At 44.0% G+C, this 144,179-nt stretch overlaps 1 protein-coding gene across 2 annotated transcripts; it reads left to right on the top strand.

Moving 5' to 3' along the window:
• Positions 1-31,399: 31,399 nt before the first annotated feature.
• Positions 31,400-127,761, top strand: LOC126283975 (glucose dehydrogenase [FAD, quinone]). 2 transcript variants are annotated; one of them, XM_049982435.1, is made up of 9 exons: positions 31,400-31,620; positions 97,254-97,490; positions 99,629-99,817; positions 104,474-104,716; positions 106,088-106,324; positions 113,015-113,236; positions 117,423-117,602; positions 120,900-121,098; positions 125,787-127,761. In XM_049982435.1, exons 2-9 carry the CDS (start codon positions 97,254-97,256, stop codon positions 126,149-126,151), a joined length of 1,872 nt encoding a protein of 623 aa, XP_049838392.1. In that variant the 5' UTR covers positions 31,400-31,620; the 3' UTR covers positions 126,152-127,761. The 2 variants fall into 2 exon arrangements, with proteins under 2 accessions (XP_049838392.1, XP_049838393.1); XM_049982436.1 differs by lacking the exon at positions 99,629-99,817 and having other exon boundaries at positions 31,402-31,620.
• The last annotated feature ends 16,418 nt before the right edge of the window (positions 127,762-144,179 follow it).

The following is a 144,179-nucleotide window of genomic DNA, read 5'->3' as shown; positions in this document are numbered from 1 at the left end:
ACAAATATGCCTGCGTAACCTCCAAAACCGCCACAGCTCTCTCAGCCAGCCATCCCCGGGCTCCTGCAGCGTCACTCCGTTTCTCCCCTCCCGGCGAAATGTGCCGCACTGCATGTACCACGGAAGGCCCACATGCTGGGTGCTCAGAGGCAGAGCTCTAGCCAGAATGCGTTTCCTGTAGCCCTCGCTGAACCGCACTGAGACGTTGGGCGAATAGATACGTCGCGCCACGCCTCTCTGGAGTACGGGCGTCATGATTTGCGAAGGTTCGCGGAAAACATGAGAACCCCCCCTGCTAAAGGGGGAACAATTACCAGGCCCGCAGTCCGTAGTAGCTCGTAAAACGTTTTGCCTCAGGGATAGTTTTAGCTGCGGCCCTGCTCCGGGCTCTCCGCTTCCTATGGCCGAGGCTGAGTCTTCTGCAGCGTCTTCTGCTTTGCAGAGGCCCCTGTCCGGTTCTCCCTTCGCTCTCTCTCCTACCTTCAACCTCAGAACTAGCAGCATTCAGCCTCACCTGCCACAGCCGTGGCCATCTGACAAAGAAGCTCCCAGCTCCTCCACCTCAAATGATTTCATGCGTCTCCATTAAATTCAGCAAGACAAGCACTGTCAACCATCTCTGACAATGCCTTGACCACAGATCGTGTAATTGTCTGTTTCACTAAATAAATAAAACGGTAGACAGGCGGTCCGAATGCACCTGCCGACTTCCACAGTTACGTCTGCGTGACTAGCTCATTTGCTTTCTTGGTTAAAGCTCAGATATGGATCTTCTTCATTCTTTTCATATTTTTATATGTTCATCCTCTTAAGGCGCAGTGTCTCTTGGTGTGTAATACCGTCTCATAAACAGTAAACGCACATTAATAAATATAATTCTAATTTACACACGAGTGTTTTGAAGTTCAAAACTGAGAAGTAACATTACCTTTTGTTTTCTTTGGTAGATATGACTAAATTGGTGTCAAAAATTACACTAGTTAACAAATTTACACTTTTTTCTGCACCTTGTTTCTAAAGGAATGATTTTATCAAATTTTTGATTGCTGAAAACACTGGTAAAAATCAGTTTTTCTTTGTCATGTCACAGTGGAATCAAAAACAGTACTGGCGAACACTGACAGAGTTAAAAGAAACAAGAAATACACATTCAGAACTTTAGAACTCAATATTATTTATAATGTACTTATGAACATGATGCCAGCAGAAGGTCTACATTATTTCACAACATATTTTCAACTTTAATTGTCTCGCTAGTAGAAAAACGTGACGATGTCGCTATCCTTTTGTTTGCGGTTCCATCACCATCTCTAACAAGATCCCAGAAATAGCTTCCCATCGCCAAAAGGTTCCAGTGACCTTGATAAAGGTTTTCCACTGTACAGATTTGTAGGTGAAAGCGTTTACCCTGCTCATCACTGAATTATAATCGACATTCTACACCACAAGTTTTTGTAGTCTAACATTTCATTCGCAATTAAAACATGGCTGTCCCCTCTTCTGTTGCCAAAAAGCCCCTTCACAATTCCTTTGAAAGAGGACCAAGCAGCTAATTTGGTAGTTGTCAGTTTGGTGTCAAACGTTGTATCTTTCATCAGTTTTCTTACTTCCTGTCTACCAACTATACCTTCTTTAAGCATTGAATCACTCAGTTCAGAGAACCTTTCTGTCAAATGACTGAAGACCCGACCACCTTTATTCACAGCTTTTATAGAGTTCTTTGTAAGCCCAACTTGAGATGAAGAGGAGGTTAAATGATTTTACTGGCCTAAAGCAATGGAGTTATTTTCGCATTTTTCTTTCCAAATACATTTTATTTTTCATATACGCCATTCATTGACTGCACGTGGTTCTTGGTGTCATGGTTGTCCCATGGGCACAAAAACAGCAGTATTTCATGACTTCACCCTGTAAACTTGTGGCGTGACAGTTACAAACAGGAACCCTTCATCTGAGGCACAGGCAAATCCAATGAAGATACCTCTGGCTACTTTACTTCATGTTTCGATTTGCGTTAATGGCCAGCAGTATTTGCGAGAACGAGGTAACAGTCTGAAAAATGATCTTCAGGATCTTACCACACTATTGCAACGGCGAATGGCATGGCTCGGTGTATTCCTTTCAATCATTCTGTTAAAGTGATAGTACAGGCTAAGCAGGCAATATGAGACGCTAAATTTTTATCTTGACCGCCACTAGGACAGTCAAAACACAGTTTCTGTGCCTTCTTAACTAAGTTAGTGATTCGTTTTCTTTGAGGTTTTCATGTGAATTTCTCACAACACAGCAATAGTTGTCGAGGCGGTTCAGTCAACAACTACGTTTGCCAGTTGCAGTGTTTACGAAGTGGAATTTTAAACGCCACAACTTTCCACTGTCTTTCACAAGAAACACTCACTGAGGTGATAAAAATTCGCAATACGACATTGCGCCGAGGTAATTTATTTGGTTTGTGGGGCGCTCAACTGCGCGGAGGTCAGCGCCCCTACAGAGTCCCAATTTTTACACAGTCCAATCTAGCCACGGTCACGAATGATGGTGAAATGATGAGGACAACACAAACACGCAGTCCCCGGCAGAGAAAATCCCCAATCCGGCCCGGAGTCGAGCCCAGGACCCCCTGATCCAGGGGCTGCAACATTAGCCACTACACCACGAGCTGCGGGTCGGCCGAGGTAAGTTTGATGTAAAGTACAGCGTGCATGTTTCAACATGCATTACATTATAAATTCTCTTTCGCACTATGGACTGGCTCATCAGGTGGGTAAAGTTTAGAATCTTTATCACACGTCTCATCTATTGACAACTTGTAGGTCTTCCAGCATTCCTGTACCAATAAAAGAAAAATTTAAAAGAAATAGGCATCGAAACAAAAGAACAAACGTACTACGGTAAAAAAAATGAAAATGCTCAAAAATCAAAAATCTTACGTGCTAGAACATTTAGAAAAGCAGACACCAAATACATGCGAATTGATATATGTAGTTGCATATTCAAAATGCTGCAAAGTAGTGAATTATTGGATCATCTTTTGCTACGGTGTGTGTCTTCTGACCCAATTTCATTTTTAGACGATACAGCATATTGAGTTGGAACACTGTCTGAAAGAAAAGGAAGTCTGGTCCTCACGACTTGCGTTTCTGCCAGTCATTCTAAACCAGTGAAGACTGACGGGAACATAAATCTGCCAACACTCAGTGACATTTATGACGTATATGCAATTTTAGGGAATGTCTGTCTGAGATCATGGGAGAACATAGTGTGCACATTACCGAAGATCTGAAGAACATTTTCACGAAAAAAAGAATAACGAATGCAAAGCACGAGTGAAGATAGGACGTGGTTTATGCAGTGATGAATACATCGTCCAAATAGCTGCGTCAGAAGTTCTGTATAGCAAGAGAAACAGGAAGACTTTCTTCAGTAAAAAATCTTTTTCCAGTGCTAACCAGTGTCAAGACTAAACGAGAATTCCGTCCACAATTATCTCTTTTTCAGTATGCTGTTAAGCAAAAAAAGTTACTCACCGTTTGTTCGTTTTCAATGAAAGTCGTCCCCCCACTTCACACTCCGAGCAAAGTGACACAGTGGTGGAAGTCTCTGGTCTCTGAAGATGGGACTTCAGAGCTCGAAACGCATCGTGTTTTCCTGACTGAAGGCTGACTGGGGCTACACATGTTCCCAGACATGGAAAACACGTATTCAATGAAAAGCTATAGATGGGAACTATGCAGGCGTTTTGGAATCAACCTTCAGGGATAGTATCTTCAGAAGCGAAATGTGTACGAAGAGCTTACATCTAGCACACTTCGTCGGAAAGTAAGTATAGTTTTGACCTAAAAAAAAAGAGGTGTATCACTACAAGCCCAAAATATTTTCGCCTTCCCCACATAACTGAGCTGTTACAAACAAGCGGTATAAGGACTAAGTAAGAACAATAAAAACGGAAGTCAAACATAGTTCAGGAGCGGTATTAAAAATCAGTGCGAACGAATTCAGTGACATCATTCGATAAGGACGTTTTTATCATCAGTGAAAGCGAGGAACAATTACGGGACCTGTTGATTGGAGTGGTCACTCCAATTACATAATATGAGTTGTGAGTAAACCGAAATAAGGCTACGGTAATGAGGAGTAGCAGAAATGAGCTAAATGAGAAACTGACGAAATCTTCTCAGGCTTCTATACCAGTGGCTGTGCTGAGATACACTGTATGACAAATAAAATAAATAAATAAAAATTTTAAAAGAAGGCGACGCACCAAGAAGGCGTTATCCGAATGGGGCGGATATCTGTAGATGTGATGTATATGTACTGGCAAACAAATGATTATACGCACCTCAGGGTGATTTATTCAAGAGAAGGAACTTGACATTGAGCAAATCAATAACGCGTTGGAGGACCTCTGACCCTCAGTGAAGCAGTTATTCGGCTTGGCAGTGATTGATAGAGTTGTTAGGTGTCCTCGTGAGGGATATCGTGCCATATTGTGTCCAGTCCGCACCTTAGATCGTCAAAAACGCGTGCTGGTTGGAGGGCGCTGTCCTGACACTCCAATCGTTCTCCATTGGGGAGACATCCGGCAACCTTGTTGGTCGTGGTAGGGTTTGACAACTAGAAGACAAGCAACAGAAAATTTCGCCTTATCTTCCTGGCGTGTTTGTCGCTGTTAGGAGTAGTTTATCCTGTAGTGAAGTAGAAGTGGATAGTTCCTGTGAATTATTATGGGTAGAGGTTACACTCAACAACCAAGCTAGGTTGATGATTGGCTCCTTTTACCGACCTCCCGACTCAGCAGCATTAGTGGCAGAACAACTGAGAGAAAATTTGGAATACATTTCACAAATATTTTCTCAGCATGTTATAGTCTTAGGTGGAGATTTCAATTTACCTGATATAGACTGGGACACTCAGATGTTTAGGATGCGTGGTAGGGACAGAGCATCGACTGACATTAAACTGAGCGCACTATCCGAAAATTACCTCGAGCAATTTAACAGAGAACCGACTCGTGGAGATAACGTCTTGGACCTACTGATTACAACGAGACCCGAACTTATCGACTCTGTAAGAGCAGAACAGGGAATCAGTGACCATAAGGCCGTTGCAGCATCCCTGAATATGGAAGTTAATAGGAGTATAAAAAAGGGAGGAAGGTTTATCTGTTTAGCAAGAGTAATAGAAGGCAGATTTCAGACTACCTAACAGATCAAAACAAAAATTTCTGTTCCGACACTGACAATGTTGAGTGTTTATGGAAGAAGTTTAAGGCAATTGTAAAATGCGTTTTAGACAGGTACGTGCCGAGTAAAACTGTGAGGGACTGGAAAAACCCACCGTGGTTCAACAACAAAGTTAGGAAACTACTGCGGAAGCAAAGAGAGCTTCACTACAAATTTAAACGCAGCCAAAACCTCTCAGACAAACAGAACCTAAACGATGTCAAAGTTAGCGTAAGGAGGGCTGTGCGTGAAGCGTTCAGTGAACTCGAAAGTAAAATTCTATGTACCGACTTGACAGAAAATCCTAGGAAGTTCTGGTCTTACATTAAATCAGTAAGTGGCTCGAAACAGCATATCCAGACACTCCGGGATGATGATGGCATTGAAACAGAGGATGACACGCGTAAAGCTGAAATACTAAACACCTTTTTCCAAAGCTGTTTCATAGAGGAAGACCGAATAAAAGTTCCTTCTCTAAATTCTCGCACAAACGAAAAAATGGCTGACATCGAAATAAGTGTCCAAGGAATAGAAAAGCAACTGGAATCACTCAACAGAGGAAAGTCCACTGGACCTGACGGGATACCAATTCGATTCTACACAGAGTACATGAGAGAACTTGCCTCCCTTCTAACAGCCGTGTACCGCAAGTCTCTAGAGGAACGGAAGGTTCCAAATGATTGGGAAAGAGCACAGGTAGTCCCAGTCTTCAAGAAGGGTCGTCGAGCAGATGCACAAAACTATAGACCTATATCTCTGACGTCGATCTGTTGTAGAATTTTAGAACATGTTTTTGGCTCGCGTATCATGTCGTTTTTGAAAACCCAGAATCTACTCTGTAGGGATCAACATGGATTCCGGATACAGCGATCGTGTGAGACCCAACTCGCTTTATTTGTTCATGAGACCCAGAAAATAATAGATACAGGCTCCCAGGTAGATGCTATTTTCCTTGACTTCCGGAAGGCGTTCGATACAGTTCCGCACTGTCGCCTGATAAAGAGCCTATGGAATAACAGACCAGCTGTGTGGCTGGATTGAAGAGTTTTTAGCAAACAGAGAGTCGTCTACAGACGTTAAAGTAACCTCTGGCGTGCCACAGGTGAGTGTTACAGGACCATTGCTTTTACAATATATATAAATGATCTAGTAGAGAGTGTCGGAAGTTCCATACGGCTTTTTGCCGATGATGCTGCAGTATACAGAGAAGTTGCAGCGTTAGAAAATTGCAGCGTAATGCAGGAAGATCTGCAGCGGATAGGCACTTGGTGCAGGGAGTGGCAACTGACCCTTAACATAGACACATGTAATGTATTGCGAATACATAGAAAGAAGGATCCTTTATTGTATGATTATATGATAGCGGAACAAACACTGGTCAGTTAGTTCTGTGAAATATCTGGGAGTATGCGTGCGGAACAATTTGAAGTGGAATGATCATATAAAATTAATTGTTGGTAAGGCAGGTGCGAGGTTGAGATTCACTGGGAGAGTCCCTAGAAAATATAGTCCATCAACAAAGGATGTGGCTTACAGAATACTCGTTCGACCTATACTTGAGTATTGCTCATCAGTGTGGGATCCGTACCAGGTCGGGTTGACAGAGGAGGTAGAGAAGATCCAAAGAAAAGCGCAGGGTTATGTGGTAAGCGTGATAGCGTTACGGAGATGTTTAGGAAACTCAAGTGGCAGACTCTGCAAGAGAGGCGCTCTGCATCGCGGTGTAGCTTGCTGTCCAGGTTTCGAGAGGGTGCGTTTCTGGATGAGGTATCGAATATATTGCTTCCCCCTACTTATACCTCCCGAGGAGATCACGAATGTAAAATTAGAGAGATTCGAGCGCGCGCGGAGGCTTTCAGACAGTCGTTCTTCCCGTGAACCATACGTGACTGGAACAGAAAAGGGAGGTAACGACAGTGGCACGTAAAGTGTCTTCCGCCACACACCGTTGGGTGGCTTGCGGAGTATAAATGTAGATGTAGATGAAACGTAAGCCCAGGACAGCTTGCCATGAAGGGCAACAAAATGGGGCACTGAATATCGTCGACGTCTCGCTGTGTTATAAAGTTGCCGCGGATGACAACCAAACGGGTCCTGCTACGAAGTGAGATGGCACCCCAGGCCTGTCAGACCATGTGGCGGGCGACAATCGGGTCGGTATCGCACCGCTGTCTGGAGCGTCTGCGGATGGGTTTCCGCTGGTCATCGGGACTCATCGCTGAAGACAATTCTACTCCATCCAGTGAGATTCGAGACCGAATGCGCACGACGCCACAGTAAACGGGCTTGTTGGTGTACAGAGGACAATGGCAGTCGGCCCAAGGGGTGCCGTCAGCCCCGCCCCTTTCTGTGAGCCCTCGTGGTCACTGAAGCGATGACTCTGAGCCCGACTGTAACGACTGCTCAATCCTCACGATCTGTCGCCTACCACTGCTTCCTTATTAAAGCTATGTTTGGCCACGGTTTGTAACGCCGGAAGTGCATATCCTCCTATTTCCACCTATTGTACTATAATTTTTCCCCTATTTTGTTACCTGAAGATATATATATATATACATATACATATACATATATATATATATATATATATATATATATATATATATATATATGCATTTATGTCGATGTATAATTGGTTTGTTTTGTAAATATTATTTGCATTTTCACGCTGAGTCCGGCCTAGAGAAAACTATGCTATCGAACGATTACATCGATAGGTCGTGTGGAGAACCAAAGTGTTTAGGATCTTTGGTAGTGTTAACTCTGCCACGTGGAGCGCGGGCAGAGGGGGTCTAGCTGGAGTAGGGCGGTGGAGCAGGTGTGTTGTGTGGCGCTCCCGCGAGTTGCCGCGCTTCCGGGGTTTGGCAGCACGTAATTGCGCTCGACTTGCTATGATAGTTTCTGACACGGTGTCGCGGACGGGAAGCATTAGCTGGCGCACATCGAGAGCCCGTTTCGCCTGGTGACCGTGTCGTGAAGAAGGCGCGCCAACATCCAGCTTCTGCAACAGCGACGGCCAACAATGAGTGACTGTCGCCACTTCCCCGATCGACGACTGCAAACCTTCAATCAACCAACAAGGAAGACTAAAAGCACGTAAAGTTTTAGAACTGTATGGCAGACCTCAGCTTTTCAAACTGTTGCATCACAAAAATATAGCAACTTAGCATGAACCTTTGTTGCTAATTATCCCAATTGTATTACCAAGCAGGGTCCCTTCCTTTTCCGGAATGAACCTGAGTGTCGTTGAAATTCATACGACAGCATTAAAGTAATATCATTCCATTTCACTGCTTTAGTTTTAAAGTTCAGTAAAAGTATTCATAGCTGTGCTACAATATTTAGATTACACGAGCACAAATTAAGGTGAGAGTTTTGTTACCATATTTTAGCTTACCTGTGACTGCAGCTTAGCTTGGTACGTACTACATTATACTATTGCTAATTGTTCAGTATCATTTAATCCAAGTTCAAAGTTAAATCTCTTATTTCTAAATTGCGTAGATTCAAGTAGCTTTTGAAATGATTGTTGAGGTAGCCCAAGACTAACCTTATTTTATTGAATTTCGTAGTGCTTCAGAAACAAAGCTCACTATTAATTTCAGTCACTAAATTAACTTTCAATTTTCCGGTTTTATTAATTCTTTTGCTAAATTAAGTCAGAGTGTAGCGAAATTTATTACTTCTGACAAACATTCAGTTTTCACACAACACGTGTCAACCTTCAGTTGCCACGCTTTTAGTGCTAATTATATGTGCATTAATCTTTCATTTTCAGTTATTGTAGTAGTTGTCCATAGGACTGGCGACCGTAATTTTCCCCGAATCTCAAATATCTAATTAACGCCAATTAATTGTTAACGTAACGACCGCAATTTACCTTCTTTATTAATTTTACCCCTTTTCAAAGTTAATTTCCACCAATTTCATTTTCATTTTTCCTTTCATTTAGATGTAACCCTTTCCACCCTCTTTACCGGCAAATTAACTTCGGTGACGATTGCTTTTCCCAAATTTCCATTAGGTGCACGCGGTTTAATTTTTCACTGTTATTAAGATCGATAAGTGAGGGGGAGGTTACAGGTTCACTGATTCCTGGCCGGCCGCGGTGGCCGTTTGGTTCTGGCGCTGCAGTCCGGAACCGCGGGGCTGCTACGGTCGCAGGTTTGAATCCTGCCTCGGGCATGGGTGTGTGTGATGTCCTTAGGTTAGTTAGGTTTAAGTAGTTCTAAGTTCTAGGGGACTGATGACCTAAGATGTAGAGTCCCATAGTGCTCAGAACCATTTGAACTAATTCCTGCCAACACTGTCAAATAGCGGCACCGCTCCTATTCAAATGTCGAGCGATTCGCCGACCACTCCAACCGGCTTCTTTGGACCAAACTGCACGTCCTCTCTCTCATCTGCGTGTATTGTTCACGCATCTGTCTGCGAGGCGAAGACTTTATGGCGTGCTACCGACATGTTCCCTGTTTACTATCCTTGCCAGCTGCGGGGTGAAACTACGCTGCAGAGTCACTCATTCATCCACAGGCCGCCAAAATTTACAATTTTTCCATTTTTCGTCGTTACCTATACGAATATCATTTTGTAACGAATCTGCAAAACTCCTGCGGGGTGCACCGTTTTCTTCTTCTTTTTCCCTTTTTTCCTTTCTTAGAGTGTACTACGACGTTTCTATGATTATCATTCCATGATCAGACTTCTCCAGAAGAGTGTTATTCATTGAAACGTAGAGAGTTTTCAGCGCAGCGACCCGTGTGGAAGATCGAGAAGATTTCATCAGCATTATGGTGTTAGAAAGTCTACATCTGCGCCTGAAGAAGTTGCCATACAAATTGGGGACGAAGAAATTGACGAAGTGAAGGAGTTCTGCTACCTTCGAAACAAAGTAACACGTGTCGGACGAAACAAGGATATAATATGCACACTAGTAGAGGCAAAAAAACTTTCACTAGTATCAAACATTGGTCTTAGTCTGAGGAAGAAATTTCCGACAGTGTGCTTGTGGAAATATAGTGTTTTATGGAACTGAATCACCAACTGTGGAAGAAGCGGGAAAGAAGAGACTCGATAGGACATGTGTCAAGGCTTTGTGGAATAACTTCCATAGTATTAGAGGGAGCCGAAGAAGAAGAAGAAGCGGAAGACAGAGACAAATATACACAATAAGTAAGTGAGTGCAAAGACTACTCATAGATGAAGAACTTGGCACAGAACAGGAATTCGTCGCGGTCGCATCAAACCAGTCACAGGACTGATAACTGGAAAAAATAAAACGAACTGTCCGAAAACACAAATACGGAAGACGAGTTTCACGTTGCATTTCTGCGGCGTGTCCAGTACTCTTACGCAAACGTCGGCGGGAGCTCTCCAAGAGTTCGGCGTAACACTGCGAGAAGCGGGACGCCGGCCGGAGTTTTCTTCGTGACGAAAACTGGAACACTTGCGGGAGACTCTAGGAAGTTACGGTTAAGTCGACCGAGTGAGTAAACAGACATACAGCCTCAAGGTGGAAAGCGGACGCGAGACACACAGCCGGAGTGTGAAAGGCAGAGTGTCACGTGGAACAGGCATCGAGAGAGGCTTCTGGCTTCGCAGAATGGAGCGTCTTCTGCCAATCTCTCTGGCACAATACTAACATCTTCATCCGTCTCGAGATTCAGAAGAGCATAATGATTATTGGGAAGCAGCTCTATATTGTTCTTACTGATGCATTAGGCTAGCGTTATTGATGAACAGTACCAGCAGAGCTGGCATTACTTTCCTACGTGGTGCCCCGCAGGCCACCTCGCAGCAGAACCGAGAACCCTCTACGTTTATATTAATAATAAGTAGTAAGTATGTAAATGTGGAACACTGCTACAATTTAGAATAAATAGGATTTAGAACTATGTAGTTCGTAGAGGTATTTACAGATTCTGTATTTGAGGAACCGTTATGTGAATTTAGATATAAAATAAAAAGGTCACCGAGCAGTTATGTCGTGTATTGTAAGACGGAAAGAAATATTCACGTTTGAGAGAGGCGCTGGGATTTTCAGTGATACGATGAAGCACTCTGAATACTGGAAGAAACTCCCGGATCGCGATTTCCTCGAGTCCTCGGCATACTTTTCGCACATTGTCTTGCTTTTCAGAACTGTGCACTTCATTTTCTTCTTTATTTCGTTAAAATATCGGCTACATCTTCAATAATGTGCACACTATTACCTCTCACGATTCCAAATATATTTTCCTAAAACTCCTACACTCGTGTGTATGCAGCACGTAACTGCCACTGTATGTCGATCATTTCTTGGCTCCTGCGTTGATCACGAACTTCAGTTGCAGGTAGTGAGAACTGAATAAACAGTACCGCCACAGAGTGATCGATGAGCTGCTTATACAAACTATGCCGGTCAGTATCAATGAAGTAGTGAAAACGGAGCTTTGGCGAGTGTCCGTCTTCGTTGAGACTGTAAAGAAATGCCCGAAGAACCGTTGCGTCGGGAATAATGACAAGATACTTAGGTTGCTCAGCAAAAGTTTTAAACAAAAACTACTTACAGAAAAAGGCAGAAAATTTTACATTACGTATACTTTTCCGTTTCTATGAAGCAAATTCAATTTCTACCAGCTCATATTTAAATTATATCAAAGAGACTAGTTATACACATTGTAAGTTGGATGTTTAGGTTTTTTTATTGGTAACGCCACCGAAACGTAGCGCTCTGTATGAAAATCACTGGCTGTGGTGTGTGCAGTCTGTGGCTGGTTTGCATTGTTGTCTGCCATTGTAGTGTTGGGTAACGGCAGCTGGATGCTAACAGCGCGTAGCGTTGCTCAGTTGGAGGTGAGCCGCCAGCAGTGGTGGACGTGGGGAGAGAGATGGCGGAGTTTTGAAATTTGTAAGACTGGATGTCATGAACTGATATATATATTATGACTATTAAGGTAAATACATTGTTTGTTCTGCATTAAAATCTTTCATTTGCTAACTATGCCTATCAGTAGTTAGTGCCTTCAGTAGTTTGAATCTTTTATTTAGCTGGCAGTAGTGGTGCTCGCTGTATTGCAGTGGTTCGAGTAACGAAGAATTTTGGTGAGGTGAGTGATTTGTAAAAGGTATAGGTAAATGTTAGTCAGGACCATTCTTTTGTAGGGATTTTTGGAAGTCAGATTTCGTTGCGCCAAATATATTGTGTGTCAGTTTAAGCACAGTCGTGTACAATTTTTCTAAGGGGCGTTTCATAACCTAAATTGGCACGACAATAAATATGACACTGTGTAATGAAGTATATCACAGATTTTAATCATTGAAGTGTGCGTTTTCTTTTGCGAAATTTACCTATATAGTATAATTATTATCTTTTATTCATGCTTAAAACTCATATGCGCTATCGGCTCCAGCAATCAAATGCCTTAGTGTTCACACAATCATTGGATTGTTTTGCGAAACACTGTTTTTTTCAAATGACCGAAACATATTTTATCACCCATGTGCTACCATCTGTGGATTTTCAATATTCAAATCCGTGAGACGTGAACATATTTTAAGTGGTAACTAATCTACGAAAATTAGGCCTAAAGACAGTTTCCTCCGTTTAGACCATTACCTCAGTTTTACATTACACTGTTATGCAGGACCATTTGCACATTTTCCTGTACAGGTAGCTTGTCATCCGCAACCAAATGATGTTAATGTCAATTTGGTCGGCGAGTCAAACAAAACATCAGTTTTATGGTTAAACGTAACTCTGTTGTGTCAAGATTTTTCACGCATTTATTTTCTATTACTTACGTTTACCTTTGGCAGATCCTTTTACTGTTGAGTTGTCATGAGTTATTGAGAACCACACACACGAATATTACACATATTTTACAGAAATTTGTTTGTAGCAAACACTTTTCATGTTGTCAAAATACCGTGTAAACGATGTTATAGTGACACACTCGTTTACACTGTGTTTTGGCAAAGTTCAAAGTGTTTGCTGCAAATAAACATTTCCAAAATACGTGTAGTATTCATGTGCAGTTATCAATAATTCATGAGAACGCGACAGTAACAGGATCTGCGTGAAATATCTCGACACAACAGACTTAACGTCAACAAAGAAAACTGATGTTTTGACTCATTTGGTTGCGGATGACAAGCTACCAGTACTTGATAATATACAAGTTGTCCTGCATTACTGGATAAGCTAAAATTAAGATAATCACAAAAAAACAAAATTCTGTTTAAGCCTAATTTTCGAAGATTAGTTACCACCTAAAATGTTCACATTTCACTGATTTAAATAGAGAAAGCACGCTAGTTATGAAACGGGGGTATTGAAACATGTTTGGGTCATATGAAAAAGAAAGTGTTTTGGAAAATAGGCAGATCTTATATCCAACCATTTTCAAATGCAAATACGCCAAATCCAAGAGCAGAAAATCCAAATGATGAACACCTGGATTGCTTTGTAGGATCGGCCCAGATATGTTTGGTACTGGAATTGTATTTAATTCCATCACAGATAAACAATCAGTAGTTTGTGTGTGGGAGGGTGAAGAGATGGGGATGGGAGGGAAGGGGGAGGTACCAATGTCTCGAATAACACCATCTATGAAGCCTGCACTCTGTGTACGTCATACGTTCACTGCGAACCTTTTATAACACAGAAAAACTGTTGTGTGCCATTCATTGCAAATCAACCACCGAAGGCGGTAATTAGTTTTGTAATTCGAAGAAGAACTGCCAGTCACAACTCGATGTTAAGCGCTTGATTAGGTTTCGCTGACGAAAGTGAAACGGTGAGCCGCTGTGCAGAACGTCGAGTGGTGGAAGCGCAGTTTAGCTGGAGATGACATCTGCGTGCGGCGCTTCTGCCCGCGGACTGGGGCTTTCCCCACGCAGTAGGGCACCACGCGCTGACACGTGTGTCCGGGCTCGGTACGGCGCGAAGAAAGCTCGCTCCCCAACTGCCAGAACCTTTAGCGATGGGTTGCCTCATCGGCATGACGGGCATCTAATAGCGCGTCCACTGCTCTCACTTTCCACAGCTGACGTAAACATACCTCTTCCCCGTGACGATAAAAAGCTGCTGCTGTAACAGCATGCAGCACACGAAGAACGTATTTCCCACGACAGCAGAATGCCGACAAATCAGAAAAAAATAATGCACTTTCTCCCTGTTTAAGTTCTGTACAAACAGAAGAATTTAGATGCTCGATTGTATAACTAACAAAGAAAAAAAAAGAATTGTATGTAATTTTCATCTTACTTACACGTCTGCCCTCTATACATGCTGCAGTTTTCATCTTGTCCTCCCCCCCATGAACCATGGACCTTGACGTTGGCGGGGAGGCTTGCGTGCCTCAACGATACAGATAGCCGTACCGTAGGTGCAACCACAACGGAGGAGGTATCTGGACTGGGCGGTTTTTTAGGTTAGAAGGCCTCGGGAAAGTGCGCGATGGGCTGCAATGTCAAAGGGTGCTGGGCAATTACAGGACGTGCTTGGATCAAGGAACAGTCGTAATTATAGTTGTAAATTGTTGTAGTTGCGCTGGAAAAGTCCCTGAGCTTCAAGCGCTAATAGAAAGCACAGAAGCTGATATCGTTATAGGTACAGAAAGCTGGCTAACGCCTGAAATAAGTTCTGCAGAAATTTTTAAGAAGTCTCAGAGGGTGTTCAGGAAACATAGATTAGGCAGAATTGGTGGTGGAGTGTTTGTGTCTGTCAGTAGTGGTTTATCTTGTAGTGAAGTCGAAGTAGATACTCCGTGCGAATTGGTATGGGTGGAGGTTATACTTAACAGCCGAATTAAGTTAATAATTGTCTCCTTCTACCGACCCCCAGACTCCGATAATACAGTTGCGGAACAGTTCAGAGAAAGTTTGAGTCTCGTAACAAATAAATACCCCACTCATACGGTTATAGTTGGTGGGGACTTCAGCCTACCCTCGGTATGTTGGCAAAAATACTTGTTCAAAACCGGTGGTAGGCAGAAAACGTCTTCCGAGATTGTCCTAAATGCTTTCTCCGAAAATTATTTCGAGCAGTTAGTCCACGAACCCACGCGAATTGTAAATGGTTGCGAAAACACACTTGACCTCTTAGCCACAAACAATCCAGAGCTGATAGAGAGCATCATGACTGATACAGGGATTAGTGATCACAAGGTCGTTGTAGCTAGGCTCAATACCATTTCTTCTAAATACATCAGAAACAAACGCAAAATAATTTTATTTAAAAAAGCGGATAAAGTGTCACTAGAAGCCTTCCTAAAAGACAATTTCCATTCCTTCCGAACTGACTATGCGAATGTAGACGAGATGTGGCTCAAATTCAAAGATATAGTAGCAACAGCAATTGAGATATTCATACCTCATAAATTGGTAAGAGATGGAACGGATCCCCCGTGGTACACAAAAAAGGTTCGAACGCTGTTGCAGAGGCAACGGAAAAAGCATGCGAAGTTCAGAAGAACGCGAAATCCCGAAGATGGGCTAAAATTTACAGACGCGCGAAATTTGGCACGTACTTCGATGCGAGATGCCTTTAATAGGTTCCACAACGAAACATTGTCTCGAAATTTGGTAGAAAATCCGAAGAAATTCTGGTCGTATGTAAAGTACACAAGCGGCAAGACGCAGTCAATACCTTCGCTGCGCAGTGCCGATGGTACTGTTTACCGACGACTGTGCCGCTAAAGCGGAGTTATTGAACGCAGTTTTCCGAAATTCCTTCACCAGGGAAGACGAATGGAATATTCCAGAATTTGAAACACGAACATCTGCTAGCATGAGTTTCTTAGAAGTAGATACCTTAGGGGTTGCGAAGCAACTCAAATCGCTTGATACCGGCAAGTCTTCAGGTCCAGATTGTATACCGATTAGGTTCCTTTCAGATTACGCTGATACTATAGCTCCCTACTTAGCACTCATATACAACCGCTCGCTCACCGATAGATCTGTACCTACAGATTCAAAAATTGCGCAGGTCGCACCAGTGTTCAAGAAGGGTAGTAGGAGTAATCCATCGAACTACAGACCTATATCATTGACGTCGGTTTGCAGTAGGGTTTTGGAGCATATACTGTATTTAAACATTATGAATCACCTCGAAGGGAACGACCTATTGACACATAATCAGCATGGCTTCAGAAAACATCGCTCTTGTGCAACGCAGCTAGCTCTTTATTCGCACGAAGTAATGGCCGCTATCGACAGGGGATCTCAAGTTGATTCCGTATTTCTAGATTTCTGGAAAGCTTTTGACACCGTTCCTCACAAGCGACTTCTACTCAAGCTGCGGAGCTATGAGGTATCGTCTCAGTTGTGCGACTGGATTCGTGATTTCCTGTCAGGAAGGTCGCAGTTCGTAGTAATAGACGGCAAATCATCGAGTAAAACTGAAGTGATATCAGGTGTTCCACAGGGAAGCGTCCTGGGACCTCTGCTGTTCCTGATCTATATAAATGACCTGGGTGACAATCTGAGCAGTTCTCTTAGATTGTTCGCAGATGATGCTCTAATTTACCGTCTAGTAAGGTCATCCGAAGACCAGTATCAGTTGCAAATCGATTTAGAAAAGATTGCTGTATGGTGTGTCAGGTGGCAGTTGACGCTAAATAACGAAAAGTGTGAGATGATCCACATGAGTTCCAAAAGAAATCCGTTGGAATTCGATTACTCGATAAATAGTACAATTCTCAAGGCTGTCAATTCAACTAAGTACCTGGGTGTTAAAATTACGAACAACTTCAGTTGGAAGGACCACATAGATGATATTGTCGGGAAGGCGAGCCAAAGGTTGCGTTTCATTGGCAGGACACTTAGAAGATGCAACAAGTCCACTAAAGAGACAGCTTACACTACACTCGTTCGTCCTCTGTTAGAATATTGCTGCTCCGTGTGGGATCCTTACCAGGTGGGATTGACGGAGGACATCGAAAGGGTGCAAAAAAGGGAAGCTCGTTTTGTATTATCACGTTATAGGGGAGAGAGTGTGGCAGATATGATACACGAGTTGGGATGGAAGTCATTACAGCATAGACGTTTTTCGTCGCGGCGAGACCTTTTTACGAAATTTCAGTCACCAACTTTCTCTTCCGAATGCGAAAATATTTTGTTGAGCCCAACTTACATAGGTAGGAATGATCATCAAAATAAAATAAGAGAAATCAGAGCTCGAACAGAAAGATTTAGTTGTTCGTTTTTCCCGCTTGCTGTTCGGGAGTGGAATAGTAGAGAGATAGTATGATTGTGGTTCGATGAACCCTCTGCCAAGCACTTAAATGTGAATTGCAGAGTAGTCATGTAGACGTAGATGTAGAGGCCAGACAACTTCGCAAAATTTAACTAAAGTCAAAGAATACCTCACGGGCATTGAGTAAATAAACAGTCACTTCCTCGTAGTGTAATGTGCTGCGGATACATAGAAAGATAATCCCTTATCATTTAGCTACAAAATAGCAGGTCAGCAACTGGAAGCAGTTAATTCCATAAATTATCTGGGAGTACGCATGAACCCCATGAACCATGGACCTTGCCGTTGGTGGGGAGGCTTGCGTGCCTCAGCGATACAGATGGCCGTACCGTAGGTACAACCACAACGGAGGGGTATCTGTTGAGAGGCCAGACAAACGTGTGGTTCCTGAAGAGGGGCAACATCCTTTTCAGTAGTTGCAAGGGCAACAGTCTGGATGATTGACTGATCTGGCCTTGTAACACTAACCAAAACGGCCTTGCTGTTTTGGTACTGGGAACGGCTGAAAGAAAGGGGAAACTACAGCTGTAATTTTTCCTGAGGGCCTGCAGCTTTACTGTATGATTAAATGATGATGGCGTCCTCTTGGGTCAAATATTCCGGAGGTAAAATATTCCCCCATTCGGATCTCTGGGCGGAGACTATTCAAGAGGACGTCGTAATCAGGAAACAGAAAACTGGCATTCTACGGATCGGAGCGTGGAATGTCAGATCCCTTAATCGGGCAGGTAGGTTAGAAAACTGAAAAAGGGAAATGGATAGGTTAAAGTTAGATATAGTGGAAATTAGTGAAGTTCGGTGGCAGGAGAAACAAGACTTCTGGTCAGTTGACTACAGGGTTATAAACACAAAATAAAATAGGGGTAATACAGGAGTAGGTTTAGTAATTAATAAGAAAATAGGAATGCGGGTAAGCTACTACAAACAGCATAGTGAACGCATTATTGTGGCCAAGATAGATACGAAGCCCACACCTACTACAGTAGTACAAGTTTATATGCCAACTAGCTCTGCAGATGACGAAGAAATTGAAGAAATGTATGATTAAATAAAATAAATTATTCAGATAGTGAATGGTGGCGAAAATGTAATTGTCATGGGTGACTGGAATTCGGTAGTAGGAAAAGGGAGAGAAGGAAACGTAGTAGGCGAATATGGACTGGGGCAAAGAAATGAAAGAGGAAGCCGCCTGGTGGAATTTTGCACAGAGCACAACTTAGTCATAGCTAACACTTGGTTCAAGAATCATAAAAGAAGGCTGTATACATGGAAGAAGCCTGGAGATACTGACAGTTTTAGATAGATTATATAATGGTAAGGCAGAGATTTAGGAACCAGGTTTTAAATTGTAAGACATTTCCAGAGGCACATGTGGACTCTGACCACAATCTATTGGTTATGACCTGTAGATTAAAACTGAAAGAACTGCAAAAAGTTGGGAATTTAAGGAGATGGGACCTGGATAAACTAAAAGAACAAGAGGTTGTACAGAGTTTCAGGGAGAGCATAAGGGAGCAATTGACAGGAATGGGGGAAAGAAATGCAGTAGAAGAAGAATGGGTAGCTTTGAGGGATGAAGTAGTGAAGGCAGCAGAGGATCAAGTAGGTGAAAGACGAGGGCTACTAGAAATCCTTGGGTAACAGAAGAAACATTGAATTTAATTGATGAAAGGAGAAAATATAAGAATGCAGTAAATGAAGCAGGCAAAAAGGAATACAAACGTCTCAAAAACGAGATCGACAGGAAGTGCAAAATGGCTAAGCAGGCATGGCTAGAGGACAAATGTAAGGATGTAGAGGCTTTTCTCACTAGGGGTAAGATAGATACAGCCTACAGGAAAATTAAAGAGACCTTTGGAGAAAAGAGAGCGTCTTGTATGAATATCAAGAGCTCAGATGCAAACCCAGTTCTAAGCAAAGAGGGGAAAGCAGAAAGGTGGAAGGAGTATATAGAGGGTCTATACAAAGGCGATGTACTTGAAGAGAATGTTGGAAATGGAAGAGGATGTAGATGAAGATGAAATGGGAGATACGATACTGCGTGAAGGGTTTGACAGAGCACTGAAAGACCTGAGTCGAAACAAGGCCCCAGGAGTAGACAACATCCCATTAGAACTACTAACGGCCTTGGGAGAGCCAGTGCTGACAAAACTCTACCATCTGGTGAGCAAGATGTACGAGACAGGCGAAGTACCCTCAGACTTCAATAAGAATATAATAATTCCAATCACAAAGAAAGCAGGTGTTGACAGATGTGAAAATTACCGAACTATCAGTTTAATAAGCCACAGCTGCAAAATACTAACTCGAATTCTTTACAGACGAATGGAAAAACTAGTAGAAGCCGACCTAGGGGAAGATCAGTTTGAATTCCGTAGAAATGCTGGAACACGCGAGTCAATAGTGACCTTACGACTTATCTCAGAAGCTAGATTAAGGAAAGGCAAACCTACGTTTCTAGCATTTGTAGACTTAGAGAAAGCTTTTGACAATGTTGACTGGAATACTCTCTTTAAAATTCTGAAGGTGGCAGGGGTAAAATACAGGGAGCGAAAGACTATTTACAATTTGTACAGAAACCAGATGACAGTTATAAGAGACGAGGGGCATGAAAGGGAAGCAGTCGTTGGGAATGGAGTGAGACAGGGTTGTAGCCTATCCCCGATGTTACTCAATCTGTATATTGAGCAAGCAGTAAAGGAAATAAAAGAAAAATTTGGAGTAGGAATTAAAATCCATGGAGAAGAAATAAAAACTTTGAGGTTCGCTGGAGACAATGTAATTCTGTCAGAGACAGCAAAGGACTTGGAAGAGCAGTTGAACGGAATGGACAGTGTCTTGAAAGGAGGATATAAGATGACCATCAACAAACGTAAAACGAGGATAATGGAATGTAGTCGAATTAAATCGGGTGATGCTGAGGGAATTGGATTAGGAAATGAGACACTTAAAGTAGTAAAGGAGTTTTGCTATTTGGGGAGAAAAATAACTGATGATGGTCAAAGTAGAGAAGATATAAAATGTAAACTGTCAAAAAATGGCAAGGAAAGCATTTCTTAAGAAGAGTAATTTGTTAACAACGAGTATTGATTTAAGTGTCAGGAAGTCATTTCTGAAAGTATTTATATGGAGTGTAGCCATGTATGGAAGTGAAAAATGGACGATAAATAGTTCGGACAAGAAGGGAATAGAAGCTTTCGAAATGTGGTGCTACAGAAGAATGTTGAAGATTAGGTGGGTAGATCACGTAACTAATGGGGAGGTATTGAATAGGATTGGGGAGAAGAGCAGTTTGTGGTACAACTTGACTAGAAGAAGGGATAGGTTGGTAGGACATGTCCTGAGGCCGCAAGGGATCACAAATTTAGCATTGGAGGGCAGCGTGGAGGGTAAAAATCGTAGAGGGAGACTAAGAGATGAATACACTAACCAGTTTCAGAAGGATGCAGGCTGCAGTAGGTGCTGGGAGATGAAGCAGCTTGCACAGGATAGAGTAGCATGGAGAGCTGCATGAAACCAGTCTCAGGACTGAAGACCACAACAACAACAAGCCTATTGTGTACCAGCATAAAATCACGTACAGAAACAACACACACTGCCTCCTCGCCGCGCGGTTAGAGGCGCCGTGTCTCTAACCGTGGCCCCACCCCGCCGTAGGTCCGAGTCCTCCCTCGGCCACGGGTGGGTGTGTTGTCCTTAGCGTCGCATTAGCTAAAGCAGTGTGTAAATCTAGGGACCGATGACCTCAACAGTTTCGTCTCTAAGGAATTCACACACATTTGAAGTCCCTCCTCACGCTGGTAGGATAAAGAACAAGACTGTTCCATAACCATCTCACGTTATATCATAGCCCAGCTGAGAGCTAAAACTGTTTAAATCCATCTCCTAGCAAACGTTTTAAACAATGTTACTCCCTGTTAATAGTTTCTAACAAATTTAGAACAAAACTATCTAAATCCAATTAGTACTCATTCAAAAAACACCAGTAATACAATATTACTAAAATTTTACAAGTAAATCATTTTCTATTAAATAATTTTGTGACTCATTAATCTGACTTTTGGTTTCAGATTTGGCACTCTTTTATTTAGGTTAACACTAATGAAGACGACGACTTTAAACACAAGCCTGGCAACTGCTTGCTAATATTGTAAGTTTCGTCGAAGTGAATATAAGGCTATATTAATGTTAAAAAGCGGACACTCCCTAATTTATTTTATTCATTTATTTACACGTCTAGTCCGTAGGACCAAATTGAAGAGCAAATCTCCAAGGTCATGGAACGTGTCAGTACATTAAATTACAACATAAAGTAATAACAGGTAAAAACAAACTTATGGATTGACCTTTTTCGGGTTCATAAAAATTTTAAGTAAACGAAATCAGCGATACAACAAAAATCAACTTAATTTTTCAAGGAACTCCTCGACAGAATAAGAGTGACCCATGAGGAAATTCTTCACTTTAGATTTGAAAGCGCGTGGATTACTGTTACGATTTTTGAATTCTAGTGGTAGCTTATTCGAAATGGATGCAGCACTATGCTGCACACCTTTCCACACAAGAGTTAAGGAAGTCCGATCGAAATGCAGGTTTGATTTCTGCTGAGTATTAACGAAGTGAAAGCTGCTTATTCTTGGGAATAAGCTAATATTGTTAACAAGAAGTGACAGGCTTATGTCAAAATACCGAGACTCGTGAACAGGTGTAGACTAGAGGTTCGTGATCTTACAACACTTACTGCCAGAACCGCCCGTTTCTGAGCGAAAAATATCCTTCTAGAATGGGAAGAGTTATAATACCATACGACATAAGCGAATGAAAATCAGCAAAGTAGACTAATTTTCGTGTCGTGTCGCTCTCACTTCAGATACCGATAGTATAGTGAAAATGGCAAAATTGTCTTTGCACAAGATCCTGAACGTGGGCTTTCCACGACTGTTTACTATCTATCTGAACACCTAGAAATTTGAACTGTTCAGTTTAACTAATCATATGGCCATTCTCTGAAATTAAAACGTAAGGTTTGTGTGTTAGAAACTGTAAAAACTGAGTCTTACTTTGAGTTTATCATTAGTTTAATCCCTATGTGCCATTGTGTGTTAGAAACTGGAAAAACTGAGTCTTACTTTGTTTTATCATTGGTTTATTCCCTATATGCCATGAACTTACGTCATGAACTACACTATTTGAAACACAGTCAATGTTTCACACAACATCCGTTACTACCATGCTAGTGTCATCTGCAAATATAAATATTTTAGAAATACTCGTAATACTAGAGGGCATATCATTTGTACGAATAAGGAACAGAAGTGGCCCCCTCACCGATCGCTGGGACCGCCCCCCCCCCCCCCCAGCCCCCCACTTGACCATACCCCACCCTGATCTAGTAGCGAACAATGATTAAAAATATTGTCTATGACTGTGATACTGTTCCCCTGCACTCTAGTTGGAAAAAACACAGTCTGCATCACATCCCATGAATTTAGCAGATCTGTCAACATTTTTGCATCATCATATACAAAATTTATATTGAAGTCAACACATGTAACTAATTTCTGGTGTTTTCTACAAATTGAATGTAGAACCCTCTCTAGCTTGAGCAGAAATGCTCTGAAGTCAGAGTTAGGGGACCTATAAACAACAATTAGAAGTTTTCTTTCACTAAATTCAACTGCCCCTGCACAACAATCAAATATCTGTTCAGTACAGTGCCGTGATACATCTATGGACACAGATGGAATACTTTATTTTTTTTTGCGTACATAGCCGCTCCCCCACCCCACAAGGAACTCATCGAAAAACAGTCAGTAATCTGTATACTGGTAAAGGAAGCCTCTGAATTGTCAAATTATTAAGTGGTACTCCGACATACCAATAATTTCAGAGTCAACATCTACTAGCAGTTCACTACCTTTATCTCTAATACCACTTATATTTTGATGAAATATGCTAATTCCTTCTCTACTTGGAAAAAAATGGTTCAAATGGCTCTGAGCACTATGGGACGTAACTTTTGAGGTCATCAGTCCCGTAGAACTTAGAACTACTTAAACCTAACTAACCTAAGGACATCACACACATCCATGCCCGAGGCAGATTTCGAACCTGCGACCATAGCGTTCGCGCGGTTCCAGACTGTAGCGCTTAGAACCACTCGGCCACACGGCCGACCGACTCATAACAGTTTGAACTCCAGAGGGAAGCGCTGATTGGCACAAAGACCGTGCGCCATCTGATAATGTTCTTCTAACCACGATGCAATTTCGATGCTTTTCGCAGCAATATTTTAGCGATACAGGAAAGATAAGATTCTAAAAGTGGACAGTACACTATCGGTAGAAACGTACTCGTCAGAAATCCAGTCCATTTTTGGCACTGGCCACTCTAACGACCCCAGTGTGTACGAGGAAAAGCAACTCCGGCACGGCATCGCACTATTTCCGCCCAATTTCAGTCTGCCAACAGTCAGGTGAAGAAGTTTGCACGCATCCCTTGGCTTCGCAAACGACACTCTGAGCCACGCACCGTGTAGTGGAACTCGTAAATCGATAAAATCATATTCCACCTCTTCACACATATACACTCCTGGAAATTGAAATAAGAACACCGTGAATTCATTGTCCCAGGAAGGGGAAACTTTATTGACACATTCCTGGGGGCAGATACATCACATGATCACACTGACAGAACCACAGGCACATAGACATAGGCAACAGAGCATGCACAATGTCGGTACTATTACAGTGTATATCCACCTTTCGCAGCAATGCAGGCTGCTATTCTCCCATGGAGACGATCGTAGAGATGCTGGATGTAGTCCTGTGGAACGGCTTGCCATGCCATTTCCACCTGGCGCCTCAGTTGGACCAGCGTTCGTGCTGGACGTGCAGACCGCGTGAGACGACGCTTCATCCAGTCCCAAACATGCTCAATGGGGGACAGATCCGGAGATCTTGCTGGCCAGGGTAGTTGACTTACACCTTCTAGAGCACGTTTGGTGGCACGGGATACATGCGGACGTGCATTGTCCTGTTGGAACAGCAAGTTCCCTTGCCGGTCTAGGAATGGTAGAACGATGGGTTCGATGACGGTTTGGATGTACCGTGCACTATTCAGTGTCCCCTCGACGATCACCAGAGGTGTACGGCCAGTGTAGGAGATCGCTCCCCACACCATGATGCCGGGTGTTGGCCCTGCGTGCCTCGGTCGTATGCAGTTCTGATTGTGGCTCTCACCTGCACGCGCCAAACACGCATACGACCATCATTGGCACCAAGGCAGAAGCGACTCTCATCGCTGAAGACGACACGTCTCCATTCGTCCCTCCATTCACGCCTGTCGCGACACCACTGGAGGCGGGCTGCACGATGTTGGGGCGTGAGCGGAAGACGGCCTAACGGTGTGCGGGACCGTAGCCCAGCTTCATGGAGACGGTTGCGAATGGTCCTCGCCGATACCCAAGGAGCGACAGTGTCCCTAATTTGCTGGGAAGTGGCGGTGCGGTCCCCTACGGCACTGCATAGGATCCTACGGTCTTGGCGTGCATCCGTGCGTCGCTGCGGTCCGGTCCCAGGTCGACGGGCACGTGCACCTTCCGCCGACCACTGGCGACAACATCGATGTACTGTGGAGACCTCACGCCCCACGTGTTGAGCAATTCGGCGGTACGTCCACCCGGCCTCCCGCATGCCCACTATACGCCCTCGCTCAAAGTCCGTCAACTGCACATACGGTTCACGTCCACGCTGTCGCGGCATGCTACCAGTGTTAAAGACTGCGATGGAGCTCCGTATGCCACGGCAAACTGGCTGACACTGACGGCGGCGGTGCACAAATGCTGCGCAGCTAGCGCCATTCGACGGCCAACACCGCGGTTCCTGGTGTGTCCGCTGTGCCGTGCGTGTGATCATTGCTTGTACAGCCCTCTCGCAGTGTCCGGAGCAAGTATGGTGGGTCTGACACACCGGTGTCAATGTGTTCTTTTTTCCATTTCCAGGAGTGTATTACATCGTCGTCAGCACTTAGCTATACAACTTCGCTCACTGATTCTTGTGATCATATGCTTCTAGACAGCAACCTCGCCGAGAAAATCGTAGCTTTTCGCCTGTCAACTGTTTTGTTTCTGTCACTGACTTAAATTAGTTTCTATGACTAATTGACTTAATTTCTTTCATGATTCTCACACTTGTCAAGAATGTTGCTAACGGTGGACCAATTCCTCGAACTTTATCCCTTCTGTTTATACATCTGGATAGGAAAGACATCTTCAACGCATTGTGCTTGTGCCACACAGATCACGTTCAGCGGTTCGTCCTAAAACTTTTGGCTGCCTGGCACAGAATATCAAATGTGATGGGTTCGCAGCTTTGATAAGTTATTTTACAGGACGTTATTTTATTGTTTACAGCCGCAAATTTTTCTTCGTGTTTATTTGCTACTGGCCAGTTCGGCCTGAGATCGTAGCAAACCAGCAGTACACCGTACCAGAAAATACCACTGTTTCCGTGTTAAAAGTATTGAATTATGAAAATGATATTATTTTCATAACATAAAGTCACAATGGTGATATTATTTCAATGTACAATGCGTTTCGAGTCCTGAGGGCCCATCTTCAGGTGTTTTAACTTTGGACATCAATTAGTTTTTTTTCAGCTTTAGGTTAATTAGGTACTCGTAAGATTACAATGGTATATTACAAAGTGGTACATTGCGAATATAAGTTTGCAAAACTAAAATAAATCGAAAAACAACTTACTGACTCCAGTAGTAGCTACATGGTTTTGAAGCACAGTATGAGTAAACATGTTTATGTGCGGTATATACGCTTTCCACTCTACAGCCCATTTGTAAACACAAATCAACACAAAAATAGACACAGGCTAAGTGACATACACAGCAGTCTAAATGTACTCCACACACAAAATGACTGTAAACAACTTGATCTACTAGAACAATTACAATTAATGTTACAAGAAGAAAACTCTTGCGAAAACTTCTTGAATGAACGAACGGGTCGAACAGCCACAGTTTTATGAGTAATTTCACAAGTTTATTTCTTCCAAGGGAATCAAATAAGTAATACTGCAAGAATTTGATAACTTAAGCCACGTTATATATTTTCTCAAATATTTGTTTTAAAAATGAAATCCCTGTATAATTAATAATATAATAGCTTTGTATCTTCTTTAAAATAATAAAACCTATGTATTTGTGGAAATGCAGCATTTCTGTATTGAAACTCTTCGACTTGTTCGATTTGTGTTTACAAATGAGCTGTGATGTGGAAAGTGTATAAATGTACATCAACAAGTTTACTCATACTGTGCTTCAAAACCATATTTCCACTATTGGAAATAATAAATTATTCTTCGATCTGTCTTAGTTTTGTAACCCTATATTCACAAGGTACAACTCTGCAATATGCCATTGTAGTCTTATGAGGACCAGACTCAGAATGCATCGTGCATTGAAATAAACTCGCGATTGTGAGCTCTCAGTGGCAAACGACTCACCTCCGACGACGGCGTGCGGAACTGGTCAACATAGCAGCCCCGGCAATTTTATGAGGCAGCCATCCACCGCCGTGTGTCACAGTGGGACAGCCAGGGCCAATACTTCTAACGCACAGGTGCCGGTTTCTGTAATTATGCCTCCAGCTCGTTTCTTTTTGAACGCCCCTTATAAATCATACAACTGCGTTGTGAAAATAATGTCTTAATTTTATCCATAATTGTCATTGATCTTCTGTGACTGTATTACTTCGGAAAAATAAAAAATTATCATCTTCGCTCACAATCGCGATTTTATTTCAATGCACGATGCATTGGGAGTCTGGCCCTCGTACGATTACAATGGCATATTACAGAGTGTGAATATAGGGTTACAAAACTAAGACAGATCGAAGAATAATTTATTGTTTCCAACAGTGGAAATATGGTTCATAAACGGCTCTGAGCACTATGGGACGTAACATCTGAGGTCATCAGTCGCCTAGAACTTCGAACTACTTAAACCTAACTAACGTAAGGACATTACACACGTCCATGCCCGAGGCAGGATTCGAACCTGCGACCGTAGCGGTCGCGCGGTTCCAGACTGAAGCGCCTAGAGCCGCTCGGCCACACCAGCCGGAAAATATGGTTTTAAAGCACAGTATGAGTAAACTTGTTGATGTACATTTATATACTTTCCACACCATAGCTCATTTGGGAACACAAATCGAAAGAAGTCGAAGAATTTCAGTACATAGATGCTGCATTTCCAGAAAGGAATACCGTCATAACGTATGGTGGCGATCTGGAGTGTGGTCCCATTCTTCCAATATTTTCGCGGGGCACAGCGGTATTACTCGTTCCACCATGGTGTGGGAAGTCATTGGGTATGACTTCAAGAGTAGGCTGGAGATGACGAAGAGAACTGTGACGGTACAATGGCGCGTCATAGAAATCCTTCATTCTCGTGTCTCAGCTGTCATGTGACAATATCGTGTTATCACTTGTCGACATGTGAGCACTAGTCCACACATGGCACGTTTCTTTATGAATTGTGTCGTGATGCTGACGTACTGCAGTGGCCAGCAAGATTCCTGGATCCGTCTCTCATAGCTCGGGCGTCAGCTCTGTTCCAGTGCTCGTATCCAGCTCATCCAGGGCCAAGTTACAACAGTCGTGGCCCAGCTTGCCAGAGTGGAGGATAAAACGACAGCTCCAAAGAGCTGACGACTCTTACAGACATGGGGTTTCCAAACAATTACCGGATTATGCGAGCTCCAAGAAACTCCAAAGAACTGTTTTAACATTCAGACCTTTCAACAAACCGGCCTGAGAAATGAAATGCAAGAAATATTATTGGCCATTTCCTGCTGACACTAATAGCACTTCTCTGGAAAGTGACTTTTCACAAGTCTACATCCAAGAGGTTCTGCAAAAACACCATGAGCCACAGAACAGTCACTTGGCCTTAATCTAGCGTAGGATGGCCCCACCTCCAGCACTTCAGAGGTACATTAGGGAAAGAAAGACCCAGTATCTCATGGCTGGACAAAGCTCTGCCGAGAGGATGACGTTATGCTGTGGCCACATTATACTGACGTGGCAAAAGTCATGAGATACCTCCTAATCTCGTGGCAGACCTCCTTATGCTCGGCGTGCCCCAGCAACTCGACATGGCATGGACTCAACAAGTACTTGGAAGTCTCCTGCAGGAATACTGAGCCATGCTGCGTCTGTATTCCTCAATTATTGCGAGAGTGTTGGTGGTACAGTCCCACGAATTCATGTCGTGCGATCTGGGAGGCCAAATCATTCGCTAGAACTGTCCCGAACATTCTTCGAACCAACTGTCATCAAGTGTGGTACGATGACACGAGATCGTTTTTTCGGAACGAAGTCCACGAATGGCTCCAAATGATCTCCGAGTATCCGAACATAGCGATTTCCACTCAATGATCGGTTCACATGGATCAGAGGAACCAGTCCATTGCATGCAAAAACAGCCCACACTATTATGGAACCACCACCAACTTGCAGAGTGGTTGTTGACAACCTTGGTCTACGGTTTCGTGAGCTCTGCGCCAAACTCGTACCCTACCGTCAGCTCTTACCAACAGAAATCGGAACTCATCCGACCAGGTCACTGTTCTGCAGTTGTCTAGGGTCCATCCGATGCGATAAGGAGACCAGGAAAGACGTTGCAGGCAATGTCGTGCTGTTAGCAAAGGCACTCGCGTCGGTCCTCTGCTGCCGTAGCCCATTAACGTCGTGTTTCCCCGCACTCTCCTAACGGATACATTCGTCGTACATCCGACACTGATTTTTGCGATTACTTCACTCTGTGTTGTTTCTCTGTTAGCACTGACAATTCTACGCATACATCGCTGCTCTCGGTCGTTAAGTGAATGCCTACTGCCTCTGCGTTGGCCGTGGTGAGAGGTAATGCCTGAAATGTGGTATTCTCGGCACACTCTTGACACTGCGGACCACTGAATACTGAGTTTCCTGACGATATCCCAAATGGAATCTCTCGTGCGGCTAGCTTCACCTACCATTCCGCGCTCAGAGTCTGTTAATTCCCATCGTGCGGCTATACATTACGTCGGAAACCTTTTCACACGAATCACCCGAGTACAAATGACAGCTCCATCAATGCACTGCCCTTTTAGACCTTGTGTACGCCATACTACCGCCATTTGCATGCGTGCACATCGCTACCGCACGACTTTCGTCACCTCAGTGTACGTTACACTAATTCGGAGTGTGTGTCGCCCGAATGGCGTCACAAAGTGTTCCAAATTTCTAATTCCAGAAAAGATGTGTTGGCCTAAATCATTTCAGATGAATTCGATAATGTTGTTGTCTTCAGTCCTGAGACTGGTTTGATGCAGCTCTCAATGCTAATCTATCCTGTGCAAGCTTCTTCATCTCCCCGTACTTTCTGCAACCTACATCCTTCTGAATCTGCTTAGTTTATTCATCTCTTGATCTCCCTCTACAATTTTTACCCTCCATGGTGCCCTAAATTTGTGATCCCTTGATGCATCAGAACATGTCCTACCATACGGTCCCTTCTTCTTGTCAAGTTGTGCGACAAACTCCTCCCCAATTCTATTCAATACCTCCTCATTAATTACATGATCTATCCACCTAATCTTCAACATTCTTCTCTAGCACCACATTTCGAAAGCTTCTATTCTCTTCTTGTCCAAACTATTTATCGTCCATGTTTCACTTCCACACATGGCTACACTTCACACAAATACTTTCAGAAACGACTTCCTGACACTTATATATATACTCGATGTTAACAAATTTCTCTTCTTCAGAAACGCTTTCCTTGCCATTGCCAGTCTACATTTTATATCCTCTCTACTTTGACCATCAGGAGTCATTTTGCTCCCCAAATAGCAAAACTCCTTTACTACTTTAAGTGTCTCATTTCATAATCTAATTCCCTCAACATCACCCGATTTAATTTGACTACATTCCATTATCTTCGTTTTGCTTTTGTTGATGTTCATCTTATATCCTCCTTTCAAGACACTATCCATTCCGTTCAACGGCTCTTTCAAGTCCTTTGCTGTCTCTGACAGTATTACAATGTCATTGGCGAACCTCAACTTTAATACCTACTCTGAATTCTTCTTTTGTTTCCTTTACTGCTTGCTCAATATACAGATTGAATAACATCGGGGACAGGCTAGAACCCTGTCTCACTCCCTTCCCAACCGCTGCTTCCGTTTCATGCCGCTCGACTCTAATAACTACCATCTGGTTTTTGTACAAATTGTAAATAGCCTTTCGCTCCCTGTATTTTACCCCTGCCACCTTCAGAATTTGAAAGAGAGTATTCCAGTCAACATTGTCAAAAGCTTTCTCTAAGTCTACAAATGCTAGAAACGTAGGTTTGCCTGTCCTTAATCTTTCTTCTAAGATAAGTCGTAAGGTCAGAATTGCCTCACGTGTTCCAATATTTCTACGGAATCCAAACTGATCTTCCTTGAGGTCAGCTTCTAGCAGTTTTTCCATTCGTCTCTAAAGAATTCGCGTATTTGCAGCTGTGACTTATTAAACTGATAGTTCGGTAATTTTCACATCTGTCAACACCTGTTTGTGATTGGAATTATTACATTCTTCTTGAAGTCTGAGGGTATTTCGCCTGTCTCGTACATCTTGCTCACCAGATGATAAACCCTTAAAAAAGAAATGACTCGATTTTCTTCACCACATACGTGTCAGGTCGCGTTAGTGTTGTGCCTGTAATGCTGCTTTATTCCCACAGCCCCCCTACCGTCATCGCCGCAGGGTATCCGCACACCCCAGCGACGGGCACGCGGGAATCCAGGCCAAGGAGCGGAGCGGTGGGACGGAACCTGCCGGCCGGGACTTTCACTGGCAGAGCCGGGCTCTGGGTTGCCGAGCGGCGGCCAGCAGAAGGTGAAAGGCCGGCTCCGAGGCAGCTCTGCCAGCCCAGCCCAGCCCAGCTCCGCCAGCGCCGACCACACTCCCTGCCGCCGCGTCCGTGGCTGCCAGGCTCCCAGGACCCAGCCCGCCTCTGCCTGCCGGAGCAGCGCGTCTCGAGACACTGCGGCGGTCAAGGACGCCATGGGGCGTGGCTGGCCCTCCGGACTCTGCTGCTGCTAGCTGCTGACGTCAAGAGGTAAGTCCCTCTGCGGCACACAACCGCTTATGTTCCGTACGCTTCCTGTTGTTTCTGCGCCTGTCTACACACGACCTGAATGTCTCCACTAATATGCTATTGGTAATCGAAGTTATCCTTCATCTTCGAGCTCTCAATTACGCCAATTTCGACTGTTTACCCCTCTGCGGCACACAACCGCTTATATTCCGTACGCTTCCTGTTGTTTCTGCGCCTGTCTACACACGACCTGAATGTCTCCACTAATATGCTATTGGTAATCGAAGTTATCCTTCATCTTCGAGCTCTCAATTACGCCAGTTTCGACTGTTTACCCCTCTGCGGCACACAACCGCTTATATTCCGTACGCTTCCTGTTGTTTCTGCGCCTGTCTACACACGACCTGAATGTCTCCACTAATATGCTATTGGTAATCGAAGTTATCCTTCATCTTCGAGCTCTCAATTACGCCAATTTCGACTGTTTACCCCTCTGCGGCACACAACCGCTTATATTCCGTACGCTTCCTGTTGTTTCTGCGCCTGTCTACACACGACCTGAATGTCTCCACTAATATGCTATTGGTAATCGAAGTTATCCTTCATCTTCGAGCTCTCAATTACGCCAGTTTCGACTGTTTACATTACGTTTGTCTTAATTGCAATTTCTTTATACTTGCTTCATCCATCTGTTGTACCTCGTCACTATTACTTACGCTGATTCTCTGTCCCCAGATGTAAACCTCTATTCAGTTAGTTTCCATCTGATTTTGCTTTCGACGGACAGCAGCACCCACTATGTATTTGCCTCGATCGGATCCGCAAAGGCAACGAGCAGGTCAGCAACCGTTTTCTACCATTATTCCTATTGGAAATTTGGCCAGTAAGCTGAGCGCTTTAAAATTTCCTTTTACCAAATGAGCGTTCTGAACATTGCCTGCCCCCCCCCCCCCCCCCCATTAGCAATCAAGGGTTGTTCTGTAGAGCATAGTGAAGTCTCTGTAAATACGAAAAAAAAAAAAACCTTCACGTTCTGAGTAGACTCAAGCCATTTCTCCTTAATTGCCATTATGAACGCAAGATGTGGCAAGTCACACCACAATGCGATCTTCCACACCCGTGCACCGAGAAGAGTAACCAGGTTGAATTATCAAAGTATTATTAATAAGTATTAATAATAAGAGCTTTACTACGCATCACTCTCTTCGATGCGGTATGCCTTGATTCTCTCCTGTTTTCAACTGTCTTACTCAGGAAATTAGTTATCGGGTTACCAAAGGTTTATCGTGGCTTCTGAACCGTACTGCAACTTGGCATCTTTGTAACACCAACAAATCATTCGAAGAAGTGTTTAATGACGCCTAGGATCGACTCGAGATTGAAGTCTTCGCTGTAGAATTGTAGTCGGGCATTTACTCACAGTGTCGTAGAGCCAGGTAGCATAATTAATAAGATCTCCTACGAGTCACTTGAGTAGGTCACCGGCAAGGTGCACCTCGTTCTGTGCATCTGAGGCGTTTACGCATTAGAGTACTGCAGGCCGGCCCGCATGTACGGCAGGAATGCTCCTCCCAGGAGCGTATTAATCACCGATACTTTGGCGTGCGACTGCAAATTGGAGGTCGACAACTGTGTCTGCACCCGCTCCTTTCTGCCATTTCAAGAAAAAAAACCAAGTTTACTACAATACCTAGAAATTTAGACTATCCGCAACTAGTGTGAAGCCTTCGTTAGAAACAAATGACAATTAACAATGTCATCTCTAAAAGTATCGTACCCTTGATTTCAGAAGTCGTGTGTGTGTGTGTGTGTGTGTGTGTGTGTGTGTGTGTGTGTTTGTACCTTTTCTGTATGGCATATTAGAACGTGTTTGTACTTTTGTACTTGGCATGTTGTTTCCGAACGATGTTCGGAGTTATACAAAACAAAAGTACGTTGCCGATTTGCGACTCGTAATAGGTTGTGCTTAAAACCTTTCGTCAGTTTCTTTCCTAGTACAACAGCCGTTCTTGCTTCCTTCGAAACTACATAAACAAGTATAATAATTTTATGCTTTTCTGTAAGCGTATTTCTAGTGCGTTGCAATTAAAATCGTGACTCCTGCCGCCTAGAGAGTTACGGCCAGCTGTTCTCCTGCCAGTGGCTGAGCTTGGGTTCCTTCGAACTGCGGGAACTGCTCGTTCATGCTGACTCACAAGGCGACAGCCCTCTGCTCCCTTCCCCTTGCACTAGCCAGCCGCGCGTTAAATTCGAAGGCGATCTCCTCCGGAGTTACAAAGCGTACAGAACGTTCAGCTAGGTATTCACTCTTGCTGAATGCGTACAGGATCATATTTGCATAACGGAGTCAAGAGAACTGATGGAAGATGGCATGCAACCGAATGCGAAACAATAGTCTGCCGTGGAGCTTATCATGAAACTGGCCATCCCTCAAGGCTTAGCTGCAGATCGACAACATGTTTTATAGGCACGGAAAAAAAAAACATCCAGAGGCTGAATTTGTCAGCTGGTTCCAGGTAGTATGAATAGCAGTGTGTGTCGCGCGGGTCGAGTCCTCCCTCGGTCGTGGGTGTGTGTATGTTGCCCTTACCGTAAGTTAGTTTAAGTTAGATTATGTAGTTAGTAAGCTTAGGGGCCGATGACTTCAGCAGTTTGGTCCGATAATACCTTACCACAAATTTCCAAATAGCAATATCGCACACTTTTCTGGAAGCATAGTTTGCTCTACAGGAGAATGGTTTTTATACGCACACCATGAATCAGAAGTTATTTTGACCAGTTACTAGCCCAAAGCAGTGCTCATACCATACTTGTAGTTCTCTTACGACCATTTTCCCACTCTTGCTTGCTGTGACGCAAATATTCCTTAATGCCCTTGCGAGATCACGCACACGCGAAAGAATTGTATGCTGTATAATTTTACTATGTTCTTTTCATATGCATGTCCTCTTTAATCGCAACTGGTCGGAGTTGAAAACAAATTCGTTACCGAACGATGGCACAAGTTTGTTTATCCGATGTACAAATTTTCGGGCTGATTCCGCTTTTCGATACGCATCGTCAAGCTGCGCTTTGTTTGTTTGGTTGGTTGGTTTGGGCGATTCAAGGGACCAGACTGCGACGGCCATCGGTCCCTGCTCATTGTTTGAAATTTAGTTGTAGCTCTGTTTAAAGTTACGCAACGAACCAATGCCACCCTTGAAATCACTGTAACATATGTAAGTTTGATGTATATAACGTAGTAAGTCACATCCTGTAAATTGTATCGAACATTCTTGAAACGCGCAAACACCAGCTTTTGTCTTTCCTTGAATATTACCGCGCGACTGTTGCGGTCGCAGGTTCGAATCCTGCCTCGGGCATGGATGTGTGTGATGTCCTTAGGTTAGTTAGGTTTAAGTAGTTCTAAGTTCTAGGGGACTGATGACCACAGATGGTAAGTCCCATAGTGCTCAGAGCCATTTGAACCATTTGAACCTTGAATATTCGTACTTTTTCTTATGCATTAGTCGATCATATTGGTACAAACTTATTCGAAATCTGGTTATAATTCCTTTTTATTATGCTGTGGATGATGTTCCATTTACGTAATTATGTTTAGTACCCGCTCCTTGAATGACGATTGTCCTTTACCACGTTTCACTGGGGACGGGAGTTTTGGCTCCTCGGCTTCTGTCCGACAAGGATAATGAACTGCATGGTTCGCCACCTCTTTCAGTATCACTTTCAGTTGTTAAGCACGCATCGTCGTCGTTGTACTCCTCATGTACAGCGTACGCACAGCCGAGCGTATACACCACGCATTGCACTGACTCATCTTGCAGAAACGCTAATATTTCGTCCGCCGCTTATTTCTCACTCTCACAAATTCCTTGGGGTCTTTTCTGACGAAATGCCAACTTCGGCAGCTGTTGTTGTAGATTTTCAGTGTTTGTTTTGTTTATCATTGTCATTGCTTTGCTTTGTATCATCACCACTAGCGTTTTAGTACTTTACTCGTCGACTAAGAAGAAGCTCAGATGCGGTCCAAGGCCTCATGCTGTGCTCTCCATTGGATATCTCCTGTCCAGCCCCCTTTTTCCATTAGCAGCCCACATTGTGGTCGCATGGTGGACGATATGTGGGGCGTCGAATGCCGTAAACATCATTGACCTATTGCGGGAGACAGAGCGTGCAAAATTCAACACAGAATCCAACAACATACAGGCTAATTTGCAGGCTTGTATATGGGGTTCTGACCTGTAACGTCGACGGTTATGGAAGGGGCGAAAGAGTTCTGCAGCCCCACAGCTGCCTTCTTCACTCGCTGGATTTGCCGCTGAGCAGTTACAACGTCAACCATGCGTAGATCCGATTACGTAACATTCAAGGCACACAAGTGTCAAACAGTGGTTAACGATAGTAGCCTTTCTGTAAATCTTGTAAATCTTATGATGAAGAGTGAGCTCCTCTTTCTGCCTATAGCATTGTCAAAAGAGAGAGAGAGAGAGAGAGAGAGAGAGAGAGAGAGGAGAGAGAGAGGGGGGGGGGGGGGGGGGGGAGCGCATAATCTTCCAGTGGTGATTGCAAAACTTCCTGCAAGACTTGACAACCATCAACAGGAACGCCGCGAGGAAAAAATAAGTAACCTTGTCCCACCAAGATCATCGGATGGTGGATGTTCAAAAAATGTTCAAATGTGTGTGAAATCTTATGGGACTTAACTGCTAAGGGTCATCAGTCCCTAAGCTTACACACTACTGAACCTAAATCATCCTAAGGACAAACACACACACCCATGCCCGAGGGAGGACTCGATCCTCCGCCGGAACCAGCCGCACAGTCCATTACTGCAGCGCCCTGACCGCTCGGCTAATCCCGCGCGGCGGTGGATGTTCAAGATAGCAGGACATCAACAAGACGACGAGAAACACTGTCGTTCTATCTACTGGAATGCGTTCAGTTGTCTATAAGATGCTGAGTTACTAGAAAATGTGATGATACAGATGGGCAGATGTATCGGATTTAAGAGAGATACGTGAAGTGAAACAGTATGAAAACAAAGACATCTTCCTGAATTATTATTACATGCGAACTGCCGGCCGCTGTGGCCGAACTGTTCTAGGCGCTTCAGTCCGGACCCGCGCTGCTGCTAGTCGCAGGTTCGAATCCTGCCTCGGGCATGGATGTGTATAACGTCCTTAGGTTAGTTAGGTTTAAGTAGTTCCAAGTCAAGGGGACTGATGATCTCAGATGTTAAGTCCCATAGTGCTTAAAGAACCATTGTTTCTACATGCGAACTGACGCTTGGATATCCTCGATTAATTTAGGGAATAAAAAAAAGGAACAGATCGGATCTATAGTTGAAATAGCACCTTATGGCCGAAAGTGAAGTCATCTCTGAAATCGTTTTACTGGAATAGCGAGCCATTTGGTGCAACGTTCGGGTGCCAACAATCAAACGAAAGACGAGTAGAACAATGAAAAATAAAAGCGATACTTAAAGTAAATTTGCGGTAAACATAGCACAAGAATGAAAGCATTCAACAGTTCCACCACTCTCGGCCAGCACCTGCTAGTTTTGGCATTGATGTCTATCCAATTTGCACGTTTATTCTTATTCTGAAATCATCTTTCATTTTCTGCATTATTATGATAAATTTCGACACTGTAGTTCACATCTCCACAACGTCATGATACTTCTGTTCGCAAGTATTCCATCGGAAGCGTATGAATTCACAAACTCTTTTAAATCTGCTCTATCAAGCTACAAATGCCGCAGAAAATCTCCAGCCGTCAAATATACGAGCGCTTTTGGTGCTGGTTCTGCGCGCCACGCAAAACAGCACCCGGAGAAACCGAGACGCGAAACCCGGTTGCTTTCTCCTTTACAGGCAGCGGAAAAACTGTGGCAGCTATGACGTTTACTAGACAAATATGACGTACAAATGTAGCTCTCACACCTGAGTGCAGGAGATCCGGCAACATACCAAATGTTTCCAGTTACAGGCTAACCTTATTCAGTAAAGGCAGACGGGCATTTCTAGTGCGTCACCAGCCGAGATTATTTTCTAGCGTAGCTACATATATATGGATACTCTGCAAATGACATTTAAGTGCCTGGCAGAGGGTTCATCGAAACACTTTCACAATAATTCTCTATTATTCCAATCTCGTACAGCGCACGGAAAAAACGAACACCTACATCTTTCGGTGCGAGCTCTGATTTCCCTTACTTTATTCTGTTGACCGTTTCTCCTTATGTAGGTCCGCGTCAACGAAATATTCTCGCATTCGGTGGAGAATGTTGGTGATTGAAATTTCGCGAGACTGTTCCGCCGCCACCAAAAACGCGTTTGTTTTAATAATGTCCATCCCAAATACAGTATTATTTCAGTGACACTCTCTTCCCTATTTCACAATAATACAAAACGTGCTGTCCTCCTTTGAACTTTCCCGATGTTCTCCGTCAATCGTTTCTGATAAATATCCCACACCGCGCAGCACTTTTCTAAAAAGAGGGCGAACGAGCGTAGTGTAGGGAATCTCTTTAGTAGATCTGTTACATTTTCTAAGTGTCCTGCCAATAAAACGCAGTCTTCTTTAGTCTTCCCCACAACATTTCCTATGTGTTCCATCCTATTTGAGTTATTCTTAATTGTATTCCCTAGGTATTTATTTTAATTTACGGCCCTTACATTTGAGTGATTTATGGTGTAACCAAAGTTTAACGGATTTCTTTTAGCACTCATGTGGATAACATCACACTTTTCGTTGTTCAGGGTCAATTTAGAATTTTCGTACCATACAGGTATCTTTTCTAAATCATTTTGCAATTCGTTTTGATGTAAGTCCACAACATGGTCTCTCTGTCCTGGAAAGCAAGACGTGGATGTTCGAGCGTAAAGGCGAGACAGCGTATGACGTACCATCACGGGTTTTGCCACATTTGTTTTCATTAAGCACCTCCTCATTAATGCAAATTGTTCTAAAACAAAGAAGAATAATCAAGATAAGATTAAAAGCAGCTGCCATCCAGTAAACTGGTGGCATAAAACATTTCACTAAAGCAGTTCCGAAGATTTTGTGTGTAGTGAGGCGGCTGCATTACATTGACATGTGTTGAATATTTTGATCACTAATTTGCCGTACCGATGAAAAACATTTTCAACTGAGAAATATTCGAAATGGTAACAAAAAATCAAGGTCACATTCAATTTGAAAGCAACCGTATAAATTTATGGCTCGTATACTTACAAACATAGTGACCATAGTGTCCCAGGTTTTTTTTGTTTGCATTTTTTCTGCAACGCGAAACATGACGCTGACATAGCTTTCATTGTTTCGCGTACTTTTCTCAGGATAATTTAAAATGTAGGATACTGAAAGACTTACCTCAAATTAACATCAGGTATTTCAATATGAACTTATATCATACGGAGACCACACGAGGAAAATATACACATTTGTTTACACTTGGCGTAGATACACGTTTATACAAGAGGTGACAGTAATATCGATATATAGCTGCCAATAAGAAATGTACTGGTTGGAAAAACCTAAGGACGAATGATGTATCATTGCCAAGTAACAAAGCTTCATGGAACTTGTACCATACATGGAAAGAACTACTATTGTAAAGGTACAGAAGGTGAATGAAAGAAATACACAACGAGACGAACAGAAATAACACTTTCATTCAACTGTAGTGAAGTGACCGCGATTTAGGATGGTACCCCGGACATTGCAAGTGGCGGGACACGGCTCTTAATACGGTGTGTGATCACCACGGTCGGCAGTGCAGGATCTGCACCGTGCTCGCACGCTGGTGGCAAGTCCTGTGGTGGCACGTTCTGTCCCTCCAGCAGCGCGGCTGGCCTGCACCGGGTGACCGATGGTACCTGCGGTCGCGTCGTGTCTCCACCGCACCCCACACGTTCTCCGTGAGATTTACGTCGCAGGGAATGGCCAGGCCAGTCCACTGCCAAATATCGCCTTGTTCCAGGAGCGCCTGCTCTTGCACAGTTCGAGGCGGTCGCGTGTCGTCATCCGTGTAAATGAAGTCAGGGCCGAATGCACCACTGAAGAGACACACACGAGGAACGAGTACAGTCTCACAGTAACAGTGACTGGTGAATGTACTGTGTTCACAGATCTGGAGGTCAGTACACCCATGCACCGTTATGCCTCGTCACATCATAATACCTGGATCACCAGAACGATGATGTTTGACGACGTACCTGGTTGCATTACGTGTTCTCGGTTCTGGGTACGTCCATCAATGTGAAACGTGATAGTTTTGGCGGTACAGATGTTTATGGTTTCGGGAGGCGTAATTTTTCATGCGCCTAATAACCGCCAAATCATTGAAAACAGTACATTTACTGGCCAACGTAATTAAGTCACTGTAATCCTTCCCCAAGCGCGTCTTTTCATAGGTACATTGTAACAGTAATCTGACGGATCGCTCAGGTGGGAGGCAAAGCTCTGCTTTTGTCACTTCTCTGACGTCCAGTGGTGCCCATACCAGCGTCCAAATGGAAGCCGCCCACGCCGCTGAGTGCCCGCTAACGCAGACGAGCGACATTTTGCAGGGGGCCGCGCCTCGCTTCCTTTACTGTCCTTTTGGGCGCAGCCTCCTTGTTCGCGTGGGCAGGGCGCTGTCCCAGGGCAGTCGATGTGGGGCACACGCCTCTCTCCTCCCGCCCTCCCCTCATTCATCAGCCGCCAAGTCAGTCACACGCTGTGCCCCACAATTTTTTGCTTTTTTTTTTTTTTGGGCTGTTTTGCCACCAGACCAGTCACGACACACTTTCACCGCGCTCGCGTGTCAACTGTTTCACAAACTGCGATATTTCTTTCATAAATAGCCAACCAGTTCCTCAAAGAGCAGTAACTGCTTTATCTGTCCAGCTGAAAAAACTTCACCGCTTTGTCCATGAATGCAACGAGTGATGACACAGTAATCAATTATTGCAAACAAGGAAAACCACAACATTGGTCGCATAAATTTGAAACCACTTTTTTATTATTGCACATCGATTTCAATCACAGGCTCATCATATTCAGTGTAAGACCTAGTCCAGTAGAATCGTTTAATAATGCACGAAATGTCTTAGTTGTTCGTTGTGAAGAACATGCCAACTAACAGGTAAAAATCTTACCTGCTGGTTGACATGTTCTTCACAGTGAACGCCTGAGTTTCAAATCGTATTTTGTGCATGATTGTATGAGTCTACTGGACTTAGTCTTGCACTGAAGGTCATCGCTCTGTGATTGAAATCGATACGCAATAATAAAAAAAGTTTTCGCGGCCCATTGAGCGCTACAATAAATTCTTGACAGAACGTAGGGCGGGAGACCCGCACCGCCGTACTAACCAAAAGGTCCTGGTGGAGGTGGTTTGCCGTTGCCTTCCTCCGACCGTAATGGGCACGAATGACGATGATGATGATGATGTTGAGGACGACACAACGACACCCAGTCACCTGAGGGCGAGTGAAAATCCCTGACCCCGCCGGCAATCGAACCCGGGACCCCGTGATCGGGAAGCGAGAACGCTACGGCGAGACCACAAGCTGCGGACGTGGTGTTCGAATGCGTCTAAATTTTATCCGCGACTTCATCTTTCTGGGGCTCAAACAAGCAACTGAAGTTCTGTTGACGGTGAACTTAATTAATTGAGGCATCATCTTGGATAAACCGTGGAATCTGACACTTTCTGTAATATACTAACAGAGACGTCGCCACAGTACCGTTCGCAGTGATACGTCGACATCCCAGCCTCGATAGACCGCGCAGCCACAGATCAAATTCATGTTGTGCCTCTTTGCTGCCCATCAACATCTCTGGCGCCTGTCTGTGGCCGCATGCGTAGAGGCGTGGCCCGCGAATTTAGAAGGAAGAAGCGAGTGCTGAAGCGTCAGTCACTCGCCTCCCTCTGAAGATGGCTGAGCGACAGACACCCCAAATATCAGGAGGAGCAACGGAATTTATGCGGCTGCACTCCAAAAATTTAACGGAGCAATTAAAAAAATGTTTCAGATTGATACTATCAATGTTGGAGTTTTCTTTGTTAGCAATACTTGTGTGGTAGTTCTGCACAGATTTCCCAGTGGACAGTAAACAATGGCTGGAAAAAGATTATCGTTGTAAGTTTATAACTACAAATAGTTTGGCTTAAGTTCTTCTATTCTTGTGTAAATTGAAAGGGAATGGGAGAGAAAGGAAAGGGAAGCAACTAAAGATACCAGCTGCATCAGGATTTTGTACGAAATGAGCGGCGACAGTTACGTTTCATCTCCATCGGGAATCGAAAATTAGCGCATTTGCGATAAACGATGCATCCAGGTGGCGCTGCCGGTTCCGATGCAGCACTGAAACATATTTGCCCTAAAAGACGGACTGTAATCTTTTTAGAATGGAGTATTTTTAACTTTGAAACCAACCTTTCTCACACACAAACGCAATACTCACACACGCACTAGACAATAATGATTTTGTCTGGCATCTACTGTCGCAGAAATAAATTAAAAACATGTCGAAATTTTCCAGAACAGACCAGTGTTTTCAGGAGGTTCCCTTTGTCGTGGGACAAATGCAAGAACTGGAAATCTCCTCCCAAATATTCCAAATTGAGACTTACTGAGTCCCACTAATACCTCGTCTGGTATTTGTCTAAAACGAACACCTTCGGGTTGAAGAATCAGACATACATCAAAATAAAACCTCAAAACAATTGAATTATCTACATCTACATCTACATCCATACTCCGCAAGCCACCTGACGGTGTGTGGCGGAGGGCACCGTAAGTACCTCTATCGGTTCTCCCTTCTATTCCAGTCTCGTATTGTTCGTGGAAAGAAGGACTGTCGGTATGCTCTGATTTTATCCTCATGGTCTCTTTGCGAGATATACGTAGGAGGGAGCAATATACTGCTTGACTCTGCGGTGAAGGTATGTTCTCGAAACTTTAACAAAAGCCCGTACCGAGCTACTGAGCGTCTCTCCTGCAGATTCTTCCACTGGAGTTTATCTATCATCTCCGTAACGCCTTCGCGATTACTAAATGATCCTGTAACGAAGCGCGCTGCTCTCCGTTGGATCTTCTCTATCTCTTCTATCAACCGTATCTGGTGAGCAGTATTCAAGCAGTGGACGAACAAGCGTACTGTAACCTACTTCCTTTGTTTTCGGATTGCATTTCCTTAGGATTTTTCCAATGAATCTCAGTCTGGCATCTGCTTTACCGACGGTCAACTTTATATGATCATTCCATTTTAAATCACTCCTAATGCGTACTCCCAGATAATTTATGGAATTAACTGCTTCCAGTTGCTGACCTGCTATATTGTAGCTAAATGATAAGGAATCTATCTTTCTATGTATTCGCAGCACATTACACTTGTCTACATTGAGATTCAATTGCCATTCCCTGTACCATGCGTCAATTCGCTGCAGATCCTCCTGCATTTCAGTACAATTTTCCATTGTTACAACCTCTCGATACACCACAGCATCATCTGCAAAAAGCCTCAGTGAACTTCCGATGTCATCCACAAGGTCATTTATGTATATTGTGAACAGCAACGGTCCTATGACACTCCCCTTCGGCACACCTGAAATCACTCTTACTTCGGAAGACTTCTCTCCATTGAGAATGACATGCTGCGTTCTGTTATCTAGGAACTCCTCAATCCAATCACACAATTGGTCTGATAGTCCATATGCTCTTACTTTGTTCATTAAACGACTGTGGGGAACTGTATCGAACGCCTTGCGAAAGTCAAGAAACACGGCATCTACCTGTGAACCCGTGTATACGGCCCTCTTAGTCTCGTGGACGAATAGCGCGAGCTGGGTTTCACACGACCGTCTTTTTCGAAACCCATGCTGATTCCTACAGGGTAGATTTCTAGTCTCCAGAAAAGTCATTATACTCGAACATAATACGTGTTCCAAAATTCTACAACTGATCGACGTTAGAGATATAGGTCTATAGTTCTGCACATCTGTTCGACGTCCCTTCTTGAAAACGGGGATGACCTGTTCCCTTTTCCAATCCTTTGGAACGCTACGCTCTTCTAGAGACCTACGGTACACCGCTGCAAGAAGGGGGGCAAGTTCCTTCGCGTACTCTGTGTAAAATCGAACTGGTATCCCATCAGATCCAGCGGCCTTTCCTCTTTTGAGCGATTTTAATTGTTTTGCTATCCCTCTGTCGTCTATTTCGATAACTACCATTTTGTCATCTGTGCGACAATCTAGAGAAGGAACTACAGAGCAGTCTTCCTCTGTGAAACAGCTTTGGAAAAAGATATTTAGTATTTCGGCCTTTAGTCTGTCATCCTCTGTTTCAGTACTATTTTGGTCACTGAGTGTCTGGACATTTTGTTTTGATCCACCTACCGCTTTGACATAAGACCAAAATTTCTTAGGATTTTCTGCCAAGTCAGTACATAGAACTTTACTTTCGAATTCATTGAACGCCTCTCGCATAGCCCTCCTCACACTACATTTCGCTTCGCGTAATTTTTGTTTGTCTGCAAGGCTTTGGCTATGTTTATATTTGCTGTGAAGTTCCCTTTGCTTCCGCAGCAGTTTTCTAACTCGGTTGTTGTACCACGGCGGCTCTTTTCCATCTCTTACGATCTTGCTTGGCACATGCTCATCTAACGCATATTGTACGATGGTTTTGAACTTTGTCCACTGATCCTCAACACTATCTGTACTTGAGACAAAACTTTTGTGTTGATCCGTCAGGTACTCTGAAATCTGCTTTTTGTCACTTTTGCTAAACAAAAAAATCTTCCTACCTTTTTTAGTATTTCTATTTACGGCTGAAATCATCGATGCAGTAACCGCTTTATGATCGCTGATTCCTTGTTCTGCATTAACTGTTTCAAATAGTTCAGGTCTGTTTGTCACCAGAAGGTCTAATATGTTATGGCCACGAGTCGGTTCTCAAGGTAGTTTACAGATAAAGCACTTTTAAAAATTACACTGGATTCTTTGTCCCTGCCACCTGTTATGAACGTTTGAGTCTCCCAGTCTATATCCGGCAAATTAAAATCTCCGCCCAGAACTATAACATGGTGGGGAAATCTACTCGAAATATTTTCCAAATTATTCTTCGGGTGCTCAGCCACAACAGCTGCTGAGCCCGGGGGTCTATAGAGACATCCAATTACTATGTCTGAGCCTGCTTTAACCGTGACCTTCACCCAAATCATTTCACATTTCGGATCTCCGTCGATTTCCTTCGGTACTATTGCACTTCTTTTCGCTATAAACACGCCTCCCCCTTCACTGTCCAGCCTGTCTCTGCGGTATACATTCCAATCTGAGTTTAGGATTTCATTGCTGTTTGCGTCTGGTTTCAGCCAACTGTCTGTCCCTAGTACTATATGGGCGTTGTGACCATTTATTAATGAGAGCAGTTCTGGGACCTTTCTATAGGCGCTCCTGCAGTTTACTATTAGCACATTAATATTGTTATTCCCTGTTGCATTTTGCCTACTCCTACCCTGACACGTCTCAAGAGGCGTCTTGTCGGGCCTAGGGAGGGAATTCTCTAACCTAAAAAACCCCCATGTGCACTCCACACGTACTCCGCTACCCTTGTAGCCGCTTCCCGCGTGTCGTGCACGCCTGACCTATTCAGGGGGACCCTACATTTCTCCACCAGATAGCGGAGGTCGAGAAATTTGCACCCCAGATCTCCGCACAATCGTCTGAGCCTCTGGTTTAAGCCTTCCACTCGGCTCCAAACCAGGGCACCGCGATCGGTTCTGGGAACGATACTACAAACAGTTAGCTCTGATTCCACCCCGCGAGCGAGGCTTTCCACCTTCACCAACTCCGCCAACAGCCTGTACGAACTGAGGATGACCTCTGAACCCAGGCAGCAGGAGTCATTGGTGCCGACATGAGCAACAATTTGCAGTCGGGTGCACCCAGTGCTCTCTATCGCCGCCGGTAGGGCCTCCTCCACATCTCGGATGAGACCCCCCGGCAAGCAGACAGAGTGAACACTGGCCTTCTTTCCCGACCTTTCCGCTATTTCCCTAAGGGGCTCCATCACCCGCCTAACGTTGGAGCGCCCAATAACTAATAAACCCCTCCCCCTGTGTGCCTGCTCGAACCTTGCTGAAGGAGCAGCCACATGTCCAATCACAGGCAGAGCGGGCGATGCCACACGGGCAGCCTCCACATTTACCCTCCGCCTCGTGCGCCGCGAACGCCGCTGAACCCGCCACTCCCCTTGGGGAGAGGGTGGCCCAACCGCGCCCGGTACCCGCGAAGATGTCTCGACAGCAGGGACAGTGGGTGAAGCATGTAACACCTGGGGTGTACCTTGCGACGCACCAGACTCCCCACAGCCGCTACACTCCGAGGCAGCAGCCTGAAGACGGCTGACCGCGGCCATCAACACGCTCAGCTGTTCGCGAAGAGTGGCCAGCTCCTCCTGCGTCCGTACACAACAGTCACACATCCTATCCATCCTAAGGAATCAATTTACTGAAGAGACTTAATCAAATTTTAACTAGACTGCTAATTATCTGATGGGCTAAAAATTGTGAACGTTAAATGTAACGGTAATAATATAGCTTGATCCTTTAATTTGCATACACCTCGACACCTGTTACAAACGTACAAAAAATATAAGTTTTGAGTCTCTAAAGTTTTAAATTATTGAATGGCCTTAGGGGGAAATTGTTTTAATATGAAAAAAAGACCTCTTGTTACTTGTTTAGAGCGAAAAAAGGGAAAAAACTCATAAAGTTAATTATCGATGTAGTCTCGGATACTCACTTAAAACAGAGATTGTGATTAAACTACCAACTACATGAAGTTTACGTGGAGGGTCTAACACAAAAAATCGGCAATGTAACGGTTGTCCCGCTGTACGAAGTCCGTTCCAAGAACAGAAATATAATACAAGCAACGGAACTTCTTTTGTGGGTTTGTGGGGTAGGCGTGGGTAATGGCCGAAAGGTGTAACAGAGCGAGCACTAGATGACAATATACTGAACCACGTTACCACCATCTTCTGACACACATTGGAGGGAGTCTTCAAAGTCCGCCTTATGCAAAAGACAACGTATTTCGTTTTATTTTTACCCAGGCAGGTTTCGACACCTGTGTGTCATCTTTCCTGGATCTTATTTCTGTAAAATATCACATAAATATTGGGGTTGTTCAGTTCTAAGCCTAAAAACAAGAACATGTGCATTTTGTTTCATTTGTATCGATTACACACCAGAAACTACGGTATTTGTGAAAATGAATTTCTGCAGATCGACTTATTGTAAATCGTTTATCATTTTGAAAGCAGGTCGTCTGCACACTACTCGTAAAGAAATTTTCTTATTTTTGTAAATACTTTATCGTGAGCAGTGGTTGTGTATGTTAAGGTGCTTGCGTTTTTCGCCCAGTTGTGAATGTTTGGCATGTTTCGTTTTTCAGTTTAGATTATATAGTGTGTTTTTCACACCTTTTTATACTTCACTCTTACCTGTTTCCACACAATTTTTACACAAAAACAGGATCTGAGCAAGCACTGAAGTCGCCATACCGAGAGAAAGGAGCTAATTTTGAACTTCCTAACATATTTCTGAGCCAGAGTGCCATGCAGTCAGCAACCCTTGAGCCTTTTAAACATTATAGCCTTACAGCTTATTAGTCTCAGGAACAGAATGCAAGCATTCTCATAGACCATTTACTTCTCCCATAAATACCATGGGTTCTGAAACTGCTGCTTTTCGCAAGTTTATTTCTAATAGGTGCACTTGCCGACATAGAAAGTCACTAGCTCTGTAGCCAGTGCAATACACCCCGACCGCAAACCACCCTAAGCAGATCAGGGGGAGAGTAGCCCACCACCTACAGCAGGGCCAATGACCAGCCTGACCGGGTGCCCGATGCTCTTGCCTCCATTAACAGGCGAGAAGATGAATCCACGGGGTAACCACAAATAACACATTACTGTGTCTAGTCAACATTAGTTTCTGTTGCGCTAAAAATCTTCCTCATGTCACGTCGTACTTGCCCGCAAGCAGCATTATGTTTCCTACGTTTCGTGCTTCACTATGGAGCATTTCCTTAATTACTATTCACCTCAGACGTTTTCAGCCAACACGGAAACTGCAGACAGGAAGCGCATGTATTGTATGCAGATGACGGGAAGCCTGTTCTCCATTCACGACCACTGGTTGGCTAACAAACTGAAAATGCAACATGAGCTGCTACATTGACATTCGTCGAGTACCGAATGCTGAAAGGCGATGTGTACTTAATGCATCATACATCGTTTCCTCTTTCTGGACAGTTGTAGCCCGAATATAATGCGGTTCTTGGTTTCACGGACCACCTGAGAGAAAAAAAATCTCAAGGTCCGTCTACGAACCTTCTCTTCCGTTCGTCAAATTTCATCAGGTGATGATCTGATGAACAAAAGTCAAGAATAAATCGTGTTTAGATTTTGGAGACTGCCTCCTCCGAGGAAAAATTACACTCCAGCAGCATTCTGCCAACCAATTTCGGTTCGCAACGACACGCAGGTTGATGCCGCGTTCCTGCAGTTCCGGAAGGCATTCGATATGGCTTCAGACTATTTCTTACTAAGATAAATAAGAACATATTGCTTTGTAATTTAATTCAGAGCTTTCTAGAAAATAGAACATAACGCTTTGTTTTTAATGGGGCGAATTCGTAAGTTCGTTGCTCCCCTCACCAACTATGTTGCTTCCGTGGCTCCACATTAGGATATCTTGTATAAACTGAAATAATTAATACAAAAAGTTACGAATAAAATACTATTCACCTCAATACGACACTTTAGCTTGCTTCTTGTCACACAACTTGTAAAATCTTGGCACCAAATGAGATACAGCTTCTCTCACTTCCATCTTCACACACAGTCTCGAGCTGTTCTTAGTTTTAATGGTAGCCACTTCCGAAGACCCATTCTCGCAAAGATAGGAGGTTGCAAAAGGAATTAAAACATTCAGTGCTTCCTTGCTCTTTACTGAAGGGATTTTCAACCCACTGAAACTTTTCACAGGTTTCAGGAAAGTATTTTTCAAAATGAACATGGAGTACATATAAATGTCCTTTAACTATAGAAAAAATAAATGCGGAAAAGTATATCTCATTGTCTTTTATAAAATGCTCCAAACATGGAAAGTAGTCGATTTCTCCTCCATCGTTTATTTTTCTCTTTCAGAGAAGCAACTTTTTTTCAAGGTCGAAACTTTGTCATTAAGCTCGATGAAAATAGTTTGCAGAAATTCATTCAGTGAGTTTAAATTCTCAAAGATACCGCATAAGTATGTGGTCTTTATTAGACAATCAGTGTCTACAAAGCGCTTCGCACTGATTTGAGTTTCTTCTTCCAGGTGAGAACAGACTTCGCGCCTAAGTTCAAAATTGTGCTATGATAGTTTCCCCTGGACAGGCAAAGAGTGCTGCTATAAAATACGAGAGATGTATGTCCAACCCCATATCTTGATACTTTTGTCTAAAACATCTACCTTCCTCGGCACCAGTTTCAATGAAGTTCAACAGATTTATGACAGTTTGCAGTACTTGATTCAGATCAACATTCAAATGTTGCAAAGCAAGTGATTCACGATGGGTTCATACAATACCACCAGCTTTGCACTGGTAAGTACCTGTAGACTGCTGTAACCGCCCCAACACGAGCCTCCTCGCACGCCAGCACTGTGGGCCCGGTTCAACTGATTTTCTGTCATGACGGCGTCCACTATTTGGAACAAATTTTTCCTGTCGTATCTGCATTTATTTCCTCACAAAAAAGATCTTCCATCATTTCATAATTTCTTTCATAAACTAATCGCATATAGGGAAGTAAATGAGCGTCTCTAATGCTATCAATGGCCTAATAAAGCTGCAACCAAAATCCCTTCTTCCAATTTTTGTATAACTGGTTCATCAATATCTTCTCTTAAACCTTGAATTCGGCGACTAAATGCAGTGTCAGACAGAGGAAGGGGCAAAAGCTGTTTTTGACATGGACTCTAAATTGGAAATTTGTGGTAAGGACTATGGGACCAAACTGCTGAGGTCATCGGTCCGTAGGCTTACGCACTACTTAATCTAACTTAAGCCGACTTACGTTAAGGACAACTCACAAACCATGCCCGAGGGAGGATTCGAACCTCCGACGGGGAGAGCCGCGCGAACCGTGACAAGGCGCCTGAGACCGCTCGACTGCCCCGCGCGGCCTGACATGGACTCTCCAACGGTCGTGGACACCATGCCACCAGCAGTCGGTAGAATTAGTTCTTCTGCAGTCGTATGGGCGTTCTTACATTTTGCTACTTAGCAAGCTACATTGTAGGACGCCAGAAGTGATTTATTCGATCATTTTCGCCTGCTTAGAAAATGATGATTATTGTTACTTCAGTTGATTGAATTTTCTACAAAATATTGACCTGGTTTCACCACGTAATTCTTATGAACACACTAAACAACGCTTTAATTTTCTAGGTAGCAAATATTCAACGGGAAGTACTTTGAAATACACAACACGCTGTGGGCGCTCTTCACTATTCATAGCAGTGCACGTGAAATCTATATCTATGTAGGTTGGGTTGTTTTGGGGAAGGAGACCAGACAGCGAGGTCATCGGTCTCATCGGGTTAGGGAAGAATGGGGAAGGAAGTCGGCCGTGCCCTTTCAGAGGAACCAACCCGGCATTTGCCTGGAGCGATTTAGGGAAATCACGGAAAACCTAAGTCAGGACGGCCGGACGCAGGATTGAACCGTCGTCCTCCCGAATGCGAGTCCAGTGTCTAACCACTGCGCCACCTCTCTCGGTATATATCTAAGTAGCTATCGTCGTACACTGAAGCGCCAAAGAAAATGGTATAGGCACGCGTATTCAAATAAAGAGACATGTAAACAGGCATCGTTGTGTTGATCGTTGTGTTATAGTCAGCGCACGAGCGATGGGCCACAGATCTCCGAGGCAGCAATGAAGTGTGTACAGTGAATGCCAGAAATACGGTAAAACATGATATCTCCGACATCGGTGCGGCCGGAAAAAAATACTGGAAGAACGGGACCAACGACGGGTGAAGAGAATCGTTCAACGAGACAGAAGTGCAACCGTTCCGCAAATTGTTGCAGATTTCAGTGTTGGGCCATCAACAAGTGTCAGCGTGCGAAGTATTGAGCGAAACATCATCGATATGGGCTTTCGGAGTCGAAGGGCCACTCGTGTACCCCCACGATAGTAAGCCTTACTCCTCCCCTGGAGAGGGTCTGGGCCTGAAGCAGGTATCTGCAACTGACCGTTAACGAGCATCTGCTGCTCCGAGTACGTACGCAGTCTCACCGGCAACCCACGCCACCCTCACGAATGGGACAGGGAAAAAGGGGCAAGAGGGAGAAGGATAAATGATAACGGCAGTAAAAGAGCCCTCCGCCAATTTTCGTTCCATTTCTGGCATATAGGGCACTAAACAAAGAACTGCAATGTATATTCTTAACAGATAAACGTTAACATTAATTTAACTTAGCATAAGGTATGTGAAAGTACAAAATCCCGTATTATAACTCACAGTATATTTTCTGGGCGGGAACAGCGACATTTCGCAGTCTAACATCACTGGCTCACCCAGTGATAAAAAATAACGTCACACTTATAGAAAAGGTAAATCACACAACGTGACAGATAATTAGTTGATCTGCACTTTATGGAGACACCAGAAAAGTATGTTCTTCATATTATGTAGCTTACGAACTCTCTCTCTCTCTCTCTCTCTCTCTCTCTCTCTCTCTCTCTCTCTCTCTAGCCCCAAGGTGAATACTCTTATTAACCCTGGACATTTACATAAATAGGGATCTGTAGCGTAGTCCTGTTTCTATGATTTCCCTCGTTTTATTTTTGGCGTATATTATCAAAATATTCCAGTTGCGCCCAAATGTGGCCCGTCCTCCTTCTTGTTAAAAACGCAATTAGAATACCATCTAAGCATGTTTACACATACTTGTGTGTGTGTGTGTGTGTGTGTGTGTGTGTGTGTGTGTGTGTGTGTGCGAGAGAGAGAGAGAGAGAGAGAGAGAGGTTCTTTATGTGAAGCAATCCATGCAGTGTCTTCATTGAAGGTTATTCGAACTTTATATTCTACGGCGGTAATGGAACATTAGGTACTGTACTGCCCCCGTCGTAATCTCGCCTTGTCACATAAATATACTTAGGCGGCGGGTGCTTGGGTGAGACCCCACTGCGTCCCCGATGAAGTTCAAGGACCTCGATGACAGGACGACTTCGTTCCCTCCGGCATTAGCATACACGTCACTAGCTACTCTCCTACATCAGCCTCAGACGCCGTTTGTAAGTAAACGACCGCTAACAGCTCCTCTCGTTGTATGGCTGCAGGCTTACGACGGCTTAGCGAGAACTTTAAATACCTTCAGGCTGCCAGAGCGATAGCAATGCCAGCAATACGGAATACGTGATGAATGCAAAGCGCTTCAGAGTAAACGTTTCGGAAGTAGGAGAGTAACAATGCAGACCAGATCATCCATAAGAGAAAGGAATTTACGGGGACGGTAGGACAGGCTGGAATCTAACAGCCCCTTCAAGGTCAGAGTCAGAACACCAGCTCAAATGAAAGAATCTCGTAAGTGTAAGTACCACTCGCACACCGAGGGTTCCACGCAAATCGAACTACGTACACAGATAGTTCATCCATCCCGGGAATCCAGAATTGCGACAAATTTTCCGTTATTGATATCGGTACTGACAAGGTTTAGGACATAAATTGCCGTATCTCTTGATTGCGTTGACTCAGAAGCTGAAATTTTCCACGTCTCCAAGGACCTTAGTATGCGATGTAAATTTCAACTTGATACACCTAACGGTTACTGAGACACAGGGTTCTTAAAAGTCGGACAGACAAACAGACAGACGACCAACAAAGTGATCATCAAAGGGTTCTGTTCTCACAGAATGAGGTATGGAACCCTTTAAAAAAATAAAATGGGGGGGGGGAGGGTGGTACCACTAACTGAATAAAGTATCCAGTGCTCTGGAAAAATGATTTCTGGCATGCTCCTAAAAACCAGAACTAGGAAGAGAACGCCGTCCACCCCGAATAAGAATTCAATGTGTCAAAAGCGATTCCTGCTCGCTGTGTAATCGCTGTAGTTATCACCTAAATAACAGCTTAATTACAAATAGGCTGAATCCATGTCCTAACCAGAGTAGCGAAGACGGTGTCACGGTATCAACTTGACATGATTTCCAGACATTTCGCGGTTGAGGTATAATAAGGCTGCACTGGAACTTCTCGACGTCATTAATACTCAGTATTAAGAATCCCAAACCTTTTTACAGAGTGACAGAAAAAGAAAGAACAGATTTCAGTTGTTTATTACAAGGTATGAAAGATAGAAAAACATTGCGCATGTCACTAGATAGATGAAGGTTCAGAGTTTCAACACAGCTGCGCTGTTGTTTATTAGTAGCAAAATGGTGACTACACCACAAAAGAAATTATTGTGTGTGCTGGAATTTGTGCGAAGTCAATCCATTGCTCATGTATTACGTGCATTCCGCCGTAGATTCAGCAATAAGCCGCCTCTGCACAAGTAGATTTACGACTGGCACACAAAATTCTTCGGGGCTGGTTGTATATGCAAAGGGAAGGGCACTGATCGCCCAGGCAAGTCTGGTGAAAATGTCGAGCGTACCAGAGACGCGAGCATACGGAGCCCTCGGAAGTCCTCAGGACGGGCAGGACAGGAACTTCAACCTCCTGAAGCAACGGCGTGGCGCCTTCTGGAACGGCGCGCGGTCTCACTCGTCTTGTCCCGGCCCGCGCGGATCCCTTCGTCGGACGTCCGAGTCTTACCTCGGGCAGGGGTGTGCTATGTGTGTGTTGTCCTTAGTGCAAGTTAGATTGAGTAGTGTGTAAGCTTAGGGGCCGATGACCTTAGCAGTTTGGTCCCATAAGGTCGTACCACAAATTTCCAAATTTCTCCTGGAACGACGCCTTCAAACGAAGACTCACAAGTTGCAGCCACTGCAGCAATTGCGAACCGGCCACCACAAAAGAAGGTATGAATTTTTTATTTTAGTTCTCCAGGATACGGCAGAGGAGACTTTTTCCGAAAGAATTATCTTCTCGGACGAATCGACGTTTCATGTATCGGGTAAAGTATAATGTAAGAAATTGGGGTCACAGAATCCTGGGGTCGTCGTCTGGAATGAGAAGGAATCGTCGAAACTGAATGTGCTTTGTACAGTTTCAATTCACAAAGTTTATGGACCTCTCATTCTTGAGGAGGGAGCTGTCACAGGAATGTCGTATCTGGACATTGTGCAAAATTGGTTGTTTCCTCAGCTTCACGAAAATTCGACTGATTTCATTTTTACGCACGACGGCGCACCTCGAGATGCGCCTTTATCTTAACAATACCGTACCAACACGGTGGATTCGAAGAGGTGGACAACAACATCTTTGTTACTGCTTTTCGTGTCCCAGATCATCAGGTCACACACCCTGCGATTTTGTGTGTGTTGGGAGTATGTCTTTGCCCCCACTTATGGCGGCTACTCTTCAACAGCTGAGAAATCGAATTGCTGAAGCTGTCAAAAAAATGGCTCTGAGTACTATGGGACTTAACATCTGTGCTCATCAGTCCCCTAGAACTTAGAACTACTTAAACCTAACTAACCTAAGGACATCACACACATCCATGCCCGAGGAAGGATTCGAACCTGCGACCGTAGCGGTCACGCGGTTCCAAACTAAAGCGCTTAGAACCGCACTGCCACACCGGCCGGCCTGTTGAAGCTGTCAGTTCGATATACAAGGACCTGTTGAGTCGTGTGGAACGAAATGGACTATCGTTTCTCGAGCAATGCATAGTGCTCATGTTGTGTGTATGATATAGTGCCTGTGCAAACATACAACTTTGAAACTTCTTCCATCCATTGACATGCACAATGTGTTTCTATGTTTCATAGTTCGTCTGTAATAAATATTCAAAATCCTTTCTTTCTTTCTGAATCAACTTGTATTTCCTTCACAACTAAAACTCCAATGATTCGTATTTCTTTCCATTTTATATTTACTGATAGCTTTTTTAATACATATTTGGTCGCATTCACATTAAATTTCTTAAAAGAAGTCATTTCCCTGCTGGATGTTTTTTATTTGACATAGACGCTCCTTCATTTGCGACTGGGTTATTTCGACCCCTTAGGCATTATCAAGCGAAAACGCACAAAAATTAGGTTATTTGCTTGCGTTTGACGGCATGTCTTGATCAGTGTTGAAAAATCAGTGTGTAATGGTGCCCCATATACCGGTCAATTCGCAGAGTTGAGGTTTTGTATCTTTAACAAAGGAAGTGCGACGCATATGCGGATTAAGTCACCATACCACCACACATAACACATGAAAACAGGTCAGATTACACCTTGAAACGTCTGCTTGGAAAAATTATTAAATTACTGTGCTGATAAGCTTCTTACATTATTTGATTTTCAAACAGCTGAGCAGAACTGAACGTACTCAGACATTTCGCTCTTTACCTATTCTGATCAACACTAAACTGACACAATATTTTTAGCGCAACGCAATCTGATATTCAATAATCCCTACAAAAGAATGGCCCTGACTAACATTAACCTATACCTTTCACAAATAACTTACCTCACAAAAATCTTCGTTACTCAAGGTACTGCAATACAGCGAGCGGCACTACCGCCAGCTAAATAAAAGATTCAAACCACTGAAGGCACTAACTACTGATAGGCATAGTTAGCAAATGAATGATTTTGATAGAGAACAAACAATGTATTTACCGTAATACTGTTCAAAAATCATAATATATATAGCAGTTCATGACATTCATACTTACAAATGTACTGTTTCTGATGGACACACGTCCACATCATCCGCTCTCAAAAATCCGCCATCTCACTTCCCCACATCCGCCACTGCTGGCGGCTCACCTCCGACTGCGCAACGCTACGCGCTGCTCACATCCAGCTGCCCAACACTACAATGGCAGACAACAATGCAAACTATCCACAGACTGCACAGAGCACAGCCAGTGATTTTCATACAGAGCGCTACGTGGCGTTACCAATAAGAAAACCTAAACAGCCTGCTTACAACCTTGAAATAAAAACGGACTTGTAGTGGTGTGGCCTTAAAATTGATCATTCCAACACGCACAGAGGGAAGCCGAGCTCAATGGGAGAATTTTCGGATGTTGTACAGAGAATATGTCTTCAGTATTTTGGTACAAAGGAACGGTGACATCGGTGGCTCGCTACAGCGTAATGCGCTTCGTATGCTTTCTTACCCCCATTCATATTTTTATCAGTACTGCTCTGAAACTACCTACGCAACAGTACATACGTCGACAGTATACGCTGTTTATCTTGTTTGGGACAAATCTGTTCCACTCACGCACAGTACCTGCTGTTGCTACAGCAATGCCTGCCCCATTCTTCGCCTTCGGGTCTGCTGTAAGTTTATCTTACCGGCAGTGTTATTTGTACGCCAACAGCCATACACTGCACTCAGGACCGGTTTTCCTCTGAACATCTGGCCGGTATGAACCTCGTGTATGGCTACACTGGCGGTAACGGGAGAGCGCCGTATGTTCCTGCAGCGACGCCAAACACATGGCATTACACGGCCGACTACGACAAGCCCGATCACTCCCTGCATAGTGCAGGCTTTTTCATTTCCCTGTAAGTATTTTCACCGAAGTTGTGGTATTATATCGAAAAATCAGAATTACATTATTCATATTGCGGTTGGAGCTTTCTTTTTGTCCGTGTTCGCTCTCTAATACGTGGAAATGTGGTTATACCGAGAATAATTTGTGTTTGCTCAATGCAAAATCACATTTCAGTATTTTACAGTTACATTATTACTTTGAAAAGAGGCACCGAAAACCACGGGTCCCTTATGCCAAAATGCTCAGGAAATATCTCTGTACAGCCCCCGATATTTCGTTGGTTTAGTTCTGGTTCACCCCATAAATCCTCGCTTTTGTAAGTTACTACGCCATTTCACAGGAATGTGTGCATATCATTAATATCCCATACTAGCTCTACCCGGTGGACACGCTCTGCTGTGGCTCACTCTGCTTAAGTGGAAAAGCTGGATATATGTCCTGATCTCCTCCTCTCTCCTGCCCCTCCCCCTTTCTTTCTATATCTTCTCCTCCTTCCTCCATCTCCCTGCCCATCACCTCCTCCCCCTCACTCTATCCCCCCCCCCACTCCTCCCTCCATTTCCACCTGTCCACTTTCTCTCCTCCTCTGTCAGTCCATCACCTCCAGCCTCTCTCTCTGTCCTTCTCCTCCCTCCCCCCTTTCTCTCACTCTGTCCCCTCCAACCCCGTCTCTCCCTCCATCGCCCCGTTCCTGATTTCTTGTCCATTTCTTCCCAGTCCTCTGTCCATCTCCTGTTCCCCCCTCACTCTGAGCTTGAACCTTGTCTGTTACTATTGCAAATTCAGATTCTGTAGTACTATTCTAATCATAAACCAATAAGCCAGAAATCAACTTTCAATATCATAACAACGTTTCTCTGTTAAAAAATGTACAGTCTATATCTGCCTAATGTGTATTACAGTAGCATGTAAAAACTTGAAGTAAATGAGAATGGTACGTTTTGAGATTTTTTGTAACATTGTGTACATTAAAAATGTAGATATGTTAAAGAATTAGGTACCTAAAAATACGCCCCTATTAGAATTCAACGATGTATCAAAAGTTCAAAGCAGTCTGTCAAGAACCTTCTTCAACAAAGAAACATTTAGGTTTTATCGTATGTCGATTAGGGGAACAACTTGGAAGGTTTTCACGAAAACATAGCGTACGCTTTTCTAACATCGTACTTCTTAATGACACTGTACGGAACGTTCGATGCATAAAATTATATGGAAGAATCATCAACATTGGCACGAATATGTTTCAGTGCTTAATAAATAGTAATACCTTAATACACTGAAGAGCGAAAGAGACTGGTACACCTGCCTAATACCGTGTAGCACGTACAAGTGCCGCAGCACGACGTGGCATGGACTCGAATGCCTGAAGTAGTGCTGGAGGGAACTGACACCATGAATCCTGCAGGGCTGTCCGTAAGTCCGTAAGAGTTCGAGGCGTGGAAGTGTCTTCTGCACAGCACGTTGCAAGGCATCCCAGAAATGCTCAATAACGTTCATATCTGGAGAGTTTGGTGGCCAGCCGAACTTTAAACTCAAAAGTATGTTCCTGGAGCCACTTTTTAGCAATTCTGGACGTGTTGGGTGTCGAATTTTGCTGCTGGAATTGCCCACGTTCCTCGGAATGCACAATGGACATGAATGGATAAAGGTGGTCAGACAGGATGCTTAGTCTACGTGTCACCTGTAAAAGTCGTATCTAGATGCATCAGAGGTCCCATATCACTCCAACTGGACACGCTCCACACCATTACAGAGCCTCCACCAGCTTTAACAGTCCCCTGTTGACATGCACTGTCCATGGATTCATGAGGCCGTCTCCATACCCGTACACGTGCATCCGATCGATATAATTTGAAACGAGACTCGTCCTACCAGACAACTAGTTTCCAATCATGAACAGTCCAATGTCGGTGTTGACGGGCCCAGGCGAGGCGTAAAGCTTTGTGTCGCGCAGTCATTGAGGTACCCGAGTGGGCCTTCGGCTCCTAAAGCACATATCGATAATGTTCCGTTGAATGGTTCGCACGCTAACACTCTTTGATGGCCCAGCATTGAAATATGCAGCAATTTGCGGAACGGTTGCACTTCTGTCACGTTGAACGAGTCACTTCAGTCGTCGTCGATACAGTTCTTGCAGGATCTTTTAATGGTCGCAGCGATGTCTTTATGTTTCATCGGATTCCTTATATGCACGTTACATTCGTGAAATTGTCGTACGGGAAATTCCCCACTTCATCGCTACCTCGGAGATGTTGTGTTCCATCGCTCACCACGTTCAAACTGACTTAAATCTTGAATACCTGCCATTGTAGTACCAGTAACCGATCTAACAATTGCGCCAATTGTTGTCTTATATAGTGTTGCCGACCGCAGCACCATAGTCTGCCCGTTCACATATCTCTGTATTGAAAACGCAAGCCTATTCCAGTTTCTTTGGCGTTTCAAAGTATGATCGCATACAAAGGTTGATCGATGTATAGAGCTTCTACTAGTCTACAAGCTCTGTGGGATACAGATAGGAGTAATACAAAAAAAACTGTAAGAAGTACAGAACGAGAAGTGTACGTGAAAACCTCAGGAATTACGCTACACATCTCCCAGCATTGCGCAAAGAGAGTGCCGACGTGTCCACGTGCAGCGTTTCCTGCAGAGACAGCTCTGCTGCGGTGCGAATGACAGGTGCATCACAGTGTGCCATCGAAATGTCACGGCAAATGGAAACGTACTCCAAAGTTGAAGTACGCGGAACAGTAACATTCTTGTGAACAAAATTTCTAAACTGCACACAGATTCATCGTGAAATTCTGACGGTATATGGACCACATGGAACGTGGAGAAACGTTGCCAGCAATCTGAACAAGATGCCACAGAACTGGACTATGCTAACAGGGAAGTCCAGATCTTGCTCCAAGCAAATGCCATATTTTCGGCAAGCTGAAAGAATACCTGACGGGAAAAAGATCTTCCAATGGTAAAGACGTTCACACAGAGGTTCCGGAATAGCACTGTGATCAATTAACGGGTTTCTGTCGTCGAGAAACAAAAGGATTTTAGAATGTTCCGAGCGTTGTTTGCAGAGACTTAATGACTGCGTGGAAAAACAATGTCATGTATCTGTGTCACTTTGAAGGGTAACGCAGCATTCAGTAAAGCTTCATTGGCGTGCTATAATAATGTATAACTTTCTTTTTTCCAGTAATTTCACTCTTTTATTCTGTACATATTACAAAACGTTACGCTCCTTAGATCTCACTGCCTAGTGCGGAAAATTGACGGAAATTGTGAACTGGTGTTTCAAGAGCTCTTGTTAAGCTAATTAATGTGGAGCAGCAGAGAACTGGAGACTTGGCGAGAGAGAGAGAGTAGCATTTCACTGGCTAACGTTTTCGACGTCGGCAAGTTCTCGCCCGTACGCCTGGATCCGCGGTTGCGTAGAGGCGTTCCGCGTCGGCGCTGAACCGTGGATTTAACAGCATACGCCACGATGCACAGCCATTGCGAAACGCACTCCGCCGGAGCCTGTTCTCATACGCAACCGAGGTAACCGGATAAGGAGCGCGCAGCTACAGCTGTGAGACAGAGGAGAAGGGCGTAGTAGGTCAGTGGCATCGTAAAAGTTTGAAAGTGAAAATCCGCCGCTGTAAAACTTACAACTGGCAAAGCCTGTTTGCTATGAACGACAAACAGCAGCCATGTCTATGGTGTTACTATTCATAGAGCCAGGTGCTCAATATTTACGACGCGCTTGACAGTTACGTTCTCTTCAGATAGCGAGCATGGGACGGATGTTGGAAGAGTTAGTATTTAGACAGGGCTCAAAAAAGTATAACTTTTCGAAACCTTGTAATTGTCTCCCACTGCGACGCCTGAGACCAAAATTTTGCTCCAAGGTGCCTACAACGTTCTTCTATAATGATGCAGAAGCGTGCCGTCCTGTGACGTCACCCTCGGGCTATGCGACGCTTCAGACAGCGGGGTGAGGACACGTGCGAAGAAAGAGACCAAAGCTCAGAAGTTCACGTGGGGTGTGTTACCGGCGTCACATTGGCACGAGCCCAGCGTGGACGTGTTACACGATGGGAGCGGCCTCACAGCCTCCTCCTTATTTCACCACCTCTTTTGATGCGTCTCCGTTGGAGGTCAGATCCCGACCCAGCGTAGAAATCACGCGTTTGATATAACGGTAATCAAGGAAAACATTTCACTCACATCGCCACTCAAAACGTGGACAAAAAGCCCTCAGGTGGTGGCACAAAGGGCGTCAATGAAACGGAGCCTCCTTTGCGGCGTTGATTGCCGCACACTTCGCAGTCGAAAACGAACGTGCGTAGTGTGATGAGCAACAGACCAACATAACTGCCTTACCTGCAACTTTATTTGTTACGAAGACACGAACAACAGTACGTCTTTATTTAAACAGCATCCTACATTTTTTTTATTCGGTAAACCATTTCCTCTCCTCTAAGACATCTTCAAAGAACTTACACAGTCTACTACTCGCGAAAATATGATGTAACGCAAAACTGAGTTTTACTGTCTTGTATTAGTGCAGGGTAACGTAAATCGTCCACTTGTTGCAGATGACAGTATACAACTGGAAACACAACGCAAATCCACACCGATCCTCAGTTTAAGGCAACCTTCTAGTTTCTCCATATGGTTGGCATACATTGTACCTACACAGACTTACGTGTGTGTGTGTGACTCAGTCTGTGACTGGTTTGACGCGTCCCGCCACGAACTCCTCTCGCCTGCCGACCTCTTCACCTCAGAGTAGCACCTGCAACCTACAGCCTCAATTATATTCCAGGCTCTGTCTTCTCCTATAGCTTTTACCCTCTGTTGATAGCTCTAGCACCATGGAACTCATTCCCTCATGTCTTAACAAATATCCTATCACCCTGTCCCTTCTTCTTGCCAGTGTTTTCCACATTTTCCTTCCTCGCCGATTCTGCGCACAAGTCCTCTTTACTTATCTTATCAGTCCAACTAATTGTCAACATTCTACTGTAGCACCTCTTCTCCAATGCTTCGATTCTCTTCTCTTCCGGTTTTCCCACAGTCCATGTTTCAGTAGCATACATTGCCGTGCTCCAAACGTAAATTTTCAGAAATTTCTTCCTCAAATTAAGGCCTGTGTTTAAGGCTAGAAGAGTCCTCTTGGCCAGGAATGCCCTTTTTTCATTACTTTCGTCTTCCTTCGATTTACTCCCAAGCCATACTCCTTACCCCTTAGACTGCTCATTGTGTTAGACGATCCTGTGATTCTTCTTAATTTTCACTGTTACATTCAGTCCGGAACCGCGCGACCGCTACGGTCGCAGGTTCGAATCCTGCCTCGGGCATGGATGTGTGTGATGTCCTTAGGTTGGTTAGGTTTAAGTAGTTCTAAGTTCTAGGGGACTGATGACCTAAGATGTTTAAAGTCCCATAGTGGTCAGAGCCATTTGAAACATTTTACACTATTACAAGCATGATTTTCTAATCGACTGGTCTGACCCAGTCAGAACGTTACATAGCATTTTACCCTCGGTGTTCCAGTAGTGAAAATTTCCTTGACCCCCTTTAAGACCCTGTAGTAAATGTAACAGTTACGAAAGTTTATCTCAGTTCGCCCATTAAAATTTTCTACCCAGTCGACGGAGCAGTAGGTCGCGTAATTTGTGTAGCGTGCCGCACATCGTGCAGGGTTTCCCTCTGCGGCTAAGTACTTTTCGAGATCCCAAGGAAGCGTAATTTCAAGCAGTACGTTAAATTTAAACGATATCCCTTGAGTTTAACGCCACTGGCTTAGAAGGGTCTGCCAGCTGCGCAGCAGCCGAAAATCACAGCAGACTACCGCAATCAAAAGATAACCAAAAGTGATCTCAAAACTTCTCCAGCAGTTAATCTACGTCCAAGGGTTAACTATAAGCGCTATCGGCCAAACTGATGTCAGCTTGAAGCATTTAAAATTGGTACGACACAGTTCGAGCTGTGGCTACTTCGGACGATATCCCAGAAACCGTATGATACGCTGACGGAGCATCTGCTAGTCACTTTGGTTTGTTGAGGCCGACTGTCCAACGAAGACACCAGAAGTGTGCCTCCTGCCATGGAGAAACACAAGTGAGTGTACGCAAATTAACAGGCTATAGCTCTGCTTATGTTTACAATGATGGACAAAAGAAAAGTTAAAGAGCGTGTTTAAAACTCAACGTGAAAAGATGTCAATGATAATATTCACTGATGACATCACTATCCTGAGTGAATATGATTGAGGACTACTGGACCAGTTGAATGGAATGGGCAATCTGCTGAGTACAGAAAATATATTGAAGGTAAATCGAAGAAGGACGAAAGTAATGAGAAGTAGCACAAATGAGAACAGCGAGAAACTTAACACTACAACTAGCGATCCCGAAGTAGACGAAGCTAAGCCCAGGCAGCAATACAAACCCATACGTACGGAGTAAGGAGGACTTGAAAAGCACATTGGAATCAAACACAGGCATTAACTGAAGGAAGAAAATTCAGAGAATGCACGTTCAGAGCACAGCATTGTATGGTAGTGAAACATTTGAGAAGTCGTGCTACAAAGGTTGTCAAAGTGGCCTGGTAAGGTAAGGAATGAGGAGGTTCTCGGGATAATCGGCGAGGAAAGGAGTATGTGGAAAACACAACAAGGAGAAGGGACTGGATGAAAGGACATTTATTGAGAGACGAAGGTATAACTTCCATGGTACTACAGCAACATGTAGAGGATAAAAGCTGTAGAAGAAGACAAAGGTTGCAGAACGTCGCACAAATAATTGAGGACGTAGGGTGCAAGTGCTACTCTGGGATGAAAAGAATGGCACAAGAGAGGAATCCGTGGCGGGCCGCGTCAGACCAGTCTGATGGCGCAAAAGAAAAGTGTTTGCCAGAAATAGTCAGCATCGTCACCTAGACGAACGCGTAATTCACCAAATAATGCATGGGAACTTCAACGTAAACGGCTAGGAGCCTCAGAAACCAACAGAGATTGTTAACAGGCACCAGACAGCAGCACTGCACACTGCACACCAAATTGCATCTGTGAGATTCAGGGTGGTCTGAGATTCACAGTCTCTTTGCATGCCCATAGTACAGTTCATAGCCACTGTAGTGTCAACACTACTTCACGAAACTGATTGGAGAAACTGACCAATATTTTCACGTAAGTGTGGATTAACCTCACAAGAAGACATACATTCTGGAAATGAATTAAGAAAGTGGCAATAAGGAAAAAAAATATCTTACTGAACATCATCATCTAACTTTTAAGTCAACTGGATACATATTGGGTATTTCCGTGCAAAAATTTAAAAGGACATAGAAGATGCTCCCTTGAACAATTTCAGGCACGGAACCTAGGATCGGAGAAGGCAGATTAAGGAGATAACAGGAATAAAATCACATTTCTGCACACTCTCGTATTTACATTAGTGAAGTTAACTGCAAATACCATCACGGATACAATCAAGATACCATCTATACTGTATGTAACAAAATGTGCTGAAAGTGACGGCCATAAACGTCACTGCAAACATGACATCGGCGAACTCGATTCTGACGCACCCTGACATATATCCCTGGCGTGTTTCGAATCACGTCACAGGCAGCTACAATTCTGGCAACAAATTCCGCCTCCGTATCCACTGGGGTCTCTTAGATGCCCCCATAGGAAATAATCAAGGGGATTCACGTCATGTGCCATGGAACAGGACCTCCCTTCCAATACAGCCACCAGGATATACAGCATGCAGGTGGCTGCGGACATGCACACTGAGCTGAGGCGGTGCACCCTCATGCTGTGTCCACATTCTCTCGCGAACAGCCAAGACTACGTTCTCCAAGCCTTTGCACGAATCTCGAGTACAGGTGGCCATTAAGGCGGCCAGCTAGAAGATACGGCCCGCCCTCCTTGTTTCCTTGCAGCCCATAAAAAATGTACACAAACAGCAGAGTAAGTGTGAACTTGTGCTCGTGTTAGTTATAAGTAAGCTGGAAAACAACAGTACTAGACAAAGCGGTAGACAAGTTTGCTTGAGCTGGCTTCTCCGACCCGGGTTCCTTACCTCAAAGTGTTCAATGGAGTATCCTCTATGTCCTGTTAAATTTTGCCGAGCTCTTACGGAAACAGCCTGTTTAATACTGCAGAGCGCCGTGGATCAAATACATCAATGTTTCGCGGTAGTTCCCCCTTAAAACTTGCAAACCACGGCGCAGCCCCCTCACCCCGATGTCTTTCCCCTTCGGAAGGGAGAAAATTAAGGGGCAGCCACCGCCGGCTTCTCCTCCAGGGCGTGTCTGGTATCCCGTCGCCTCGGCCCCTCCACTACGGCAAGTCATCTCGCCTCAGTTGACTGGGCACACTGCCGATAGCTGGGGGCCTAAACCCAAGGTGACGTTCATCGAGAAGGGTATACCTACGGCAGGCGAAACCTTAAGACGTACCATAAAGTAAGAGCGAGCAAGGGTGCACGAGAAACGTATGCTTGAACTTAAATGCAAATGCAGCCAAGTCTTCAAGTTGCGCTTTTATACAGTATTTGACGATGCACAGACCTGCGTAGTGTCGCTAATACGTTGCAAGTATCAATCGTAGTGAGAACAGTGTTCTACACAGTCGTGAGTGCACTGGGTCTGTGCTGAGGGAATGCCAATGTGGCGAAACTGTTGGTGCTCGCGTAGCGGGCGCTTCCGTGAGTGACCGGTGTCTCAAGAGGCAACACCTCATAGACTTACAACGCATACGGAGGAAGCGGAGAAACGTCATCCGACAAGTTACAACTTGGACGAAAGCCTGCACTGAGCGAACGTGACAGACGGTCATTGAAGAAGACTGCGCCGAAAGTCACTTCAGAACTCGTGAACCCTATCAACGCCAAAACAACGGAAAGTGAGCTCTATAATCAGACAATTGCAAGACAGGTTGGAATTCCGTAGCCTCTCACCACTGATGCAAATGTTCCTAACAGGAGAACGTAGTCCGAAGTCTTTAAACTTAGACTACGGAGCAATGAAAGAATTTCATTTGGCCAGATGACTCTTGTTTCACATTGTTTCCAATTTCTTATCGAGTTTACGTCCAAAGAGTGTAACAAGGCTAGGATACGGTAATGATATGGCAACTATAACGTGGTATTCCATGGGCCCCACGTTTACTCTATAAGGTCACTTTACTGTCAGCGATTATGTGACCATTCTGAACGATCAGGCCCATCCCATGGTACAGCGTTTCTTCCTCAACGGTAAAGCTGCGTTCCAAGACTACATGGCCCGGTTCCCATAGCTCTCATCGTGCAGGACTGGTTTGGTGAGTACTACGATGAAACGTCGCATCTTCCGTGTTTTCCAGATTCACCAGATCTCAATATTATTCAGCCTTTGCCTTCTACTTTTGACAGAAGGATGAGTGATCGCTAGCCATCTTCATCGTCGTTACGTAAATTTACCACTATTCTCTAGATGTAAGACTTCGCTGAAAACCGTATAAGAGTTGTATTTATCCATTTCGAGATGACTGGAAGCAGTTTTGAATGCCAGTAGCTTTTCTACATTGTTAGAGGCATAGTGATGCATTGTGTTTTTGTTGTTCCCATATCTTCGTGCAGCTTCTGTATTTGTTGCCTTAAAGAGGCCAGTCGCGGTGAAGACCATATACCCCACCCGCCACCCTCCTTCACCTGCTGCAATTCATCTTCCTTTTAGTCTCTTCTGATGAGGGGACTAAGTTTCTTAAATTCGATTGTTCCAATTCTTACAGTGCTATGCACATGGGCTTTCACATCAGTGAGCAGGAAAGTTAAAAACTCAACGTCATTCGTTGAATATCGAAACATCCGCATTCTGAAAACTGCAGATGGCTGGTTCAAATGGCTCTGAGCACTATGGGACTTAAATGCTGAGGTCATCAGTCCCCTAGAACTTAGAGCTACTTAAACCTAACTAACCTAAGGACATCACACACGACCATGCCCGAGGCAGGATTCGAACCTGCGACCGTAGCGGTCGGGTGGTTCCAGACTGTGGCGCCTAGAACCGCTCGGCTACTCCGACCGGCAGAACTGCAGATCATTTATAAACACTGTACACTAATTGGCACTAGTTATGATCACAACTCTGACAAAAAAGTTACAGAAAATTGAAAAAAGACATTTAGTACGAGAAAGATACGCTCCAAACCAATCACCACACGGTTGCTTAACATAATTGTAAACAAAATATTTAGTACGAGAAAGATACGCACCAAACTAATCACCACACGGTTGCTTAACCTAACAATCATTCGCGTCTGTTAGAAGCTAATGTTAATTTTCATAACTAAGTATTTATAGCTACATCTATAAAATATCTATAGTTTTAATAGACAAATCTGCCTTACGAGTGATAAGGAGTGTTAAATCCATTTCGTGCACTACTGCAGTTCCTTCTTGCAAAAATATACTTAAAGTTTTCCTGAAAATACTTTAGGTATCTCTACTAACTATTTTAATTTTTTTATTTTTTTAAATTTTATTAATCTGAGACTATTATTTCCCATACTAAGTATGATCCCTACAGCATGTTACACTTTATTTCGGTGTTCGTCAACGCCATTCGATATTAGTACGAGATACTTCTTTTATCGCATATAACATAGAGTGTCTTTAGTGTGAGCTGTTACGCTTGGGAAAGCCTCAGGAAGAGTGTTTTCTTATATATGGCGACAGGGCTGCACGAGCAGCTGAGAAATTTCCACGGAGAGAAAAGATGTAAATATCGCTCCTTGATGCTATTTTTCTCGCGAACTTACACTTGATAGTACCAAATTTTTGGCAGTCACGTAATGTTGCTATTCCGGGTCGCTAAATTCTAGATGGAATTGATATTCGACCTGTGAAAGATAAGAATTGTTGTAAGATTTTAATTAAATTCATTTAACAGACGGCTGATGTTTAATAATTCTGATACTGTAGGGTTGATACGTTCTATCGTCAACAGGTAGCAATTTCTTTTCCCGTCACTATAATGATTCTTAAATGTTCATTTCAGTTGAATTTGTACGTAATTTTAAGTAGATACTTTAATAATGATGGTTACACTCTAAACAACTCGCTATAATCTATAATCGCAACGACACTGCAACATATACCATTGGCTGCCTGCGAAGCTATAATTACAGATGCACATTCAGACCCCTTTCCATCTCTTTACACGAAGTTATCGCGAAGCTGATATTTTCTGTGGATCAATATAAGGCAACAAGTTACCGTATATGGAGTCAACGAACACGATGGTGTGCTAGCCTGATAACAGGTCAAATGCCCCTCAATTACAGTTAATTTGATTAAAATTACTAAACTGTAATTAACGTGCATAGTCTCAATTCTGATGAAACCTGCAACCAACTCAACCCAGAATACGATTAAATATATCCGAAACAGAGACGCAAACAAATTTTAGTTGTTGTTATGTTATGGTCTTCAGTCCAGAGACTGGTTTGATGCAGCTCTCCATGCTGCTCTATCCAGTGGAAGCTTCTTCATCTCCGAGTAACTACTGCAACGTACATGCTTCTGAATCTGATGAGTGTATTCATCTCTTGGTCTCCATCGACGATTTTTACCCTCCTCGCTGCCCTCCAGTACTAAACTGGTGATCCCTCGATGCCTCAGAACATGTCCTACCAACCGGTCACCGAGCGCAGTGGTTAGCACACTGGACTCGCATTCGGGAGGACGACGGTTCAATCCCGTCTTCGGCCATCCTGTTTTAGGTTTTCCGTGATTTCCCTAAATCGTTTCAGGCAAATGCCGGGATTGTTCCTTTGAAAGGCCACGGCCGATTTCCTTCCCAATCCTTCCCTAACCCGAGCTTGCGCTCCGTCTCTAATGACCTCGTTGTCGACGGATCGTTAAACACTAATCACCACCACCAACCAATCCCTTATTCTTGTCACGTTTTGCCACAAATTCCTCCTCTCCCCAATTCTATTCAGTACTTCCCCATTAGTTACGTGATCTACCCATCTAATTCTAAGCATTATTTTGTAGCACCACATTTAGAAAGCTTCTATTCTCTTCTTGTCCAAACTATTTATCGTCCGTAATTCACTTCCACACATGGCGGGCTGCACTCCATACAAATACTTTCAGGAAAGATTTCCTGACACTTAAAACTACACTCGATGTTAACAAATTTCTTTTCTTCAGAAACGCTTTCCTTGCCATAGCCAGTCTACATTTTTTTTATTCTCTCCACTTCGATTATCATCAGTTATTTTGATCCCCAAATAGCAAAACTCATTTCCTACATTACGTGTCTCATTTCCTAATCTAATTCTCTCAGCATCACCTGATTAAATTCTACTACATTCCATTATCCTCGTTTTCTTTTTGTTGTTCATCTTATATCCTCCTTTCGAGACGCTGTCCATTCCTTTCAGCAGCTCTTCCAGGTCCTCTGCTCTGTCTAGCAGAATTACGATGTCATCGACAAACCGCAAAGTTTTTCTTTCTTCTCCATGGATTTTAATTCCTACTCCAGATTTTTCTTTCGTTTCATTTACTGCCTGCTCAATATATAGATTGAATAACATCGGGGATAGATTTCAGTCCTGTCTCACTCCCTTCTCAATCACTGTTTTCTGTAAATCTACAAATGCTAAGACGTAGGTTTGCCTTTCCTTAAACTTTCTTCTAAGATAAGTCACAGGATCAGTATTGCCGCGCGTTTTTGAACATTTCTACAGAATCCAAACTGATCTTCCCCGAAATAGGCTTCTATCAGTTTCTCCATTCGTTTGTAAAGAATTAGTGTTCGTATCGATTTTGATACTGGAATTTTTCTGGCAGAAAAGCAGTATATTCCAGTTCTAGTTTTCTAAAATATGATATCTCCTACATAACAATGAGCAGCATAAAACTTAATTTTGTGTTTTTTATATGAAAAATATTAAATTTGTTTTTAGTCAAGTAGGAACCAGCTATATCAAATTTTTAACATAATCTCAGATGCCAAAGTGTGGTAGGTACCGTCATAGTCATGAATCATTAATTTACAAACACAGGTTCATACATCTTTTTAAAACACCAACGGCTGCAGACTCCGCGGAGGACCGAGCCTACACTGAGTACCAGTTTATGTTGGCAGCACCAGTTTATGTTGGCAACGCCGAAAGAACTCATTTATACCGCACCATTTTGCTTTGATATCCAGTTTGTAGTCCACTACGTCTGGAACTACTTTCTTTATTCTCTTGGTACACACTAACATTCTGGGTGGTGCCTGTTTGTTCTATATCGTGTCTCCCTACCACTTTCGCGCAACGACGCTCTGAGCGTGTTTTTTAGGGAATTGACTAGTTTGAACCTGGCACCTGTTGCTGGTAAGGAGAAGCCAGACCACACATGACATGTAGAATTCAGAAGAGTTCAGTGAGACTAGCGATGATATAACCAAATACTTAATGATTTCAGCGTCAGCTCCACTGCACTCCCTGTAAAAGAAACTTAATACTAACTAAATTTAGTGGCAGGGGTTCGAGGCTTTCCTATTTTTAGTTAACTGGTAAAATAACGTCGAAAAAGCAGTTAAGTTTAACATTGGAAATTTTATTCTACTCACAAACATCGTTTATAAATTGCACTATTGATATTGATTAAAGGAAGTGTTTTAATACAGGATGGTAAAAACCAACTGCGTTCAACAAAAATGTGAACGAATATTCCCTGAATGGGTTTCCAAGTTCTACAATGGATCGAAGGATGACCCATACCATATCACATCTATAATCTAGGTTTAAATTAAGTTTCACAAATGAGAAAACTATCAAAATGTTCTAGAGTGACCCTCAATTATCTTTAATTACTTATCTAACCTGTCGTAAATTACAGTGGCTGACGTGGCTTCTCAATAACTATATAACAGAAAAATCATCGCGTTTCAGATTTTTACTTCAAGTGGCAAATGTGAACACCATGAGCTTTAATTGACGATCGACACTAGTATTACGCAAAAAGGGGTGTAACAGCTGAGTCTTCTGCAGTTCTGAGTGAAGTTTTCTGCGCTGTTATGCGGCATCGCGTGCGTTCATTACCTTGTTGGTGTTCGTCAGGAGGCGGCGGCCGTTGCAGCAGCCATGCAGCTCGCCGTCTCGGAACTAACTAACTTCTCCTAACTTCTCCTTACTACCATTTACCGAAGTTGATTTAAAAAAAAACTATCTGGCTGTGGTTTCATCTGACCAATCAGGGTCTCAATGTTAACCTTAAGCTCCGCCTACAAAAATTCTGTCTATCCAATGAGAAACGTTATACTTTTCGTGGTGGGGCAATGTTTTTAAAGTTTGCAACGTAACAGAGACGCTAAAAAGTCTCACGCTAAAACTTGCAGCTGGTGTGGTCCTTTTAGCGTTATCGTAAGATCTATACTGTTCTTCTGGAGGGCTCTATCTTTTAACATGGGCTGCAGGGTGGTCCTTGACGTAACAGAGACGCGAAAAAGTCTCACGCTAAAACTTGCATCTGGCGTTCTCCTAGTGGTTAGCTGGCGACGTGGGTGTCCAGTCCGTCCCTTATCGTAAGGCCTTCTAGCTTAACACGTTTCTGCTCTCGGCTTCTGTTCTCGTTTCTCCCCTCGGAACTGCGTCTGCCTCACGGTGGGAAGGTACGACATGCATTTACGCATTCTTGTGTTAGTCTGTGCTATTCCATTTGCTCACTCGTTACTCGTATTACTTTGGTTAATTTAATGTCACGATTTATTCGGAGCTATGTGACATACTACTGGATTTACTTATCAAGTCAGGGTTATCATGGAAGGTGTTGGATTTGCCTGACACCTTACAACACTACTGGCCATTAAAATTGCTACACCAAGAAGAAATGCACATGATAAATGGGTATTCATTGGACAAATATATTATACTAGAACTGACATGTGATTACATTTTCACGCAATTTGGGTGCATAGATCCTGAGAAATCAGTACCCAGAACAAACACCTCTGGCCGTAATAACGGCCTTGATACGCCTGGGCATTGAGTCAAACAGAGCTTGGATGACGTGTAGAGGTACAATGGCCCATGCAGCTTCAACACGATACCACAGATCATCAAGAGTAATGACTGGCGTATTGTGACGAGCCAGCTGCTTGGCCAAAATTGAGCAGACGTTTTCAGTTGGTGAGAGATGTGGAGAATGTGCTGGCCAGGGCAGCAGTCGAACATTTTCTGTATCCAGAAAGGCCTGTACAGGACCTGCAACATGCGGTCGTGCATTATGCTACTGAAATGTAGGTTTTCGTAGGGATAGAATGAAGAGTAGAGCCACGGGTCGTAACACATCTGAAATGTAACGTCCACTGTTCAAAATGCCGTCAATGCGAACAAAAGGTGACCGAGACGTGTTGCCAATGGCACCCCATACCATCACGCCGGGTGATACGCCAGTACGACGATGACTGATAAACGCTTCCAATGTGCGTTCACCGCGATGTCGCCAAACACGGATGCGACCATCATGATGCTGTAAACAGAACCTGGATTCATCCGAAAAAATGACGTTTTGCCATTCGTGCTCCAAGGTTCGTCGTCGAGTACACCATCGCAGGATATTATGCCTGTGATGCTACGTCAAGGGTAACCGCAGCCATGGTCTCCGAGCTGATAGTCCATGCTGCTGCAAACGTCGTCGAACTATTCGTGCAGATGGTTGTTGTCATGCAAACGTCCCCATCTGTTGACTTGGGGATCGAGACGTCGCTGCACGATCCGTTACAGCCATGCGGATAAGATGCCTGTCATCTCGACTGCTAGTGATACGAGGCCTTTGGGATCCAGCACGGCGTTCCGTATTACCCTCCTGAACCCACCGATTCCGTGTTCTGCTAACAGTCATTGGATCTCGACCAACGCGAGCAGCAATGCCGCGATACAATGAACCGCAATCACTATAGGCTAGAATCCGACCTTTATCAAAGTCGGAAACGTGATGGTCCGTATTTCTCCTCCTTACACGAGGCATCACAACAACGTTTCACCAGGCAACGCCTGTCAACTGCTTTTTGTGTATGAGAAATCGGTTGGAAACTTCTTTATGTCAGCACGTTGTAGGTGTCGCCATCGGCGCCAACCTTGTGAGAATGCTCTGAAAAGCTAATCACTTGCATGTCACAGCATCTTCTTCCTGTCGGTTAAATTTCGCTTCTGTAGCACGTCATTTTCATGGTGCAGCAGTTTGAATGGCCAGTAGTGTAGTTGTATCGAGATTAACAAAAAAGTACTAAAAGAACGTTTTTTACTTAGCCTACAAACTTGTCGCAGTTAGAAATTTCAACAAAAATTAAGCGTAACGCATTAACGCATATCTGCGTTTTTGAGGGACTATATAAATATATTTTGAAATGGGCAAATTACCTTACTTACTTGTGAGACCATTTTATTTGCACTATACACACACGTAACCATGCATGCAGGCTAATCCTGGCAGATTTCATTCACACCCCATCTCTCTCTCTCTCTCTCTCTCTCTCTCTCTCTCTCTCTCTCTCTCACTCACACACACTCACTCACTCACTCTCTCACTCCCGTTCTCCCTCAGTCCTCTTCACCCTCGTTCTCTGACCAAGCCTGCCTGCCCTGTGGTATACGTGTATTCGTGTTAATTGCATTGCAATTCATATCCGCGAACTTCCAGGGATAAAAGCTACATGCAGAGATCGTATTATTTTGTGGTTTCGTGTTCTGTGCAGATATATAATTTGTGCAGAGCGTTACATTGTTTTGATTTTATTTTTTTGGCTTCTTGAAGTGCTGAAATTTATCCTTTGTCTTCCAGGAAACCAATACAGTTTTCCAAATGTTTCTTGTGCTTTAGTTCTGTTTATTCACTAAGAACTTGGTTTGGAAATGCGTCTGCGTGTGTGTAAATTTCGAGTATTTCCAAAAAATCATATATGTTTGGTTTGGGTATACGATGTAGAACTTTCATTGCATTTTGTGTTCACACAAGAAGTTGAACGAAACAAGGCAGTAAGCTTTCTCGACTTAACAACAATCAACAATAACCACCGCCATAAATTTGAGAAGTGTTGAAAACCTACCACGACAGACATTACAGTTTTAATAACAGTCACTTCTGCCACCCGTTTCCACATAGACTTGCATTCCTTGCATCAATGATTAACCGAATCTTGAACTTGCCACTTCATATTGACGCACTACAGAAAGAAACAGAAACATTACGATTGATAGCACAACCGAGTGCTTTTAATCCAATAGTAATCTTGAGATTATACAATCAGTACATACAACAAAACACAGGAAACATAAATACAGAAAGAACTCTGATAAGAGAAGAAGAAAATCATGAAAAAATGACTTACGTAACACCACCATGGATTGGCCAAATTTTAGGAAAACTCAACAAAATATTTAGGAAGACAAAGGTGAAAAAGGAGTTTAGTAACAGTAACATTTTAAAACGAAAAGACAATGAGGAAAGACAAAAATCCCAACTTTCTCGTACCCAGGCACTTATAAAATCTCATGTGATGATTGTAACAAATTTTACATAGGACAGACAGGTAAGTATTTCTCAATTAGATTTAAAGAATATACGCGAAATTGTGAAAAAAATCAGTCCACATTTTACACACATTTACGCGACTATAAACACATATCACAACAAACAGAAAATGCAATAAAAATTCTACTTCGTTTGCGGAAAGAAATCTAAATAATATTTTGGAAGACCTCAAAATTTATATCCACGAAGACGCATTTCCAGACAAAATTCTCAACGAACAAACAGAACTGAAGCAGATGCAATATTCACAAAAATATACTGATTTCCTAAAAGAGAAAGAATATTTTCCAGCACTTCACGATGCCAAGAAATACGAATATCTGCTGAAAGAAAAGCGCAGCATTGTGAGAATCCCTGATGTATGTTCGACACGCAAGTCGACGGAGTGTCGTCAACTCAAAAGACTTGCCCCAGGCGACAGGTCTACCCGACGGGAGGCCCTACCCACACGTCATTTTTAAGTGATGTATGTCAAGGCACCATGGACCTTGCCGTGGGTGGGGAGGCTTGCGTGCCTCAGCGATACAGATAGCAGGTACCGTAGGTGCAACCACAACGGAGGGGTATCTGTTGAGAGGCCAGACAAACGTGTGGTTCCTGAAGAGGGGCAGCAGCCTTTTCAGTAGTTGCAAGGGCAACAGTCTGGATGATTGACTGATCTGGCCTTGTAACACTAACCTAAACGGCCTTGCTGTGCTGGTACTGCGAACGGTTGAAAGCAAGGGGAAACTACGGCCGTCATTTTTCCCCCATTCGGATCTCCGGGCGGGGACTACTCAAGAGGATGTCGTTATCAGGAGAAAGAAAACTGGCGTTCTACGGATCGCAGCGTGGAATTTCAGATCCCTTAATCGGGCAGGTAGGTTATAAAATTTAAAAAGGGAAATGGATAGGTTAAAGTTACATATAGTGGGAATTAGTGAAGTTCGGTGGCAGGATGAACAAGACTTTTGGTCAGGCGAATACAGAGTTATAAATACAAAATCAAATAGGGGTAATGCGGGAGCAGGTTTAATAATGAATAGGAAAGGGTGTAAGACAAGGCTGTAGCCTTTCGCCCCTATCTTCAATCTGTACATCGAGGAAGCAACGATGGAAATAAAAGAAAGGGTCAGGAGTGGAATTAAAATACAAGGTGAAAGGATATCAATGATACGATTCGCTGATGACATTACTATCCTGAGTGAAAGTGAAGAAGAATTAGCTGAACGGAATGAACAGTCTACTGAGTACACAGAATGGTTTGAGAGTAAATCGGAGAAAGACGAAGGTAATGAGAAGTAGTAGAAATGAGAACAGCGAGAAACTTAACATCAGTATTGATGGTCACGAAGTCAATGAAATTAAGGAATTCTGCTACCTAGGCAGTAAAATAACCAATGACGGATGGAGCAAGGAGGACATCAAAAGCAGACTCGCTATGGCAAAAAAGGCATTTCTGGTCAAGAGAAGTCTACTAATATCAAATACCGGCCTTAATTTGAGGAAGAAATTTCTGAGGATGTACGTCTGGAGTACAGCATTGTATGGTAGTGAAACATGGACTGTGGGAAAACCGGAACAGAAGAGAATCGAAGCATTTGAGATGTGGTGCTATAGACGAATGTTGAAAATTAGGTGGACTGATAAGGTAAGGAATGAGGAGGTTCTACGCAGAATCGCGGAAGCCGCCTGGTAGAATTTTGCACAGAGCGTAACTTAATCATAGCTAACACTTGGCTTAAGAATCATGAAAGAAGGTTGTATACATGGAAGAACCCTGGAGATACCAAAAGGTATCAGATAGATTATATAATGGTAAGACACAGATTTAGGAACCAGGTTTTAAATTGTAAGACATTTCCAGGGGCAGATGTGGACTCTGACCACAATCTATTGGTTATGACCTGTAGATTAAAATTGAAGAAACTGCAAAAAGGTGGAAATTTAAGGAGATGGGACCTGGAGAAACTGAAAGAACCAGAAGTTGTACAAAGTTTCATGGAGAGCATAAGGGAAAAATTGACAGGAATGGGGGAAAGAAATACAGTAGAAGAAGAATGGATAGCTTTGAGGGATGAAGTAGTGAAGGCAGCAGAGGATCAAGTAGGTAAAAAGACGAGGGCTAGTAGAAATCCTTGGGTAACAGAAGAAATATTGAATTTAATTGATGAAAGGAGAAAATATAAAAATGCAGTAAATGAAGGAGGCAAAAAGGAATACAAACGTCTCAAAAATGAGATCGACAGGAAATGCAAAATGGCTAAGCAGGGATGGCTAGAGAAGAAATGTAAGAATGTAGAGGCTTATCTCACTAAGGGTAAGATAGATACTGCCTACAGGAAAATTAAAGAGGCCTGACAAAACTCTACCATCTGGTGAGCAAGATGTATGAGACAGGCGAAATACCCTCAGACTTCAAAAAGAATATAATAATTCCAATCCCAAAGAAAGCAGGTGTTGACCGATGTGAAAATTACCGATCAATCAGTTTAATAAGCCACAGCTACAAAATACTAACTCGAATTCTTTACAGACGAATGGAAAAACTAGTAGAAGCCGACCTCGGGGAAGATCAGTTTGGATTCCGTAGAAATACTGGAGCACGTGAGGCAATACTGACCTTACGACTTATCTTAGAAGAAAGATTAAGGAAAGGCAAACTTACGTTTCTAGCATTTGTAGACTTAGAGAAAGATTTTGATAATGTTGACTGGAATACTCTCTTTCAAATTCTAAAGGTGGCAGGGGTAAAATACAGGGAGTGAAAGTGTATTTACAATTTGTACAGAAACCAGATGGCAGTTATAAGAGTCGAGGGGCATGAAAGGAGGCAGCGGTTGGGAAGGGAGTGAGACAGGGTTGTAGTCTCTCCCCGATGTTATTCAATCTGTATATTGAGCAAGCAGTAAAAGAAACAAAAGAAAAATTTGGAGTAGGTATTAAAATCTGTGGAGAAGAAATAAAAACTTTGAGGTTCGCCGATGACATCGTAATTCTGTCAGAGACAGCAACGGACTTGGAAGAGCAGTTGAACGGAATGGACAGTGTCTTGAAAGGAGGATATAAGATGAACATCAACAAAAGCAAAACGAGGATAATGGAATGTAGTGGAATTAAGTCGGGTGATGCTGAGCGAATTAGATTAGGAAATGAGACACTTAAAGTAGTAAAGGAATTTTGCTATTTGGGGAGCAAAATAACTTATGATGGTCGAAGTAGAGAGGATATAAAATGTAGACTGGCAATGGCGAGGGAAGAGTTTCTGAAGAAGAGAAATTAGTTAACATCGAGTATTGATTTAAGTGTGAGGAAGTCATTTCTGAAAGTATTTGACTTGAGTGTAGCCATGTATGGAAGTGAAACACGGACGATAAATAGTTTGGACAAGAAGAGAATAGAAGCTTTCGAAATGTGGTGCTACAGAAGAATGCTGAAGATCAGATGGGTAGATCACATAACTAATGAGGAAGTATTGAATAGGATTGGGGAGAAGAGAAGTTTGTGGCACAACTTGACCAGAAGAAGGGATCGGTTGGTAGGACATGTTCTGAGGCATCAAGGGATCACCAATTTAGTATTGGAGGGCAGCGTGGGGGGTAGAAATCGTAGAGGGAGACCAAGAGATGAATACACTAAGCAGATTCAGAAGGATGTAGGTTGCAGTAGGTACTGGGAGATGAAGCAGCTTGCACAGGATAGAGTAGCATGGAGAGCTGCATCAAACCAGTCTCAGGACTGAAGACCACAACAACAACAACATGTCAAGGCAACTAACCGGGACCTTCAGGACCAACTTTCACATTTACTTGTGTACAAGTGGTAAATGAAGCGCTGTAACTGAAGTCCTCGTTGCTAAACTATTGGGGGACGGACGAGCCATTGTTTCCGCCTACATGCACACTACGGTAACGTGGACAATGATCTCCTCGCGAAAGAGAAAGCTGAAACGGTAGGAATAACTCTGGACGCGCTCGCGCAGACGCACACAACGCGCACATTATATGTAAGACGCAGTTATAAAAGAAATCCTCAAAAATAGCCTCATTCTGTCGAACAAGGTGTATCGAAGGTGTCCATGGTATTCTGCTAATTATTAAGTCATTGGGTACTTGAATTCCGAGTTTTGCTGCGATTTAGCTCTGATCTTAGCATGCCTTAGTGCCGAATCCCGTCTTCACAGAACGGTTGCGACCTACAAGGGGGAATCTCAGACATCCCCAAATTATAACAGGGGTGGGTATAAATAAGCGTCTTTTCTTGCTATCCTATGTTTTACATTAACTGTTGTAGGACATGATCAAAGGCTGAAATATATTTTCTGAATTTCATTATGCACACTCACTCATTTGGATGGCAAATCTTTATTTTACAAAGCAGTATCAGTCTTACAAGTGCACAGAGTAAAAAATAAATGTAATGTATGGAAAATGCAAGCTAAGTAAGTGGATTCCATAATGTACAGGGACAGGAATTATCACCAAGGAAGAAACATTCACGTAATTAACGTTTTGTTTCTTTGAAACGTCTGCAGTCCTAGTGGACGGAAATCCCTGCGCTCACAGTACCGTAACACTTTGAAATAGAAGCAGAAACAGCTGGCGCCGCCCTCAGGTAAAATCAAGAATCGAGCGTTAACAGTAGAGTTGAGCCAAACCTATGGTAACAATGCATCGTCACATGACGCGGTAGTCAGGTGGTGCAAGCGCTTTCCAGAGCCATCAAACGAGTCGGAATCGAGAGGAACAAAAACTAGCTGATCAAATCTCTGTGAGGAACCAGCGATCGCAACGACAGGCCGTGATGCTCTAAAAGTGGTGTGTCACAATAGAGACGGCAGTGGAAAAGGTGAAAATAAGTCACGGATCACTTTACAGGATCCTGCACGACATTTAGAGCACGAAAAGGCTGCCGTCCGCTTAGTCCCAACTCGTTCTGGGAGGGACACAAGTCACACATGCTTCTTATGTGGGCTAGACAAATTTTGCTTCTTCCCCAAATTCTCATGACTTGGTACCCTGTGCCTTCTTCTTCTTTCCATGGGAAAAGAAAACATTAAGTTGCAGGCATTTCTAAAACGACGAGAGTGATATTTTCCGGGTGGAATGGTTCCTGAACTTCCAGACAGCAGACTTCTGCCCTTCGTTCACAATAAGAACAAAGCTATTGTAAACAAAAGCAGACTGGTAACAGATTTTTTGTTTTCATTCAGTTCAAATAACTACACTCCTGGAAATGGAAAAAAGAACACATTGACACCGGTGTGTCAGACCCACCATACTTGCTCCGGACACTGCGAGAGGGCTGTACAAGCAATGATCACACGCACGGCACAGCGGACACACCTGGAACCGCGGTGTTGGCCGTCGAATGGCGCTAGCTGCGCAGCATTTGTGCACCGCCGCCGTCAGTGTCAGCCAGTTTGCCATGGCATACGGAGCTCCATCGCAGTCTTTAACACTGGTAGCATGCCGCGACAGCGTGGACGTGAACCGTATGTGCAGTTGACGGACTTTGAGAGAGGGCGTATAGTGGGCATGCGGGAGGCCGGGTGTACGTACCGTCGAATTGCTCAACACGTGGGGCGTGAGGTCTCCACAGTACATCGATGTTGTCGCCAGTGGTCGGCGGAAGGTGCACGTGCCCGTCGACCTGGGACCGGACCGCAGCGACGCACGGATGCACGCCAAGACCGTAGGATACTATGCAGTGCCGTAGGGGACCGCACCGCCACTTCCCAGCAAATTAGGGACACTGTTGCTCCTGGGGTATCGGCGAGGACCATTCACACCCGTCTCCATGAAGCTGGGCTACAGACCCGCACACCGTTAGGCCGTCTTCCGCTCACGCCCCAACATCGTGCAGCCCGCCTCCAGTGGTGTCGCGACAGGCGTGAATGGAGGGACGAATGGAGACGTGTCGTCTTCAGCGATGAGAGTCGCTTCTGCCTTGGTGCCAATGATGGTCGTATGCGTGTTTGGCGCCGTGCAGGTGAGCGCCACAATCAGGACTGCATACGACCGAGGCACACAGGGCCAACACCCGGCATCATGGTGTGGGGAGCGATCTCCTACACTGGCCGTACACCTCTGGTGATCGTCGAGGGGACACTGAATAGTGCACGGTACATCCAAACCGTCATCGAACCCATCGTTCTACCATTCCTAGACCGGCAAGGGAACTTGCTGTTCCAACAGGACAATGCACGTCCGCATGTATCCCGTGCCACCCAACGTGCTCTAGAAGGTGTAAGTCAACTACCCTGGCCAGCAAGATCTCCGGATCTGTCCCCCATTGAGCATGTTTGGGACTGGATGAAGCGTCGTCTCACGCGGTCTGCACGTCCAGCACGAACGCTGGTCCAACTGAGGCGCCAGGTGGAAATGACATGGCAAGCCGTTCCACAGGACTACATCCAGCATCTCTACGATCGTCTCCATGGGAGAATAGCAGCCTGCATTGCTGCGAAAGGTGGATATACACTGTACTAGTGCCGACATTGTGCATGCTCTGTTGCCTGTGTCTATGTGCCTGTGGTTCTGTCAGTGTGATCATGTGATGTATCTGACCCCAGGAATGTGTCAATAAAGTTTCCTCCTCCTGGGACAATGAATTCACGGTGTTCGTATTTCAATTTCCAGGAGTGTACATCATTTAAACATAAAAATCATCTAATATATCCTAACTAGGACATATATAATCATATTTTATGAAAAATTCACGTCTTCCTGTTTGTAATTAGATATCGAATGCTAAATTACAATTTTCATTGCAAATATAAATTCATTATCGCTGTTTTATAAAATATTGTTAAAAAGAGTGTTTAAATTAAGCAAACATAACAAATTTAATTTAGTGGACACAATTTAAAAATCAAATACTCTTTATTTGTACTATTTACATTGTTTTATACCAAAGATGTTGTCTCACACTATGCATGGTGATAAGCGCAGTAGGAAAACGGAAAACCATTTTCGCGGCATGGAACGCACCGTACAGATACTGCATTTTTGTAGTTGCCACAGTACCACTGCAATCTGAGCCCAGTAGAAAGACATTTGTCTAGAGAAATAAGAAGATATTAAAGCCGGAACACGTACTGGAACTAATGCACGGAAGTCTGTCGCTCGTCACCTGATAACAGAAAATATGGCTCTTGGATGGCTTCGTGGGTTCTATTCGTGATCACCTCCTTGTCACCGCAGCGTAGCACATCAAAGTTCCAGTACTGAAATGCGTTTCTCTTATTCGGATGTGGAAAGAATCCAGACATTACCAAGCAACTGACTGTAAGTAATAGCTTCGGAGGCTTCCATATTTACAATACGGCGAAATCCCCATATTTACAATACGGCGAAATCCTTGCAATAAGCTTTTACGTTACAAACAGCTCACACTGAAAAATTACTCTTTTTATTGTGTTCGTGTTGGGAATTTCTTCACTCTATGTTAGAATTACGGTACTATATCAGCAAAGAAAGAGAGCTGATGTTTTACATCTGGTGCCCTAAGAAGCGTATTGCTGGAGTTTTACCGTGTATTATTTCATTCCGTTTAAAAATTAAAAGACATATGAAGCTATGCTGTTTTTCTGTTCGTCTCTTTGTACGTCTTAGCTACAATTGTCCACGACACTGCAGGTTAATTAGACCAGCTAGCTAGCCACCTGTGTGAGAGGTTAATGCGACAGATAAGCTGTTGTCCTGCATTATCGCTGAGTCAATGTGCACATAACTCACAACATAAAACGATCCTTATTAGCCGGCCAGCGTGGACGAGCCGTTCTAGGCTCTACAGTCTGGAACCACGCGACCGCTACGGTCGCTGGTTCGAATCCTGCCTCGTGCATGGGTGTGTATGATGTCCTTAGGTTAGTTAGGTTTAAGTAGTTCTGAGTTCTACGGTACTGATGACCTCCGATGGTAAGTCCCATAGTGCACAGAGCCATTTTTTTTATCCTTATTCTCTTACTTGACTGCTGTCAGGCAGCTTGGCTACTGCTCCACGTGAAACGAAATCCAAAGAGATAAGTCGCTGGTAAAATGTGCCGAACCGAAGAGTCGATATGTAGAGAGGGGCGACCAATCTCCATAATCGCAGCTGGATTATATACGGGTGCTAATAAAAACATTATGAGTATCACATACTGCAGAATCATTTCACTAACATTGTCATTCACTGTGAATCAGTATTTATTCGTCAAACATGACTTCAGGGCAAGTCTACAATTAGATTACCCGCGATAAAATCTAACGACAATTAAAATATTTTTTTGGTTGTCGTCCCGTAGGAGGTTCGAGTCCTCTCTCGGGTGTGTGTGTTGTCCGTGATGTAAGTTAGTTTAAGTTATGTTAAGTAGTTTGTAGGCTTAAGGACCGACGACCCTAGCAGTTTGGCACCGTAAGACCTTACCACAAATTTCCAATTCTTTCGTAGTTTGATGCACACTGGCGTTATATATCTACGACGAGTCGTGTTTCGGCAATTTGCAAATAATTCCGCAATATACAGTTCTATCGTATAAAATTATAACGATGTTAAGCGTGATGGGTTCCGCCTATGTTGGTAGATATTTGCGTTTTTTTGGGTCAGAATTTTATGTCTTGTGATGTCCGTTGACATTATTTCTGAGTTTCTGTGCTGTTTACGTTTATGAGAATTCTGTATATTGTGCGCACTTACGTTTGACTGCACAATACAGTCCAATGACACACATCGACGGGCGTTCAACAAACGATGCAACACGTTTCTTCAGAAAGCATATTATTTTTATTCAGGATTTCAATACACCATTTTACTCCCCCTCTTTTGGCTACAGAGCCCTTTTCAACGTAATCTCCGTTCCATGCGACGTCCCTGCGCGACCTTACTGCGACAGCCCGTATGCCTGTGTGGTGCCATTGCACCGGCCCACGTCGGAGCCATCGTCTGGCTGCGTCACTAACCTCCCCGTCATTCACGCACTGCTCCTCGTGGAGTGCCTCCAACATTTGGCCAGACACATGCATGTCGGAAGGTACGACATCCAGCTGAGCAGCGAGGTGGGGGGCGGGGGGGCTGGAGACTAAAATAGCGGGTTGTGTTTGTTTTTTTTTATAGGCTGCACAAAAGCCTTATTAGATCAGAGGGAACTGATAGTTATCCACCCACTTTTAGAAGTGTACGAGAATTCTGTAATGAAGAGAAAACTGTGGGCAGGATGCGAGTTGGCTCTCTTGCCATCCTCCAGCGCACGCCTGTAGTCGGACGCCTCTCTAGAAAGCGGTGGCCGCTGGCGTGCGGCTGCTTGCGAAACGGCGTTCTCTCGCGCTGAGAGGAGTTGCATGTCGACACTCCGAACACGAAATATCGAGTGTAATTCGAAACAGCTGGCGTTTTACCTAACAACAACAGGAGGTCCAGGCTAGTTGTACGTTGGAGCTCCTGCCGTGTCTCCAGCTGTCAGAGACGTCTTCGGTGGAAATCATCTAATCAGAATTAGGCACGTGGCAATAATACCAAATAAACACCAACTACCTGGTGTAGAAGTATGACACAGGAATTTGGTTGCAATAATGACGCGTCTGTTGTTTCAAACTGATAAACAATATTTTATTCAAAATAGCCTCCATTGCTATTTATACATTTCTCCCATCTCTCCGCCAGGTTCTGTATGTCATGCCAAAAAAAAAAAAAAAAAACACAGTTCTTGTTTTGAAGCGAACCACTCAGCGAGCCATTTTCGTACATTTGATGCGAATTGTCGCATTGTTCAGCGAGAGAGTGTGCCAGTGTGCAGTGTGCCAGTGTGCAAACGGATGCCCTAGGATTTCCCAACTGGCCGCCTCGATGGTTTCCCTCACCTGTTTTGCTGTGTGTGATGGGGCGTTGTCAACGAGCAATAGGACTTAGCGTTGAACTTTTCCATATTCCGGTCGGTTTTTCACGTAATTCTCAATTTAAATCGATCGCTTGCTGTTGGTAGCGATCAGTGATAACGGTTTCACCAGGTTTTAGCACCTCATAATAGATGACATCCTTCCGATCCCACCAAACACAGAGCATTCTTTCCAAAGCGATTTGGTCTTTCAGTGGATGTCGATGGTTTGCCTGGATTCTTTCGATTTGCTTGCCGTCTTTCATTCAGTTCATGCGGAGTCCATTTTCCCACTTTCTGCACCTTTCCCAAGAGAAACGGCTTTCTGCGTCACATTCAATTGTTCCGCGAGCTCTTGTTGAGTTCCAGTATCATCTTCATCCAATAATGCCTGCAATTCGTTGTCTTCAAACTTTTTCGGCGATTTCCCGCGGTTGTCGTTTCTCACGTCAAAGTCACCATTTTTGAATTTTTTGAACCCCTCGAAACACTGTGTTTTCCCACGAGCATGTCCGCCGAAAGCTCGTAGGCACAAAACTTGACATGTTTACGGGTTTGCATCAGATACCGATGTATGGAACTTGAGTTGCGGTGTGTTGACATTCTTTCTCAGCCATTACAGGAAGCAGACGGCGCTGGAGGGGCGCTCTCACGGGCCCTACGCTGACGGCTAGCGCGATCTATAGGTAAACTGCGGTTTCATACCTCTACACCTGTCAGTTACTCGTTTCTATTTCTATTTGCGAGAGCAGTTTCATTCCGGTATGCCTGTTTTCAAGATAAAATCTGGGTTTGACACATCGAACGGAGTATCACATATACTCAAAGTTAACTTAGTGCGTGTTCTTTGCTATGTTTGGGTCATAGCTTCAAGCACGTTTTATCTGCTACTTACTTAATGACATATAGGTTATAACCGGTTACAAAAAGTTTCTGTAACTATCTCGACCAGCTCCACGCTGTGCACAAAATTTGAAACTGACGTCTCCCGTGCAACTGACTGTAGCATCCACACAGTAACGTTTACAGCCTCAATTTAAAAACCACTTATGTTCGCCTGTCATCTATACGGCTGTCATGGCAATTATATTCATAACTTTCATTTTCGGATATTTGCGACTTAAATTTATAATTCCGCACTATACAAGAACAGTTTACATAATCGTTCACTAGGCAACGCTAGAAAATGCAAGAACAAGAAATTACCGTAAGTTATGACCCCATGTCAAACCACCGGGCTACGCCAATCACAAACGCCCATAAACAACGCTCTCTCCAGGCAGTCATACCTCTTCAAAGAGGACCGTAGACTTGGCCATACCGGAAGCTAATTTGGCCATGTGACTAGATAGTTAATGGTAGTGCTCTCTCTTTCCTCGCAGCGCAAGCATGGTAAGTGATCGCGGAAAATGCTTGCTGTTAACATCATTAAGTTCAATGAAGTAAGAAGTGGAAAGCAATGACAGAGTTTACAGAAATATGGGGCGCAAGCTGCAAGGAAAATGTTGAAAGCTCGACAGGTCAACGGTATGAATATTACCGTGGAGGGAAAGATGCTTAGCGTAGTGGTATTCAATAATTTGGTAGTAAAAGGCACACAATAAATATCCCACTGACGATATGGACAAATGTGTGTATTAGGGAGAATATCTACGATATTATGCACAATACAAAGTAATACCAATTTTACAAAAACTTCACAGCTTTTGTAGGAAAGAACTGAACGTGGATACTAAGGACACCACAAAAATATTATTCTATCTATGACAATTAGGTGCGAGAATAACCGTGGCGTTATATGTAGGTTTAAAAAAGGCACATCGAACTCAAGTTTTACGAAATCATAAAGCATCAACATTAAAGGAGACACTGTGAATATAGGTAGATAATCTAAACACGCTGTAATGGCATTAAAAATCAGCCAAAAGGCAACTGCTATGTAACAAGTCGATTTGCTGCTCATATACCTCCATTGCAAAAACTTAACAGGTGTTAGCTTTTTGAATGACAAACGTAAAAATATGCCAGGATAACTACGCAATCAATAGACGTCGCAATACCTCTTAATAAAAGAACTGCAATGTAGAACAGATCAAAATGAAAGGTTGCGGATTAAAATTCGAACCGTTTAATTGACAACTAACACGATTACCTTCCCATGAAAAGAAATAATTACAAGATTAACAGCGTATTTTCACAGAACAACAATAATATAGCATAGATGGTCAATTTGTTGCAAACGAGTAAAATATATTACATATACTGCCACATGTACCGAGCTTCCGACGGATATGTAGCTTAGTCAGAAGAATCGTGACACGTTGCCTTGCTAACCCCCCCCCCCCACCTCTTCTCTCTCTCTCTCTCTCTCTCTCTCTCTCTCTCTCTCTCCGCAGAAGCCATGTCAGGTCATACTTAGTGGAACCTATTTGTAAAAAATAAATAAATAAATAAAATGTTTCGGTAATGCGTGATGGGTGTATAATAATCTATCGCGTGGAGATCGCTTGGTTCGCATCACCAGTTTCGGTAAATCATTGCTACCATCAGATGTGATACATAACCCACATTCAGTTTCGTCATGAAATGCAGACGCAAGTTATATGTATTCTGAATACCATGAAATGTTATAAAGTATGTCAATAAAAAGAAATTCTGTACCTATTTTCTCAATGACCCAAGTGTTTCAACAAGTATTTGACTGTGGTTCGTTTAACCGTTTATAATGTATGTAAGTATAAGCGTTTTTAATACGGTCGCTTATGTTTTGGTGGACTTAGCATACTAACTGTTTAAAGAATTTATATTTTAGTATTAGCTTGGACCTAAAAGGAAGGATCTTGGGATATGACGGCCTCTGCAGTTTGCATTGACAGGACGTGTAGATGATTTCATGGGTATTTCTCTGGTATTTGGAAGAACGCGTAACCATCTTTGTATGCGCGCAGCGCCATCAGAGACGCTGTGTCGCCTGGGCGACTGCTCGGGCCATCCCTGCCAGATGCGCGGGCCACGACGCTTACTGTGAACCGTGAGAGGAGGCGGCTCGGCAGCCGGAAGTGCTGACGCGGCCACAGGCCGAGTGGTACGGTTGCAGCGTGCTGACTCACCGATTAATTATTTGAGATGAGGAAAGAGACTGAGGCGTTTTGAGATGAATATTTTATTATGATTATTTAAATAACTAGTAGAAGAGGATTTAATGTAACGTATTTTGTACTTTATTGCAGTAGCTTGTAGTTACGCATTCTTGGTTCAGACATGATATGTTCAAATATGTGTGAATTCAGAAAATGGCTCTGAGAACTATGGGACTTAAGATTTGAGGTCATCAGTCCCCTAGAACTTAGAACTACTTAAACCTAACTAACCTAAGGACATCACACACATTCATGCCCGAGGAAGGATTCGAACCTGCGACCGTAGCTGTCGCACGATGTGTGGATTCCTAAGGGAGCAAACTGCTGAGGTCATCGGTCCCTTGACTTACACACTACTTAAACTAACTAATACTAACTTATGCTAAGACATCACACACATCGATGACCGAGGGAGGACTCGAACTTCCTGCGGCAGAGGCAGCGCAATCCGTGACATGGCGTCTCAAAACGCGAGTCCACTCCGTGCGGCTGTTCAGGCATCCAAAGACCTGCGTCTACGGGAAGATAAACAGCCATGCGTAATTTTCAACTTGGATTAGGGACTAGAAACAACTGTTGAATTTTTAATGTCATTCTTTTTGTTGAGAAGATCTCGTTTGGTGTTAAACATTACTTACCTTTGTCCACTCGAAATCTGTGTTTCTTTTTGTCCACTCGAAAACTGTATTTTTTGTGTATTAATGTTTGTGAAGCAAAGAAAGAGATAATTTTTCCATGCAGAACTTTTCTAATCAGAAAACTGATTACATTTGACGTTATAACTTACCCCAGGTCATTGTCCTCATCCCGAGTCCATGCCAAAATATCAATTATCAATTTTTTTTTTGAACTTTGTTATGAACCAAGTATACTTCGCCGCCTTTCTTCTTTTTTTTTTTAAAAAAAAAGAGAGAGAGAGAGTGCATTTCACCAGGCGCGTCTCAGTAGTTTGCTGTAGCTCAGCAAACGCGACGCGCTTTTCAAGACAAGAGCAGTATCGTGGTGTTTCCATTCTGCAAGAGGTAAGCCAATAATAATAATAATAATAATAACAATAATAAAACGGAAACATTGAGTTTTTTCAGAGCCAGTTTAAAAGTTTAACGATTCACAGTATTAAATTCAGACATTATTCTTGCCATTACGAATGTTTTAATAGACAGGGAACCAGATAAACACTTTCAATTACTTTCTCGAATTCAGATTTTACAGCACTTTCTCGCAGTCGAATTCTTACGTTAAAAGTCTACGAATTCCTACGTTTAAAATCAACGTAAGCTTTTATTTATTGTACTCTTGCTTGTGCTTATAAGAAACTACCTTTAAAAATCGCATACTGCAAACGTAAGTGCGTACAGAGTGCCTCGTATTCACCTTGTTTCGCCTATGGCCTGAGACGTAGCAGTGGTATGCCATCTCACTGCGCACGCGGTGCATGATTACAAGATTAAGACGAGCATTCAGGAAGAAAATTACGTAGGGAGATGTGAAATTTTATTTAAAACGAAAACTGCATGGGATGACGAGATATATGAATTCTGACTGAGCGTAATAATCAGAATTGGCGTTAACCGGCAATGGCCGTGAGAAGCTGCTGTCTTGCAGGAGGGAGAAGGCGCACAAAAAGCGTGCGCCATCTTGTGGTGAGAGCTGAGTGTGGCGTCGGGACGCGTCTGGAAGCTGGCCGACAAAAATAAAGACAGGGCGTAGTTAGCAGTGGGCGAGCACCCCCTCACCAGCGGCTAGCTGGAACAGTCCAAGGCGGTGCAGAACGAAAATGAAAATCAGTCCATCACAAAACTAGGTCTTATCCAAACTAGGAAGAGGGGAAAATTATTTCATGCATCATTCTGAGTCTCTCTTCAGTGGATTTAAGGCGTTATAATATCAGAAGTATTAATTTTCCTAATGTGGATAGTCTGACGTCGCGGCAGCAGTGCGGTGACGACCCAGTGTTCTTGGAGGATATGCTGGTTGTAGGAAGAGGTCGGACAGGGGGAGAACGGCAGCTGCGCTTCTGCGGCGTAATAAGCTTTGTTTTTGTTCATGACGAGCTGGCGACGTCTAGTCACATAAACATCAGTACTCACTGAATTTCATTGGTGTCGGTAAAGTATATTTTGACTGTCACGGTGAGCACATTCTGCGTAGCTGTTTACTGCCTCTGACCGCGTCACTGCCGACGGCCTCTTGCTCGCGACGTCATTTTGTCTCTTTGAGAATATCGTGTTACCATGGGGTACCAAAAAACACCGGAAGTATTTTTAAAAACTATAATTTTTCAAGTTGTTTGTAAAACCATTCAATATAATTTCCATTACAACTAATACATTTATCCCACCAGTTCTTCCACTATTCGATACATTTTCGGTAGTCGTCTTTAAAAGTGCCTGACAGCTCCTCCCTCGTTTTTTTTTTTTCCCTTCACTTCTTCAATGTTGTTGAATCGGTGTCCTTTCATGCCCCTGTTTCATGCATGGAAATGAGAAACAGACGCACGAAGCCAGGTTATGCGAGTAACGTGCGTGGGGTAGCGGAACCGTGCCATTTTTAGCCAAAAACTGTCTAAAAGAGATGGTTGTGTGTGCATGTGCGTTGTCGTGTTAGAAAAACCATTCTCCTGTCTGTCATTAATCGAGTCTTTTTTTGAAAACTTCTTAAAACGGTCTGTGAGGACAAGCTCTCGAATTTTTTTAAACATTTTCGTCGGTTCAGGCAGTTAATGGACGTCCAGAACGACGTTCGCCATCGAACGACATGCCGCTATCTGTAAGTCGAGCAAACCATTCGTACACTTGAGTTTTTCCCATAGTATCGTCTTGGTAAGCTGTTTTCAGCATTAAAACAGTATCAGCAGAATTTTTACGGAGTAGAAAGTAAAATTTCACAGCTGCGCGTTTTGACTTAAACTTGCCACCACGAAAAATACGAAACAAGAACAAAAGAGTGCTAGCAAAAACAATCACTGCAGATGAGCAGAACAAACAGGCGGGAGTGAACTGGCAATGAGCTGCACTACACACGCCTATCGCCAGACGGCAATGTTATTATGGCTTCTTTTTTTTCTTATTTTATTTTTGTACTTATTGCGACTTAAGCCCCGTGTTGTACAGAGCATAAATCATATGCAGCACATCATAGCACTATTGTGGCAGCGTAGGGTTGTTTGTAGGGTTGTATGTTCATACTCGAGTAACCGTTTTGTTCGTGGCGCAGTGTCGTGCTGGTTAGAAGTAGCTGCGGTCAGCGGAGCTCCCTCCGTGAATCCTGATAAACACACTTGTAATTCCTATAACGAATGTACATTTACAAAACTGGAGAACTCTGGACCACGACGGTGCATTAAGATTTTACCAGGTTTGTTTGCTGGTGCACTAATCTCTCCCGGAGCGTTGTTCTGCTGTTCGTCATCAGAGTTTATTTGTCGTAGCGCAGCGTACAAAAAACTGCACTATGGGTAACGTCAAGTAAGGTTAACAGATCGAGGATGTGGGAACGGATTTCTCGAGAACGCACTACCAACAGATAGGTCTGCATTGCGTCTGAGTCACCTACGGCTGTGTGGCTTATGCCTTCCGGTAGAGGCAGCTTTTCCATAATAAGTGGTTGGTCAGGGTTTGGCAGCTACATAAATCGATATACGAGGGTCAGTCAAAAAGTAATGCCTCCTATTTTTTTTTCTACGTTTGATTGTCAGGAAATTTAAATGCAATTACATAGGTTGAAAACCACAACATTGAGGATCATTTTGTCATTTTTCAATGTAATCTCCGCCCATCTCTACAGTTTTGGTCCATCTTTGAACAAGGGCATGTATCCCAGCACGGTAAAAATCACAGCTCTGCTTCCTAAGCCATTGACGCACGGATGTTTTGACGGTCTCCTCATGTTCAAAATGAATCCCACGATGAGCTTCTTTTAGTGGCCCGAACAGATGGAAGTCTGATGGTGCCAGGTCAGGGCTGTATGGGGGATGAGGCAAAACTTCCCACCCAATTTTGACAATCTCGTCAGAGGTGTGACGACTGGTGTGTGCCATAACTTTCCCTGCCGATCGCACAGTTTTGAATTTTTTCTTCCTCGGCGAGCTTGTGTGACGCCACTCCATTGACTGCCTATTTGATTCGGGTTCAAAAAAATGCACCCATGTTTCGTCCCCGGTCACAATTTTTTTCAGAAACTCATCTCCCTCCAAACGGAAGCGCTGCAAGTGTTGGGAGGCTATTGTTTTCCTTGCCTCTTTATTCTGATCGGTTAACATTCTTGGAACCCACCGTGCACAAACTTTTGAGTACCCCAATTGTTTAATAATCGTGATCACACTGCCTTTACTAAGAGAAATAATGCGACACACTTCATCTGCAGTCACCCGACGGTCACCACGAATGATGTCATCAACTTGCTGAATGTTGTGTGGAGTCACTGCACTCACCGGCCTGCCGCTCTGCTTTTCGTCAGTCAACGGTGTTTGCCCTTCAGCTTCCTTACAACGACGAACCCATCGTCTAACAGTGCTGACATCCACTGTCACAACACCATACACCTTCTTCAGTCTTTCATGAATGCGTATGGGCGTTTCAACTTCTGCATTCAAGAATTCAATCACACAACGCTGTCTCAAACGAACATCGATGTCGGCCATCTTACAAACTTCTGCTGTGCTGCCACCTGTTGACACAGAAAGTTACTACTGCAGTGGATTGCAGAAGAAGGTTTGAGGAATGGCGCCAAATTCAAATTTTTCACTTAACTTAATTTTTTTAAGTAGAAAAAAATGGGAGGCATTACTTTTTGACCGACCCTCGTATTTTGTTACGATTAGCTCAGAAAGGGCTAAATCAAATCGATTTCTAACACAATAGGATTTAAAAAAGTTATACGCCTTAGTTCGCTTTCGCCCCCCCCCCCCTCTTCCATTTGCCTTATACGCCGAAGAGCCAAAGGAGCTGGCACAGCTGCCTAATATCACGTAGGTGCCCCACGAGCGCGGCGTGGACTCCGCTAATGTCTGAAGCAATGCCGGAGGGAACTGACACCGTGAATCCTGCAGGGCTGCCCGTTAAGTCCGCGAGAGTAAGCGGGGGTGGAGATCTCTTCAGAACTGCACGTTGCAAGACGTCTCAAATTTGTCCAATAATGTTCATGTCTGGGAAGTTTGGAGGCCAGCGGAAGTGTTTAAACTCAGAGGAGTGTTCCTGGAGCCACTCTGTGTGGCAATTCTGAACTTGCAGGGTGCCGCATTGCCCTGCTGGAATTGCTGAAAGCCGTTGGAATGCACAATGGACATGACTGGACGCAAGTGATCAGACAGGATGCTCACATAGTGTCACATGTCAGACTCGTATCTATACGCATCAGGGATTCCGTATCACTCCAACTGCACACGCCCCCACACCACTACGGAGCCTCCAGCAGCTCGGACAGTCCCCTGTTGACATGCAGGCTACATGGATTCATGAGGTTGTCTCCTTACCTGTTCATGTCCATCCGCTCGATACAATTTGAAACTAGATTCGTCAGACCAGGCAACATGTTTTTGTGATCAACAGTGCAATGTCGGTGTTGACGGACACAGGCGACGCGTAAGGCTTTGTGTCGTGCAGTCGTCAGGGGTACAGGGGTGCGCCTTCGGCTCCGAAAGCCCATATTGATGGTGTTTCTATTGAATGGTTTGGATGCTGACACTTGCTGATGGCCCAGCATTGAAATCTGCAGCAGTTTGAGAAAGGGTGCACTTCTGTCAAGTTGAACGAATCTCTTGCAGAATGTTTTCTGGCCGCAGAGACGTCGGAGATTAGATATTTACCGTATTCCCGAAATTCACGGTACACTCGTGAAATGGTCGTACGGGAAATTCCCCACTTCATTGCCACCTCGAGCGATGCTGTGCCCCATCGCTTGAGCGCCGACTACAACACCACGTTCAAACTCACGTCACTGCCCACCGCAGCGCCGTATTCTGCCTTTTTACGTATCTCTGTATTTGAATAGGCATGTCTGTACCAGTTTCTTTGGCGCTTCAGTGTATAAAGAGCACACAGCTATATTTTACAATGTGACGACATGATGGATATTTCATTGACTCGTTTTCTACAATTTCTTTTATATTCACTCAAAGATAAAAAGAATAAAAAAATCGAAGCACTACGCAGAAATTACTCGAGTGGGACGGAAATCGGTAGATTTGATGTACTCGTACAGACAATCAAGTGATGCCAATTGCAGAAAAATTGGATGGTTTATTCAAGATTTTAAGAAGATTCAAAAAACGGGCAGTGAAACGCGTTGGCTCACCCCTGGTCCTTGTGCAAGCAATAATTCGGCTTGGCATTGATTGACAGAGTTGTTGGATGTCCTCTTGTAGGATATTGAGCCAAATTCTGTCCAAGTGGCGCATTAGATCGCTATAATCCTGAGAAGGTTAGAGAGCTATGCCATAACGCTCCAATCGTTCTCAGTTGTTGAGAGAACTGGCGACTTTGCTGGGCAAGGTAGGGTTTGGAAAAGACGAAAACAAGCATAAGAAGCTCTTCGGTGTGTGGGGGTGGTCATTATTTGGCTCAAATGTAAGTCCCAGATGGCTTTGCATGAAGAGCAACAGAGCAGGGCGCAGAATACCGTCGACGTACCGCGGTGGCGATAAGAATGCCGCAGATGACCACCACAGTGGTCTTGTTATGAAACGAAATGGAGCCCCACACCGTAGTTGGGCCATATGGCGGGCGACAATCAGGTTATTATTGTAGCCCTGGGCGGCGTGTCTCCAGACACGTCTTTACTGGTCACCGGAGCCTAATTCGAAGGGGGCTTGTTGGTGCACAGTGGTCAACAGTAGTCGGCGAAAGCCTCCTTTACGTGAGCCTTCTATTTATGGTCCTTGCTGTCAGTGAAGCACGAACTGCATGTCGGAACGATCATAATGATGAATCCACCGCTTTGAGTGGCTCTCTGGCGACTGCTCGGTGCTCACGTTCTGTCATCTCTCTGGGTCGACCGGCCGTTTTCTTCTTGTTCTCTGTTCGGTCACGGTTCATCAATTTCTTCAAATATCGTCGAATAGTGGCGTCCCTCCTATTGAAATGTCGAGCGATTCGCAGACCACTCCAACCGGCTTCTTTGAACCAAACTACACGTCCTCTCTCAAATGCTATCATTTGCGTATATCGTACACGCACTTGTTTGTGAGGAACAGCTACTGTCCAACTGAGTACACCAAGTGAAATTGGAAATGATTTTATGTCCTGATATCGACAAATCACCTAATTACTATGCTTGCCAACTACGCTCGAAACTGCGCTGAAGTGCGTCGGCCGCCAAAGTTTACGATTTCGTATTTTCCATCTATACATGTAGGAATATCAGCTTGTGACCAATTTGCAGAACTCCTTCGTGGTGAGTGTTTATTTCTTAGAGTGTCTGTGGAGTAATTACAACATTTGCAAATGTAATAAAAAGCCGAAACTACACTCCTGGAAATGGAAAAAAGAACACATTGACACCGGTGTGTCATACCCACCATACTTGCTTCGGACACTGCGAGAGGGCTGTACAAGCAATGATCACACGCACGGCACAGCGAACACACCAGGAACCGCGGTGTTGGCCGTCGAATGGCGCTAGCTGCGCAGCTTTTGTGCACCACTGCCGTCAGTGTCAGCCAGTTTGCCGTGGCATACGGAGCTCCATCGCAGTCTTTAACACTGGTAGCATGCCGCGACATGTGCAGTTGACGGACTTTGAGCGAGGGCGTATAGTGGGCATGCGGGAGGCCGGGTGGACGTACCGCCGAATTGCTCAACACGTGGGGCGTGAGGTCTCCACAGTACATCGATGTTGTCGCCAGTGGTCGGCGGAAGGTGCACGTGCCCGTCGACCTGGGACCGGACCGCAGCGACGCACGGATGCACGCCAAGACCGTAGGATCCTACGCAGTGCCGTAGGGGACAGCACCGCCACTTCCCAGCAAATTAGGGACACTGTTGCTCCTGGGGTATCGGCGAGGACCATTCGCAACCGTCTCCATGAAGCTGGGCTACGGTCCCGCGCACCGTTAGGCCGTCTTCCGCTCACGCCCCGACATCGTGCAGCCCGCCTCCAGTGGTGTCGCGACAGGCGTGAATGGAGGGACGAATGGACACGTGTCTTCTTCAGCGATGAGAGTCGCTTCTGCCTTGGTGCCAATGATGGTCGTATGCGTGTTTGACGCCGTGCAGGTGAGCGCCACAATCTGGACTGCATACGACCGAGGCACACAGGGCCAACACCCGGCATCATGGTGTGGGGAGCGATCTCCTACACTGGCCGTACACCTCTGGTGATCGTCGAGGGGACACTGAATAGTGCACGCTACGTCCAAACCGTCATTGAACCCATCGTTCCACCATTCCTAGACCGGTAAGGGAACTTGCTGTTCCAACAGGACAATGCACGTCCGCATGTATCCCGTGCCACCCAACGTGCTCTACAAGGTGTAAGTCAACTACCCTGGCCAGCAAGATCTCCGGATCTGTCCCCCATTGAGCATGTTTGGGACTGGATGAAGCGTCGTCTCACGCGGTCTGCACCTCCAGCACGAACGCTGGTCCAACTGAGGCTCCTGGTGGAAATGGCATGGCAAGCCGTTCCACAGGACTACATCCAGCATCTCTACGATCGTCTCCATGGGAGAATAGCAGCCTGCATTGCTGCGAAAGGTGGATATACACTGTACTAGTGCCGACATTGTGCATGCTCTGTTGCCTGTGTCTATGTGCCTGTGGTTCTGTCAGTGTGATCATGTGATGTATCTGACCCCAGGAATGTGTCAATAAAGTTTTCTCGTCCTGGGACAATGAATTCACGGTGTTCTTATTTCAATTTCCAGGAGTGTAGTAATGTGAATTAGGCGATTTTAACATAACGATTATACACTAGTGGCCATTAAAATTTGATACATCATGAAGATGACGTGCTACAGACTCGAAATTTAAACGACAAGAAGAAGATGCTGTGACATGCAAATGATTAGCTTTTAAGAGCATTCACACTAGGTTGGCACCAGAGACGACACCTACAACAAGCTGACATGAGGAAAGTTTCCAACCGATTTCTCATACACATACAGCAGTTGACCGGCGTTGCCTAGTGAAACGTTGTTGTGATGCCTCGTGTAAGGTGGAGAAATACGTACCATCACGATTCCGACTTTGATAAAGGTCGGATTGTAGCCTATCGCGATTGCGGTTTATCATTTCGCGACATTGCTGCTCACGTTGGTCGAGAACCAATGACTCTTAGCAGAATATGGAATCAGTGCGTTCAGGAGGGTAATATGGAACGCCGTAGTGGATCCCAAAGGCCTCGTATCATTGGCAGTCGAGATGACAGGCATCTTATCCGCATTGCTGTAACGGATCGTGCAGCCACGTCTCCATCCCTGTGTCAACAGATGGGGGCGTTTGCAAGACAACATCCATCTGCACGAACAGTTCGACGACGTTTGCAGCAGCACGGACTGTCAGCTCGGAGACCGGGCTGCGGTTACCCTTGAGGCTGCATCACAGACAGGAGAGCCTGCGAAGGTGTACTCAACGACGAACCTGGGTGCAAGAATGGCAAAATGTCATTTTTTCGGATGAATCCAGATTCTGTTTAGAACGTCATGTGTGTTTGGCGACATCGCGGTGAACGCACACTGGAAGCGTGTATTCGTCATGGCCATACTTGAGTATCAGCCGGTGTGATGGTATGGGGTGCATTGGTTGCACCTGTTGTTCGCATTGACGGCACTTGGAACAGTGGACGTTACATATCAGATGTGTTACGACCCGTGGCTCTACCCTTCATTTGATCCCTGCGAAACCCTACATTTCAGCAGGATAATGCACGACCGCATGCTGCAGGTCCTGTACGGGCCTTTCTGGATACAGAAAATGTACGACTGCTGCCCTGGCCAGCACATTCTCCACATCTCTCACCAATTGAAAACGTCTGGTCAATTTTGGCCGAGAAGCTGGCTCGTCACGATACGCCAGTCTATACTCTTGATGATCTGTGGTATCGTGTTGAAGCTGCATGGACCATTGTACCTCTACACGTCATCGAAGCTCTGTTTGACTCAATGCCCAGACGTATCAAGGCCGTTATTACGGCCAGAGGTGGTTGTCCTGGGTACTGATTTCTCAGGATCTATGCACCCAAATTGCGTGAAAATGTAATCACATGTCAGTTCTAGTATAATACATTTGTCCAATGGATACCCGTTTATCATCTGCATTTCTTCTTGGTGTAGCAGTTTTGATGGCCAGTAGTGTATTAAGATGTATAAGGTCGCCACCTTGGACGGTGTTGGAGAGCTGCAGACCGCGTGACGCGCTACGCTCAGGGACCGTGACGGCCACCTGTTGCAGATGCCGCCGACGCTGCTGTCGATGGTGGGCGGGGCGGGCGCCGGCGTGGGCGCGGTCAGCCCGGCCACGTGGCTCATGGCGCCGCTGCTCGCCATGGGCCTCACCGCCTACTACCGGTACGCCTCCGTCGACCCGGAGACTCACCCCATCAACGCGCGCACTCTGCTGCCGGAGTACGACTTCGTCGTCGTGGGCGGCGGCTCCGCGGGGGCCGTAGTCGCCAGCAGGCTCTCCGAGGTGCGTACACACAGCTGCAACTGCTGCAACTGCTGCCTGCTCCACGCTTATTGCTGGTATTGTGGGCTGAGGTGACAGACGTCGTTGGATACCTCCTAACATCCTGTCGGACCTGCTTTTGCCAGCCGAAGCGCAGCTTCTAAACTAGGCTTGACACTCAATATATCTTCGGAAGCACCCTGCAGAAATATTGAGCCACGTTGCCTCTACAGCCGTCCACAATTGCGAAAGTGTTGGCGGAGCAAGATTTTGTGCACGAAATTACCTCTCGGTTACGTCCCATAAATGTTCGATGGGATCCAGGTCGGGCGATCGGGGCGGCCACATCTCTCATTCGAATTGTCCAGAATTTTCTCCAAACCAATCACAAACAGCTGTGGCCCAGTGACATGGCGCTTTGTCAGCCACAAAAATTCCATCTTTCTTTGGCAACTTGACGTCTACGAAATGCTGCAAATGATCTCCAAGTCAATGATCGGTTCAGTTGGACCAAAGGAAGTGTCGATTCGAAGTGAACACAGTCCACACAATTATGAAGCCACCACCAGATTGCACAGTGCTTTGTTGACAACTTGAGTCCGTAAGTTCGTCGGGTCCGCGCCACACTCGAACGCTACCATCAGTTGTTTCCAATTGAAACCGGGACTCGTTTGAGCAGGCCACAGTTTCCAGTCATCTAGGGTTCAATAAATACCGTCACGAGGCCAGGAGAGGCGCTGCAGACGGCGTCATGCTGTTAGCAAGGGCAGTCGCGTCGGCCTGCTGCTGGCACGGCCCATCAGCGCCAAATTTCGCCGCACTCTCCTAGCGGATACGTCCGTCCTACGGTTTACATTGATTTCTGCAGTTATTCATTCAGTACTGCTTGTCCGGAACCACTGCGAACTCTACGCAAACGCCGCTGTTCTCTGCCGTTATGTAAGGCCGACGGCCACTGCCTTGTTCGTGGTGGGAGGTAATGCCTGAAATGTGATATTCTCAGCACACTGTTGACACCGTGAGTCAACTGAATTCCCAAACAGTTGCCGAAATGAAATGTCCCGTGCGTGTAGCTCTATCTACAATTCCGCGTTCAAAGTGTGTTAATTTCCGTCGTAAGACTATAAATCACAGGAAACCTTTTCACATGAATCACCTGAGCCCAAATGACAGCTCCGCCAATCCACTGCCGTTTTAAATCTTGTGTACGAGACACTACCGCCGTCTATCACCTGTATATGTGCATGTCGCTATGCCACGACTTAAAGATATGTCACCTCAGTGTATTAGCTATATTTGCTGAGTAACAGTCATACAATATTTTTTAAAGGAACACACCGCCATTTGACAGTTTTAGTGTTTATCTAAGTACAATCCATGTTTCAGACTTTTATGCCATTTTCAAATATTTGATTTTACGTCTTTAACATATATTGCAGGACACTTTACATGTTGTCAGGCTCTAAGTTTGCCATAAATTGAGAAATATATTGGCTCCCCACGAAATGCCACATCAAAGATCATCAAATAATTGTGAGAGTACATCGTGTCCAACGATTATTTACTGATATACTCAAATGTATTGGCTCCCCACAGAATACCAGATGTAACATCACTATAAGCAAATCGGCTTCAGTAAATCACCAGAAATGTGGTCTCACGATTATTTACTGAACTGTTACGAAATGGTGATTTTACATGTGGCATTTCGTGGGGAGACAATGTATTTCTTATGACTTTGAGCCTGACACCATGTCAAGTGTCCTGCGATATATGTTAAAGACGTTAAATCAAATACTTGAAAATGACGTAAAAGGCCGAAACCTGGGTTGTACTTAAATAAACAATAAAACAGTGAAAGGCGGCGTGACCCTTTAGAAAAGATATATTTTTGTTTGTAAGATTTGTAACATAAACGCCGGAAGTGGTGATCTCTTTCTACTCATTCCCAATATAAACTCTTGTGCTTGACTACCAGCTGGCCTGGTGATTATCTGAAAATGGGCTCCTTGGAGCAGTGAACGAAAATCGCAAGCAGACGTTCGCTGACCCTCTTGCTACTGCCCGCCTCGCCCTATCCCTCCGGCCTCCTCGCTGCTGTTTACCTGTTGGCCGCGCGCCGGCGCCTCTACTGTCGCCCTCGTGCCTTCCCGGTGCAGATCCCCGGCTGGAAGGTGCTGCTGCTGGAGGCCGGAGGGGACGAGAACGAGGTGACGGACGTGCCGTCGCTGGCGGGCTACCTGCAGCTGTCGCAGTTCGACTGGAAGTACAAAACGGCGGCCTCGGGCCACGACTCGCCCTACTGCCTCGCCATGGTCGGCGACCGCTGCAACTGGCCCCGCGGGAAGGTCTGTGAGCGCGCAGCTAGCAGCCGCCGGAACGCCGCGCCACTGCCCCAGGGGGGACACGGTCCCATTTCCCTACTGGCCATACTCACTGACTAGCTACGTGTGCGACACGAATTGTCAAAGCTGTGGCAATTTGTGAGTCCGAAGCAGAGAAGGCGATGGTATACGGTATCAAAGATACCACAAATATCGAATAGCATCGATATTAACACATCGACATTGCGACACTATCATTACCTTCGACCATTATGCTGGATTTTGATATTTTTTTCTATACAGTTTTACTAGGGATTGAATGTAAGTCAAAACGTTGTTGCGATGATGTGTCTGAAGACGCTATTGCCTGCAAGTCCCCTCATCTCTGCTTAAACATAGCCCTCATCCATTTCGATCTGCTTACTGTAGTCAAGCCACGGTCGTCCTGCATTGATGTTGTCGATTTGGGACATAATTTTACACCTAATTTAACGAATATACTAGCGCTATGGTATTTTATATTTGCATCTTATTATTACTTCAAACAAACGCGGTTACGCTGGAATGTGTTCCCGCTATGTGAGTATATGCATGAAGTTTATATTTTCGAAGATCAGATGATGACAGCAAATTCTTGTCGAAACCGCCATCGTGAAATTAATAATATTTAGCGATATTGGCTTCAGAATCAATTTATTTCGAACCAATAAGCGATGTTCTTCCAATAACAATTTTTACACGCGAAACTTCTCTCCATGACAAGAAAAATTATTTATATTCCTGCTCATGTTGTGTGCTATAAATCCATTCCTTCTTTTAGTCAATTTCTATAAACTATTTTCTCTGTAGTGTCTGTAGGGTAGAGCCGTGGTCTAGGACTGCCGGCACGGTACCTCAGTTGCCCTCTGTAATAAAAAAAACTGAGTGGAAGGAACAACCACTGAACTTGAACAGGATGTCTTGCGACGTCCGCAATGACCAAACACATCGATCAATAACAAAAAAATTTAAAAAAATAAATAAAAAAGGGGTAGCGTAGAATATATGAGTCTGGCGACATACCATCTGACTTTCGGAAAAGCATCATCCACACAATTCTGAAGACGGCAAGAGCTGACAAGTGCGAGAATTATCGCACATTCAGCTTAACAGCTCACGGATCGAATCTGCTTACAAGAATAATATACAGAAGAATGGTAAAGAAAATTGAGAATGCACTAGGTGACGATCAGTTTGGCTTTAGGGAAAGTAAAGGCACGAGAGAGGCAATTCTAACGTTACGGCTACTAATGGAAGCAAGGCTAAAGAAAAATCAAGACGCGTTTATAGGATTTGTCGACCTGGAGAAAACGTTCGACAATATAAAATGGTGCAAGATGTTCAAGATTCTGAAGAAAGTAGAGGTAAGCTATAGGGAGAGACGGGTCATGTACAATATGTAGGATATCAATGATACGATTCGCTGATGACATTGCTATCCTTAGTGAAAGTGAAGAAGAATTAAATGATCTGCTGAACGGAATGAACAGTCTAATGAGTACACAGTATGGTTTGAGAATAAATCGGAGAAAGACGAAGGTAATGAGAGGTAGTCGAAATGAGAACAGCGAGAAACTTAACATCAGTATTGATGATCACGAAGTCAATGAAGTTAAGGAATTCTGCTACCTAGGCAGTAAAAATAACCAATGACGGACGGAGTAAGGAGGATATCAAAAGCAGACTCGCTATGGCAAAAAGGCATTTCTGGCCAAGAGAAGTCTACTAATATCAAATACCGGCCTTAATTTGAGGAAGAAATTTCTGAGGGTGTAAGTCTGGAGTACAGCATTGTATGGTAGTGAAACATGGACTGTGGGAATACCGGAACAGAAGAGAATCGAAGCATTTGAGATGTGGTGCTATAGACGAATGTTGAAAATTAGGTGGATTGATAAGGTCAGGAATGAGGAGGTTCTACGCAGAATTGGAGAGGAAAGGAATATGTGGAAAACACTGATAAGGAGAAGGGGCAGGATGATAGGACATCTGCTAAGACATGAGGGAATGACTTCCATGGTACTAGAGGGAGCTGTAGAGGGCAAAAACTGTAGAGGAAGACAGAGATTGGAATACGTCAAGCAAATAATTGAGGACGTAGGTTGCAAGTGCTACTCTGAGATGAAGAGGTTAGCACAGGAAAGGAATTCGTGGCGGTCCGCATCAAACCAGTCAGTAGACTGATGGAAAAAAAAAAAAAAAAACAATTTTTACACGCGAGGTTTCCCGTAACAACAGAAACTGCCGCGCGGGATTAGCCGAGCGGTCTCAGGCGCTGCAGTCATGGACTGTGCGGCTGGTCCCGGCGGAGGTTGGAGTCCTCCCTCGGGCATGCGTCTGTGTGTTTGTCGTTAGAATAATTTAGGTTAAGTAGTGTGTAAGCTTAGGGACTTATGACCTTACCAGTTAAGTCCCATAAGATTTCATACACATTTGAACATTTTGAACAAGAGAAACCTACTTATATTCCTGCTCTTGTTGTGTCCTATAAAGCCATCCCTTCCTTTAGTCAACTTCTGTAAACTACTTCCTCTGTAGTGTCTCCGTTAATATAGGTTTAGCACAATTAAGCAGTTCCGTACATTTTCTTCGAAAGCAATCAAAAGGCAGAAAAGAAATTCTTAATAAAATTTAAACAAATTCCGGGACAAAATTGTGTGCGCAAAGCCAATGGAAAACCTCTCACACGGGAAAAAGAACAGCGTTTTGATAGAAAAAAAATGTTTCTCAAATAAAACAAGCTGTTTTCACATAATGAAGAACCGCTGTGTCGAATATACACATCTAGCATACATATCACTCTAACGATTTATGGAAAACTTACTCCATTTTATGACTGACGTTGCGGCTGCACTCAGAAGCATATTCACTTTGACCATTTGCTATTAAATTTCTGAAGATGCTCGCTTCTGACGGACGAAACAAGCAAAAATAAAAGTGGTACGGACTTGGGGCTGCTGGACAGTCTTATTTACCTAGAAGTTGTTACACTGTTACTTCACGAAAATCGTGACGTCTGTAGTTGGGAGATACCAAAGGACAGTGGCGCATACTTTGCTGCGCCTTTCGCGAATAGTTTGGGGCATTCTGTCGCGTAAAATAAATACACAGCACAGAGAAGCAATGCATACCGAGAAAACGAAACAATATCTTCCCGTAAGCCACCGCGATCATCTCTGTGTGGGAACTGGCGCGTAAGGCAGCCAAGCGATATGAGTACTGAGAATAGAATGTGGGCGTGACCAAAACTAATTCTCTAATTCGTTGTTGCTGTGGTAGCTCTCAGTCGTTACACTGTTGCAAATATAGATGGAGGAGCTGAGAGTGTTTTGAAAGGATATATTGTTTATGACGCCGATAATCAACAACACGTATCCTGAGGCGGCAAAGTCGTGGGACACCTGCTGACATCCTGTCGGACCTCGACGTGACACGGACTCAACAAGTCTCTGGAAGTCCTCTGGAGACATAGAATGCCAGGCTGCCTCCATAATTGCGAAAGTGTTGCCGGTGCAGAATGTTGTGCACGAACTGTACTTCCGACTACGTCCCACAAACGTTCGATGAAATTCATTTCGGGCGGTTTGTGCGGCCAAATCATTCGCTCAAATTGTACACAACGTTCTTCAAATTGTGACCTGCTGAAATGGCGCAGTGTCATCCATAAAAATTCCATCGTTGTTTGGAAACAAATGGTCTCCAACATAACCATGTCCAGTGAATGATCGGTTCAGTTGGACCAAGGGCCCAGTCCATTCCAAGTGAACACAGCCACCACCAGCTTGCACAGTGCCTTGTTGACAACTTCAGATGATGGTGATTAGTGTTTCGCACAACAACAAGGTTATCAGCGCCCTTTCGGTCCGTGGCTTTGTCGGGTCTGTGCTACATCCGAACCCTACCACAAACTGCTTTCGAGTCCGTGTAGGGTATAGTCACGAGCCCGGGAGAGCCGTTGCAGGCCACGTCGTGTTGTTAGCACCGCACTCGCCTCGGTTGTCTGTTGTTATACCCCTCTAACGCCAGTTCTCGCCGCACTGCTCCAACCGATACCTCCGTCATACGTTCCACACTGATTTCTGCGCCAATTTCATGCAACGCTCCTTGTCTGTTAGCATTAACAACTCTAAGGCAAACGCTAGTGCTCTTGGGCGTTAAGTCAAGGCAGTCGGCCACTGCGTTGTCCTTGGTGAGAGGCAATGCCTGAAATGTGTTCTCGCCAAACTCTTGACATTTTAGATGTCAGAATACTGAATTCCCTACTAACGATTTCCAAACTGGAATGTGCCATGCATCTAGCTTCAACTACCATTCCGCATTCAAATTTTTCACATGAATCACCTGAGTACAAATGACAGTTTCGTCAATGCACTCCAATTTATCCTTGTGTACGCCATACTACCGTCATCTATATATGTGCTTATAGCTAATGATTTTTGTCAGCTCAGTGTTCATTTTCGATTTACCTGTTTTTGAGAACTGCGTATCAGTTGTCCACTGCACAAACTGGAGTTTATACCGTCACAGGACGGCCAATCTCTAGCCAGGTACAGTGGATATATTGGCACAATCTGTTCTCGGACAGGAGTGTATTGTGATACGCTGTTGTAGAGATGGAGACTATGCATGCTCTGGCGACAGGTGTTGGGCGGGTCGAGCGTGCTGAACGCGATGATCTACGTGCGGGGCAACCGGCGCGACTACGACCGCTGGGCGCAGCTGGGCAACCCGGGCTGGAGCTACGACGAGGTGCTGCCCTACTTCCGCAAGTCGGAGGACCAGCGCAACCCCTACCTGGCCAGGACGGCCTACCACTCCACAGGGGGGCTGCTCACCGTGCAGGAGGCGCCCTGGCGCTCGCCGCTCGCCGTCGCCTTCGTGCAGGTAGCCAGCCAGCCAGCCAGCCAGCACTCTCTACTCCTCTCCCTGCTCTGCAGTTCACACTTGCATTTTGTAGCAACAACTGCGCAAAGAGCTGTAATTGACCCACTACTGGTTACGTAGCCTGTTGCCAGGTCATCAGATTCATATCTGATCAGAATGATAATAACTGAACACCTGCCCATCAAAGTAATACCAGAACCATAAGCACATAATTGTGAGAATAGATAAATACACAAAAATGAACTTACAAAGACTAAAACTTGGTACATAATATGGCAAAGAATGGAGAAGCCCGAAACAAGAAGTTACAGCCAAAATGTCCGTTGGGCCTCCTACATTCTTCGCCAAGTTTTGACTGTTCGGAGGTACATATGTTTTTTTATCCAATCTGATAATTATGTGTTTGTGGCTCTGGTATTATTTTAATGTATAGCGGTTGAATCATTATCTCTGTGTATTTCTTGTTATTCAAATATGCACCTGAGGATGTGGCTACAAGCCTGGTAACCTGCAGTGCCAAACTAAAACTGGTTCAATATACAGCTGTTTGCGAAGTTTCTGCTACAAGTGCGCTACCACAGCTGCGGACCTCCAGACCTCAGAGTCGTTCGTAATTCACACTTGGTGTTTGGCAGGGGGTGTACGGAACCCCTCTTAGCCTATTTATCGACCGTTCCATTCTCGAAATGCCGATCTCAAAACTAAAAACCTCGACCTTTCCCCTGCGAGCTCTGACTGCTGTTATGTTTCCTCCCCACTATATTTTCTATGTGACAATTCGAATTTAAGTTGGTCCTCATCGTAACCCATAGGTCTGAATCGAAATGCAACTTTTTTTGTTGTTGCCCGTTTTCGCTACCTACATATGTCCTGTCTAAATCATTAAGCAATTCCTTTGGATCTTCTGTTGACTTTGCTAGACGGTAAGCGACATCATCATCTGCAGACAGTCTAATAGCTGTAGATTGTCTCCTATATCCTTTATACTGGGTTTGTCAGAAACAGTCGGAAAAGCTTTTAAGGGTGTTGCAGGGTTGTTAAAAAAATTTCATACGTTGCGCCTTCTTGGCCTGTTTCTCGAGCAAATTCAAACAGCCCGGGGTATTTCACAATATTCGAAGGCAGCATATGCTGTATTGATATCAATGATACAGATCTATAATTCAATGGGTTACTTCTGTGATCTGTTTAATTTTTCAGTATTAAGTTACAGTTGTTTCGTCGAGAGAGTTCTTAACTGAAAGCTTTCCACTTATTAAGTAATGAAATACTTCGCTACACCGAGCGCATCTACACAACCACCTGATCAAAAGTATCCGGAGATCCCAATGTAAAGATGTGCCGTACCGCAGCTCTGCACTTTGCCCACAGGGCGGCCAGCAGCTGGGCTACGAGCACCGCGACTGCAACGGCGAGCGGCAGACGGGCTTCATGATCGCCCAGGGCACCATCCGGCGCGGCTCGCGCTGCTCCACGGCCAAGGCCTTCCTGCGGCCCGTCCGCCTGCGCCACAACCTGCACGTGGCCATGCACGCCCACGCCACCAAGCTGCTGTTCGAGGGCGGCCGCGCCGTCGGCGTCGCGTTCATGCGGGACGGCGTCCAGCAGGTGAGTGAGAGAGAGACAAAGTTACCTACGTTTACATATAGAGGGGGCGAAATAAAACCGGCCTGGAAAATGTTTCATGCACCTCAAGTTAGGCAACCCAACCTACACAATTTCCTTCGACGATCAATTTTATTTCAACACTTCAACGTATATACGATATTGCAGCGCCTGTGTTATTCTGAATTCTGGGTTCGACTCCCGGTTCGGCACAAATTTTCACTGTCGTCATTCCATTATACGGCTGACGGTTGTTCGTATTCGCAACGGCGCATACATTTCATGCGCTTTAACGTATGGTTATTTTAATTACTGGCTTAACAACAATTAATTATTAATGGCTCAATAACATGAAAAAATGAATATTTTTCGCCGTTTCATTTTCCAATGGGATTTGTTTGTTTTGTGGAACGGGGGGGGGGGAGGATATACATGATAATTCAAAAGTATCTCCAGGGTTAGAGAACACGACGTCGCAAAAGCAGTGTTGGCTTCGTTTGTGATGCGCCAAGCATCGATCCACGGGTCCAAGTTGTTGTCCGGGAAGGCGCGGGGGCAGACCGTTACGCGAATCTGGTAACTAGGTTGCCTACCTGCAGGTGCGGACTAATGCGGTGATAAAGGGTTAACAATGAAACTTGAGGGTAGCACAACCTGAAGGTGCTATCTGTAATTGTAGGAATTCTGCTAACCGTTAGAAGGCTTTCCTTTACCAATGCGACACCGATGCGCATACTAACAAGCAACAAACTGCTGTCGGTTCTCTGAAAACTTAACGTGAGACCCTTACGTCCCGTTGGTAGTCAAAGGGATAAGGCGCAAGAAACACTTTTCGGGCGAGTTTTATTTTACTCGTCCCCTACATTAACACTTCAAAAGCGAAATCACGGTATGTAGCGGAGGGTGCTTTGATAGCACCTACATTTGGGAGCGATGCGCACAAAGAACGACCATCGATAGACTTGCCTAACAGTTCCAGTTCCGCTGGTTTTCTCGTCGCCCTAATTTTGCTAGACATACTTCGGAGGGATTAATAGGTTTCCCCGACACTTCTTCCAACATCTTAATATCACTGGCGTTTATTGAACATCTCCGTAATGTATAATTAGGGAAATATGGTTCTTTAAAACCGAAACATGTTTCGGCATCGTCAGTCGGCTCATTTATTTTCTTAGAATAACTTATTGATGTGTATGCGGCTGTTTATCATTTGCGCTGCCAACGGCCTTGCCGCAGTGGCAACACTGGTTCCCGGACTTAAGGGCGTCGCGCTTGGCGGTGAGCGTGAGCCTCCGAAGCCAACTGAGCAACTACTTGACTCAGAAGCAGCGCCTCCCGTCACGGGAAACGGCACGGCTACGTGCCCCTCTATATGCGCACCCAGTGACGTGCTGAGGTTGGTTCAGGACTACTTAAACCTAACTAACCTCAGGACATCACACACATCTATGCCCGAGGCAGGATACGAACCTGCGACCGTAGCGGTCGCGCGGTTCCAGACTGCAGAGCCTAGAACTGCTTGGCCACTCCGGCCGGCCTTCCCAGGCCTGTTCGGACGGAATTATCATTTGCAGCGCATTTGCTCTAGTTGTCATTTTCTGCCGTTTCCACTTATTCGTGGCTCTGTGTGAACTGTACTTTATAACAGGCACTGTGTTACTGTTTATTAGAGGTTCATATCATCCGCCATTGTAGCACAGTGCGTGTTACTGCTGACAGTGACTTTTTGCCAGTAGCGCAGTCGAAGAGTGATGGATTTGTTCGCCTGTTCACGCGCACTACGTTACATTTATTCGTGTTGGCGGTCAAGTGCCAACCCTTACACCAATCACGGATACTCCGCAGGTCGTCCTACGTATCTCTGCAGTCCTCTGACGTTGCTGTAGAAAACGGCATCGCCTGCAAAAACCCTCAAGGTGCTACCCACGTCATAGAGTAAATCATTTACATAAACTGTGTACCTATCACTCTGCCTTGAGTTAGTCCCTCAACGTCATAGTACTGAGTTGTATGTGTTACAAAGTGCTGAATCTAGACACAAATCTATTCTGATAAACGGAAAAACGGGTATTTAGTTCATTAGCCTTTGTCTTGCAAAAGTTGAGCAACCCATCAACTGGGCACCTTTGTCTGCCAAGCTTTGGATTTCAGAAACGATCAGTGCAGTCCGTTTCGGAAAATCTCTATTGATTGTTACATAGATTTTCTTCATCCAAATATGCCATAACACGCGAGCATGAAACGTGTTCCACTACTCTTAAGCAGACTAATAACATCAACACATGCCTACAGTTAGAAGTATCTGTCCGAAGAGTATTTTTAAAAGCTAGAATGACCTTCCTTTTTCTTCTCTTTTTCCAGTCGTTTGGTACTACACGACTTACGGTTCACTGCTGTTAGCAAAGGAGCGAGTTCCTTCCAGCAATCTCTGTAGAATCTCACACGTATCGCATCCGGTGTACACGTCTCTTCGCAAATGAGCGATTTAGTTGAATGTCTATTCACTTATCTCACTGTCTGATATTTCGGCCTTCGTCCGACAGGTGGAAGTATGCTACGACATGGCGCTGTGAAACAATTTCGGAATACTGAATTTAGTATTTCGACCTTCTCTTTCTGCACGCTTCCATTTGGAAGTAAGCAAGGTCACTGAGAGAGTTAATAAATATATGATTTCAATCCGCTTAGTGTATAATGTAGGACCTCAAATAGTTTCACTGTGCTCCGGCTACGCTCATTTCGAGTTAAACTTAGTTATGTCACCTAGACCTTCACTTCGCTTAACCCTGTTATGAAGTTCTCTGTGAGTTCGTAGTAACAATCTCACACGACTACTGCAGCACGCTGGGTCTTTAGCATCCACCACAACTTCGTTCGGCATATACTGGTCTAAGCATAATTGAACGACGTGATCAGGTAAATGATTGGAGTATGCACGTGTCGTATGTGTCGGGACTCCGACTTAATTCTCATAGACGCTGACAACAGAAAACGCCTATTGACTCGCGTAGGACTTGCTGTAATGCTGCACAACTGGAAGCTGACTGCTGTGGCCTACGTATTCTTAATAGTGTTTACTGCCACCGCAGCGAAAGTTACTTTTTCGTAAGGTGGACGGTATCGTTCAAGCACGGTGTTATTTCGTGAAGCGACAACTTTACCGCGTTGTGGAAAGCGTGTCTCAGCCTGAAACAGGTTCCTAACCAGGAGTTTCGTCTCTGTGAACGTTTTCTCTCACTGTTGCGTCATCATCGGCTGTGACGTATATAATGAATCAACTACGAAGCTTCGTGCTCATCAAACCGAGTGAGGTGCCGCAGTGGTTAGCAAAATGGATTGGCAACGTACAAGATGGCGGTTCAAACCCGCCCCCGGTCACAGATTTAGATTTCCCCGTGACTTCCCTAAATCGTTCCAGGGAAATTCCGGGATGTTTCATTTCAAATGGGAACGGCAGATTCCCTTTAACTTCCCTGAAACATTCCAAACTTGTACTCCGAGTCCAATGACATCGATGTCGACGTGACCATAATTTCCTTGTTATGCAACTTCTCGGTGTAACAATTCATTATATACCAAAAACCATATACTCCTTACTCTTCATCACCCATAAAATGAGTACTTTTTCCCGTTCTCTAAGTAGAGCTGTCTGTCCGAGTAATGACCCAGGGTACATTGAGACACTTTTCAGTCCAATACCAGGCGAGCTGATTGGAGTCACACTGAGTTCCAATTCGGATTGAATTAGCAGTGCTGGCGTTTGCCTTACGCCCCGCCTCCTCCCCCCCCCCCCCCCACCCCTCCCGGAACCTTGGTTAGGATCATGGGTCGGGAAATTTTCTTCATATATATTTTTCATTCGCAACTCATAAAGGTACAGCAGGACATTTGTGTTGTGACCCATTGGGGAGGGAGGGACTTTACAGCAAAACACAAGCTGGTAGTTAGGCGGGAGGAGTTCCAGCATATATACGAGTATACAAGGTTTCCGATAGAACGTAGCTCCGGTTATAATGTCCCACTGGTAAAAGTTCCACATCTCTGGCCACCCACCGCAAGGTTTTGACACGTAGACGCCAGTTTTTAAAAGGTAGAGGAACTGGAAACAATGTCCTACGTATTTCCAACAGATAGTCCCTTTGATACTTATCCACAGTTCCCTGTGTCTTACTTGAATAGAACTTGGCTTCTACAAGAGCTAGAATTGAAGCAAAATGTGGAGGTATGATTGTCACTAGTTTATATCTACACTGAGATTTAATGCGGTAGTCATGTTTGGAATACATTTGAGCAGTACGTTCCTCGGAAACAGGTGAATGGTTATGTATTATACGGCACTATCCCTCCTTGCCCTTCCTAGCTTCCTTCAACCCACCTTTGTGTAGATAATAAATTTCTGGTCAGCGTCTCATGGCTAATACTTACTCATTTATTTTGTTAAATAATAGCGTAACAATTCATTAGTCTGCATTATGATATAAATCAAATCCCTCAGGTGGCCTCGGCATGACTGACTACTGCTGTGCGTTCGGGAGTTCTGCCAGCTAAGTCAGTTGTCGAAATACTGTGCGTAAAGTGGAAACGAGACCTCGGAAAAACACGTGACAGCGCACCATTAAGACACAAATCGATAATCGCGAATCCTAGAATCAATCCTATGCAAAGGAACGGAAGAATTTCATCCCTATTCTAGTGTAACGTAAGCACAAGACCTGTCTCCAATGATGTCGTGGCTACTTTTCCTCTTTTCCTAGCTTTTGAATCCAGAGTCGAAGAGTTCGAGTTCAGACATGAAATCTTTTATTCAGAGACTCTTATATGGGACTACTCTCTGGCAACATAGCTCTAGTGTGATGGGAATTCCTTTTCTGAATAATGTTATAACTGCCCACTGGTACTGAATATTGAACCTACGCTCCAAGGTCACGACAATGGAAAATTTAATGATGGAAGATCAATATTTCACTCCATTATACGGCTAGATCGAGAAACGTCCCAGGATTATATGTACTGCTTAGAATGTGTCTGAATACGTGGCATTGCGAGTGAGTGAGTAAAGAAGAGTATTTGTCTTACAGATGGTTGTGCTGTTGCAGAAATCAGAGCCAATTAAAAAAAAAATGTTGGAATGTTTCGACATGCAGCTGCGTCTCAGAACAGACCTACCCTGCTCGTCTGACATTACAAACGTGTTTTCTTGACATCTAAAACATAACTATAAGCTTGAAAGAAGAAGACATGACGCACTGAAGTTTCAGTATGACTTTACTTAATGCGACGACTAGTTGCCGTAGCATGTGGTCAGCGTGATGGAGCCATACTAGGTGCCATGAAAAAAAAAAAATACGCCGTGTGTGACACTTTTCAGTTTACAATAAAGAGCTCAATTAAGAAAAAATTAAAAATGCATTTGTAAACTGCAAGTCTACGTGTGGTGCACGCGCCGTACAACCAACTGTTGTACGCGTAACTCGGACAAAGGCTTTGTCTGTAAACTTTAGAAGTGTCCCATACTGTGAAAACACACGCACATAAACAACTGCGTGCAATGTTTAGTTATTCATGACATATGATTACAGCGGTTTCCCAAAGCTACCCAGTATGAATCAGTTAAGCTGACCTCATGACAGCGTCGCTGAATTGAGTGAACTCCTATGGCAGCTTCCTGCTCTTCTTGTATTCATTTCTCAAATACTTACAGCATATAAGCGCCACACGCACGAAATATTTAGTCCGATACATTTGTGTATAATTATTACTACATGTTGCATACATTACAAAAACTATTAGAAAATTTTCTTATTTAAATAAGTTACTAATGAGATACCGTATCACAATGTGGCAGTATGTACTACAATTGCAAAGCTCACTTGTTCCACGCCACAATGGAACACAGATATAACTACAGTAAAGTAATCAGACGTGACAGTGCAACTATTGAAGAGCCCAGCGAATTTGTGTTTGTGGAAGGGAGGTCATTTTGAACGTCTGGGATATTACTGTAGTGGCTACGTTTGTAAGCAGAAGTGTGAGACTGTTGACGGAAGTCCTCTGGTATCTAGTTACTACAGTTCATACGCATTGCAGGAGAACCCAGCACAAAGAATGATAGTTCAGGATTGGTATACAAGTCACGTGTAACATTATGTGCACCATGATAACGTCGATCTTACAGGGAAAGGACATGAAGAAGGAAGATGAAATCAGATTGAAGGTAAGGAATTCCAGGAAGATTACCAACGGGTGAAAACGAAAACGAGTGGAGGCAGGTGGATGAGGTGATGGGAAGAGAATCACAGTTGAGGGGATGCTACAGATGTCTGAGACAAAGTTCACTGTGTTCTTTTTATTCGCTGTGGTCAGTGGGTGTGGGTTGGTCAAGAAATACTTCTACTGTACCCGGCAGTATTGTCATAGACAAGCTGAATTATTATGATATTAGAGATCTAGCTGGTAATTGGTTTTGACCTTTCTAACTGAAAGAATACAGTGCATTGCTTTCAGAAACTCAGGAAGTACACACTTGAAATAACAACTTGACAATAAGGAATAATCACTAAAGGTGTACCACGGGGATCGATATTGGGTCTGCTCTTGTTATTTATAAATGAGCTTGCATCTGAGGCAGACTCCGAGTCGCGCAGTGTTCGGAGCGCGCTCCGCCTCTGACGTGGAGCTGCCCTGTGTCCGCAGGCGGTGCGGGCGAAGCGCGAGGTGGTGCTGTCCGCGGGCGCCATCAACAGCCCGCAGCTGCTGATGCTGTCGGGCGTGGGGCCGGCGGAGCACCTGCAGGAGATGGGCATCCCCGTGGTACGCGACCTCAAGGTGGGCCACAACCTGCAGGACCACGTGGGCCTCGGCGGGCTCACCTTCGTCGTCGACAAGCCCGTCACCTTCACCAGGGCCCGCTTCCAGGTGCGTGCGTGCTAAACAACGCCACCGCTCTACGGGACACGTGGGCAGGACTTGTCTGTATCATCCACTAACCGAAAACCAAAAACTAAGAAAAAAACTAAAAAATCTCCTCCAACTATCCGTCACGCTACTGACGGCAAAATGTCTACTTATTTGGACTTACGCTCCATTACGTAAAAAGAACAGCCGTCTTTGGATTTGTACCGAGACCCTGCACTTCACTCTATGGGGTAAAGCACGTAGCAACGTCGCATTACCCACAAGATGTCAAATTAAATACCTCTCTGCGTCTAGTTTCCAAACTTATTTTACTTGGCTACCAGTTTTCACGTTTTACTACGCCATCTTTCGGCCCCTGACAGACGTGTAGGCAGTTATACAGTCGGCAGATGATCACTATAGCAAGCAGAAATCCACTAATACCAGTTTTGCTGGCCTCTGTTTTGTCAGATCCGATGAAGAATCTTCCTAAACGTCGGTCAGGCGCCGGAAGATGGCGTAGTAAAACGTAGAAACTGGTAGCCAAGTTTGGAAACTAGACGGCAGAAACGTATTTAATTTGACATCTTGTATCGATGAGCGTCATTACAGATGTGCCATTTCGGAGCTTAACTGCAGGGCGCAGATAAAAAAAAAAAAACCTGATAATGTCAGATCAGCATAGCGGACATTGAAATGCTCCTGCTCCCTAATATTATGTATTTAATTTGATAATTAAGTTTTGTATTTCGCTTTTTCTCAATGCTCGATACGAATATTTGTAAGAATTTTTTTCAGTACAAAACGTTTCGTTGAAAAATTTATGCTAATTTCCTTCAGTTGGAGGTTTGTAGGTTTCCGTAGTAGTTGATCAATTTAACATTTCTTTTTTCGCTGCCGAAAGTAATTGGAGCACTCACTTGGAAATTTGATGCATTCTTACGACATTACAAATAGATTTCTCCTACCTAATATCGTGTTTCAGAATTCGTCGTTTATTTGTAGCTTCTTCTCCGTTAGATAACTTTTTACTAACAATTGCCGGTCGAAGGCGCCGTCACTTATAGAACATCTTAAGTGCTATTAAAAACGATAATTTAAGGAGTTTACATAAAAGACTTGCAGAAAATCTTTTAAGCGTGACAAGACGAACAGCAGAAAGCATAAAAAAATTTCGGAATTATTTTTGTGATATATAGATTCTTGGTGTGTCAGATATTATACGATGATATTTTTAATAATCAGTGCTACGATATGCAAAATTTGAACACAATTAAATTAACATTTCATTTGCAGTGACAGTTCAAGTCATGAATCCTATTTAATCTATACAAAATACAATATCCGATATCGTACTTAAAGCTAGTAATTACCTTATATTTACTTTATGAACAATTTTTTTTACTTTATTTTTAAGTCTTAAGCAAGAAATTCTATGAAAGTATTTTATATAGTGCTTCAAATGTCGTTAAACAAAACTTAGTATAAATTGAAAATCAACAAATGACCATGAATATATAACAACGTAAAAAATTTCAATGTATCGTGATGTCCAATAACCAGGTGTGTTGTGTACTAAAAAGGCGAGTCTCTGGCTGTTACACTAGAACGGTGAATCGAGCATTTTTCAGGTAAACAGAGATCGGAATTCGACCATTGCGGAGTTTGTGGTCAGAAGAGAGCAACTTGTTGGTGGAGAGAACACAAAAATGTGTACACTTAGCCTAACGTGCCTCAGTTAGTGTCTATTAAGCTAAGGACAACAATTATTCCTTAAATTAGCTTGAAATTTTTATTTAGTTAAGCCGCACAATGAGTAGTACATAAACTTTAATGCCTATCTTAACCTCATTTCGCCAGACTAGATTTTTACGTGACTTGCGCTGGTAGTACGATACCTTCATTAATCTGTGAAGATAATAAGTTGCGCTACAGAGCGAGACAGTCGGCGTGCAGCACAGTAGTGTGCAGTATGGGCAATAATGGCAACGTGCTTCAGTTTTTGTTGAGCACGAATGAGTTTATATTGTAAAGCGTAACGGTATATTAAGACACTGATGAAAACCAAAATGGAAATAAACTTTTAAACATTATAGTTTTTTCATATACTTTAAGGTAAATGTGTGAAACATCTCAAGTTGGTGTGTTAAAACGATTACCGCGGCCTCATAAACTCTTGGTACCAGCTCTTCACAGGTGCCAGCTACCGTGCGCTCGTCGATGGTTGGCTGCCGATTCGTGATCATAGCTATCATAGCTGCACAATGATGCGTTTCCGACCTTGTCCTGCAGACCTACCTCTCTTGTACTTCCCCTACACTGCGCTGTTCTTATTATCAGATTTTTGTGCAATCCGTGAAAATTCCACCACAAGGCCATTACGGGGAATATGTAGATGTTTTGTGCGGCCTGATGCTGAACTTACAACACCGAATTGCTGTCAGCAGCCGTTCTTTGACGGAGCAAAGCTAACTGAAGGCGGGCCAAAGCCACAAGTTAGTCAGCGAGGAGAGACAATACACACTTTAAAAATAGTCGCAATAGGTGAATAAGCACAGCGCGCTTGTAATGTGATAATTTTTGTCTTACACACTACGTAAATAACGCACCAGGCTAGTAGTAACTGCGACTGGAAAACTTTGACTGTAGGTGGAGACTAGTGTGGAAAAATATTTTGAAACTATTCGAGAACAGCGAGCGCGACGGAATAATGAGACGTATTACATATATTCGCATATTATTTAAAAATATTTAGATGGTGGCAGTTAGCAAGACACAGAGCCGTGCAACTCATTAAGACGAGAACGAAAAGAATACTTGTAATAAAGCTAATAAACAGAATTCAAAATTTTTAGTTGATACATTACGGCCACGACCCAATTGTTCTCTATGAGCTTAGCTCTTGGTCTGCTGTCACGTATCCAAACGTACAGGGTGCCACGCTTTAGTCACGCCGGTGAATTTTTCTGTCATTTATCGCATCGCTCAGCTCTAGCAACCATCTGTTAAATCGAGAAGTGCCAATTGAGCATTGTGATTCGGAGTCGATGGATGGGTAATTGCGTTCACAGCCGAAATGAAGGCAGCGGCGTATCGCCTGCAGTTGTACGATGCCCAGTACTGCACTGAGGTACTCAGTTTTGTAGGTTGTAGACAACTTTATCGTCTTCAACGTTTGGTCACAAGAAAATGGCTGAAAATATTGAAACCGAACAATTTTAGTCGCCGTGGGAAACAGGAAATGAAATGCGCTGTTATTGAACGGTTTTACGGAAGAAAGGACACTCAGACAACTGGTTTCGCAACTTTTAAGTTGCACCTTCTGGCGTATATCTGTATAGAAATAGTTATAAAGCGAAATGAAGTTATTTCAGATATTTAAAGCACTGAGCGAACAGACCTAAACAAAGGAGAAATATTAGGCATTTAGTTAGGCAACTAGGTGTGTATGACCTACACCCCACAAAGCACGGGATCAGTCGAATATAATAAATAAATGTGTAATTTCATACCTAAAGATCGTTACTAACACTACTATGTGATATAGTTCGTGGAACTATTACAGAACATCGCAGAGTAACACTTGGCGTGAGTAGGCAAAGTTCTCAGCCTTCTTCAGTCGCTAAAACCATCATCAATTACGCATGTTCAGTTTATAAAAGCGAAGGAATGAAATTAGGCACTAGAACCTGATCCTTGGCTACAAAACAGTTAGGGAGAAACTAAAACGTAAAAGACCTGCGGATATTCCCATGTAACACAGAACGAAATCGGGACTGACCTGCGTTACAATGACGGTGATTTGTCATCACTTGACCAATTAAAACGTGTTCCTGTGGGCCGTGTCGAACGACGGACACTGCCCCTCGGTGAATGTTATCCAAGGAGGTGATGGCTCCCGGAGTCGATCAAGAGTAAAAATGACGATAGTGGAGGAAACTAACAAAATTAATGTTTAAAAATACACCGAATGAAATTATTTTTAACATGCTTTAGGACGCCACCATTACTGAAAGGAAGAGAATTGTGTTGAAGGCTAGACACGCTTGTGTTCGTTTGTCAGCAACGTAACAGTGACACATTCTGCGTGTCAACAAGGAGCTGGAAGGACTCCTGTCGCGCCCATCGCCAGGTACTCTGGCCTTGCACCGTGCACCGCTACACGCAGCGCCCCGACTACAGTCCTGTGTGTGTGTGTGGCCTCCAGACGGTGCCGGTGTTCCTGGAGTACGTGCTGAACGAGCGCGGCCCGCTTACGTCGCTGGGGGTGGAGGGCGTGGCCTTCGTCAACAGCAGGTTCGCCAACCACTCCGACGACTGGCCTGACGTGCAGTTCCACTTCGCGCCCAGCTCCATCAACTCGGACGGCGGCGAGCAGATCCGCAAGGTACCACTCATCCAACTCCACTATACACGATCTGACCAAAACTAGCCGCGACTGGCCGTTTCATGTCACTAGACCCGCACCCGGTAGCATGAAAAGGGCTAGGGAATGTTGAGCTGTCAATATAGAAGCGGAATTGTTCGGTCGGGAGAGCTCATTGGCTTCGAACACTACCTAGTCACTGAATAACCCGTAAGTAACAAATACAACCCTTCAACAGCTGCCGAAGTCGATTGTTGATGACGTCATTGTAAAGTGGGAACGCGAAGGAATAAACCAAGACTACACAGGCCTCATTCACGTACATACAGACAGGGACCGACGCGCATTGTGGACGGTGGTTGTAAAAAAATAGGATCTTTTTAAAATAACGGGATCAATGGTCGCGCAGCTCCTTATAAGCCTCACGTTTCTGCACTCACTTCTACGCGGCTGTTCCCATAGTGCTCAGAGCCATTTGAACCATTTCTACGCGGCGCTGAAGGTAGTGTAGACAGCTTAGTCAGCGGACAGTGGACGGCTGAAACCGACTGATCTGGAGTGATGAATCGTATTATAGCCTCGAAAACCCGATGGAAGGGTTAGGGCTTGTCTATTGCCTGGAGGACGTTTTCTGCCAGCATGTGGATTTCCAACAGTGTGGCCGGTGGGGGGTGGGGGGAGGGGGGGGGTTGTGGCTATCAGGGCTTGCTTCTCATATAGAGCTTAAGAAAACGGTAAACGCGAACGACATGAGCACATTTTACAGCATTGTGTATCATGTGCTGCAGAGGAACAGTTCGGAGACCATATTTATTTTTATCAGCATGACAGCATGTAAATGCAAGTTAAAGTGTTTTTATACGGTCTATGAAAGATTCGAAAAATTAAATATACAATATTTTCGAATTTGGTTTTTTGTCAAGGAGCAGTACCAATCACAAGACATAGTGTGAAACTAAGAGAAAGAGAAATGATACACTGAAGGTAAAATCCTCTAGAATGTTACGTCTCCTCATGTTTCATTTCAATTACTTTTACACGATCGACGTTTCGGCCTCTCTGCTGGGATTTTCTTCAGAATCGAGTACAAGAATCTATAGAGGAACTTAGTGAAGCGTAAGAAACTAGAAGATTTTGCCGCGAATGAGCACGGCCGCGAAAGCCTGCAGATTTACAGAAAGGATAAAGATCATAACCAGCACAGAGTCTTTTGATATGCTGTCAACATTGCGCCTGCGCAGCCAGGTGTATAAGAATCACCGACCGCGGTGGCCGTGCGGTTCTAGGCGCTTCAGTCCGGAACCGCGGACTTCTACGGTCGCAGGTTCGAATCCTGCCTCGGGCATGGATGTGTGTGATGACCTTAGGTTAGTTTGGTTTAAGTAGTTCTAAGTTCTAGGAACTGATGACCTAAGATGTTAAGTCCCATAGTGCTCAGAGCCATTTGAACCATTTTGTATAAGAATAGAGTAGAGTTGCAGAAATTACTGTAGGCTACCGTAGACTATCGTAAGGAAGGGCAGACTACGGTAGTGTTTCTAGCACCTTTTGTCAGTTAAGGTCGTACCCACATTATCTGCACGTATGGTGTGTTGCATACCAATGGGGCCTTACCTCATAACGATCCTATCTGTCACTTAAAAGTAAAGAGTATTTATGGCAAAAGTGAAATTGTCAATTTTAGGCGGAACATTTATGCCGCTAATAAGAATGACGTCAGATTACCGTTACCGCATAAGCAGAATTTCATAGAAAAATGGTATTCAGACATCTTTCTTTAGTCAAAACAAAATAAAAGCCTTTTTCCGACGGAAAACGGATGCACCCGATTACCTCCACAATGCAGGCGTGTTTCAAGAGTCATGTGGCTGCGGCAAAGTGTACATAGGCGAAACGAAAAGAACTGTTAAAGAACGCATTAAGGAACACGAACGGCACATGCGGCTAAAACAAAATGCAAAATCGGCAGTAGCGGAACATCACAAGAACTGTGGCTCTGACATCGATTTTAATAACGTAGGTGTACTGGCTAAAGTAACAAACATTTATAGAAGAAAGGTCCGAGAAGCGGTTGAAATTTCTAAGAATGCATCTAATTTCAATAGAGAGGACGGCTATAGGCTTCCGACATCGTGGCTCCCCGCCATCAAGGAATTAAATACGCGGCCGCGGTGTGTGAGCGGCATAAACAACGCGCTGCAAGTCAGCTCGGCGGACAATAATATGTTGGGTAAACATTCGCCCTCTCTTGCTCTGTCCGTTTCGAATCTAGCGACTGATGACGACCAACCAATAGCGGTAACAGTCACTTCAACGAACAACCCTTCTCCGGCATAAGTGTGGAACAGTGCCTTTCTATCCAGTGACGGTGACCGCCAATGGTATCCACAGGAGATGAGCTGGCAACGCCCCTTCTTTTGTATTAGCCATATGAATTTTAAGCAATACTATCACTTCTCCAGCACGAACGCCAGAAAATTTCCCCCTTTATAAGTGGACGCGACACTCGTGTCTGACAGTGTTCTAGCAGTAGTGGACACCAAAAGATCCTGAAAAAGATCCCAGCAGAAGGGTCGAAACATCGAGCATTTTAGAAGAAACATGACACGGCCTAATAACCCAGAAGATTTTAACTTCAGAAATTGTCAATATTTAACTCAGGTTTTATCGAAAAACGTTGATTTCTAAAGTGAAACAGAGGGATGTTGTAGCAAAAATAAACAATACAGATTTATCATAAAGCGCTAGAAAACGCAGTTTCCTGAACAAAAAGGTAAAAGCAAATCGCAAAACAAAAATATATCAAACATCACTTCAAACCTTCTTTGAACGTACGCAAACATGTCTCTGGCTGGTCGATGTAGACGAGCGGTTCCAGGCACTTCAGTCCGGAAATGCGTGACTGCTACGGTCGCAGGTTCGAATCCTGCCTCGGGCATGGATGTTTGTGATGTCCTTAGGTTAGTTAGGTTTACGTAGTTCTACGTTCTAGGGGACTGATGACCTCAGATGCTCAGTCCCATAATAGTCAGAGCCATTTGAACCTGGAAACGGTTGCCTTTGATCATGATGAAGGATGTGCTATTGAGTGCAAAATAATAAGAACAACGTATATTCAAAGAAAAAACAAAGATAAGTCGTCGGCTCTCTTACCCATTCATTCGTGTTTCTTTCCCTACCAGTAGTAACAATACGGTCGGTACTCCTACCATTCACTACGTCATTTATGTAGTGCGTTTTGGTAGAGCGCAGCTGTCCCCGCGAGAGGCGGAGCAGAGCGCCGCGACTGGTGGAGTGACGCAGTGGCGCGCGTTGCAGATCCTGGGCCTGCGGGACGGCGTGTTCAACACGGTGTACAAGCCGCTGCTGAGGGCGGAGACGTGGACCATCCTGCCTCTGCTGCTGCGGCCGCGCAGCGCCGGCTGGGTGCGGCTGCGCTCCGCCAACGCGGCCCACCACCCTCTCATCGTGCCCAACTACTTCGCGCACCGCGAGGACGTCGACACGCTCATCGACGGTGAGTCCCGAGTACCCCCAGTCCGCGACTCGGAATACGCCATGCTGCTCTCGTCCTATAGCTGACTGTTGACCGAACGCATCGGTATCAGTCAAGTGTGCGTCCACGAAATACAGAAAGCCGTGCAACCATAGACGGTGGCACTCAGCTTCGTACTACGTGCCTTGTCTTCTGGAAGAATTCGATACAGTTCCAGACTGCCGTTTCGTGAGTAAAACACGAGCTTATTGAATACCGGACTAGCTTTGTGACTGGATTCGTGACTTCCTTGCGTATAGAACTCAGAGAGTGTGGCTCGTTAACGGATAAAGTTCGACATACGTAAAGTTGATTTCAGGAGTACCTCAAAAAGTATGTTATGACAGTTTTGACACATATATATGTGTGTGTGTGTGTGTGTGTGTGTGTGTTAATATATATATATATGTGTGTGTGTGTGTGTGTGTGTATCTCCAAGGAGTCGTCAGGCGCAGTTTTTCTGGTGTGTCAGCAGACATTTGCAAATAGTGTTCATCACGTTTTTCATGCGATGCTCAGTGCCGGTGGGAAGCGTCGGTTTGTTTCCAGTCCCAAATAAACTGAATTTTAAAGCGGAATATTACGTGCCCGTTCGATAGAGCGCTCCCAGATTAGTCTAGTCCGATATTAGTTCTACCGATAAGTATTGAGAAAGGCAGTAAAATACGGACAACATTCGGTACTGCAGCAGTGGCACTGAGTCGCCGCTGCATCGCTGTTTATTATTCGTCTTTTACTGTCCCTGTCCGTAGAACAAATATCGGATTACACTAATCTGGTTTTATCTGCCTCGTGATGACTGGGTGTTGTGTGATGTCCTTAGGTTAGTTAGGTTTAAGTAGTTCTAAGTTCTAAGGGACTCATAACCATAGATGTTAAGTCCCATAGTTCTCCGGGCCATTTTTAGACTAATCCGGGAGCGGTCTATCGAATGGGCACGTATAAACACCGATTTAACAATAATTGTAATGGTAAACACACTAACGCTTTCTATTCACACTTGGAGTCGTATGGAAGACGTCCCGAGCTGTAATTATTTCGGCTGACTGCAACACCACAACGCAAAAATGCAGCTGCAAAACATCTGCTGAAACACCACAGGAAATGCGCTTGACTAGTGGATAACTTGGGCAACCCCATGAGACGATTTGCAGGCCACGCTGCTCCCTGCACGAAGCTTACAACATCAGAATACCGAAACGTAATGCAAGAAGAACTATGGAGCGTTGATGAACGGTGCACGAATTCGCACTTGAAGCTGAACGTAAATAAATGTGACGTGCTGCTCGAAGACAGGCGAAGAGATGCGCTACTGTTCGATTACGCTGCTGAAGTGTGCGTGTGCTCATGTGAGTTCTCAAGAGAGCAAACTGCTGCGGTTATTGATCCGATGTTGATGAAAAATCAATGAAAGTAGTAATACTCTTACAATACCTGAGAGTTATAATCTCAGATCAGTAAACAAGAAGGCAGAGGACAGTACAAGCAAAACAAGTAATTAACAAGTTGAATTCCACTCTTTACTGAAATAAAATTTGAAACGCAGTAGCTTACACAGTGGTCTGTGACGTCTACAGGGTGGAGTAATGGCTGTCCAGGACTTGATGACTGGCTGTCCAGTAAAGAGGAATTTGCTAACATACCTTTCATATCTGCTGCAGGAATACGTAGTGGCTGTACAGGCAACAGAATGTGCAGAAAAAAGTTTCACAGCAGTTGCCATCCTCACTGGACGAAATTTATAGTCGAGTGTATAAACTCCAGGGCTTTTTCTATTCGAGATAAGAGCAGTCTTCGGTGCACGAAACCGAATTAAAAACTGACAAATGCTATTTAGGCTAGCTGCTTGCCTCATTGTGCAACACGCCATAGCGGCATCTGAGAGCCACATTTTATACGCCGTTTGCATCGCACACACTGGAAGCGGTGGTCGCCACTTTGAACGGTCGCTGTCTGCTTACGCCGTCGCTATAAGGTGTCACTTATCCAAGAGTGTATCCGTGACGCAAGCAGTTTCCAACTTACCACACGACCGAGGTGAAGAAATTAGACAAGAGGTGTCCCACATGTTGCGTCAGGCCTCACTGCGGCGGGGAATGTTTCTCCTGGAGAAAGTGCTGTCATTCACTGCATTCGAGAAGAGAATTCAATTGTTTTACTAACAACTGAAAATTTACAATACTCCTTTACCGTGCTGATTATGTGAGCTAAAAGTTTTTTTTACCCAATGAACTAGCCTATAGAAAATTACGGAGTGACTTCAAAATGACTGAATAAAAACGAAGGCCCTCCCGCTTTTGAAATACAGCTTACTATCTAAACATGTGATCAAGAAAATTTGTACAGGTGTGGCTGTTCCAAAAATCAGATGTGTCAGTACGTCCCATTGTCAGCATTGAAGGTATCCCCAGCTACAGCTACAGCTACAGCTTGCCGAAGTATTCCATTATAAAAACTGATGAGCATATTTGCAACTCGATGGAATTCATACGACGACTCAGACGCCTGCATCCATCAGATCTGTTCAGATTTGACATTGGGTTATGGGCCTTCCACTTGAAGAGCGCAATGAAACGTTGGATGTGAAATCATGAAGCTCTGTCCTCATGTGCCCACTTCGGCTTACTGCTTATTTCATGATCAGGTTTATGAAGAAACTGACGGACTCGCAATGGGGAGCCATTTATCACCTTCAGGTGCACAGTTATCTGTGTAAGATTTTAAGAACATTACTTTCAGGGTGACGTCTTTAAAACCAACCTCATTTGATAGACGCGTGGATGACACGTTTACGGTCTGGCCACGTCGAGCGGTTGTACTTAATCACTTCCTGGAACATTTTAATTCTCTCCATCCTAGCATTCTGTTTATGATGAAATTTAAAAGTGTTGAAAAGTCACCTTCTTGGGTGTGATGGTTAATAAAAGGAATGATGGAAATCTAGGATACAATGTTTCCCACAAACCTCAGTACACCAAGTCATATATGAACGCAGTTACCTGCCATCCGCTGCATTAACACAGTGCGGTCCTTGAGACACTGGCACTATTTTAGTAAGCAGATTCGCTATGCTTTGAAGTATGGACCACCACTGAAAACACGGGAAGATGGATGCAAAACAGTTATTTTTCTTAATTATACTGCAAACATGTTCTTAAATTGAGAATTTTTTAAAAATTAACTGCCAACCTAGAATTGAGCGATACTAGGCTCTATTAAATATGCTTTGCAGCTAACGAAGCTCAATGTATAAGAAATTTCGAGAGGCTGTGGCAAACATAATATTAACCAAATATATGGTCGAGGAGGTGTGCGTGTTTGTGTTTGTGTGTGTGTGTGTGTGTGTGTGTGTGTGTGTGTATGTAACATTACGTTACAGAACGCTTCATCAATCTGGAGTGACCAGATATTGTTTAAATGAGAGGCACTGGATGATACCTGAGAACACACAGATACTTGCTGTCGCATGGCATCTCAGTAATTGGAATGTGTCCTTAGAGATACTATAGAGATTAGACTAGCGGGTCATCTCATTAAGAAAAGCAATGGGTTTACTTTAGGCCGGATATGGAACCACGTTTTGACATGTATCGCCCCACAACGCCAGTGGCGCGGTCAGCAGTATGTTTTGTTGTTAGTGTCAATTGTGTGGATTGCAATACAACGCTTCTCCCACCTAGGCGTTGGGAAGGGAGAGTACCGACGGCTTCTGGAGCACGCACCGTGGTCTTTTTGCGGCTTATATAGGGGTGATAGGAGTGGCTCGTCAGAAGTTCAGATTTGGAATGTCAAAATAATTACGGCAGATTGAAATGACGATGCGACTACAAAGCCAACAAACACTGTATCCGGAACTTTGCTTGCGTGAGTTTATTAACGAAAAAGGACTTCCAGGAAACAAGGGAAATAATGTTGTTTGAACCTAATGACACTTCTATGACTTAAGTTAGCGTATTTACGAAAGAAAAATCACCAAACAGCGTTATATTTTCAGAACTTTTGATTTTATTTACACGAGAAGTTTCGGCACTTCATTAATGCCATCTTCAGGCCCTTATGCACTCCATAACTGGATCCACCAATACCTGGACTCCGTGATTTTTATGACTTGACAACTGTTACCAAGTCTTCCAAGTGGACACTCCACATAAAATTCACGGAATCCACATGCTGATAGCGCCAGTTATGCATGCACAGATGTGTCTGATTCTCCAACATGGACTGCATAGGGGCCTGAAAATGGAATTAACGAGGTGCCGAAACTGGTGGTGAAAATAAAATAACTAGTTCTGAAAATAAACAGCTGTTTGGGGATTTTTCTCTGGTAAATATCTGACAGGACGCTGTCTCGTATCCACGGTGGATCGACAGAGATTAAGTCAGAGAACTTTCCAAAAATCTGTATACTAGACACAGACTGAACTTTCTGCGCACAGTGCTATTTTCTTTGCTCTATGAGACGTCCTCACATAGTTCGGACGGGTGGTCAGAGCACGTACAGTGCCACAATCTAACCTTGTCACAACATCGCAGGAAGCGCAGTAAGAGGGCGTGGGATTTGATGTGACTCGCAGGTGAGTCAGGTGGATGTTATTGTGTTGACGGGGCAGTCACTCTTGTTAGGTGGTGGTTGTTCGCGCTGGCGCCTGCAGACCGGCGGTGCTTTGCAGGGATCCGCATCGCGCTGAACCTGTCGTCGACGCCGGCGTTCCAGCAGTTCGGCTCGCGGCTGCACAGGATCCCGCTGCCGGGCTGCGCGCAGCTGCCCTTCGCCTCGGACGCCTACTGGGAGTGCGCGCTGCGCCACTTCACCTTCACCATCTACCACCCGGTGGGCACGTGCAAGATGGGCCCCGCCTCCGACCCCGACGCCGTGGTGGACGCGCGCCTCAGGGTGCACGGGCTGCGCGGGCTGCGCGTCGTCGACGCCTCCGTCATGCCGCACATCGTCAGCGGAAACCCCAACGCGCCCGTCATCATGATCGCCGAGAAGGCGTCCGACATGATCAAGGAGGACTGGAAGGACCTCAGGTAGCCGCCGGTGCAACTAGGCCTCCGTCGAGGGCGGTCCACGAGTGCACCGATTAACATTTCCCGCTTTCTACTCGGTGACAAGAATGAAGCTACGTTTAAAATCTCGTGCAGCAATGTCGCCACCGCAGTCTGACGGCAGCTCGATTTTCAACCAAAATCAGACTTTTTTTATACTAATCGTCACAAAGCTGGGGCGAAATAGTCGATTTAACTTGTCAGACGTACTTTGAGTTCACTTACGACCTAACAGAATGCTTTTCGTTGTAACTTATTTAGTATATAGAAATGTGGCATGTGCTGTGTAATATTTTCGTACTTCACAAGCTGCTTCGCGTTTGAGTAAAACTCGAGCTTTCGCTGATATTTCTCACCTTTATCGCCAGGAGATGACTGCTCCGCACTGACGTTCTCTCTTCTGTACCACTGGTCTGCCTCGTAATTCTGCCCGGTGGGCATAGATTGGAGGGGGAAGGGAGTTTGTATTCTCTTCACTGTCCGTCATTTCCTACATTTTCGCACTCAAATCTCGCGCTCAAATGACATCACTGCTCCAGTGATACGCCAGAGCGCTACTATATAAGGTACAAATATCGGTCCCGGCAATCTGTTGGTACCTGACGATGATCACGGCGAATGTATTCGAATGCTTAAGTATTAACTCAAAATGACGAGACTTGAAAGTCGAGAAAATGTTAGACATGTACGCCACTGCGAAAGAGTCAGAGACACTGACTGGACGAAGGCTTAATCTGTCAAGTCCAAGTGCGAATCGCTTCTGTGGCAACAGGGAACACTGTTACTCATGACTTCTTCGTGAGATTTACGTAACAAGCGGTAGCAAAATGTTTGTGAAAAATTTAGTTAACATTTGTTAACTTCGTTAGTCCTACAAATTTCTATTCTGGTCATAATTTGATGTTCTATTCACTTACGTGTCATCGCAAGACATATTCCTTATGTTAAGTGCCATTATATTTACGTAAGTAGTTAAGGACATAAAAACACTATATCATTTTGCAAGCGATCTATAAGGACTGCTACAGTGTGCTCGATGCAAAATAATGAAGAGCAATCGCATTTTCATGCGAGCTACAGAGATGTTTTTCCCTTTACTTGGTATTATTCGTGTGCTCGAAACGTTCGCATATTGACAAGAAAGAACAATATTGTTTCATATACTCACAGAACTATTTTGAAAAAAAATTGTTAAATCATGTATAAGTGTAAGCCATCCAAGAAATATCATAACTATTCACTGTAAGAGGTAAATTCGTGTACTGTGAAAAACACTGTCTGCAAGGAGGCAAAAAGGAGCAAACGCACTAAATTGTATTTTATTATAAAATAGTTTCGTTTCCGGTTGAATAAAGGAATGAGAAAACACCCACCCACACCCACACACATATACACACACTCACATACACACACTCACATACACACCACACAAAATACGAGCTACAGTATTTTCTGAATTTGGCAACGATATTTATATCTGATACGAGTGAGTTTACCGATGTCACGTAAACATTATTTATCTGTATGAGACCTGCAGTTTAGTGTCATGGTTTGTATACAATACCAATTTCTCATTATCACAATGTTTACTAGCGATTTCGTTCATATTTTCACGGGCATTTCATTTCCCATGGGCGCTGGACACAACCTTACCATCACCACTTACGAAGTGGCATCTTGTAACTACATTCTGCTTTCACTTGTTAGCAAAAGGTACTCTTTCTTTTGAACGAAGAAATGCCTCGGTATAGTTTTACATACACGGCACTGACCTAAGTTAAAAGAGCTACAGATACTGAACGAGACCTGACGTACATGAAACCTTTACAGTAAACAGGTGCAGATCAATGTCATTCCTCTGGTAAGTAACAATATCTATGTAAATATTTGATTTCGTGATGTATGTACATAGGGTGGACAGAAATAGCGTGGAAAGCTTATAATGGTGTCGTAGGATAGGTTGTAGTGAGAAATAATTGTTAAGGAAAAATTTCGATGCTTTACGCCGGTTCCGAGTTACTGAGTATTCAACTTAGCAAATTCAGGAGGCCCGCCAGATACAGCTAGCGTCACATGTTCTCGTAGCGACTGTTCAGCCTTTGGCTCGGGTTCAGTCCTCACTACTGGCCCACATCCACTTTTTGGATCGCTCTCATCTACATCTACGTGATTACTCTGCTATTCAAAATTAAGTGCCTGGCAGAGGTGTCAGTGAACCACATTCAAGCTGCCTCTCTACCGTTCCACTCTCTAACGGCACGCGGGAAAAACGAGCACTTAAATTTTTCTGTGCGAGCCCTTATTTCTCTTATTTTATCGTGATGGTCATTTCTCCCTATGTAGGTGGGTGCCAACAGAATGTTTTCGCAATCGGAGGAGAAAACTGGTGATTGAAATGTCATGAGAAGATCCCGTCGGAACGAAAAACGCCTTTGTTTTAACGATTGCCACTCCAATTCACGTATCATGTCTGTGGCACCATCTCCCCTATTTCGCGATAATACAAAACGAGCTGCCCTTCTTTGAATTTGTTCAACATCATCCGTCAGTCCCACCTGACAAGTATCCCACACCACACAGCTATACTCCAGAACAGGGCGGAGAAGTGCAGTGTCAGCAGTCTCTTTAGTAGACCTGTGCACCTTCTAAGTGTTCTGCCAATGAATCGCAGTCTTTGGCTTGCTCTACCCACAGTATTATCTATATGGTCGTTCCAATTTACGTTATTTGTAATTGTAATCCCTAATTATTTAATTGAATGTACACTCTTCAGATTTGTGTGACTTATCGTGTAATCGAAATTTAGTGGATTTCTTTTAGTACTCATGTGAGTACCTTCACGCTTTTCTTTATTCATGCCCAACTGCCACTATTCGCAACACTCATATATCTTATCTAAATCATTTTGCGATTCATTTTGGCCATCTGATGACTTTACAAGACGGTAAATGACAGCATCATTTGCTAATAATCTAAGAGGACTACTCAGATTTTCTCCTGCATCGTTAATATAGATCAGGAACAATTGAGGACCTATAATATTTCCTTAGGGAACGTCGGATATTATTTCTGTTTTACTAGATGACTTTCCGTCTGTTGTTGTTGTTGTTGTTGTTGTTGTTGTCTTCAGTCCTGAGACTGGTTCGATGCAGCTCTCCATGCTACTCCATCTTGTGCAAGCTTCTTCATCTCCCAGTACCTACTGCAACCTACATCCTTCTGAATCTGCTTAGTGTAGTCATCTCTTGGTCTCCCTCTACAATTTTTACCCTCCACGCTGCCCTCCAATACTAAATTGGTGATCCCTTGATGCCTCAGAACATGTCCTACCATGTCATCCCTTCTTCTGGTCAAGTTGTGCCACAAACTTCTCTTCTCCCCAATCCTATTCAATACTTCCTCATTAGTTATGTGATCTACCCATCTAATCTTCAGCATTCTTCTGTAGCACCACATTTCGAAAGCTTCTATTCTCTTCTTGTCCAGACTATTTATCGTCCATGATTACTTCCATACATGGCTACACTCCATACAAATACTTTCAGAAATGACTTCCTGACACTTAAATCTATACTCGATGTTAACAAATTTCTCTTCTTCAGAAACGCTTTCCTTGCCATTGCCAGTCTACATTTTATATCCTCTCTACTTCGACCATCATCAGTTATTTAGCTCCCCAAATAGCAAAACTCCTTTACTACTTTATGTGTCTCATTTCCTAATCTAATTCGCTCAGCATCACCCGACTTAATTCGACTACATTCCATTATTCTCGTTTTGCTTTTGTTGATGTTCATCTTATATCCTCCTTTCAAGACACTCTCCATTCCTGTTCAATTGCTCTTCCAAGTCCTTTGCTGTCTCTGACAGAATTACAATGTCATTGGCGAACCTCAAAGTTTTTATTTCTTCTCCATGGATTTTAATACCTACTCCGAATTTTTATTTTGTTTCCTTTACTGCTTGCTCAATATACAGATTGAATAACATCGGGGAGAGGCTGCAACCCTGTCTTACTCCCTTCCCAACCACTGCTTCCCTTTCGTGCCCCTCAACTATTATAACTGCCATCTGGTTTCTGTACAAATTGTAAATAGCCTTTCACTCCCTGTATTTTACCCCTGCCACCTTTAGAATTTGAAAGAGAGTATTCCAGTCAACATTGTCAAAAGCTTTCTTTAAGTCTACAAATGCTAGAAACGTAGGTTTGCCTTTCCTTAATCTTTCTTCTAAGATAAGTCGTAAGGTCAGTATTGCCTCACGTGTTCCAGTATTTCTACGGAATCCAAACTGATCTTCCCCGAGGTCGGCTTCTACTAGTTTTTCCATTCGTCTGTAAAGAATTCGAATTAGTATTTTGCAGCTGTGGCTTATTAAACTGACTGTTCGGAAATTTTCACATCTGTCAACACCTGCTTTCTTTGGGATTGGAATTATTAAATTCTTCTTGAAGTCTGCGGGTATTTCGCCTGTTTCATACATCTTGCTCACCAAATGGTACAGTTTTGTCAGGACTGGATCTCCCAAGGCCGTCAGTAGTTCCAATGGAATGTTGTCTACTCCGGGGGCCTTGTTTTCGACTCAAGTCTTTCAGTGCTCTGTCAAACTCTTCACGCAGTATCGTATCTCCCATTTCATCTTCATCTACATTCTCTTCCATTTCTATAATATTGTCCTCAAGTACATCGCCATTGTATAGACCCTCTATATACTCCTTCCACCTTTCTGCCTTCCCTTCTTTGCTTAGAACTGGGTTACCATCTAGCTCTTGATATTCATACAAGTGGTTCTCTTTTCTCCAAAGGTCTCTTTAATTTTCCTGTAGGCAGTATCTATCTTACCCCTAGTGTGATAAGCCTCTACATCCTTACATTTGTCCTCTAGCCATCCCTGCTCAGCCATTTTGCACTTCCTGTCGATCTCATTTTTTAGACGTTTGTATTCCTTTTTGCCTGCATCATTTACTGCATTTTTATATTTGCTCCTTTCATCAATTAAATTCAATATTTCTTCTGTTACCCAAGGATTTCTACTAGCCCTCGTCTTTTTACCTACTTGATCCTCTGCTGCCTTCACTACTTCATTCCTCAAAGCTACCCATTCTTCTTGTACTGTATTTCTTTCCCCCATTTCTGTCAATTGTTCCCTTATGCTCTCCCTGAAACTCTGTTTAAAGCTGCATGCCCTCGGGAAAAATTACGGCCGTAGTTTCGCCTTGCTTTCCGTCGTTTGCAGTACCAGCACAGCAAGGCCGTTTTGGTTATTGTTACAAGGCCAGATCAGTCAATCATCCAGACTGTTGCCCTTGCAACACTTTCCGTCTATTACTACGAAATGTGACCTTTCTGACAGGAAATCACGAATCCAGTTACACAACTTCGGCGATATTACATAGGCATACAGTTTGCTTAGAAGACGCTTGTGAGGAACGGTGTCGAAAGCCTTCTGAAAATCTAAAAATATGGAATCAATTTGACATCCCCTGTCGATAGCACTCATCACTTCAATAGTATAAAGATCTAGTTGCGTTCCGCAAGAACGATATTTTCTGAATCCGTGCTGACTATGTGTCAATCAATCGTTTTCTCCGAGGTACTTCATAATGTTCGAATACAGTATATGTTCCAAAACCCTACTGCAAATCGACGTTAGTGATATGGGTCTGAAATTCAGCGGATCACTCCTATTTCCCTTTTTGGGTATTGGCGTGACTGAGCAGTTTTCCAGTCCTTAGGTACGGAACTTTCTGTGAGCGAGCGGTTGTATATAATTATTATATATGGAGCTATTGTATCAGCATACTCTGAGAGGAACCTGACTGGTATGCCATCTGGACCGAAAACCTTCCCTTTATTAAGTGATTTGAGCTGCTTTGCTACACCGAGGATATCTACTTCTATGTTTCTCATTTTCACAGTTGTTTTTGATTGGAATTCGGGGGAATATTTACTTCTTCTTCTTTGGTGAAGGAGTTTCGGAAAACCGTGTTTAATAACTCTGCTTTGGTGGCATTGTCATCAATGACTTCACCGATGTCACCGCGCAGTGTAACTATTGATTGCGCCTTTCCACTGGTGTTCTTCATATATGACCAGAATCTCTTTGGGTTTTCTGCCAGATTCCGAGACAGAGTTTCGTTGTGGAAATTATTAAAAGCATCTCGCATTGAAGCACACGTTATATTTCGAATTTCTGCAAAACTTCGCCAATCTTCGGGATTTTGCGTCCTTTTAAATTAGGTAAGCTTTTTTCGTTGCTTCTGCAACAGCGATCTGACTCGTTTTGTGTACCATTGGGGATCAGTATCATCATTTATTAATTTATGTGGTATATATCTCTCAAGTATCGTCGATACTATCTCTTTAAAATCATTCCACATCTTTTCTACGCTTACGTGATCAGATCGGAAGGAGTGGAGACCGTCTGTTTAAAAGACGTTAAGAGCTTTTTTATCAGCGTTTTTAAATATATGTACTTTGCGTTTCTTTTTGATTTTGTGGGTGTTAGGGTATACAGCCTAGCAGCAACTGCCTTGTAGTCGCTAACCCCTGTATTCGTCACCACACTCAGTGTTTGTCTGGGATTATTTGTTGCTAAGAGGTCAAGTATGCTTTCGCAACCATTTAAGATTCGAGTACGCTCATGAACTAATTGTTCAAAATAATTTTCTGAGAAACCATTCAGTACAATTTCGGATGACGTTTTATGCCTGTAATTTTTCCAGCATATCCAGGGTAGATTGGAAATGAGACTCAAGTTTTCTTTGCACTGTTCGCCAACTATATCTTCTGAGTCGGGGGGTCGGTACAACGATCCAATTAATAGTTTAGTCCGATTGTCAAGTATAACCTCTACCCATACTATTTGGCAGGAACCATCTACTTCAGTTTCACTACAAGGCAAAACAGAAATAAATACTCCATCACCAACTATGTTTGATCTATCCTTCCTGAACACTGTTCGATCGTTTGACAAAATTTCGCCTTAACTTATTTCCGGCTTTAGCCACCTTTCGGTACCTGTAACGATTTGAGCTTCAGGGTTTGGAGCACTGGTTATTCCCCAACACGGATACGACAATTTACAGCTACAATGCTGAACGTTTCTCAACTACCTTACTGTGTTTTAGCTGCCCCCTTTTAGACGGACGCCCTTTCTGTGGTTTCCTGAGACCCTCTAACCTAAAAAACTTCCCAATCCCTTGCACACAGCCCCCACTACCCGTGTAGCCGCTTCCTGTGTGTAGTGGACTCCTGATCTATTAAGCAAAACCCGGAAACCCACCACCCGATGGTGCAAGTCAAGGAATCTGCAGCCTACACCGTCACAGAACCGCCTGAGCCTGTGATTCAGACCCTCCACTCGGCTCTCCACCAAAGGACCACAGTCGGTTCTGTCGACGATGCTTCAGATGGTGAGCTCCACCTTAATCTTGGAAGCAAGACTGGCAGCCTTTACCATTTCCGCTAGCTGCCCGAGCAAATCGACACACGTCATTCGTGCAGACATGGGCTACCAACTGCACTTGGCTGTACCCTGTACTCTGCATGGCATCCGGAAGCATCCTTTCCACATCCGGAATGACACCCCCCGGTATGCACACGGGGTGCACACTGGCTTCCTTCCCCTCCTTGGCAGCCATGTTCCTAAGGGGCCCCACTGAGCGCCTTACGTTGCAGCTCCCAACGACCAGCAAACCCACCCTCTGTGAATGCCCAGACGTTCCTGGCCGAGAAGCTTCCTCTGGAACAGGATGGACGACTGCATCTGGCTCAGAGACTTCGTCGGCCATAGATAATGCCCGAAACCTGTTCGTCAAACGAACTGGAAGGCCCTACGATGGGCCCCATGGAAAGTCTTTCACCACCTGCCAGACTTTGGAATGATCTCCCACTCGACCACGGGTGAGGGTCAACCTCAGTGCAGGCAGTACCTGGGGCGGCCAAGGTAGTCGATCGATCGAGGGACACGTCGGTCGTGCTCGACGTCCCTCGCATCCCTGCGTCCGATCCCCCACAGTGATGCCCCTGGGCAGCAGCCTCAAGCTGTGTGACAGAAGCCAACACTGCCTGGAGCTGTGAGTGAAGGTTCATCAACTCAGCTCGCATCTGTACACAGCAATCACAGTAACTATCCATTTCTGAACTCGTTCCTGTTTGAAACTCGTTAAGATGTAATAAACAAATGGCCGACCGCAGTGGTCTAGTGGTTCGAGGCGCTCAGTCCGGAGCCGCGCGACCGCTACGTTCGCAGGTTCGAATCCTGACTTGGGCATGGATGTGTGTGATGTCCTTAGGTTAGTTAGGTTTAAGTACTTCTAAGTTCTAGGGGACTGATGACCACTGAAGTTAAGTCCCATAGTGCTCAGAGTCATTTGAACAAATGGTGTACTCGCCTTATTGGCAGCAGGAACACGCAGTGCTCCCTCACTGACGGTCTAACAAACACTGTACGATTTTAAGAAACCAATTGAAGAACAAGCTTGGCGACACCATTCCTGGATATGCGCGTGCAGCGGCCTGTTCCGCTAACTTCAATGCCAATTAACTCGGAAACGGCGCAACGCAACAAATTTTTTTCTTAACAATTATTTCTCAGCATACCATACCCTGCAACACCCGTACAACTTCAGAATATTCCTAAACACCGTATATATATGATGCCGGTTGATACCTGGTCACCGCACTTGCCACTGCATTAAATCCTCTGGCCCTCTGCAATGTCAGAGAGAGGGCAGGTGATTCTCTCGAAAATGACGAGTGTAATCTGGTGATGTTAAGATTGGCCGCCAGATACATGTTAATTGAGGACGAGAGAGCTAATAGCAGCATCATATTTCACCCATAAAACACATAGACGAGGAAAGAACTTTAGCATCAAAGCAGTGCAGGTAAGTGTCCGATCCACAGAAAGGCAAGGCAAAGCAATAAAGCACTAGGATATACAACGAGGAGGTAGATGTGAGAATGTGATGTACTGGTCTTATTTCCAATCTCGTTTTATTATTTTTTTAAAAATCCTATAGCATGATATGATGTGAAGTCCCCAAGTTACAATATGTTCTTGGTTCTAAGTACGCTACAATGAACTGTCCCTAAGTTGTCTCCCAAAATGCTACGGATCGAACAGTGTAGAGGAACATGAAGAAAGATGGCCACTCTAGCTGTTCCATGGTTTCGCCTCTTGGAAGATAAACATACATCGTGCATTGGTGACGGGCTCTGAAAATTGCTCGGCTGATTTCCTTTCGCATACTGTCTCCAACATTGCTTGTGCTCCGTCTTTGAAAACCTTACGATCGACGGGACGTTAAATACTACTTTTGCCGATTATTATGTTGGTAAGATAAAATGAAAAACCCAGAATTTTTAACTCTTAATCATTACTGTGGAATTATTTTCGAGTTTTCGTGCTTATTCTATTTTCAAGATTTTCTAGCGATCGTTGTATTTTACAGATTTTACACTTACACAGTCTCAGGTGCAGTACAACTTTTAAGATACCTTTGTGAATGACGTTTAAGCGAGTCGAATGGTATGTGCGAGCGGCATACCGATCCAGGTTCCAGGCTGGCTGTACGCCGGCAAGTTTGATCCAATGTGTCAGTCACAAACTTATCTTATACGAGCTTTAATCTGTTATGCTATTCAATGTCTCACCTGATGAGAGTGAAATTTTTATTTGGAACGCAGTACCATAACGATCAGGCCTCAGTGAAAAACAAATTAGGATAGAAAAGAAATTGACTCAGACTGCAATTAAATTCCGCTCATTTTATTAAACCGTGATCGGTATCGAGACTTCTAGTCTCATCATCAGATGTACCCGACAAGTAACATACTAATTCGAGGCCACCCACTAAAGGTGCCGACTCGAAAGTGGTGCTGTGAGCCCCTGGTTTGGCAGGCTGTCAAAAAACTTAATTTAAAAAAATGAAGAGGTGTACGTGTAATATGTAAGAGAAAGAGAGATAGTATGTGTGTGTGTGTGTGTGCGCGCGCTCTAGTTCAGTAGAAGAAAACACGCCCTGCTGACCTCTCGAGGCACTCCCTTGGAGTGGGGATCTAACAACCGCTTTCAGCTGTATACGAACGGCGACTGCAGCTGCCGTTGCCCTCAGCAGATAACTAAGTCATGTGTTAGAAGTGCACAGGTTGCCAACAATGGTGTGATCCAGTCGTGTATCGCTGAAGCACGAGGTATATGGAAAAGTTTAAAGGCCGCCTTTTTCCAGCAGTGAATATCAAATACACTGAGGTGACAAAAGTCTTGGGATAGAGAGATGCGCAAATGCAGATAGCGGTAGTATGACGTACACAATGTGTACAAGGGCAATGCAGTGGCGGAGCTGTCATTTGTACTCAGGTGATTCGTGTGGGAAGGTTTCTCGTCGCATGACGGGAACTGAAGGATTTGGAACTCTGGTAGTTGGAGCTGGACGCAGAGAACATTTTATTTCGGAAATCGTTAGAGAATTCGATATCGCGAGATGCAATGTGTCAAGACCGTGCTGGGAATACCAAATTTCTGGCATTACCTTTCATCACGGACAATGCAGCTGTCTACTACCTTCACTTACCGACCGAAAGCTGCAATGTTTGCGTAGATTTTTCAGTGCAACAAACAAACAACTCAAGGTGAAATGACCGCAGAGATCAACGTGGGAAGTACGGCGAACGTATCCGTTAGGACGGTGCGGCGAAATTTGGCTTTAATGGGCTGTGGCAGCAAACGCCCGACTCGAATGCCTTCGCTAACAGCAAGACATCGCCTGCAGCACCCATCGTGTGCTCGCGAACATATCGCTTGGATCGTAGACGATTGGGACACCCTGGCCTGGTCAGATGAGTCTCGATTTCAGTTGATGAGGCTGATGGTATGGTGTGAGAGTGTGCCGCAGAGCCCAGGAAGCCGCGGGTCCAAGTTGTCAACAAGGCACCGTGCAAGCTGGTGGTGGCTCCATAATGGTGTGCGCTGTGTTTACGTGGAACAGACTGGGTCCTCTGGTCCAGCTGAACCGATCACTGAGTGGAAATGATTTTTTTCGGCTGCCTGGAGACCATTTGCAGCCATTCGTGGATTTAATGTTTCAATGACAATGCGCCGTCTAATTGTTCGCGATTGGTTAGAAGAATATTTCAGAAGATTCGAGCGAAAGATTTGGCCACTCAGATCACTCTAAATGAGCACCATCGAACACTTATGGTAGGTAATCGAGAGGTCAGTTCGTGCAAAAAATCCTGCAGGGGCAAAACTTTCGAAATTATGGCCAGCTATAAAGGCAGTAAGGCTCAATATTTCTCCAGCGAGCTTCCACAGATTTATTGAGTCCACGCCATATCGAGTTGCTGCATTACGCCGGCCAGAAGTAGGTACAACTCAATATTGAAAGACATCGCATGACTTTTGTCACCTCAGTGTAAATTAAGAAGTCTAGAGGATGTCAAACAGACGATATGACGATGAAGACAGTGATGAACTATAGGATTAGTTTTATACTTCTTTGCGTTTGTGTTTTGTGTGTATATTTCACAGAAATATTTCAGTGGTGTATCAATGAAGAGAGGGAAGTATGGAAAATAACTGAGCTGTAAAAAGCTGTGTAATGCAAACTGGGACTAAAAAACGATTCAACAGCCATGATCGCATGTAATATTTCTTTATTTAAGGCAAACGGTTTCATCAGACTTTGCTCTCCTCTTCTAGTCTTAAACATTTTGTTTTAAAAAAAAGTTCGTTTTACCCTGAAGCTGAAGCACGAGACGTCAAGTGAAAAAAAAACCAGCGCTATAAAGTTTTGTCATAGCTAAACTGGTTTTTATCCACTTGACGTCTTCTCCGTGAGGTTCAGGGTAAAACGGACATGTTTTACAACAAAACTTTTACGACCTGAAGATGACAGGAAAGTGCTGAAACCGGCTAAAGAAAGAAATATAATATACGGTCTTGGCTGCTGACTGGTTTTTCACAATTACAACAGATCGCTCTTCAATAATCTCAAAACAGGAAAATTCAGTAAAGTGGGAGGCCAACAGTGATTTATTTTAAGCAACACTGGTGACAGCTTGTACAATGAGATACTCAGCGCACAAATAGACGGAGGCATTTTTAAAGGAATCTCCCGGGCACGGAACAGTTCGCAGGTCTGAAAGCGACTCGACAGAAGGCGCGAGAGGGGCGTGCTCGGGGTGAGCAGGGTGTGGCGCGGAATGAAAGGGCCGGCTGTGGGAGGCGCGGGGAGCGGAGGGCGCCCGGCGAGATAGGGCACGGCGCGCAGGCAGCGCCCTCCGCCAGCCACCGCGCCTCAGCACTGTTGTTCCGGCGGCTGCAGAGTCGCTGGCTTAACAACGGAATCCCATTACTGTTGCGCCAGTCCCCTCTCAAAAAAAGATTTATCTTCATTTCGCTTTCTTTTGATAGCAAACTACTTACTCCTCCTGTATTGGCGGTCCTATCTATATCCGTATACTTGGGTACGCTTAGAACGGATATATTATAAGCATTGTTCTACCCGCCATCTACTTGTACCACATGTTGCGACCTGCCTTGTCTTTCAAAGTCGTCATCACATCCTACTGAATCTGAAATTTACATCACTTCGCTTTGACTCTTGGTTTTCTCTCCCCCCCTCCCCCCCTTCTCCTCCTCCTCCAATACTTCCTGACTTGTGTATTCAAACTTTCCACCGTTAATGAAATTATTGGGACACAGTCATATGATTAAGTAGGGAAAAAAATCCAAATCGTCTCACAATGTAATTAACTGTTCTTCACTTCACTACGCCACTATCGGTTTACAAGCTTCTGCGCTGATCATCAGATGTATCCGATACGCTTATGGTACTTTGGGCAGATGTGTGGAGTGTTCGTCTTAGCACCGTGTCCTACTGACATCACTAAGGTGCACTGCAAACTGGGGACCCACAGCATCACTCACGAAGTGGCAGAATGTTATGTGTATGTATCAGGTACATTTGCTGATGAGACTGATGATGCCTCCATATCGCTCGTGGTACAATAAAATGAAAAGAATTTCACTGTAGTTAGAGGCAACTGCATTTCTCACATAATTTTTTTCTCGTGAGTCCAGCTCGCTCTGATATTCTCTTCCACATCCAAATTTTAGTGATATCATGTAGGACATTAAAAAGCATAGTTTACTATAGCCCGAATACAATAACTTCCTGACTGGCAAGCTTCAGTGTTGCCGGCGTACAGCTGGCTTGATCTACGATCCCCTTGCCGTCGGTCCATACCACTCGATTCGCTCTAACGTCTTTCACAAAGCTATTTTCAATCCAAGTATAAATATGCTGACAACCTTCCATTTACATTTTAGGGCTCATAAAAAGTACCTTCATCATTCTGCGTAACATGTCCACTGCAATGGTTTCACTTACCCACTTCTGAGCATTCTGGTACGTCCTGTGAAAGTACCACTCTAAGGGTGAGGTATGTTACACGGCCACGACCAGTCTACGCCCCCGACGTCTGTCTTCAAAGTTTACATGCTGCCAACCACGAGCTGGTACTCTCTCTTATCTAAGATATTCACTCTGGGAAAAATTACTGTACGCGCGAATTTACAACGAAGAAAAGAAACAATCCAACTGTCGGTGTTTACTGCTTTTAAAACAATATACCACAAAGTACAAACTCACATCCACATGTCGACTGATTAAAAGGTTAAACCAATCACCTCCGCACTGGTTTCTAGAAATAAAGGATACTGCGTGGAACGCTTTACTGTTGCTATGAACTCTAGATTCAACATACTGCAACCGCTTTTTAATAACTATTTTGCTATTTGTCAAGCAGGAAAATGATATAGTCTAAGACCTTGGTTTACTATAACTCTGACACATTTTCATGTCTGACAGGTACAAAACCAAACTCCAGGTAATAATTTGCAGTATACACATTAAAACGCAGAGATGACTGATTTGAAAATACAACTAAAAGTTCTCATATTGTATGAACGGTGCATTCTATTAGGGCTGAACAAGTCTTTTTGATAGGTACAGGTAATGCATCCTGCCTACTCGTATATAACAGAGAATGGTGCAAATACTGTTCAGTAATCGCACATATTTTGAAACTTTGGACTGTAGATTTAGAGAATAAACATCTGTGCTCGAGTTGATAAACAACACCGATTTTAGATTGTAGCACATTTACTTGTTGAACACATAGTCCTTAATCTGAGGAATAAATTTCTGAGTATGTACGTTTGGAGCACAAAATTTTATGGTAGTGAAACATAGACTGTAAGAAGACCGGAACATAAGAGAGTGGAAGCACCTGAGAAGCGGTGTTACACAGGAATTTTGAAAACTACGTGGCCTCGGTTGAAAAAAGCGCTTAACGCCAACACGCAGTTTTTTCTCTGTTGTCAAAGTCTGCAATTATTTGAGACTTAATACAAGAAAGTTCAGAAACCACATTTTCTCCGTAAGATTTTTTCAGATGCAGCACTACTTAAAGAATGGATTAAATTAATAGAGGAAAAAATAAGCACTGGTAAACATATTTCTTTCACAAGTTAATTGACAGCGTCAGAACAACTGCTTCAGTGCAATAGCCAAGTAGGGTTAGTAATTTATATCACTGTATACACGGCAATGTCCCGACGACTCACTCACTCACACACTCACTCACTCATCAACGCCCAGCCCAAACCACGAAGGAGAGAAACTTGAAATTTGCAGATGGTGTTCATCTTACACTATAGGCGTCGTTTGAGGAGTGATTTTACGAAATGCTACAACTTAGGGGTTAAATTGAGGATGAAAGTTTTTTTTTTTTAAAATATGTCATATTAATGCAATTTTGAAGTTAGACCTACGAAAAACTGGCATAAAGTTCCTCGATCAGAAAAACACTTGTTCACGTTTCTGGAAATTTAACACCTATAAGTGTGACATAGTGGGTAAAAGGTTTTTTTTGGAAATAAATAATTATTAAAGTATTTTTAAAGCTACATGTATGAAAACTGGTATTGGACTTCTCGGTTACAAATATAGAAATAGGTGTGTCAGTGTTTTTGGAAATTCAATCCCGAAGGGTGAGAAACAGGGTCTGAAAACTTTTAAGAAACTATTTCGTTATATTGAAAAATTTTTGAAGTTAAACCTATGAAAATTGATATTTCATTTCTCGGTTAAATATAAAGAAATATGTCAGCAGATGAAAATTTCTATGGAAATATCATCGCAAGAACGCAAAATGCATGATTAACAAAAACCTTGGACCGCAGCTAACAGAATCGCCTTTTTGTCATCAGCAGAACCAGAAAAGTCCATGCTTTTATGGCTTTAATTGGCGTGAAATGCTTATAAGACGTTGCAATCAGTGAGCAAAATAAAAATTTGATTAAAGAAAAAAAAAAGTGTGCGAAGCAGCGGGGCGATAAGCTTACACTGTATATAGCAAACTGCGAAGTGTCACAGTGTTGAATGAATCGAATGCAAACTGATTCCGTATTCTAATTTTATCACAAATAAAGAAATTTAACGAGATAAACACGAATATTTTACAGGTTACACTGTGAGTCGTTGCGAAACAATTCTCCCGCCATGGGCATCAGGTAAGTTATCATTACTCTACAGGTCCTAATGCAGCAACAACGAAGACAGTTATGTATGCTGGAGAAAGCTATAAAACGTCTGTCATAGCTGCATTTAAAGAAACCATAAGCATGTGCACAATATTTAGACAGCAAAAGTATCGTTAACAGTCCTCACAACCGCTTTGAAAACTGAGCTCCAAGTTTATACGACCATGTTTTTCCTACGGACTCTCTCATTCGCATCGTGCAAAAACAGAAGAAAATTTTTAAAAAACTGGAAAAACATATTGTGTAATTATGTTCTTTATTGTGATCAAAGCACCATTTTGTATTTTTTGTGATTGTAAGAAATCATGTCACTGGAAACTGCCTGAGGCTTAGAAGACATATCATTTAAAAAAAATTTTTGAGAGCACTAATAGCTTCCGTATTTAGGAAACTGAAAAAGCATAGTGAGTCATCACAGACAGCTATGTTCAAAGGACTGAAAGTAAGATACTTGTCACGGACTTCGCTTGTTGTGATTACTCACTCTTAATGAACAAGGGAGCGTGTACTGGACAGCGAACGTGCAGACAGTCATCATTACGGAAACAGGTGGCCGGCAGCGACCAGCGAAAGCACTCAAAAGAGTCTTCTGCCAATGAGTTTCACTCTCCGCGCTGGAGAAAGTGTACAGGGGACATGACGAGCGGCCCGCAGGGCCATCTGTACGGGGTGCGGTGAACTAACGTCGCCGTTCATGCTATGACGCATCTGTAATATACGAAGCAACTACAGCGCATGATGCAGCATACACGTGTATCCGATTTCCATTACAGTGTAGTGTGTGTCTCTAGAAATGGTTTCAGGTGGGCAGTCGAAACAAAATAGAAAGACGCACATGTTATAGTTTTAGGCCTAAAATAGAAAAACAGCCATGAACTTACTAAAATGTATTTTTTTACAGAAAGAAATCGAGACCCACAGAAGATAACACACATTTGTGGGAACATGTTTGGGTGTGTAGAGAACGAAATACATTGTGTTCTGCAGAAGTCAGAGTTTTATAAACCTGAATTTAATTAGCAAATACGTAAAAAAAGTCAACAAGTGCTTCCAACTCCAACAAGACAATTACGTTTCAGATTAAGTTAATTACTTGGGAAGTAGGTGAGCAGCAAGCGTTGTGTTGTAGCCGAATTAAAACAGCTTTCCATCGCCAGAGCTCGTAGGAACTTTCTTTGCAGATTTTCTTCCACTAACAAGTGCGAAACCAAAGACGTTGACAGAGTAAAAAATGGTCGCCTCATCAGGTAACTGTTGTAATACAGCAGGACAGTTGGTTACATATTCTACATCTACATCTACATGACTACTCTGTAATTCACATTTAAGTGTTTGGCAGAGGGTTCATCGAACCACAATCATACTATCTCTCTACTATTCCACTCCCGAACAGTGAGCGGGAAAAACGAACACCTAAACCTTTCTGTTCGAGCTCTGATTTCTCTTATTTTATTTTGATGATCATTCCTACCTATGTAGGTTGGGCTCAACAAAATATTTTTGCATTCGGAAGAGAAAGTTGGTGACTGAAATTTCGTAAAAAGGTCTCGCCGCGACGAAAAACGTCTATGCTGTAATGACTTCCATCCCAACTCGTGTATCATATCTGCCACACTCTCTCCCCTATAACGCGATAATACAAAACGAGCTGCCCTTCTTTGCACCCTTTCGATGTCCTCCGTCAATCCCACTTGGTAAGGATCCCACACCGCGCAGCAATATTCTAACAGAGGACGAACGAGTGTAGTGTAAGCTGTCTCTTTAGTGGACTTGTTGCATCTTCTAAGTGTCCTGCCAATGAAACGCAACCTTTGGCTCGCCTTCCCGACAATATTATCTATGTGGTCCTTCCAACTGAAGTTGTTCGTAATTTTAACACCCAGGTACTTAGTTGAATTGACAGCCTTGAGAATTGTACTATTTATCGAGTAATCGAATTCCAACGGATTTCTTTTGGAACTCATGTGGATCATCTCACACTTTTCGTTATTTAGCGTCAACTGCCACCTGACACACCATACAGCAATCTTTTCTAAATCGATTTGCAGCTGATACTGGTCTTCGGATGACCTTACTAGACGGTAAATTACAGCATCATCTGCGAACAGTCTAAGAGAACTGCTCAGATTGTCACCCAGGTCATTTATATAGATCAGGAACAGTAGAGGTCCCAGGACGCTTCCCTGGGGAACACCTGATATCACTTCAGTTTTACTCGATGATTTGCCGTCTATTACTACGAACTGCGACCTTCCTGACAGGAAATCACGAATCCAGTCGCACAAGAGCGATGTTTTCTGAAGCCATGCTGATTACGTGTCAATAGATCGTTCCCTTCGAGGTGATTCATAATGTTTGAATACAGTATATGCTCCAAAACCCTACTGCAAACCGACGTC

Source organism: Schistocerca gregaria, chromosome 8, assembly GCF_023897955.1.
Source record: "Schistocerca gregaria isolate iqSchGreg1 chromosome 8, iqSchGreg1.2, whole genome shotgun sequence".
Taxonomy (NCBI): domain Eukaryota; kingdom Metazoa; phylum Arthropoda; class Insecta; order Orthoptera; family Acrididae; genus Schistocerca; species Schistocerca gregaria.
The sequence above is the reverse complement of the archived record's forward strand: the minus strand, read 5'-3'. Positions and strand labels throughout refer to the sequence as shown.

What these genes read in the sequence shown, in the direction of transcription:
- LOC126283975 (XM_049982435.1), top strand. Translation starts at nt 97,254, where the DNA reads ATGCCGCCGACGCTGCTGTCGATGGTGGGCGGGGCGGGCGCCGGCGTG. An exon ending in TCGCCGTCGCCTTCGTGCAG is followed by an intron (nt 104,717 to 106,087) that starts GTAGCCAGCCAG and finishes CTTTGCCCACAG; the next exon opens with GGCGGCCAGCAGCTGGGCTA. An exon ending in GCGGCGAGCAGATCCGCAAG is followed by an intron (nt 117,603 to 120,899) that starts GTACCACTCATC and finishes CGCGCGTTGCAG; the next exon opens with ATCCTGGGCCTGCGGGACGG.